Source organism: Paramisgurnus dabryanus, chromosome 2 (assembly GCF_030506205.2).
Source record: "Paramisgurnus dabryanus chromosome 2, PD_genome_1.1, whole genome shotgun sequence".
NCBI lineage: Eukaryota > Metazoa > Chordata > Actinopteri > Cypriniformes > Cobitidae > Paramisgurnus > Paramisgurnus dabryanus.
In genome coordinates this window covers 53196203-53340381 of record NC_133338.1, presented here as the reverse complement: position 1 = coordinate 53340381, position 144179 = coordinate 53196203, and the positions used below count along the sequence as shown (strand labels likewise).

The 144179-nt window shown below is 39.2% G+C and overlaps 1 protein-coding gene across 1 annotated transcript; it reads left to right on the top strand.

The window, feature by feature from the left end:
- Positions 1 to 67962: 67962 nt before the first annotated feature.
- acsf3 (acyl-CoA synthetase family member 3) lies at positions 67963 to 137252 on the top strand. The gene is made up of 10 exons (XM_065261707.2): positions 67963 to 68024; positions 70861 to 71608; positions 74858 to 75013; positions 84843 to 84997; positions 85245 to 85390; positions 91676 to 91773; positions 91849 to 91975; positions 116143 to 116277; positions 116342 to 116453; positions 136860 to 137252. Exons 2-10 carry the CDS (start codon positions 70919 to 70921, stop codon positions 136981 to 136983), a joined length of 1743 nt encoding a protein of 580 aa, XP_065117779.1. The 5' UTR covers positions 67963 to 68024; positions 70861 to 70918; the 3' UTR covers positions 136984 to 137252.
- The last annotated feature ends 6927 nt before the right edge of the window (positions 137253 to 144179 follow it).

The window sequence follows — 144179 nt, the reverse complement described above, 5'->3', positions numbered from 1 at the left end:
GGTCTCAACCTCACACAACCTGCCAAGTGAATGTTTAATGCGTATTGCACATGATAATGGTAAGAGATGCCATCTCCAATCTGATTGGTTGAAAACAAAGTTAAGCGCTTAAACTGCTACAGTATGGTGAGTCCAAATGCAAAAAGAATCGACCTTCTTGATAAGCAATGAAATGACACTAAGTTGTTACTTTTACAGATGCAACATCAATGCACGCTGACTGTCGGGTCTGGCCGGCCGAGACTGTAGGGTTTTTATCAAGTGTTCCCCGCCGTCATGCCCATAATAAAGCAGGCCTTGCTGAGAGCGAAAGATGAGCGGAAAAGTCGAGAGTAGAAGAGCTGGAGAATATTTTCCAATTCACCAGATGTGAGTCATTTCATCTTGTGATTCAAATGAGGTTTGTGTTGTGTGAACAGATGTCCCCACCCCGCCTCCTTTATCAACATTAGCTGATTAGGTTTCAGTATGCAGAACGCGCCGGTACTGCCTCTCAGGTACAGCCGCCCCTCATCTGGGCTCGTGCAGCTGTGTTGTGTGGGTGAGCGAATGAACGAGCGAGCGAGAGCCTGTCGCCAAGCAGAAACAATAGACGGACCCTTCACCAATGTACCAAACATGCAGCACGTCATCTAAATAACATCCTCCTGTTACACAAACATATACACATGCACGTGATTTTATACCCTTCAATGAATAGGAGACGGTTTATTATATTATATTACATTACATTTATATATTTGGCTGAAGCTTTCATCCAAAGTGACTTACAGTACATTACATTTTATCAATATGTATGTTCCTTGGGAATCGAACCCAAGATGCATTAGAGCTAGTGAAAGGAACAATATGTAGGATTGTGGCCAAAACTGGTATTGCAATCACAAAACTTGTGGCTAAAACTGGTACTGCAATCATACAGCTAGTGGCCAATACACAAAATGACAACATAAACATCAGTTGAGGGCTGCAACTCCACTTTTTAAATGACAATATCCTGGCCAGATCAATGTTGTCAGTGATATAAGGATTTATAATGAAAATGATTTCTTAATGTCTAGTGATATATCAGGGCCATTTTATGATTAATTGATATACATTTCTTACATACTGTTCCTTTAAAGAAATCAGATGGTAGTTGATCGTCTTAGCTGTCAATCAGATGGCATTTTTTGTCTCAGTGGGTGGTTCTGTTTGACATAATAGAAGTCAGGCTTGAAAGGTTACTTATACAAACATTTTGTAAAGTGTTAACCTAAGTAAACATTAGTAAATACATTAAAGGTCCACTGTGTAGATTTTTAGTGGCATCTATCGGTGAAACTGAATTGCAACCAACAGCTCAGTCCATCGCTCACCCCTCACTTTCGAAATGCATAGAGAATCTACGGTAGCCGCCACAGGACAAACACGTCATCGTCTGAGACAACGTAGGGATGAAACACGCTCTATAGAGCAGTTTGTCTGTTTAGGGCTACTGTAAATACATGACGGAGTGAAATGGCGACTTCAATGTATGTGAACCTGCGGTGTATGGAGATAAAAACGGCTTATTTTAACTGTGAGTTCACACCAGACGCGAGTTCAATGATTTGCTTGAGTAGATTACATACAAAGTCAATGCAAAGACGCCATCAGAGGCATCCTCGTATGCGGCGATGCAAATGACGCGTTATGGGCGGTGCGTTTGCCGCGAAAAAAACGCGCTAATCGCCTCAAACGCGTCTTCGCCCAGGTTAAAAATCTTAAACTTGAGCGAAAAATTTGCATGACATGAAGTTAAATCCAGCGATTAATCTACAGCGAGATGCTCCGCGTTTGGTGTGTACGTAGCATAAGGTACAATACAATTCATTTTGTAAAGTCTTTATACACCACTGATAATATAGTTATGTATATTATATTGCATTTCTGTCAAGAGATTTTTCTTAAAGTTACTCAGTGCACCTTTAACTAACATGAACAAACAGTGAACAATATCATTTTCAGCATGTTTTAATTCTTAATTCAGCAGGTATTTATGTTTGTTCATTGTGCATTAATAATCTTAACAGTTACAATGCATGATTTTATAAATGTATTAGTAAATGTCAAAATTAACTTGAACCAAGATTAATATATACTGTAGAAATATTGATCATTGTTAGTTCATGTTATCTAATGCATTTATCAATCTTAACAAATAAACCTTATTGTAAAATGTTACCGTTCAATCAGAGTCCCCTGCATAGATTTAAGATACAGCAATGTTTTTTCCATCTTAAAGGTTTACTCCACTTTTATAAAAATCCTGATAATTTACTAACCCCTTTTTGTTCAGTCAAGAAGAAATTCAGTTTTTTGAGGAAAACATTCCAGGATTTTTCTCCATTAAGTGGACTTTAGTGGACCTCAACAGTTTGCAGTTTCAATGCTTCAAATGACTCTTAATGATCCCAACCGAGTCATCTAGCAAAACTCCGTATTTTCGCAAAAAAGTACTTTTAAACCACAACTTCTCGTCTTACACTAGCCGTGAGACGCGCCAGCGCAACCTTACATTTTACATAATCACTTCGAAAAGGCCACGTGTTACATATTATGTGAAATGTACACTTTCAGCAAATATCCTTGATCTTGCGTCACGTTTTCTTAAAAAATGCGATGGAATATGCAGGATATTTATGCAAATTTATTCTTTGAAATTGCGAGAATTTGCCAAAATTGCGGGAACTTGCAAAAACTGAAACGTCGCGTAATTACGTCACTTCCTAACATTCCCATGACAACAGGGGACATGGCTGCCCATGTGTGAAGTAAATGAAACATTTTTTAACTTTCTGTTAAGATATATATGACTTTTTGCTACGAAAATGCGGGGATTATGAAATCATGCAAGCCCGCATATTTTGTGAGCAGAAATCTGCAATTTATGCGGTGAAAGTGCGGTGTTTTTAAAAAAATGCGGCCTCGCATAGATATGCAGATTTTGGCTGATTATGCATTGAATCATGCGATCGCATAATCGCGTTTTTCTGGAGGGACTGTATAATACATAACGTCGTGCTAGCGCATCACACAGCTAGTGCAAGACGAGAAGTTGTGATTTAAAAGTACATTTTTATTTTATTTATTTTTTATTTTATTTTTGGTGAAAATTACAAGATAAGACCCTTATGTCTCGGTTGGGATCGTTCTGCATTGAAACGACAACCTTTTGAGGTCCATTAAAGTCCACTATATGGAGAAAAATCATGAAATGTTTTCCTAAAAAAAAAAGTCTTGACTAAACAAAAAAAGACAAACATCTTGGATGACATGGGGGTGAGTGAACTATTTGATTTTTTTATGAAAGTAGAGTAAAATGTTTTTTTTTCTTGCATCATTTCTTGCGTGTTGTATTTTTAATTTTATAGACACATTTTAATTTTACCTGCCACTTTTTGCCTCAGTAATAGATTTGGTTAACAATCACCTTGATAGAAAGAGTTGGGTCAGTTCAACACATTTTTAAACTTTCTATCTGCAAGATGTAGTGTCACTTTTGCAAAAACCTAAATTTTTTACCAATAGATTTGCACTAAATACCATCATTTCCAGCAGACCTGTCTCAGACATCAGACTTTCTTTTCTGTAGATCCTCTTCTATCAGTTTTTATCCAAAGCGAATTATGGTGCATTTAATGTACACTTTTCAGTATTGTATTTTCCTTGTGGATCGAACCCAGACATTTACGTTGCTTATACATTGCTCTACCAAATGAGCTACATGAACACTGTACTGATCTACAGCTGTGTGTATTGCACATTCAGATCTGTGAAGATCCCTTCAAGAGTGTCACACACCAGTCAATCGAGGTGTGTGTGTGTTTATGCACGTGTGCATTGTGAAAGTGTACTCAACATCATTATTTCAGGTGGATGACAATGGTAACCCGGGGCGGCTAGTGGACACGCAGGAGTGCGCGTTTGTTTACGCAGCCCCGGCGGCACAACAACAAAGCCCATTCTCCGCGTGCACCTGTTCAGCCCGTGACATCAGCTGCACTCACTACACAAAGGCCACCTCTGGCCTCGAGGTCACAATGAGAAGAGAGGCACGCTGGGAAGAGGAGCGCCGGTTCAGTGGCATTCCCTGCCTCCGTTCTCCTCCTCCTCCCCCCGTTCTGCCGGAGTTTATCGGATGCGCTCAGCTTTGGCGCTCATTAAAAAGCACCCATTATCCCGACATTTGCACGCATCACATGCAAAACTAATTTACTTTTAAGAAATTAAAAGTTCATTTTAATTGAGCTCGCGCTGCAGTATGCAAATGAAGAGTATATAATGTACACTGATGCAGAGACAACACGGCAGAACCGTGTTAACCCTTTCTTCCCCGATGTTAAGAGATCTACAAAAATCTGATCTTGATGATTTCTGTGCTATTGTAACAGATAACAAGATGATTTTTTCCATTTCTATACACTTTATTTATTTGTTTTTTGATTACCTGTACTTGTTTTTAGCACTATGAATATAATGGTTTGATTGCAAACCTAAAGACATTCATTTCATGTCTATAGAATCCCCACAATGCATTAAAACAAATGTGTGTGTGTTTGTGAGTGTGTGTATGCGCGCGAGCAAAGCCGTTTTTAGCCATTTTGAAGCCTTAGGCGAAACACCTATTGGTACCCCCCCCAAAAAAATCATACAATATTTCATACAAAACACAAATCATGTAAAAATCATGTGATCATGTAACACTCAAAACTTAAAGGCCATTAAATTCAACAAAGCAGTTCGATAAAATTTTTTCAATTTTTCCCCATTGTCTATTAAAGTTTTGTAAGGGAAAAATAATTGTTTGTTTTTTTAATCACCTCGAGGTCGGTAATTTTGAATTTAGTGTGCGTTTCCCCTCAAAATGAGGTCTCACACACTCAACGTGCACGACCGCCAACACGCTCATGCGGATGCGTCGAGTATAAAAAAGGCTTAACACACTCACGTGTACGGTGTAAATCCAATCAAAGTAATTTAATTAGCATAGTAAGACCCAACTCTCATTTCTACCGAGCCCCTAAGGTGACATTGGAGTAAAAAAATCTAAAGTTTAGTTCCATGTACTCACGTGAAACTTTCATGTTCAGAATTTTTTTTAAAGCTTAATTTCACGTGTGTATGCGAAACTAAACTCGATAGTTTCACGGCCGCACGCAATAGTTTCACGTGCGCACGCAAAACTAAACTTTATCTATTTTTGCTCCATGTCCCCTTGGGGCTCCATACATTTCATATCCATTGTAAGCGATATTTACCGTTATCATCATGAGGAAAATTAACCATGGCTATATTTTTTTAGTAACCATGATTTAACCAAATTAATTACCATTCGTACTACCTTAGTTTAACCACAAATAAAATACCATTGTTATTATGGTGAGAACATAGTACATTTGTGGTTGCTAACTAAAAATTAAACTATTTTTACTTTTTGCTGTTTGTTCTGTGTTAAACACTCAACATTTATCTTTTATTTTGTTGCAGTGCTCATTTTTCACTTCAAAATGTATACGCGCTCTTTGGCGCTCCCTACAGCTGGTGGTGCCCTAGGCGACCGCCTAGTTGGCCTATGCCTAGAATAGCCTGATCTCACAAAATACAAAATATCAGTTTTGCGTGACATTGTCACATATTTCCACCATTTTACGTGCCCGTGCCACGACTTTCTTTTCCGTGACAGTTTCACGTATTGGTTACTCATCAGTTTTTCCTATTTGCTTACAATTGTCTCTTGGATTTGGGGTTAGAACAACTTTCTTTTACATAAAATAACATCCTTACCCAAACCCAACTCTAACCCTAACGTCAGCCGACAATGGTTTAAAAAGCATACAAAATATAGTATAAAGTAAACCAATACTTTAAGTGACATCCTAATGCTGCGTTTAAACCAGTCGTGGTAGAGGCGTCAAGCACGAGTGATTTCAATGTTAAGTCAATGTGAAGACACGTTGACGCGCGTCTGGAGGTCTCATAGCGGGGATGAGCCGTTTGGCGCGGTAGATGCAATTCCGCCTCATTTGCACGTCTTGAGCGTATGGCGCGGTACGCGCAAATGGTGCTTTTTTGCATTTTGCGGTTTTATTAGATAGATAGTATGATAGGAGAGGACAGGAAGGTATAGGGTGGAGAGAGGGGTACGGGATCGCCAAAGGACCTCGGGCCGGGATTCGAACTCGGGTCGCCGAAAGTGCATCTGCACCATATGTCGGAGCACTGCCCACTGCACCATTGGCTCCAACACAAACAGCAAATCTAAACCCAAACCAAAGCGTTTAAAAATAGGAAAAACAGTTGAGTAACCAATATGTGAAACTGTCACAGAAAAGAAAGTCATGGCAGAGTCACGTAAAATGGTGAAAATATGTGACAATGTGATGCAAAACTGAGCAAATTAATGCGTGACTATTTCACGAAAATTTGTGAGATTAGGTTGGCCTAGAAACGGCACTGTGTGCGTGTGTGTATAAAGAAAAAACTCAAGAGACTCCCCTAGGGAATTTAGGACAGACGTGATGCATCTACTCTCTACACCAGTATTGCATGTGGTCTGGAGGTGAAAGGTCAGCCTGATGCTGTAAATAACACACACACAGTGATGTCAGTAGGGCACGAGGTGCAGGTCATCATCACCTCTCATTTGGACAGGTTAGTAATATCTAACATTGGTGTAGAAAGAAGGGAGATTCCTTCTTAAAGTTTTTGTACTATTTTGTTTTTAACCACACAGTACTAAAGCACCAGTTTGTAGAAAAAACAGTTTCACAATTCCCATCAGTACAGTCCACCCTATCATCGATAGAAAATAATCAATATGCAAGGTTTAATGGAGATGATCAATAGATAAAGGTGATGCCCGTATGCTCTCAGTGAGGGACAGAGAGGGAAGGTGGCCGCCAGCCCGAGTGCGCTTAGCTGGCGCATGCTGGATCTAATGAGGGGAGTGTTGATTTGGCACGGGCCCTAATAGGATCAAAGAGCCCATTTGGCTTCCAGCTGACTGACAACAGCGCTGGGCTGGCATGAGACCAGAGGCAGAAACGGTTGAGAGATGGTACACAAACACCCACATGTGCAAACCCTGAGAATGTGAGAATATTTCACATATGGAGGAATGATACTAGCACTGACACACACGTCAACACAAACCCATATGGGCATGATGACATACATGCTCGTAGAAGTGTTATATACAGGTGTGTGTGTGTGTGTGTCTCTTTCACACATGCATGCATGAGTAAAACATTTTTATGCAAGAAAATTGAATCCTTCCTGGTGGAAAGCCGCTCTTCTGCACCTTCCAGGTGTGTGAGGACCTCAGGGTATCACAACATCCCTGCACAAATGCCCAACGCCTGCTTCCTATGCGAGGCATCAAGAGCAGGTGTGATTTTTGTGTATACATTTGCATATTTCTTTTCGTTTCTCCTGACCTTTGTTGCAACAGACCGGTGGGACGTTCATTGCAGTTTTTACATGTTTTGTAGTTTGCAGCTGCATGTTTTGTGTATGTGTCTTTTTGTACGCCAGACTGTTTTGTCAGCATTTATATGGAGGGCCTGAGGGCTTTACACGACTGATAGGAAGTATTAATGAGAGACAGAAGGTCTGTTATAAATCCCAACGAGCTTCCATGATCCTAACCATCATGAAACCTCAGAAGGACCTGCTTGAAATTCAATTCTTCGTTTATAATTATACTGAAATATATTTTATTGATGCTTTATGAATTTAAGTTATATTTGAGTTATATAGTATATTATTTACATTGATTTATTAAAGGGGCTTTGTGTAGCCTTGTTATTAGCGACACCAGTGGCCATTAAGGGAACTGCAGCCAGCAACTTATTGCTTGTGCTCACGCTCGTGCACGCACAATCCCGGCAAAACCACCTCGAGTCCTTCATATAAAAATACAGGCTTTTATAGACATCCATAGGAAGTTGCGCACGATTTTTAAAAATGTTACAAGCTGCTACAAAAATTTTACATATAGCCCCTTTAATTCATATGAATACCTAATTGCAGTGCATTCTGGGATTGCCCTCCCCACACAATGTGCAGACTTATTGTTTTGCTAAAGCAAGGAATCTTTAGTAGGTTTCCCATTTAGCATATTTTCCAGTGTAGTATACCTTAAAATGTTTTCTTAGTAGGCAGCTCACCAGATTTTTGGAAAGAGAGTCTGCCAAAGAAAACAAAGAGATGGAAAGATAGATCCTAAAAATATTCCCAACCCCCTTGCATGGTGCAAAACATCCCCCTTTTCTAAATTGGCATGCAAATGTTGTTTTTTCATTTTACCGTCGATCCCCCCACCGCCCCCCCTCGATCCTTTTGTCTCGAAATTAGTGAAGCAGAGTGCTCGGGCGGCTAATTACGTATTCAAATGAAAGAGGCTTGTTAATGTTGCACTGGGGAGAGAGGAGCTGATTGGAAGAGGATGATGGAATTGAAATGAGCGCTCGCTGCATCTGGAACCAGCCGAGCACGGCCCGGCAGATGTCACCTCCCGGGGGTGTCGAGGGAAAGTGCGACGCGTGGATGTGTGATGGGGGTGCTCGGTCCGACGTGAGGGGGAATTGAGGGGGGTGAGAGTAGAAAATGTAGATGCTTTGTTTTAGCAGACGACAAAAACACATCATCGTCCCGGTTCCTAAAATTTCAAAATGGCGCCTCGTATTGTGTAATCAATAGCGAACGGGTGAACATTTGACCCCTGGGCATTTTTTAAGGGGCGTGGTTCAAATGTTTGAAAGGTAAGAGTCCCCGGCAGCGATTATGTATAGCTGAGAGCATTGCGCTTTGTTGCTTGCGTGATTGTGTATGTTTGTAGATTTACATGCACTTAGCTGTTAGTAATTTGGCTGTAGAGTGCTTTCTTTCAGGATCCACAGCACTTAACCGTCCACTAAACATCTCTGTTTCAGCAGTCAAGAGCCCGGAGGTGACACCGCTGATCCTGATCCATTCAAGAATCAAGGCTTTCTTGTAATGCAGATTTCTCATGTAGGACATCTAAAATATCCAACAGTACACTTTTAAAATTTATCTGAATGGTTCCATAAGGACCTTAAACATTGAAAATCTTTGAAACCTGTACTGTAGATGCAAAGCCTTATTGTTTTTCCTCCGTTTCTTCTTCTTTAAAATTAATTGCTTTTTGAGGGCCTAAACATGCATGAAAACACATGAAACGTTGCACAGGCGTCAGAAAATTTACATGTGGTATAGGTTTCAGAATTGGGCATTGAAAAAAGGCTTTATAGCACTACCTACAAAATTCAAGGAAACAGCACCCCCGTTACATTAAACATACGGATGCGGAATTTGGTAGGATCATCTATCGCCCCAAGACCTACAAAAAAGTCTCTTGAAGCCAAGCTCTAAACCCCACAGGAAGTCGGCCATTTTGAATGTTCTCTGTAATTTTTTGACATTTCTAAGCTTTGTACTGGCAGAGGTCTGGACATTTCAAAGTTCGGCGAAATGAATTGCATTTTTGAGGGTCTAAACATGCTCGAAAGTCATGAAACATTGCACACGTATTACAGTAGATGTGGCGAAACTTTACACATGGCATAGGTTTCAGAATTGAGCATGTAGAAATGGCTCGATAGCGCCACTTACAAAAATTCAAGGGAGAAGCCCCGCTACATTAAACATACAGGTGCGAAATTTGGTTAGATCATTTAAAACCGCAAGACCTACAAAAAAGTATCTCAAAGCCAAGCTCTAAACCCCACAGGAAGTCGGCCATTTTGAATTATCTTTGTAATTTTTCTACAAATTTAGCTATTTCCATGCTTCATACTTTAACAAACTGCTCCTAGAGATTTAATCAGAACATCATCATATTTGGTCAGTTTCATCTAAAGGCCTTTGCGGTGCTAAATTGTGAAGATTTTGACTTTCGTTGGAGTGTGTGTCCGTGGGGGCCTGCAAAGTTTTGACTTTCGCCATGAAACAGGAAGTGGTTCTAACTTAGGCTTAAAATGTCCAATCTGACCCACGCTTCACATGTTTGATTGGGGGGTCCTGGGTTGAACACATTAACATGGCAATATTCAGTTACAGTTATAACGCCACCTGCTGGCAGCAGGAAATTACATGTTTTACACGGATTTAATGCTCATAGAAATTTAATCAGTTCATATTTAGTCTGATCTTAAAGGGATGGTTCTCCCAAAAATGAAAATAATGTCATTAATGACTCACCCTCATGTCGTTCCAAACTTGTATCATCTTCGAAACGTTTAAGATGTTTTAGATTTAGTCTGAGAGCTTGTTGACACTTCATGGAAAATCTACGTACGGTATACTGTTCATGTCCCGAAAGGTAATAAAAACATCATCAAAGTAGTCCATGTGACATCAGTGGGTCAGTTAGAATGTGTTGAAGCATCCAAAATACATTTTGGTTCAAAAATAACAAAAATTATGACTTTATTCAGCATTGTCTTCTCTTCTGTTGTGAAGCGCATGCGCGAGACTAAAGTCATGTGACTGCAGTGACGCGGATGACGTGTTATCCTCAGGCATGTTTGCGAAGTTTGTGTTTTTCAAACTTTCAACGTGCGTCTCCCTTAGACTGTAAACGTTCGTTTACAATGCTAAATAATGCTAAATAAAGTCGTAATTTTTGTTATTTTTAGACCAAAATGTATTTTCAATGCTTCAACACATTCTTACTGACCCACTGATGTCACATGGACTACTTTGATGATGTTTTTATTACCTTTCTGGACATGGACAGTATACCGTACATAGATTTTCAATGAAGTGTCAACAAGCTCTCGGACTAAATATAAAACATCTTAAACTGTCCTCTGAAGATGAATGGAGGTCTTACGAGTTTGGAACAACATGAGGGTGAGTCATTAAATACATTATTTTCATTTTTGGGTGAACTATCCCTTTAAGGCCTTTTTGCGATGATAAACTGCAAAGCTTGAAGGGCGTATCTGTGGCGGCCTGGCAAAGTTTGATGTTTCCCCATGACCCAGAAATCTGTTGTAACTCAGGCATACAATGTCCGACGACCTGCCCCAGATTTCAGACGTTTGATAAGGGTCTTGGTTTGAACATCCAAACTTCTTTGAATATTCAACCCATTCAAATATAAATTCATATCCCCAAAGCCAATCGGGTGGCAGTGCCCATGCATGCGAGTGCACTTCCATCCCTGCTTGCAGCTTTAATTAGTGATTATTTTTGCCACAAAAGTTGTCTGGTGCTTTAGCAAAACAGCTTTGTTTTAATAGTCTGGCTTCTTCATTAATTTTCGACTAACAATTGTTGTATTTCCATTGTTCAGTAATGCGCATTACGCTAAGCGTGCTGCAGATATGCTTTGTTTCCCGTCTCTCGCATTAGCTGAAAAATGCTACTGTATCGTGTTTTACGACAACTCTCGCACACACACGACCCACCATATGCTCATGTGTCCTTCAGCTGACATCTCCCTCACCTTCCTATTACACATTTACACACACACACACGCCCAGCACTCTGCATCCCTCGGGTCAGGTAAGCTTTTCACACGATTATGCACACAATGCATTTCTGTGGGGCTGCATAAATGCATAGTACATGCGGTAGACTACTGTATGTTTTAAACCAAATGTGCTGCTGTGTAAGGAAGCATTTTAACCTCATAATAGACTAAAGTTGAATATTTTACATTAGGAAGAAACTGTGAAAGCTCTGAACAGGAACAGACAATTACTTAGGACTTTGATTAAGGATACATGCAATGCTACATGATGTAACACTACAAGGATGCAGCACACTCCTATACGTTTACACAACAAGTAAACATAGACAGCAGGTCTCATAATACTGTATATAGTGGATGCACGCTCACACACACACACACTCATCCAGTATTCATGGCCACAGCGCTGTGCAGTTCATGGCCCCGGGCATGTAACCCTGTGCCCTGCAGGTATCATTAGAAAGAGTCTGTAAAGTCATTATTGATCCAGTGACTGTTAATGTTATTCAGGGCCGTCTCTCAAGGGGCCGCGCTCAGACTGGTAGCCCTACACCTCTGGACTCCGACTCCTCCATCACTGTGTCACTGCGTCCCACCGGCCTCACTGTCACGTTATACACCCAACACACACAGACCAGCGTGCACTCACATACACATGAGAAAACCATGCAGAAATACTTTTCTGTGGAAGATATGAGCGCTGGTTGTTTGTGTGGTGGTCAGTGATGCTGCACGGATGTTGCTTAGGTCTTTTTAACAGTTGTTAATCCATTGCATGCAATTTTTAGGGTGTTGCTATGTGGTTGCTAAGGAATTTTGGATAGTTTTTAGGGTGTCTAATGATTAGTCACGACTATTCGTTTGCTGAATAAAAGTTTTTGTTTACATAATTATTATACACAGTACATCAACAAATATTATGTATATAAATACGAACACATGTATGTATAATTTTATGGAAAAATTATATTGATATAATAAATATTTTTATTAATATATGATATAAATTATATGTAAATATACAAATATTTATGCACATGCAAATATTACTTAAATATATACATGCATGTGTGTGCATTTATATATACATAATTATTATACACATTACACACACATTTAATATGTAAAAAAAAAAAAACGTTTATTCTGCAAACGATTAGTCGCAATTAATTGTTAGGCAGCTGTAGTTATTTTCAACCCAGCGTTGGGTCAAAAAAGGACAAACTCAGCCGTTGGGGTCAATTAAAGAGATAGTTCACAGAAAATGTTGTCATCATTTACTTGATGGTGAGGGGTAAGATGTTGCTCACCCTGTATACATATCTTTGTTCTGCTAAACACAAGTTAATTACCAAACAGATCAAGGGCACCATTCACTTCCATAGTTTATTTTTTTCTTGGTTACAAACATTCAACCTTGAAGATATCTTCCTTGGTATTCAACAGAATAAAAACATTGAGTGCGTTTACATGCACAGTCTTATGCCGATTATGCTTAATAAACTGATAATACTAGTGATGCACCGATGTATCGGCCGCCGATATTTATCGGCCGATTTTTGATGAATTTGAAACCATCGGCATATCGGCAATAGCACGAGAAAGGTCGATACCGATTGTTTATTAATTAACTGCATAAAGAAATCCATTTTATGTAAAAAAAAAAAAATGAGTTAATGTTGTTAATAAAATAAATGCTGAATAGCAAAAACCACCTTTGAAGTCTTATTATTTTTGTTTTAGCCTTATTTGTGCCTCTCTTATTATGTTGGTCAGTTGAATGTTAATTAGATCAAATCCATGTTCAGTAAAAATAATTTGAAGCATAAATAAACTAGCTAATAGACCAACTGTATAGTATTGTTTACAAGTGTTTAATATCGGTATCGGCATCGGTATCGGCCAGAAGTTGTCTGTTTAAATCGGTATCGGTATCGGCCCAAAAAATCCTATCGGTGCATCTCTAGATAATACGTGGGGTCATGTAAACACGTAAAACGGTTTTCTTTTATCTGCAAAAGCTCATGAACGGCGTAAGCAAAAACCGATCGGCACAGGTCGTTTTTTGCTCATAACCCCAATTTCGTATAGCATGTAAACACCTCAACCAGCTTTCTCGCGGTTTTCTTTACGTGCACATGTCTCCACGTGTGACGTTTATAGTTAAGCGCAAAGTAACGCATAAAAGTCTTCGCTCGACTTAAGCAGTTGGCAGAGAAACTGCGAAAATTGAAACTCATGTTACATTTACAGGTTCTGCAGACACGAAAAGAGATACAACAATATAGCTTAAGACAGATATGCCGTCGGCTTTTTGAACGACTATACTATAGGTGGTGACGTCACTGGCTGTGAAAAACCTGACAAATCTCCAAGTCCCGTGTAAACGCAGTTGTCTGCATAGCCGGTTTATTTATTTGCATGTAAACGCATAAAAACAGTTTTCTATAATAAGCAGATTTTTTATAATAATCCGCTTATTCTGTGCATGTAAACGCACTCATTTATACAAGTTTGGAACAACCAGTGATGACAGAATATTCATTTTTCCGTGAACGATCCCTTTAACAAGAAAATGTTGATGTTTGACCCAACAATGGATTTAAATAACCCAGCATAAGTTAAATTACAACAACGGGTTGTGTTTGTTTTTGACCCAACATTACACAGTGAAAGTTACACAGCATTTTTAATGTGTATGATATTCTGGTCTGTAGATTTCACTTGAGTTCTTGTTTCAGAATGAATATTTTTTACTCCACCAGTTCATTCATGTCAGCGGTGTAGACGGCACAATAATAATTGTGATGCCTGGCTTAGCAAACAGCATTAGTTAACACTTTAAAACTTGTAAAGTCATTTTGCTAACTCAGGGATTCCTGTGTGAATGTTTGATGTAGATACTTGTCCTGTTTTGAACAGGCTTACATCGGTGTGTTATAGACTCAGTGTTTCTGTCACCTGCAGTGTGTGTGTTAGAAATCTGTCTGTACATCTACCCGTCCCTCCACCCCCTTCTTCATTGTTCTGACGGAGATGCATGGTGTTTCTAATTTGGCATGCAGACATTAATTCCAGCACAGCTGCTGCCTCTCTCTCTCTCTCTCTCTCTCTCTCTCTCTCTCCTCCCCCAAATGCTTTCCTCTAATGTTCAACTTCAGAGATATACTGTACATAAATAGCATTTGCTTTGCATTTCATGACAGAATTTTGTATTTAGTATACTTTTTTCAAGTGCACTACTACTTTTAAAATAACTTATGCACTTTTTTGCACAAAAATAACTATGTCATAAAGGGATGAACCCAGTTGTTGGGTTAAATCAACCCAGAAACTGTTGATATTGGATCCAACGATGGGTTAAAACAACCCAGCATAGGTCAAATTACAACTAGGGATGTTCATTTCAGTTAATTGTCCCGACCAACAACTGCAGCTTGTTATCCGAACATTAACTGTTATCTGATTTTAATATTAAAGACGGGGTGCATGATCTCTGAAAGCCTATGTCGACATTTTAAGTCACCTAAACAAACACGCCTCTACCCCAATAGAATCTGGACCTTCATGTGATAGACCCGCCCCACACGTACGCAACACAGGCAATGATGGCGGTTAGCAGACACGCCCCTTACGCCCCTTTTTCAGAAATCGTGCACTCCACCTTTAAGTTGTCATTGAGTAAAAACCAGGGGGGCAGGGTTTCATATTTTATTGAAGCAGCCCTGGGCACCGCCATTAGCTAGCGGACCCCCACCTGCTGTTAGCATTCCATTGACTCCCATTCATTTTGGCGTCACTTTGACAGTGAATAACTTTACATCTGAGGCGTTTAAAGACTCAATTTGTGCATCAATTATTTCTTAAGAAACACGAAAATGTATAAAAGGCTCCATTACCTTGTATCTTACGTTATGGCCCAGTAGAAGCAGTTTTAGTAAAACTATGCTAACGATTGCGTCATAACCACGCGACTCTCTGTCGCACAGTAGAGAAATTACCGTATGGACAGGAGGAGAAGCGCATATAGAACATGGCGTACTGGCGTTAAACTTTAAAATAAATAAATACTATGCAAAATGACAAAGTAATTAATCAGAATACTAAATATACTTAATACAAAATGTACTCCTGTTCACGCTCGCCGTTTCTGCAAGATTCGGTGGGTGATTAAGATGTCTCTTGGCACAGCTATTAAGACTTACAATTGTCAGACAGGTTGCTCACGTCACCAAGCTCAGTTTGAGTCTGCGCAGTACGCTCGACCCCCCGAAAGTGTGAGCTTCTAATTGGCTTCACTTGTCTCCGTTGAATCCAACGGGGTCGCTGTGTCCATTTCTTTTACTGTCTATGGTAAAAACACAGTTGATGGTTGTCTGTGACGTGTTAAAAACAAAACAAACATTTTATTTAATTTGAACCTGCAAACAGCAGCAACAGATCAGAATCAAATTTCATTACATTATCAAAAAGCACACGATCAGTCCAGACGATTAATATCTGAGAGAGCAGATTGTCTCTCTTTCATTTACCTAAGTGACCATTTCAAAAATTTTTGCTTTTGTGTCTTCTTTCTCTGTTTGTGCAAAATATGAGATGTTTATTGTCAGGGTCTAGGACAGAGGCGATCAGCGAAGGTCTGTCCAGACGCGTGCAAGACGTAGACGGACCGCGGCATCTTGCGCACACATGTGCGTCTCCATGTAGCTTCCAAACCTTACTGAAGCACGGACACATATGCAGTACAAATGATTTCTCCTACAAATGACTACTTCACCAGACCGCCAGGGCAGAAATAATTTGCGGGCCATTTACATATCAAGGATAGAAAAGTGGCAAAATGTTTAATCGGCACGTGTCGACACGCACCGTGCGTAAACAAATATTTTTTTCTTTTAAATGATAATATTAAATATACCTAGGTTAACAGTTAACCGGTCAATATACATTTGTATACATATTGTCCCTTTTTGACCCATCGCTGTGTTGAAAATAACCCAGCCTTTTTTAGAGTGTACAAATTTAGTACTTTATAAAGTATTCAAGTATATTTTTTATCTGGTTACATATACATACGCCAGCAGTGCAAGGCCAGCACATGTATCCCACCCACCCCGAGTGGACAAATAGTGTGGTAGGTTGGGTGCCAGTATTAATAATGGGATGAGCAGACCCAGTATTCCCCCATGTATAACATCAGTAATGACTTATTAGCTGGTAATTAGGAGCAAATGCAGCGGGAGGAGGTCTGCAGCGATGTGGACCAACTGGAGAGTCAGGTGTGTCTCAGGTGAAATTACTCTCACAGGTGGAGCGAGAAAGAAAGAGGGATGGGCAGGAAAAGAGGTGATGCAGCGAAAGGAGGAGGAGAGAAACGAGGGAGGGGAAGCGTGGAGCGGTGTTTGGAAAGCTGCCTTCACATCTGCTCATACATGATGTCACTGATTGGGCTGTCAGCTGTCGGCTTGGACCGCAGTCAAGAAGCTCATCGCCTCTCTCTCTGTGGACCATCACTGACGCTCTGTTTGTTTCTGCTCGCATTCCCTCGAATTCTCGCTCTTCCTCTCTTTTAACACGTCGTTCTCCAGCGGGACAAAATTCTGCTTGTGGTACAAAGAAAGAGGTCACATGGTCATTTCAGTGTAAAAGCGCTGTCATCTTCTCTGAAGCCTATGTGTGATAGTGAGATTGATTCCAAAATCATCTTCAGACTGGGCTTAAAGGGGTCATATTATGACATTTTTTTTAAGATGTAAAATAAGTCCCCAGAGTGCGTTTGTGAAGTTTAATAATAATAGTTTATTATAGCATGATAAAATAGCCATTTTGTAGGCCTGAGCAAAAATGTGCTGTTTTGGGTGTGTCCTTTAAAATGCAAATGAGCGGATGATATGCAAACATTGATCACCATAATGGTGGTTTGTTAAAATTAAAACTCAAATGTGCTGTCAATTATTTTTTTTTCTCTCTCTCTCTTTCTCTCTGCACTAAATGGCTGGCTGTGGTTGGATAGTGCAGATTAAGGGGGCAGTATTCTTGTAATAAGATCCCCTTCTGACATCACAAAACAGGCTAAATTACTTTAAGTAAGTTAAAATACTTATTTTTTCACATGCTTGCAGAGAATGGTTTACCAAAACTAAGTTACTGGGTTGATTTTATTCACGTTTTCTGGGTTGATAGAAGCACTGGGGACACAATTATAGCACTTAAACATGGAAAAAGTCAGATTTTAATGCTATGACTCCTTTAAAGACAACATCAAACATTGCTCACAGCCCATTTTACTGTAAATGCAGGGACATTGTATACCTTTTTGCTTTTTAAATTTTTCCATACCACATAGTAGTTCATTTTGCATTTGTAAGCTGTTGGTGCGTGATGTAGATGTAGTTTTCGTTTATGTAAGTTTAGGTTCAAATCTTGACCTCTAATAAGTTATATACACTAAAAAAATTATGCTTAAACAATTTGGTTTACAAATCAATTCAACCTACTATTTTAAGTTTTGACTTGTGATAAGTTGACATAGCTTATTAAAACATATAAAAAAAAGTTTGAGTAAATGAAAAATATATATTAACTTGGCATCATTTTTACAGTATAGCTACGGTATGTGACAGTCAGTGATAACCATGTATTTTTAATACATTTTACACTGCAAAAATGACTTTCTTAGTATTTTTATCTTGTTTTCTGTACAAATATCAAAAAATTCTTAAATCAAGATGTATTGTCTTGATGAGCAAAATGACCTAAGAAAATAAGTCTTGTTTCTAGGCAAAAAATATAAATTTAAGTGAATTTGTGCTTAAAACAAGCAAAATTATCTGCCAATGGGGTGAGAGTTTACGCTTAAATTAAGTGTTTAAGAAAAAAGAAAACTTATTTTAGATTTTTTTTCTCACCCCATTGGCAGATATTTTTGCTTGTTTTAAGTTTAAATTTTCTTTAAATTGTATATTTCTGGTTTAAAAACTAGACTTATTTTCTTAGGTCATTTTGCTCATCAAGAAAAAGCATCTTAATTTAAGAATTTTTAGATATTTCTACTGAAAACAAGACAAAAAAGTAAGAAAGTCATTTTTTGCAGTGTAACTATTTTATTAATTATTTGTGTATTTTTAATAAATAAATTATAAATACATGTAAACACAAATCAGTCTTTTCCATAGAATTATGGAAAACATTAGCTTTATATTTAAATATATTTTTCGTTTATTTGTGCCACAGTGTTGGAGATTTTTTATATCCACAATAAATGTGCAACTCAGTTAACAAGGATTCATTTTTTATTTTTTGGAAGTTGCCAAAAATCTAATTGGGTAAAAATAGAGGAAGCACATAATACGTTTGCTTCTATAGATGGAGCTCAGAGTATTTTAAAGTAAAAAGAAATCTAAATCAAAGTGATCTTAAAGATAATAATGTCCACTAATACCATAAACTGTATTAAAGAGCAACTATCTTTCGATTCATGATTTTACATTTCCTTTGGTGTGTAAGTGTGTATTAGTTCATGCACTGTAAAAAATACTTTGCTGCCTTAAAATTTTTTGTTGAATCAACTCGGATTTACAAGTAATTTCAACTTACTATTATTTATCTTGCCAAGAGACGAGTTGTTATAACTACAGGTGAGTTGGTATAACTTAAAAAATTAAGTTGACTTTTCTCAACTACATTTTATTAGTTGTGACAACTCATCTCTCATGACATGACTTGAAAATCTAAAAAATTTTAAGGCAGCAAAGTATTTTTACAGTATGTTAACGATATGCAAAAGGTACAAACCCCAAAGTAAACGAAGACATGAGTTATCATTTCTAACGTAAATCTCTTTTCTTGGACTACAACAAACACACGGATTGTTGGCAACAGTTTACTTCCTGGGATTGGTGATGTAGACAAGACCGACATTATCATAACTCCTCCCGCTTTAGACTCACAGCCTGTAAGTTAACTCCTGTTAGCATTGCATTGTGAGCAAATCTTTCAAACATGGTAAGGAGCGTCACATTTCTGGCTGATTTCAGAGATATTCAGGCCAATCACAACGTACAGATTAGCTGACCAATCAGGGACACGGCGCTTTTCAGATCAATGAGCTTTGTACAAAATAAATGCATTTGAAGAAGGCAGGGATATCTGTAGGTACAAAAATTTACGGTATGTGGAATATAATTAACCATAAACCACACAAACACATTGTATTATACCAAATATACAAAATAACGTTTTTTTTAGCACTGAAATAGGTGCACTTTAAGAAAGTGAACACAGATTTCACTTCTAACAGCAGTAAATATCACACATGCTGCTGGCTGGCTGGCTTGTTTATTTCATTAGATATCTGTATCGGGATACTATAACCTTTTCTATCCCTGCAGCTCTTTATCTTCCTCCAAGTCCCACCTCAGTTTCACCTCTCCAGCACCATCATGCAGGTTTGGACACATGGTCCTCAGGAGACATGGCCTGGTAACCATACAATGCTTGTTATATTTTTCGAGACAGGAAGCCTGAGCTCTCTCCAACCCGTTTCTGCACTGCAGAGGAGCTGAGCCTGACCGACCCAAACCAGTGGGAAATTTAAAGATCAACCTGTCAGCCAGTACCAAACTCCAGTCCATCTCTATGGGATCTGTGATGGAAAAAAAGTCCAGCCTTCTCCACGAACTTCTCATAAAACAGCAGGCCAATTTCTTATAGACAGTTCAGATATGTGAGACAGGAACAGTCAAATAAAAACTCATACAATGTTTGTCTGTGGAAGACAACGAGATCTAAAGCTTCCCTGCATGCTTATTTGAATTTATATGAGAAAGAAAATCATTGGTTTCATAATTCATCATAATTTTCTCAGTATGGTCCTAAAAGGTGGCATATAGGTTATCTTTGGGGTACCAATATGCACCATTTAGGTACAAATGTACTTTTTCAAAGGGTACCACCCCAGAGACAGTCTTTATAACCTCGTTTTTGTATCATGGAAGAAGCATTGTGTATTTTGAGCGACACAAAGATGAAGAGATCGCAGAAATATCCTTTATAAATAAACTCTTAATCTTGTTTTAAAGATAGACAGATTGCGTGTCAATGGAAGATTGCTTTGATTTATTACGGCCAGTTTATTGCCTTCCATCCTCATGATGGCAGATAGTACACGCCGTAAACCTTTAAAACCACCCAGAAAAGAGAGTTAAATTGGTTATGGATCAATAAAGCTGAATGATAAATGGGTGGATTTTTGAGACAGAAATATAATCACGCCGAGAGGCTGAGAAACAGAAAGCGTTTGGTATAAATGCAGTTGAACAGTAGAGAGAGAGACGAGGACGTCTTGTGCACGGCTTGCTGTTGTTGAGGATGATGAAATAAATATATAAATAAACGTCTGCCTGCTCGGCCATGAATATTACATTAGGGCAGTGAGCGGGGAAGTGCGGCTTGAAACATCTGGTCTCATCCACAGGGACCCTTGTGGCGAGAAACGGCAACTTCCAACGAAAAAGCCAATAAAATCAAAAAGAGCTCTGCATTATTTGCCTGATTTGTTTTGCTAATTAGATTTCACACACCAGAAGCAGTGCGCTGGTACTGTAGGTATTCACTGCAGATATCTTGCGTACTCTTGCAAGATGCAAAATATTTTCAAAAATATAGTTCATTTACCTCGAAACCAAAATGTAATCATTTAATAAACTCATTTCAGAGAGCTCTTGTTTTCTTCTTTCTTTGGGACGTTTAAAGATGTTTTGAAGAATCTTTACTGACATTGTGTCCTACTCCAAATTTCATTTGCTTGACGTGTCAGAAAGTGCTCCTTTGTGTTCTTGTAGTTCAGTTCCAAAAAAATATGTAAGCTTGAAAGCAATATAAGTCGTTTTGTATAAAAGCATCTGCCAAATGCATACATTTAAAGGAACAGTCATTTTTAATTTGGCCACTTAAAAGGATACCTCACCCAAAAAATGTTTGTTACAAACTTTGCATAGATTTCTTTGAGGAATGTTTGTAACACATTATATGTTATTTAAGCACATTGTAGGGCCGATTTTAATAATCTAAGAGCATGGTCTAAACTGTACACAGTGCACAGTTTAAAGGGCGTGTCCGAATCCACTTTTGCAAATTTAACTACGGGAAAAATGGTTTGTGCGCCTAGCGCACTGTCTAAAAGGGTTGTTCCTATTCTCATAATGAGTAATGGGCAATAAACCGATGAGAGTCTCAGCTCTCATCCCTTTTAAAAGCCAGTTGCGCTCGTGCCATGGCGAAATTTGTCAATTGAATAACTAAGCGGAGGAAGAAGACCACCAGTTTAAGATTAATGTTAAAAAAATCCATTGTTTTTGGATTTGTATTGAAATTTGTATTGTATTGAAATTTAAATTTTTTGTATTAAAAGAATTTTTCTTTTAGTAATGGAAGTAAAATTAGCAGGCTTTTAATTGCTGTAAATGTATGGATAGCCTACATGTTCAGTGTAATAAAGAATAATTTAATAATTTATAATAATAATAAATAAAAAATAATTTACAAATATGCCAGAAAACGTTTTACTGTAAAAATACTTCATTTCTAACAAACAAGAGATAAAATTTACAAACGTGTGGAGAGCCGAAACCTTGAGTGTTTTGAAAATCTTATCATATCCACAGGTACAAAGTTATCATATACAGTAAATCTGTGGTGTAGCATTTAAAAAATAAAAAATAAACATTTTAAAATAGATGCAATGTTTGCATTTGTTTAAAGCAAACATGCAATTACTTACTAGGCTACATGTGAAGCTGCTCTTTACGCCTTCTAACTTCTCGTTTTTGATCCTTATTTATGTCCAAGAGACTCAATAATAATCTTTTACATTTTTATCCTTTAATTTTTCATATTTAAAAACGTTTGTGTGCTGCGTGCATCCATGTGTGTGATAAGCAAATGTGAGCTTTCGTCCCGTTTATAGGCGCATATTAATAACGCGCTCTTTAAATTACAAAAACAATATTGTGTAGTCTATTGTAGTTGCCTCAAAATAGCAACGCGCCAACAATGCGTCTGAACACATCTTTTTGACCAGAACGCCCATGGGCGCACAAATGGGCGCAAATGCATTGCTAGTTTAACAATATGCTGCTAAATGTAAAAGTGATAATTGCGCCGGGTTTAAACTAGCAAAAAGTGTTTCGATTTTAGCAGAATTTAGTGGTGAGGTTGCGAATTGCACCCCTCCATTTTGAGAAGTACCTAGAGAAGCTACGGTAGCCGTATGTGACAAACATGTCATCGTCTGAGACCACGTAGAGACAAACTTGCTCTGTAGAGCAGTTTGTCCATTTAGGGCTACCGTAGAAACATGATATGGAGCAAAATGGCGGCTTCCATGTAAGGTGACACTCGGTGTATGTAGATGAAAATGTTTCATTCTAAGATAATAAAAACAATACAGTTCACTTTCTTAGGTCTTTATACACCACTGAAAATATAGTTTTTTATATTATATGGCATTGCTCTCAAAAGATTCTTCAAAAATGTCAACATCTCACAAATTTCCGTGAAATAGTCACGCAATATTTTGCTAATTTTTGCGTGTCATTGTCACGTATTTCCACCATTTTACTTGCCTGTGCCCCGACTTTCTTTTTCGTGTCAGTTTCAAGTATTAGTTCCTCAACTGTTTTTCCTATTTTTAAACCATTGTCGCTTGGGTTTGGGGTTAGATTTGCTGTTTGATGTCACTTTACAACCCAGTCTCACGGCAAGTCGTGTTATAGTAACGAAAATTTTGATTAATTTATTCGTGTTTGATGACACGAATTTCCGCTGTTTTTCGTGTCTCTGGAGACGAATGTATTTTTCGTCCTTCCCAGCACAAATTTCTATCAATGGCTGTTCGTGTCTGTGACACGACTTTCTTTATCGTGTCATTTTATATTTTGTTTTCTCATCGTTCTTTTCTATTTTTTGACCATTGTCGCTTGGGGTTAGGGTTAGAATCACTTTTTGCGACTTCCTAACCCAAATCCCAACTCTAACCCCAACTCCAGGCGAGAATAGTTTTAAAAGCGGACGAAAAACATGTAGAAATCAGACATTCGTCTCCAGAGACACGAAAAACAGTGGAAATTCGTGTCATCAAACACGAATAAATTAATCAAAAATGTTCGTTCCTACTACACGACTTGCCGTGAGACTGTGTTGCACTTTAAGTATTGGTTTATATTATTTTTTGTATGCTTTGTAACCATTGTCGCCTGACGTTAGGGTTAGGGTTGGGTTTAGGTAATGATGTCATTTTATTTAACAGAAAGTTGTTCTAACCCCAAACTGAAAAATGTACACACTGCATTTTAAAATAAATAGAAGGGACAACACAAATCTGTTAAAACAACAACCCAAAATGTGTTGTTCCAATAATAACAAAGAGATGTGTCTAGTTAGAGACAACACATTAAATGTGTTGTCCTTAACTAGACCCAAAATGTGTTGTTTTAACACAACCATTGCAAGTGTTTGTGTTCATCAGAACAAAGACATTTGTAATACAGGTTTGTAACAACATGAGTTGTTTAAGTCAGCACATTAAATGAATTTAGCTTTAAAGCAACCACAGATTTTTCACACGTGTGTAGGTCAGGCTGTAATAGGACGACTAGCTGGTAACACAGAATCCAGCATTAAATAGTCTATTGAATAGCGTTTGCTACGTTATTTGTCCATGTTGAATGTGTTTAATGAGTCGGTGGCAGAAATATGTAACATACTGTCCACTCTCACACAATATCACAAGAGTCTGAAGGAGACGGTATATGAAAGAAGACCAGGACAGCCTTGACTCATGTTTGAAGCATGGGTGGAGGACGTGAGCGAGAGAGTGATTGTCATGTGCACAATGGAGGACAGAGAAAATGTCTTACAGGTGCACAGTGCCGATGGCCTTGTGTATTCACAGAGACAGATGTAGAGCCGGAGGCACATTTACACACAGTGACTCTTTCAGTCAGGCTTATGTGTGTCAGACTGGAGGTCTTTTTAACATTGAATAGATTTAAAACGGTATAAATGAAAGGTAAACTCATTGCTGAAGGAAAATAACCAAGCCACGGCCAAATGCTCACCTTAATCTCCGCTGACCTCCAATGTGTAAATAAGATGGAGGAGCTTTGTGTGTGCATGCATAGCCTTCTGCGTCAGGAGCAGAGTTCGAATTATATCAAAGATTCTAGGGGTCCCCTAGCAGTGGCGGCCGGTGACTTTTTTTTTGAAGGCCCACGATGCGAAGTTCGTCACAACATGTATGTAGCCTGTCATGTGTGTGGTTCGTAATTTCAAAATATGTGTTCTGCGCTTTGAGAGATTGTGTGTGCATCACGTGTCATGCCAAAATAAGTGCCTGCTGCAGACGCGTCTAAAGGGTTTATGATAAAAGAAACGCTTGAGTTTGCCAGATACTTGCATAATCTCATGCGTAATCAGAGTTTACTGTTAAGGGAGTGTCTTGCGTGTATTTTGTGAACGTGAGCGTCTCTTTTATCATAAACGGTTTTGACGCGTGTGCAGCAGGCACTTATTTTGACAAAACACGTGATGCACACATGATTTCTCTACACGCAGGACAGATATTTTGGAAAAGGGAACCACACACGTGACAATTCGAACACTTATTTTGAATTAGCGCATCCTCGGATGAGCAGTCACGAGCCGCCAGGGTCCCCTAGCTCAATGGTTCTCAAACTTTTTCCGCATGCCCCCCCCCCCCCCTTGTGTACGGTGCATTTCTTTGCGGCCCCCAAAGAAAATTTTGTTCTAAAATAAGTTCTAAAATTTAACATTTTAATTAAACAAAACATATTAAGTTATACAAAGTAGTGCTGTTGGTTAGTAGCCTTTTTTTTAAGGTTTAATTAGACAGAATTCATGATAAATGAATGTATTTTATAAAATGTCATAAAACTGGGGCCCCCCTGGCACCATCTCGCGGCCTCCCTGGGGACCCCAGTTTTAGAACCACTGCCCTAGCTTACCCCCCGTCATTAGGGGTCACCGTGATTTTACAAAGTAAGATATGATCCTAGATCAACATTTTTTGTTGTTCCTGGATCAACGTTTTAATAAATGAAACCCCAAATTACCCTTAACTCAAACCCTAACCATGTTATACCCCTCAAATAAGTGTGAAATAATAGTTTAAGCAAAAAAGTCGCTAATCCAATCTTAAGGGGCGGGACACACCAAAGCTTTTTTACGCAGCTGAAAACGCCTGGAGGACACCGAATGTCAGGTTTCTTTAGCCGAGCGCTTTGGTAGCTGTGATACTTAGGCTGTGAGCCAGTTGGTTGTCGTGATACTTGTCCCGCCCCGTGTGAGATCTGACATTGACGAGCGGAGCTTTTCACCCAAAGTTGAATCTTTTCCAACTCTCGACATTCAGCGTGGAAAAACCGCCGAGCGCTGGCTTTTACCGCAGAAAAAATCCGCCAGCTGCTGGCTGTTTGAAAAATGCAGAGCTTCCATTGGAAACAATTTAAAACAGGCGCCGGTCGCGGGCTTAAAAGCTTTGGTGTGCACACCCCCTAAATCGAACAATTTGTCAATTCCTAAAGAATACAGCGTGAGGCTCACTTGAGAGTCTACATTTATTTCAGACATTAATCTTTTGAATTTATTGTGAAATAGGGACAAACAATGGACAGTATCGTGGCAGCATGAAAATTTTTGTAGTATTCATGTGGTATTTTAATTTTAATAAAAACAGGGGACAACCCTTATTTATATTTTTGTGCTTTATAGGGGGTCCGGGACCACCCCAGAACCCCATCACTTCGAGCACTGCTCATGAGTGAAATCATATGAATGTGACAATCAGGATACCAGGTTCAAATAAGTACTTATTCATCAAAAGTTTTATTATAAACTAGCTTTGATCGTAAAACCTGACTGGATGAGCCATGTTCACATTCTCCAAGTCAACATTTGGTGATTATATATTAGTAATAAGTCTCTAAAGCCCCCTTTATCATGGTAAATTCATCTTTTATGTTTATTCATTTGTCATGCACTTTTCTCCAAAGGGCTTTACAGTGCAATCAAGCTTTACATTTTGTTTTAGTTCATATATCCCTGAAAAACTGGACAGAGTCGAGAGAAAAAGCGAATTAAGACAAGAAGAAATATGTGAGGACTAATTAACACATCATTATTGTGCTTTGATGAATCCATCAGGCTGTTAAGAGCGACACAAGAGCTCTTATTGAGAGCGCATTGATTTTCTTTTGATTGGATCAATATGGACTGTAAAGAATGAGATTGTCGACACCGGGATGCACAACCTGAAATGTTGTCTCTATATACAGATGAGATTAAAATGCACCATCAAAAAAGCCTTCTTTGAGTTTTATACAATCATATCTAAAGCGCATGCAATCCAATCTGAATGTCTGTGAAGAGCATCAAGAGCGCGGCTTTGATCGTTTCTACACTGCACTTCCTTCAGCTGACTCTTTCCTTTCTTATTTCTTCTTCTCTGTATTTTCTGTGTCTTTGTGTCGTAGTATGTGTGTGTGTGTGTGTGTTGGTACACAGGTGCAGACAGTGAGATAGTGTCCCACAGGCGTGAATGAGATCCCCGGTCAGCTCTTAATCAGACTTCACAGCACGCAGCGGCCACCCTCTGTTTACCAACAACCTCCCAGCTGTTTTTATCTCTCTATCCTCTCTCGTTTTCCTCCCAATTCTAGCAACGTTTCCAATTAAACCAGTTTCTTTTAGCAGGAATAAATTGCTCGGTGAAACTCAAAACGCAGCACAAGGTGTAACCCCGCAGTATTCGGTGTATAAACCATTTGAAGCGTGGAGATAAAAGTCATTTCTGCTTGTGATTTCTTGTGAGGGGAAATGCACGTGTGGTTTCTGTTGTTTAGAAGCTTGTTAGCTTTTCAAACCTTCGGAGCGTCTCTCTCTCGTACGAGATCGAGGTTGTTTTGAAACATAGGGAGGGATGTTGCCGGTGGGCATGCTTAATTATTCACACAGGCTGAAATGAAATAACTTCTTAAACTAGATCCATCAGGAATGAGTTTTCAGTTTTAGAAAGGCAGGTTAGTTAATGATAACTTTCACAGTACTACGCTCATTAAAAACATTGCTGCTCTTTTATGATCGTAGCCAATTTTGTCTGACGGTTTTTCGCTCAACTTCAAAGGATATCGTTTTTTATTCCCAAAGCTTTGCTTTGCGTTTTTCGTAGATTCCTTTGAATATCTCTGCTGTATATTATCAAAGGTAAATAATAAACAGACGGATTTCACGTAAAGTCGTGTTATAGTCACGCAAAATTGTATTAATTTATTAGTGTCCATGGCACGAAATTTCGTGTCACTTGCATGAATTTCTATAAATAGTTTTTTGTGTCCATTGCTCGACTTTCTTTTTCGTTTCATTTTAAGTATTCTTTTCTCATAGTTTTTTTCCTATTTTCTTACCATTGCCACTTGGGGTTGGGGTTAGAATCACTTTCTGTTATATTTTTAGACATCCTAACCCAAGCCCCAACTTCAGGCGAGAATAGTTTTAAAAGCGGAAGAAAAACATGTAGAAAACAATACATTAAAGTACATCCTAACCCAAACCCCAATTCTAACCCCAACCCCAAGTGAGAATGATTTAAAAATAGGGAAAAAATGGGAAAACAATACATAAAATGACACGAAAAAGAAAGTCGTGCCACGGACACGAAAAACTATTTATAGAAATTTGTGCAAGTGACATGAAAAAGACATTCGTGCTCAAGGCTCCAAAAAGCTGAATTTTGTGAAATGGACACGAATGGAAACAACTGTTTAGTCTTACTTGTGAAAGAAATTTTGAATTAAGGGGGTTCCCTTATGAAAGGAAAATATATTTACCAATATATTACTTGAAATATATTGTAATATATTGCAATGTATTGTTTTTCTTCCAATTTTCCAATATATTATATATTGGCAATACATGGAATAATATATTGATGGTACATATATTCTATATATGTGTAATATTGCAGTATATTGCAAAATATACATTAAATATAATATATGTGTTTATATATTTAAAAATATATGCAATTTTATATTTATAAATATCCACAATATTGTATTTCGATTTATATGCGAAAATGTATTAACATACAATATATGTACATATAGGGTCACATGTATGTTTACTATATGGTAGAATATATTTCAAATATATGTAAAATTATATGTAAAATACATGAAATATATGTAGATATGTGTTCGATATATTGTGGAATACATTTTAAATATATGTAACATTAGATTGGGAAATATATGAAATATATGTGCATATATGGGAACATGTATTAACAATATATGTACAGATATAGTGACACATGTATGTTTACTATATGGTAAAATATATTTCAAATATATGTATAACTATATGGAAGTATATACGTAGATATGTGTTCGATATATTGTGGAATAGATTTTAATTATATGTAAAATTAGATGGAAATATATGCACATATTTATTGTAAATGTATGAACAATATGTGTACATATATGAGAACATGCACATACAATGTATGAACATATATGGGGATATATACAGTGTATGTACATGAAACATATAAAATATATAAATTCTTAAATATGCAACCTGGAATATACAAACATTTACACAACATATTAACACAGACTGATGGGTAATCTATCAAAAGCCACCTTTATTTTCTTTTAATCAGGCACAGATACTAAACCCAATTTGAGGTACAGAGCTACATAGGCCTATTAAAACCACAAAAGGTTTTGCATATGGTCAGTCAAAGGAAATGTTATTGGCTTAACATTACATTACATAAATGTGTTGCATTGCATTTACATAAATTACATTTTAAAAGAGTGCCATTAAACAAAAAATATACAAAATATAAATTAAAGCAACTCAAATTACCAATGTCCATTTCAAACTTTCAGCAGTGCTGTTATACAATATAAAGACAATATCTATAAACAAAATTCACAGACAAGAATGAATAAAAAAATTATTAACAAACTTTCAAGAAGTTTTGGGAACCGTGAAAAAGCAAAGAAATAAATTGCCAAAAGAACAGTCCGTTATCCTGGTTAGGAGTCTATCTTGGTTCATACATAAAAAGACAAACTATTACATGTAAAAAATATAGTGTAAAAAATATAGTGCCCTTTTTGGTCTTGATTGCAATATATTTTGTAATATATATACATGTATGGTCTATGCATATATTGCAATATATTAAAGCATATAAAGACAAACTATTACATGTAAAAATATAGTGTCCATTTTGGTCTTGATTGCAATATATTTTGTATCATATATACATGTATGGTCTATGCATATATTTCAATATATTGGAAAATATAAATATTAAATCCCATATATGGGAATATGTTGCCTAATATATTGCATGATATTTTCCAATATACTGCAATATATTTTTGTTTCGTAAGGGTTATGGGGGGTCCCGGACCCCCTATAAGCATTGAGGTCCCCCCTTTTTATTAAAATTTAAATACTACATGAATTTAAAATTCTCGTGCCACAAAGCGACATTGTTTATTATTTGTCCCAATTTCGCAATAAACTAATTCAAAAGATTTTTGTCTGAATTAGTGTGCTCTTCTGAATGAATTGACAGATTGTTAGATTTACAATTGGGTTAGGGACTTTGAAATTAACATAAATGTCTATGCTCTGTGCCTCCACAGCGCGATTATGCCATTGTGATTTATTGTGCTGCATTACGTAATTTTTCCCGCTTTGTCCGATACTAAATTCAGTGCGTTGTTAAATTTCCAGCTTTATTTAGTTTTTTTGCTGTAGCATCACCTAAGTTGTCTAATGCCATTTTTAATAGTGATGCTTGATTCCCCGTCTACCTGCGCAAATATCAACAGCGCAACCGAGTTGAGGTTGCCAGGTTGAGGTAAAAAAATTCATGATGTGTCTATTGTATAAGTATTCAAACAAGATCTGGCAACTGGATAACCTTGGAAAAATATATTGATGTGCTACTTATTTATATAACGAGGTAGAGCCGTACAAATTACGGAAATAGGTGTGATATACGGGAGACTACCTGGAAAAATGGGAGTGTTGACAGGTATGGTCAAATCACAGCCCAGACGTCTGGGCTAAAACAAGGAAACATTTGGCCTGTCAGTGAAAATTTTATAGACGTCTAACCTTAGCCCAAAAATAAATAAAACTGTAAAATAATGGCTATTGCAAACTCTGGTCTACACTAAACTGATGCTGATTTAAGGTATTATTTCTGTCTGTTTATCTATATTGTATTGTTTAATAAAAACTAGATTGCACATGCTTTAGATATGTAAAAAGATGCACTACCCATGTTAAACAATCCTTTATTTTGTCCCTATATATTTGTTATAAAGCTAAAAGTAAGATAGATATGTTGTAGTTTACTGTGTTACAGTACATCAGTATTGCTCAGTGGTTTTCAAACATTTTGGAGTGTGTCCCCCTTTGTGTAGGGTTCATACAGTAACTTTGCGGCCCCCGGAAAAAAAATGAATGAAATAAAAATCTCAAACTTAACATTTTAATTGAACAAAACATATTAAATGAATTTATGATGTAGTAATGCCATAAAACTGGAGCCCTCCTGGCACCATCTTGCAAGGCCCACCACCTAGTTTGGGAACCACTGGTATAGCTCATGCCTACAGCCCACACGTCTGGGAATAAATTATGAAGATAAAGCCACCAGTACCAAGGTAAAGGTGTAGTACAGTATGTGCTGTCAGCATGTAGTAATATACGACACCTGCAGAGTCCATTATGACACTTTACCACATCACATTAAAGTAAAGTATGATTCAGCACAAGTAGCTGAGTGTGTTCGGTGTTAATGCAAGTTATCTCAGCATGACTTTACTGGTGTCTCTCTTTTAACCCGTCAAACTAACCGGCGTTAAACACTCAATGAATTTTTTACTGTTTCTCGGTAAAACAGTAAATGGACGGTGTACAGTAAGTGTCTTCTGCTGGTAAAAGTGCAGTAAAACGCACACACAAAGTGCTTAACACATAACAGATGCTTCTTGAAGTTATCATATGATACATTTTCCAGTGTATTTGCAATGTTTGAACATTTTTTGGCTAACAATGAACTTTTTCTGGCATTGTTACGCATTGCACACCAAAATAACATATAAACAACAATAAAATAACCCGGCATTTTTTAGAGAGTGAGCATGTTTGTATATTTAATTTATTATATTTGTAAAAGGGATAGTTCACCCAAAAATTTAAATTATGTCATTAATGGCTGACCCTCATGTCGTTCCAAACTCGTAAGACCTCTGTTCATCTTCGAAACACAGTTTAAGATGTTATATATTTAGTCTGAGAGCTTTCTGACCCTCCATTGAAAATCTATGTAGGGTATACAAACCCGGAAGAGAATACAATGCTGAATAAAGTCGTAGTTTTTGGAACAAAATGGTTCAAAAAATTCTAACTGACCCACTGATGTCACATGGACTACTTTGATGATGTTTTTATTACCTTTCTGGACATGGACAGTATACCGTACATAGGTTTTCAATGGAGGGTCAGAAACTGTAAACATCTTTAAACAACAAAAAGAGACCAACTAAGTCGTTGAGTTAAATTAACCCAGAAAATGTTTATAATTTGTCCCAACAATGGGTTAAAACCACCTATAGGTTGGGTTCGTCCTTTTCTGGCCCAACATCGAGTTGAAAATAACCCAACATTGTAGGATCATTTGTCCTCACCCTTGTGTTGTCCATAATCATAGCCTGTTTTTTTGTAAACTCATTTACCTTGTAGCCATGTACACACATCCAGCGTGTCTTTCACAAATTGCTTTTCATCCAGCTTTTGTTTAGTGTTCAGCAGATAGTTTGTGGCCAAAGTGCGTTGTTTCTCGTCTAATGAACACGAGCATCTTGCATAAACAGACTCACTCCACTGCTAGTCTTTATATTGTATATATAATATATGTAATGTTATTGTCTCCTTGTGTTTTATTGTGCTGCTAGATGAAGGTGAAATTTCTTATGCATTGCACGCTTGAAGTGGCTGCCGCTTTGCAACAGATTTTTCCTTCGGGGTTGAATAAAGTACCTCAGTCTATCAGTCTGTCTAGCTACTGTAGAGCTCAAGTTAACACATTGTGTTAGTAAATGACTGATTTTACCTTGTGTTTGCATGTGAGAGGTTTTATTTCTGATTCAGATATTGGATAGTGTATACAGTACAGTATGTATCTGGGTGTGTGTGCCGGAGTTCTGATCTTCTCTGCGGCTTCTGGCACTCGTGATTAAATCAGCAATTCAGATAAAGACTCGGTCTGTTTTCACGAGTAAATTAAAAGCAGAGGCTGACAGAGGACCATATGGCCCAAGTCTCCGAGAGAGGAAGGAAAGGCGAGATTAATTGATAATAGCTGCCTCTTTTAACACCTCCAACAGAGGTTTGGAGATTCTGCTGGAATCGATCTCAACAGCTTTGGCGTATTCAAGCCCCCAGGAGACATCGGCTACAAAACGCATTTTACATTGAGAAAGTGAAGAGAATGTGACGTTTCTCTTGTCTAGCAGTAAGTGTACTGTATGAAACACCCTGAGCTCAGGTTTGGAAAATGAGGGTTTAATTTTGACCCATGATCCATTTCTGTTATGTCTTTTTAATAAAACACAAATGTTTGACTGTGGTCAAACTGAATATGATTTTAAATCCGTGTCTATATTACAGTAAGCTCTTGTATATTTACTGTAGTGTTGGCCACAGTACAGTGTTTGTATTCTCTTCTTGTAGCTTAATTGTGTTTGTAGGGTAAATCCCATTGGTTCAATTCTCACGGAAGATGCTTATGATAAAGTCAATAAATAAGTGATATGTTGTCTGTTAAAAATGTCTGTAGAAATTACAGTATTACTGACAGAAGTTTGGCAGTAACTTACTGTAGATTTAATTCAATGTTATTTACTGGCAACAGTTTGTTTAAAGATAAATGAACATTGAACATTAATAATCTGATGTTAATCTTGAGTACAGTATAGAGTAGTATTACATCATTCTTATCTTCAAAGAGTCGTTTGTTTTTCAGATTTATAAAAGACAGATAAGCTTTACCGATTCTTTCCGATAACTTACGAAAAATTCAGAAGGAGGAGTTACGAGCTGCGGGAGGAGCGAGTCATGAGTCCACTTTATACAACACTGACTGGATAAATTATGATTCACTACATGTTCGTGTTGTTTATATAATATGCACTTTCAAGCCTATTTCCAACATAACACAGAAGTCTTACTTACCGCATGCAACTCATGACCTGGTTGGGATTTTTCAATAAAGTCCAGCGTTAAACAAACACACACGCAAAACTCAGCTGCTCCCATGGATAAACAAACTTTATCCATTGTTTCCATAATGCTGGCTTTCTTCTCTTTACATCCTAAAACACTTCTTCTCTCGTGCCATTGTTGAATCTTGATATAAAACAAAGCTGTCACGTGAAGTATTGCCTGTTACTTGGCATGTGACTCGGCTCTCTCTCTCCCGCTGATTGACGTGTGGGCGTGGTTTTCCAGGGGGACCATAAAAAGAAGTAATACGTATCTCTTACCCTTGAAACGTCAGCTGGACCCGTAATTGAAAAAAACTTTCAGAAACTTGAACCCTGGCGAAGTGCATTCAGCACAGAAATACTCTGTAACACGTTCAACTGCTTTTTTTTGACATTTTGCATTTGTTTAGCATAAGGAAACCAACTTGACAAAGCATGAATACCGTTGAACCCCCCCCCCCAACAAGACCTTATCTTTAAAGGAAAAACAAATAAAATAACAGCATCATGCAAAGCATTCTGGGAACCAAATTGAGAAAAATAAGGTTGATGGGAATTTCAACCTGTTTTTTATCATTTTATTATGTGAAGACAAAGACTTGTTGTTACGATCCTCGGCATCTGTATGCTGTTTTGCTCTCGTGTGTGCAGGGATTGGATAATTCATCGAGGAATGTGATTGGTGGATGCAGAGGCGGGTGGATTTAAAGGTCGGCGTCAGCTGCATTTGCCAAGCTCATTTTGACGATCCTGTCGTGACGTGCGGAGCTCTGGATTACAAATGGGTCGACAGATTACCAACATTTTGTGTGTTTTATGATTTTTAAAAGTGTGCTTTGCCAACACAGTTAATCTAAGTAATAGACGTACTAGTATTCAGTTTAAGCTCATGTAATATGTTATTTTCTATAAACTTTGAACACTTTAAATTGCTTGTTATTAATTACGGAGCATATTGGCCTGCCACTTATTTATTTTCTTGATCTTATTTCTTTGTCAGTTTGGTTATGGAGTTAGGGTTGTTCATTTGTAAATTTCTTTTCTTTATTGTTAGGTTATTTACTTTGATTATTTTGGTAATTGATGTTATTTTGGCTTTGGGCCTCCCTTAAAGGGATAGTTCGGCCAAAAATGATATTAAACCCAAGATTTACTCACCTTCAAGTCCAAAAAAAGTGCGTCCATTCTTCACAAATTAAATCCAAACGGCTCCAGGATGAAAAACAAAGGTCTTCTGAGGGTAATCCGCGCGGTGTTGTTGTAGAAATATCCTTATTTAAAACTTTATTAACGAAAATAACTACCTTCCGGTAGCACCGCCATCTTAGTCGCGTCCGCATTCAGAATGAGAGCTTACGCAGCCTACGGAGGTTACTCTGCTGCTGCTCTGTGCCCCCGCCCTCCAAATTTGTCATACGTCACTAAGAAAAGTGCGTACACTACGCTAATACTCTCTCCTGAATACAGAGGAGTCTAAGATGGCGGCACTACCGGAAGGTAGTTATTTTCGTTAATAAAGTTTTAAATATGGATATTTCTACAACAACACCGCGCGGATTACCCTCAGAAGACCTTTGTTTATCATCCTGGAGCCGTTTGGATTTATTTTGTGAAGGATGGACGCACTTTTTTTGGAGTTGAAGGTCGTGGACTATGGGTGGACCCCGTAACATTACATTTAATCAGATCTAAAACATTTTCTAAAATATCCGAAAATGTGTTTGTCTGAAAAACGATGGACATATGCAACTCGGACAGCTTGGGGGTGAGTAAATCATGGGTTTAATATCATTTTTGGCCGAACTATTCCTTGAAGCTATTGCTCCTATAAATGTTTTGTTTGTTTGTTTGTTTATCCTTAATAAATTAATTAAACTAAAAGGCGATGTGCATAATCTCTGAAAGCCAATATTGACATTTGAAATCACCTAAACAAACACGCCCATACCCTAACAGAATCTGGACCTTCTTTTGATAGACCCGTCCCACACATATATAACCCAGGCAACGATGTGGGTTAGTAGACACGCCCCTTACTACTTATTGGCTACAAGTGTGTTTTGGTACTCGACCCGACTCCCTTTTCCAAAGTGTTTTTCAATAATCATGCACGTGGGGTGCATGATTATTGAAAAACACTTTGGAAAAGGGAGTCGTGTCGTATGGTGTCTTTGGTGATCTGCCGGCTAAGGTCGTAATCCCGCTTATATCGGGTGATTACGCCTTACCTCTTTTAAACGGGTCGTAACACTTGTTTACTGTTTATTTTATCTATTTTTTAACAGATTGTTGCCAATAAATAAGATAAATATAAATCTACAGTAAGTTACTGGCAAACAGGTGCATAAATGTAAAATGTAATAATTGTGAAAGACAAGTAAAAGAGTTTGATATTTTCATGCGATGGAGATACATTGCAGTGTACAATAACAAAATTGCTGTAGATACCAGAATGCAGTTGACTGATCCAGTTTATCATCCAATTTCTTCAAAGTATTCATTTAGACAAGAAGCCTTCAGTCTCTGATCTACACCCATGATAGATTGATAGATGAATATTTGAAGAAGAAACTGAGAAGAGAGTGAAAGAAAGAGAGAGAGAGAGATCCTACTCGGGGGAAATCAGTTTACTCTGCACACAAACAGATTTATCATCAACACTGACAAACAGCGTGCAGCATAAAGATCGACTTAAGTGAGAGACAGAAGAAAACCATGGGTGGAAAATAAGATCCTACAGCTGATGATAAGTGCTTTACAGGGTTTTATCGGTCCAAGTTGGTCTTGATGATTGATCAGGTTTAGATTAAGTTGGTTAAAGTGGTTAGGGCCGGTATACAGCAATAATCCATCTACTATGTTGGAAAACCTGTGTGTGCACTCAGACTTCTCCTCTTGTTTATACTTCATCCCGGTGTGGATGTGCATGCTGTCCTCTGAATATTTTATCAGAGAAGCAAAGGGAGAGAGAGAGAAAGGACAAGAGGAATGTGGAAGAAGAGGTGTGATGAAAATGGATTGAGGGAATGGAAACTTCAACCATCTCACACGAACATATTTCTCTTTCTAGATCAGAAGGAAAAGACTGCCCCGGGATATGATGTATAATTTTCAGTAGCTCTAGGCTAAAAGCTCTGGAGAGTTAAGGGTTAATAACAGAACAACCGCTTATTGTACATCCATACACTGAAGAGTCAACACAACAACATTCAACTCGGGCATCTCCGACCTCTGAAGGATGTAAAAGTGTGTGTGTGTTTGAGATGATGAGGGTCGCATCATTAATCAGGCTCCGCCCTTTATGAGCGACTCTCTCTGTCTGTTAATGACAGTAAATGAGAGATAATTATGGGCTGTCAGTCCAACTGCTCTGTTCTTCTATTGCATTCCGGGGGTCTGGACCATCTCACACGTCCTCCATCTCCATTTCTTTGCTTCTGTTCAAACACACACACAAATGACTTTTATTGCTCATTTTTATTGCTTTTAATGTTATTAAAGTATGATTGAAATATAAATTGTGATGCCACCTCCCTCAAAAATGACAAAAATAATGAAATTAAAGACATTTTTACAAGTCCATTTACAACCCTAGGATTTGCCTTTAAAATAAAAGGGTCTAGTATTACCTTATTTGAAAGGGTCATCAATAATAATGTTGAGCTCTGCTCTGATTGGCTGTTTCACAGATCAGCTTCTATCAGACAAAGATACAGATTTTGAATAATCAATTTTCTTGGAGATTGTTCATAGGAGTTTCTGAGAGGTACGTTTTTTTAGTATGGACCTGTAAAACATAACTGTAACGTCAGTAGTAGAACTTCAGCCTAAACGCTAGCATATAGCATTAACTAGCATATAACATTAACTAGCATATAACATTAACTAGCATATAACATTAACTAGCATATAGCATTAACTAGCATATAGTGCCAACTCAACAGTCACAACTTTGTTTTTAGCATTGTAATAACATTGTAATTAACTTAATGTGTAATTTAATGTTGGGGCGTAAATCTAGATTGTAACGTCACAGTTGGTGTTATGTTAAGATTGGTCTGTTTTCCAGCGTGTATTTGCATGCGTGAGATTTACATAAGAAGGAGGAAACAATTGTGTTTGAGGCTCATGATATATCATTACCATGTACAGAAGTACTATGTCTAGATAAATACAGTTTTACATTCTACGGCACATTTAAACGAATGCTCTTGGCACTTATTGTATTATATGTTAATCAAATACTTTCACTTCAAATCTGCTTAATCTTGGCCTCAGGCCATTCAGAAATACAGCTTTGTTGGCAGAATCCGTTAAACGCCACACTGATTTTTCAGCAAAGTCCTCTAAGTGTACAGAAGAAGAATTGAATTAATGAGTTTTTTACCCGGTTAAAGGAGATTTTTTTATTTGGATATTGACCGAATTTTTGGGCCTTTATTCAGAAAGGACATGTCTGGAGACTTGTGCATCAGTGGCGAAGCCAAAAATGTTCAAGTGGGTGGGCCTTTATAAAACAGGGTGGGCAAAGCATAGAATGTACATAAATTGGGAGTGTTTACGCCCATGGCCGGCGTATATTTCTTTCAAAACATTTTTTCCGCGCTGTGGTCTAAAAATATTCAACTCTGGATGAAAAGCTCAGCTTGTCAATGTAAGTTCTCACACAGCCGTCCAATCACAGTGGGTTAAAGGGCGGGACTAATATCACAACAACCAACCGGCTCACAGCTCAAGTATCACAGCAACCAAAGCGCTTGGCTGAAAAAACAGCTGGCATTTGGCGTCCTCCAGGCATTTCAGCCGTGTTTAAAAGCTTTGGTGCACGCTACCTAAGCCAAGTTACCTTAATGCCATGCAGGCAGAACAATGTTTCAAGGGGAAATTTATAAAACAACTTAAATAACCAACCAGCTTGTCTACAGTATATGGCCTGTTTTATACAGTCTATGAGCAGTGCCCCACCAAATTATTAATCCACTCGAAAACACAGAACTCAATATAAACTGAATTAGTAACGGAATTAGTTTTTACGTTATTTACGTTGCGTGAACGTAGATCCGAACAATATGTCATTCCTCCTCAGCAAAATGCATGACGTGAAAGCGTCATAGGCTACGACAGATTCAACAGGTAGTGATTTTACTAAAGAACTCGTTCGAAAGATTGTTATTTAATGAAACAATGGCCATCAAACAACATGGCGCAATATAAAATTGCATATGTTGTCATTTAAGTGTAAATATTCCAAAAACATTAAATCATACAGCCTATGACATGATCACAGTCTGCCCCCCTAAATAGTTGATTGGAGTAATACTCCTCCTGACTATAAACTGTAAATAATAATGACACCACTATAAACATTAAGAAAATGTCTAAACTCACCATTACATGTCCTGTATTAGTCTGAGACGGGGCTTCTGGTTCATAATAACAAAGTCCAATATGATCATAATGTCCCTTCGCGCAAAGAAAAGCAGAAATACATTTCTCAGACGAGCATTTATCATCGATGAGCGTAACGTTATAGGTTTTTTATACAATATGTGGTGAAGAACAGTCTTTCAACACAGCATGAAGTCATTATCAAAGTAATACGTGCTTGTTTCATTTTGTTGACGTTTGAAAAGATGTCCTCAGTAATCCAACATTTCCATGAGTGATGTAATAGTCTCCGTCTCCAAAAGTAAACAGGCATAAGCAGATGCCATCGTGGAAAGGCTGTTAAACTTGATGATTTGCGACTCGCTGTTTTCAAATTCAGTTCAATCGCGCGTAGGCGAAACTAACAATGACTGACGAATCATATTCAACGTTTCATGTTGACAAGCGTGTGCACCAATAGGGTAAAAGAAAACTGCGAAACTGACTGAACATTCAAACTTGCACTTATATTTTATATTTTAATTATATTTATAATTGTATTACGTATATGAAATTATAGTGTGATAAGACGTATATTCGTAGTACTAGTATTTATTTTTGTTAAATTATTTTCACATTTCTCTGGAAAATGGCCTTCTGATTGGGTGGGCCACAACTCAAAGTGGGCGGGCCCAGGCCCAGGCCCGGCCAGGCCCACCCGTAGCTTCGCCACTGTTGTGCATGTACTTAAATGGTTTTGCAGCAAAGGAATTTGTGTAAATAAGGCATTTCAATTATTGACTAATAACCTTTTCATTGCCATCAAAGTTAAACCACTGAACCTAAACATAAGAGCCTGATAAAAAAGTGAATTTACAAAAAAACATGCCAGACACCCTTAGATAGTTTTGCATCTGAAAGCTGTTGGTGTTGCAATTGTACATGTACTTAGAATATAATTTATTTTGTTTATTTCATAAGCCCGCTTTTGTCTATACTACCTGCACTAATATGTATTTACTGTAAAGCTGCTTTGCAACAATGCAAAATTTGCTATACCTGTATGTAAATTTGAATTAAAGTGAATATAAAAAATACACAATAATTTGTAAAACTAATCCAATAAAATATTGAAAAATGAAATTTTACCTTAGTTAAACTTTTCTCATATAATTTCCACATGCAAAAAAATAACATTTTTGTCAAATCAACATATATTTTTACGTTACTTTAACTCAAAAAAATGAAGTTATACAATTTCAACTTGATTTTTTAAAGTTATGTCAAATTTTTTAAGTCAAAACTTAGTATGTTGAATTGACTTGCAAAACCAAATTGTTTTAACTTCACGCTGTCACGACGCGGGAGTGGAGGGAGGACACAAACGCAGAGTTCGGACAAATAACTAACATTTAATAATAAAACGGGAACAAAACACGAGGAGTACAGGTAAGCAAAACACAGAAATATCAAAATGTGACACAGGAACAGACAAGGTAGTAATGACAATCATCCGGCACAGGCTGACGGAACAAAGGCATATAAATACAAACACAATCAAACATACAACAGGTGTGGTGTGTTGGCGTAATTAGTCCATGAGTGTCCAGGTGAAACGGATGAGTGCAAAACACAAAACATGTCACGGACTAGCCGTGACACACGCTGCATTTTCTTTACAGTGTACAACAAAAATATAGGAGTAAATGTCTTCAGGACACTTAAAATATACAGTACACTGTAAAAAATACTTAGCTGCCTTAAAATTTTTTGTTGAATCACCTTGGATTAACAAGTCATCTCAACTTACTATTTTCTATCTTGAGTTGTTATAACTACAGGTGAGTTGTTATAACTTATAAAATTAAGTTGACTTTTCTCAACTATATTTTATAAGTTGTGACAACTCATCTCTGTTGACATGACTTGTAAATCTAAAATGATTTAACAAAAAAATTTAAGGCAGCAAAGTTTTTTTACATGGCATGAAACAAGTCGAGTGGAGATATTTATTAAACACTTTTGGGTCATTTTAAAGTTGGAGAGGTTTTTTGGTTACTATGGGAGTGGATGGTGACCGAGGTGGTCACCATCCACTCCCATATTAATCAGAAATCTTCAGACAACACTTCTGTTGAAGAACAAAGAAAGACATTTGGGGTTCAGATGACATGACAGTGACATTGAAGCACATTTTAAAACTTTAAATATGAACTCAAATTTTATAAGTATTCCTAAGTCTCAATTTGTTGTCATTTGTGTCATTCTCAATTGTTTCTATTTCATTTTATATATTTTATTTCCTTAACATTTATAAAATACTGTATGTGGAAGAATGTTGGTGTAGTAGCTGAAACATAAAGGATCACTTCACAAAATCTCCTGAGCTATAAAACCTGTAAAGCCCAACCTGACTCAGTTGATCATTCGCCTCTTGCTTGATCCGCTCTCATACTCCAAAGCCTCTCTTTGATGACTTTGTTTGTTTCCAGGTGGTTGAGTTGTTTCCTGCAAACCTTGCATGCAGTCTCTGTTTGTCTCTTATCAGGCTGAGGTGCAGGTGCCCGTCCTCCCCCTTTTCACCTCTGAGAGGGTCCAGCGTGGTCCCAGCTGGTCCCGCTAACACATTCCACCGCAGCCTAATTACAGTGGGGACTCAGGGGCCACTATGACCTCTGCCTTAACCCCCCTTCATGGCCCCCTAAGGCCCCGAGCGGAGAGGAGGGGCCGCACTGACACAGATCACGAAGGACACTCCAGGTGGTGGGACAGCTCAGGGAATTGAAGTCATGAATATATTAACAGAAGAGCATAATGAATTCAAATTAAATTATACGTGCCCAGCGCTGCGTGACAGGGCCTGGAAGCTGGCAGGGATATTTCAGGAGACAAATTATTATACCTTTCAGAAGAATATGATGGCAGAGACAATAAAAGAGGTTTGTATTTTAAAAGGAAATAAGTACGCGTTGTTTCAGTGATTAGTCCGATGGCGATTTCGGGCTCAGGCTTAGAAAGTCTGGAGGTCAGAAAGCTCCCAGATGTCTCGCTTCGCACGTTGGCCCGATCTGAGGGCCGGACCTTGAGGGATGGGAGCATGGGGGTTTACAGACCGTAGTGCCCATGCTGACCGTCTAAACCTGAGGGGGGATTGTGAAAGTTGCAGTGGTACGTTCCTGTTGAAGATGTCCTAAGACTGTTCTGTGGGACGGACAGAAGATGTGTGGGAAACGGGAGGTGGTGCTGCTCATCGCCTACGGCAAAATAGAATTATTCTGTCTATTGTTCAGCAAATCCTGTAAACAAGCTAAATCCCTGCAGCATGCTGAAATTCAGCACATCCAATGAACCGCCTCTAAAATCAGAGGGGTTTCTACACTACAGCTCACCTAAAAGAGGAAAATCCACACGTGAGACCTCTTTTATATCTATAGTTTCTTTTATACAGCAGTGAGATTAGATGACTTTTCTGCTTCTGATATGCATTTATTCAAACAATCTCAATGGTGTCTTAAACAGTGGTGGCCGGTCAATAGCCTTAAAGATAGCCAGAGAGAAACATGATCTCACGGAAAGTTGTGTTATAGTAATGCAAAATTTTATAAATTTTATTAATTTTTTCGTGTCCATGGCAATTAAAACATTGTCGCCTGAAGTTGGGGTTTGAGTATAGAAATGTATGTGAGTGTCACGAAAAAGACATTCATGCTCAAGGCACGAAAAAAGGCTGAATTTCGTGCCATGGTCACAAATAATTAATACAATTTTGCGTGACTATAAGTTAACACAACTTTCTGTGAGATCCGTCTGGAGGAAAGCTACTTTAACACGTTAACAAAAAGTTAAATATATAGTGCAAATTAATACAAAATAAAATATAATTAGTTGTACAAAACTGTATTTCGTTCATATATGTGTGTCTGGGGCGCCGGCCAAACGAGTGTGTATGTAGGTCAGTAAACTTGTTAAAAGCATGTGACTTGAGGCTGAGCTCTAATTGGCTTGTTTCAGATTGTCCTTGGGGCGCAGCACTCTGCGCCGCAAACCCTCTCACTTTTGTTGTTAGCAAATCATTATTGTTTTTGATCTCATGTGATCATGTGACTGTTCTCAGTGAGTCTCATAAACGCTCAGCCGATTGTCATTTAACTGATAGTTACAATACTAATCAGTGGAAGCAAGCGAAATATCTTGAGATGAAAGAAAATACGGTTTTATTCTTACAAAACCACCATTTTACAAGGCATTCAGTTAAAGAATAAATAAAGGATAAAGGACCATATCGAACCAATTTGCAGATAAGATGCCAGACTTCAAGTTATTGTGGTCAAGTTTACACTGGGTGCACTTCTTATGGCAAATGGAGTCGACTAGCTGGATGTGATGTAAGTCATGCCTTTTATTGTTTTCCCTGTTTGCTGTTTCAAAGTCCTGCCACCAAAATGGTGTGGAGTGTTTGCATTTTAAAATATATGAAGGTATTTGATTAAAAGTAAAAAAGTGATCAACATTTCTTTGCTAATTCTTCTAAACAATAAAATCCTGCAATTGTCTCTTTGTTCCTCTTCTAATGAGCTGCACCACCTTAATGTGGCGCTTTGAAGTGTAAAGATCTCTCATTAGAGAGAGAGAGAGAGAGAGAGAGAGAGAGAGAGAGAGAGAGAGAGAGAGAGAGAGAGAGAGAGAGAGAGAGGGAGGGAAAAAGAGAGAGAATTAGGGAGGGAATGTCTGACACACTTTCATTTGGTGTTGCAAAAGCATAATGTGCAAAATGACAAGAGCAATTGGAAATTAATGGAGGACAATACACAGGCAGCGTGTTGAGGCATCATCTTAATTATGAATGCTGAAAGCCAATTAATCCTCCTCTGCGGCGCTCTCCATTTTCACATATTATTTAGTGAAACGGAAAGATGTGGTATTGTGACAGCGCAGAGGTAAAGAGGAAGACTAAGCATGAAACTCAAACAGCTCGTGCCCTCATCCCAGCGCTCCTCGTGTCGGCCTTATGCTCCTCACCTCCTCTCCTCTTTCTTTTCTCGCCCTCCCCTGTGTCTCGCCCGCACCTCCTTTGTCTTCCTTCCTGCCCCCTCTTCTGTTCCTCTCCTCTTTTTCTCTATGATCATGTGAAGGGGTTCATACCCCCTGCCTTCAGCTCGGTGGAATTACAGGGATTAGGGCTCGGAGCAGGTCACACACAATCTAATTTACACCGCTTGCTTTACTTGGCTAAAGAAATGGCGCTCTACAATAAATCAAAGTAAAACTGTCATATGGTCAAATGTGCACAATAGGCTCTGATTTAAATACGTAATCCACGTGCACTACAGTATTGCCCATGAGGTTTGCTTTAGGGTCACGCAAAACGTGCAAAGTTTTAAAACAATTTGCATTAGTGCATAAGATTTTTACTAAAATAATTCACATTTACCAAACATAAGTTGCATGGGTATATTTATAGCAATAGACAATAATACATTGTATTTATCAAAATTATAGATATTTATGTCAAAAATTTGTAGGAAATTAAGTATTTTCCATGAAGATATTTTGTAATTTTCCTAATTTCCCTTAGCTTAACATTGCAACATGATCTCATGGAAAGTCGTGTTATAGTCACGCAAAATTTTATTAATTTATAATTTATTCGTGTCCATGGCACAAAATGCAGCTTTTTTTATGCCTTCAGCACAAATTTCTATAAATAGTTTTTTGTGTTTGTGGCACGACTTTCTTTTTCGTGTCATTTTATGTATTGTTGTCTCTTTCCCCCCCCTATTTTTTATCATTGTCATTTGGGGTTGGGGTTAGATTTGGGGTTTGAGTTAGGGTGTAGTTTTATCATGTATTGATTTCTACATGTTTTTCCTCCGATTTTAAAACTATTCTTGCCTGGAGTTGGGGTTAAAGTTGGATTTGGGTTAGGATGTCTAAAGTCTAAAAATTTCTCCAGAAAGTGATTCTAACCCCAACTCCAAGCGACAATTGTAAGAAAATAGGGGGGGGGGGGGGACATGAGAAAACAATACAAAAAATGACACGAAAAAGTAAGTTGTGCCACGGACACGAAAAACAATTTATTCATGCGAGAGACACATAAAAAAAATTGGTTCTCAGGGCACGGAAAAAAGCTGAATTTGGTGCCATGGACACAAAAAAAAATAAAATTTTTCGTGACTATAACACGACTTTCCGTGAGATCAGTCTGTAACGAACAACTAAGATAGTGACAATATACTCCAAAAATACCACACAAATACAAATATTTGGATATATAATTTTTAATATATTTTATTTTAAATCAGCTTAGTTCAGTACAAAATGTAATTGGTAGACTTCACATTAAGGTTGATTTGTTAACATTAGTTAATGCACTAACAATGTACAATATGTATAGCATTTATTAATCTTAGCTCATGTTAATTTCAACATTTATTGAAACATTATAAAATCAAAAGTTTAAAAAATTTTGCCCAAGTTTTGTTTATGTTAGCTTATGCATTTACGAATGTTAACAAATACAACTTATTGTAAGTGTTACCGATTGAATGTATGTATTTTTACAGTAAAAACTTTGCTTTCCATTTTGACCGCAGTGAATTCTTGAATTACAAAAAAAGTGCCTACATCATCAAAATGCCTATAATGCCTTAAAATGTTGTCTATGTAGGCAGCTCACTACATTTTGAATCAGAGCTATACAGAACTACAATAAATAAGAAAGATGCTTTATTATGCCTGCGCTGATACCAAAGCAAATCATTTCCATTGTCTTGTTTACATGAAGTCTTACAACATCATGCAAAAGCAGTCAGTGCATGCACGGTACACAACATCTTGAGTAACAGATCTGCTGTTGGGATGTGTGTATGCATACGTGGTGTATGTGTGCTGGAGGGGGTGTGCAGAAGAAGATTAGAAGTTGTGAGACAGCAGATGGGTATGTCTAAAAAAGCCCAGCAGTCATTGGGGGTATTAAGCCGATAGGGGGAGGGTGCAAAATAATATCAAACAGATGCTGTAACATTAATGATCATATAAAAGAGCCATGCAGCCACATCTATGCGTACAGGTCATAAGTGTTCAAACTAACAGAGATGACCGCGAGCCTTTAAACTTAAATCATCATCTCCTCACGCTATCCCGCGATCCGCTCTGTTTCCGTAGGTGGTTAAACGGACAGGACAAGTGTGCCGTATTGAAGCCGTCACCATATGTGGGTGTGCATTGTCCCCCATGTTTTTGGCACAGATGGTGCCTACCGATGTCACAATACCATCGTGTCTATTGTCTCGCCATCACACTAATGATGAGGCGAGATGGCAAAAATAATAATGGTCAAAAAATGAATCAAGCTGTCCTTGTTTGAGCTGGTATCCAGAAGGGCCTTTTCCGAAGAGAAAGCAGCCAGTGCAGTAATTAACTTATATGATAATGAATGAGTAATTCTGCTCATCAGTGGCCATCAGGACCGGGCCCCCCGTGACCCGCTTTTTTACAAACTGTCAGCCCATCACGTCACCAGAGGGCTTATCAAATCCTGACCCTGAAATAGATGAGAAATCTGGCTGTGTTCCCCCGAGCGTCTACACACACGTTTGAGACAAACAAAAAGAAAGACAAGCAAAAAAAAATGAGAGAGTTAAAAGTGGGTGTGTTTGTGGCGACCCCGGGTCCTGTCAAGCTCAAGTCTTCAGGAGGAAATATCTGGGATGTTTGTTTGTTTGCACTGTATGCTGTACTGTATATATTTTGGTGAACATGATTTATTATTAATACTTGATATACATTTAAGACTTTTTCTACATGACGGTGGTTCCCATATATAGTGGCTCTAATATCTCCTGATTTTATTTCGTCCAAAAGTATTTTATCATATGTGCCCATTTTTGGTCCATTCTTCAATAAGAAGAAGAGTCATTGTTTCATTATATTTACCAATATAAATATGTTAGGTCAACTACCCTATAGATGACTTTAAAGCTAAAGGTCACAATAACATCATCTCAGTTCTCAATACTGCCTCCTACAGGATTGTAAGACACACAGCAGTTCTGTAGTAAAAAAACAAGTAACCTCTTAATCTTTAATGTCTTTAGTCCTCTTGTTCTCTCGCTTTTCTCCGTGCACACCCACCCACATTTACTTTAATTGTACTTATATCTCTCCGCTATATATTATTCATCCATCTGTAGTGCTTTCAGCATTTTTCTCATCTCGGCAGGAAAGCACATCTGGAGCAGAAGCTTCACACACCCACACCTCCTCTCTTCTGCAGGTGGAGGTGTTGAGATGATGTTGTGATGGGGATGGAGACTCCAGATGCACTCTCTTGAGGTGCCATGACTCACTTGCTTTGCCTCAGCAGACACAGGGGCAACATTTTTTATTTTCAATTTAAATCTGGTTGCTGAAGATAAACTTTAGATGACTGCAGTTAGTGCTGGCATAGACAGACAGACCTAATGTACTGTACTGTATTTTATGCAGTATATAAAAAAAGACAGATAAATAGTTTATAGATAGATGGATGGATGGATGGATGGATAAATGGATGGATGGACTGCAATTAGTGCTGGCATAGACAGACAGACTATATTATATTAAATGCAGTATGTAAAAAAGACATATAGATAAAGGATAGACAGACAGACAGACAAATAGAAAGAATATTGCATGCAGTAAGCAAATGGATGGTATAAAGGATATATAGACAGACAGAAACAGACAAACAAAATGGACAGATATAGATTGACAAATAGAAGTATACATAAATTGCATGCAGTGAACAAATGGATGGAAGAATTGATGGATGGACGAAAAGGCATAAAGGACAGACAGACAGATATAAACAGACAAATAGAAAGAATACATATATTGGATGCAGTAAATAAATGGATGGATGGATAGGTGTAAAAGACAGACAGACAGACAGATAGATACAATAACTACATTTAATGCAATAAACAAAAGAGACAGACAGACAGACAGATAGATGAAATATCTACATTGCATGCAATAAACAAAAAGAGACAGACAGACAGACAGATAAAATATCTGGATGCAATAAACAAAAAGAGACAGAAAGACATACAGACAGACAGACAGACAAAATATCTACATTGCATGCAATAAACAAAAAGAGACAGACAGACAGACAGACAGACAGACAGACAAAATATCTGCATGCAATAAACAAAAAGAGACAGACAGAGATACAGACAGACAGACAGACAGATAAAATATCTACATTGCATGCAATAAACAAAAAAGACAGACAGACAGACAGACAGACAGACAGATAGATAAAATATCTGCATGCAATAAACAAAAAGAGACAGGCAGACAAACAGACAGACAGGCAGATATAAACAGACAAATAGAAATAATACATAAAATGCATGCAGTAAATAAATAGCTGAATGGATAGTAGAAAGACAGACAGACAGACAGACAGACAGATAAATATCTACATTGCATTCAATAAACAAAAAGAGACAGACAGACAGATATAAACAGACAAACAGAAAGAATACATATATTGCATGCAGTAAATAAATGGCTGGATGGATAGTAGACAGGCAGGCAGGCAGGCAGACAGACAGATAAATATCTACATTGCATGCAATAAACAAAAAGAAACAGACAGACAGACAGACAGACAGACAGACAGATAAATATCTACATTGCATGCAATAAACAAAAAGAGACAGACAGACAAATATAAACAGACTAATAGAAAGAATACATTGCATGCAGTAAATAAATGGCTGGATGGATAGTAGACAGGCAGGCAGACAGACAGATAAATATCTACATTGCATGCAATAAACAAACAGACAGACAGGCAGGCAGACAGATATAAACAGACAAATAGAAAGAATACATATATTGCATGCAGTAAATAAATGGCTGGATGAATGAGTGTAAAAGATAGACGGACAGACAGAATATCTATATTGCATGCAGTAAACAAAAAGAGACAGACAGACAGACAGTGTGTGTGTGTGCGTGAGTTAGTGGGAGAGAGAGGTCGGTCCGGACATCACCGTCGTCAGTATCCAGATGGTCGAGCTTCAACAGGTGTTGTTAGGATGGGGGTGAGTTAGAGGTCTGACATCTGTTGTCCACCTTATCATAATATATGTATGCATTTAAATATGTATCCCTCATTTTCGGGTTTGAATCCACAGCCTCTGAACAGTCACACCCTCTATATCAGCACTCCCAAAAAAGAAGATTCATTACCTGTTAAGCTGCACTGAAAAATAAAGGTGCTAAACAATGCGATTAAAGAACCTTTAACATCCCCACAACCTTTGTGTTTCTCACAAGGTTCTTATTGTGAAAAATGTCCTTTAAACAAGAAAGAAATGTTTGTTTTTAAAACCTTTGACTCAAAAGGTTCTTTGAGGAACCAAAAATGGTTTGTCTATGGCATGTGAGGAACCTTTTGTAACACCTTTATTTTTAAGCGTGTGCACTGTTCACATATCATCACATTCACATATAGTTTTTTTACTTACCTGTTATGAGTTTATTATTATTAGGCTATTTTTTTAAAGAATATTTTCTTAGTAAAACTAATCAGCGGATTTAAGGGAACCAGCCAAAAATAAAATTGTTTACACACTATAAAAAACTGTAAAATAAACACAAAATCTTAAAGGGGTAAATAATCCTTAATTAAACTAAAATTATTCTCTTTTTTATTTAATTTGAACATCCATGGGGATTTATGGAAAGGTTTAACAGTTTTAACAGAGATATTACACTCTATGAATTCATTGGCACTTCATTACTGCGTCCCGTGTGTGTTAACAGCATCTGAATGCTGGTGTAGATGTGCGCGTGAGCTTAGCCAGATGACTAGTGCTGCGCGTGTCCTCGTTAGCACCACGAGGCTCTGGTTAAATTGGGCAACACGCGCATCGACTCAAGCACGCACCTGCTCCCGAGCGCACAGCTGCCACTCAACGGCGTCATCAGCGCCCGGGACCGCCCACCGCACGAGGACAATGGAGCTAGGGTGAGCTTATGATGAGCGCCGCGTGCGCCTCTTCTCACTAATTTCTCACGGTAACTCTGTTTACATCTCTTCACTAACCAACTTCACTTTGCTTTGCTTGGAAAAAAGCAATATTGGCTGTGCTAAGAACAGACAAGATATCAGCGTCCCATTAAGTTACGCCTTGTTTGAGTGCGCTGCGAATGAGTATGCAAGTAGCCTTACAATCTAACGTAACGGAAGTTGTTGCCTAGAATTACATTTGATTGTTAAAGTCGCAAACACCAATTTGTTTTGGAATATTGTGTTTTTTTTAAAAAGTACTTATCTGTGAGCTTCTTTATTTAAAAAAAAAAAATGCATGCCCTCATAATCTTTAATCAAAAACGCAATTATCATTTCCTCCTCAAAACGATCTCTCTTTACTTCCGGTCATATTGTATGGCAGTTGGGCGGGGTCCGGGAAAAGATTGCAGCAATTAGCAAATAGCAACATGACCCGACTTCAAACTATCAGATCAATTATCGATGGACGAATTCAAGTCCAGCCTTACCTTTTTTCATTTTATGTCGTTTGATTCATCCCACACATAAAAATACAACTCGATACATTTTATATATGTTTCTTACGCAATATTTTTATTCCGCCTCCTCAGAATGAATTGTGGGTAATTGTATGTACAATGAATTTTGACATAAATACAGTAAATAAACAATGACAAAACATAGTAATTAAAATATATTTAATAAAAATGTTATAAATATTTAATAATATTAGATAAAGAATAATATAATATATTATAATATATTATTAATAATATCAGCCATTCGAATATCGACAAATACTTATTTACATTATAAATAATACTTACGACAGATATGCGAATTAGGATGCAAGGATGGTGATACCAAGGTACTTTTATGGTACCATTTGATGCGTAAATCTCCTTGTTATTATGAGCTGTGACAACAGCAAACAAGGGAAAATAATTTTTTTTTTATTTCAAGAGCCATCAAATAAAAAAAATTATATTTATATTGTTGCCAAATGCAGATCTACAGAATGTTTACAGTATGTATTGGTCTTTTACAGTTTTCTCTCTGGTACATAAAGAGTTAATAATAGACCATTACAGGTCTCAGTAAACTATGAGGAGAGAAGGGGGGGGGCTTTTGACAGATGGCATATGTAGTGATTGTATGCATGTAGGGGGAGGAGACTGGGCTGTTTTTAAATCAACCGTAGCCCTCACTGGACAGTGGACAGGGATTACATTAACCAGATCAACAGCGTCATGGGAAAGTGGAGTGAGTTACTACATGACAAGACCCTTACTGCCATCTGAAGCACACAAACACACTACAGAAGTACAGTAATGACTCTTTATCTTAACCTTTTAAACATTATATTACAGTAAGCCGGCCTGAACGAGTTTGTTTTGCATATTTGTGTGGTGTTCGATCATCCTATGTCTCTAGTATATGCAAACTGTGCACAATTTGCAAGCTTTTCAGTATGCATGATTTTTTATTAAAACATGCAAAAGTCACATGACCAAAATGAAGCTATAGTATAATGTTTATTATTGCGTATTGTCTCACATGCAGCTTTTACAAACTAGTAGGCAGTATGTACCGTATATACACTACAGCAGTCGGGAGTATGCCTGTAGTATACAAAAACAGCCAGAGAAACAGTAATATTAATAGTGGGTTCAAATAAGAGGGCCATATTAAGCATTTTAGGGTTACGAGTCGACCTTTGTTTAGCTGCAAACTTTACTCTTGAAACTGTAGTACCCGATCAGTTGACTGGGCTCCCTCCTCTCCTCTCTCTTGTACATTGTGTTTCTTAAACAGCGTGACCTCCATTTCCCCGTCTGGCTCACGGGGGTTTGTACAGCCCTCTGCAATATTGCTTTTAAATGAGTTCCTATAAACAAACAATTACACGAGAAGACGACTTATCAGCCTCAATGGCTTCACTATGGGGAAGCGTTTAATTTTGGATTTCACAGTCCCCTGCGAGAGAAGACGGGGCACAGAGAAACATACATTCACTTTCCCAGAGCATCTGAAAAAACAAAATCACACACATTTGACAATATTTAGTGTATGTACAGAATACAGATAAACCACAACTGTCGATCCCTCAGACCTTTGAGCCAAGTGGAGTTTAATACAATCCAAAAACATATCGAATGAACGTAAAGTTTGAAGGTGTCATTTTTGCACCAAATGCTGCCAACGATTTACATAAATTTGGTTCATCCAGTCAGTTTGTATCTTCTGCAGATCGATATGGGTCATTCTACAGAAAAGGTGGAATTCGGGTGATGGAAATCTGCTTAAACTTCTTTCAAAACACCCAAAACTTCTATAATAGCATTAATTAACTTGTCAAATTTATGAATCCGCAAAACGGGGAGCTTAATCTATGTTTAATTTTTAATTCATTTTTAATAAAGAATCCATGACGTTGTATCTTCAATACCTGACAAAATGAGAATATAATAATAGATAATGAATATGATAAAACTTATTAACTTAAACATTTTTCCATCTTGTTTTGTTTGTACGCTTTTATGTTGGTCAGTTAAAGGAATAGTGCTTAGGAAGTACTCATTAGAGAAGACGGTAACACCAATGACAGTAACACCAATGATGGTAACACTAATGACAATTTACAGAAAAAAAAAAACATTTTAACAAAATGCCTGCCATAAGCCATGTGCTATTTCATCAGAGATGTAACAATCACATACTTATTCAGTATAATGTATTTTTATGAAAAGATCTTAACACTCCCAGCTATAAAAAAGAGTAACACTAATGACATCCAAAAAAATCTTATATCAAAATTCTTAGATATATCATGATATTTTAGACAAATAAGGTAAGACATCTCACAAACCTTTTGCCTTCCTCCACTGCACTTCTTCCACTGACCTCTTGACCCCAAAAAACTTCAAAGAGCTGATGCATTGTTTCAAAATAAAAGTGCTTTGGGTACGGTAACACCAATGACATAAATTTGGGGGACAAATATTTATTTGATATTATTCATATTAATAGTGTATTTTTACCATTTCAGTGTTGTTGTAAATTCATACAGGGTTAAAGGTAAATGTAAATTAGATTTGTTTTATAAAAAACATGGTTTTAAATAATAAGTAGATCCATGTGTGATCAAAGGGACAGGGCAATTTTCAGGACCAGACATTTAAAAAAAAATGTTTAAAGGAAAAAAAGAAAATTACATAAATAAACTCTCTCATCATGTTAAGGACAGTCTATTTGTATTAAAAAATATATCATTATGGGATTATTGGGTCAAATTAAATGATTAAGGGGTCTGCAACAGCAAGGGACAAGCATTTCCACCTTTTTTGTAGAATGACCCATATGATCCATTGCTCATTGTGCCGTGCATTGTTGCGTCAGAACTGCAGCGATAAGTCTACAATCCCACCCACTTTAAAGTGTCACTAAACTACAATTGAAAAGCAAACCGAGCCAAAGTAAAGTGAGCCGAGCCATGCCTAGTCGTACCACGCAGTGGAAAAGCGCTATAATAATAACCTGTCTAAGGCACCAAGTAAACTAGGACTGGTGTCTACTCACCGCTAATAATTAAAGCCCCCCTAACCTAAAAAATGCACTTTTAAATGTGTTTCTATGAGAAATCGAGTCGCCAGTGTGTGTCCAGAAAATCCTGTTATTATACAAATCAATCAATTCTTCTTTGCGTAATCTCCTTTAAACCGCAACAGTCCCACAAAACGGATCCCCTATCAATGTGATGTCAGATCGATTACGCCCCAACCATAACCGCTTACAGACGCCTTATGAGCACGTAGTTCAACCTTCTGCTAGAGATGTAATCCAAAGCACATGTGTAAACGCTCTACCCCCTAATTTGCATTCGGGAAGGGAAACAAAAGCTTTCTTTGCCTTTTAAAGAAACACACACAAAAACAGCACAAAGTGCTCTTCCGCCACCCAATATAGTTCTCTTTTTTTTTTTCGCTTAAAAAATCTGCATGTTTTATTTTGTGCCACCATACTTACTCATGTAACTACTCTTTAAATAGGGAAAACATGGAAGTGTTTGGTGGCTTCTAAATTCATCCCTGTTTGGATCCTAAGGAATGAATGGGGCTATGCTAAATGCTAACACATTCACGACGCACTGTGCAAAGATGAAGTGCACGCATTGAAAAAAGATAGGGATGTATTAATTAATCTAAGTTCAGGTAAGAACATAGTAAAATATTGAAAAGCTGTGGTGTTTTCCTTTAATATTGCTGACAACACCTAGGTTAGGGGCCCTTTAAATAAAGCTTAACATAATTCAGATTCTATCCTGTTCTCGGTTTATCTTTTGCCTTTATGATGTTTAATAGTTCTTAAATTGTACTGGTGAAGAGCATTAATCTTATCACATGATTTATAGTTTATAGCATGACCACATTGTAAATTAAAATATAGGTCAATTTGTGGCCCCCTGTAGCCATTAAGTTTGAATGGCCACAGCAATAATAATACTTAATGGATGAGCATGCGGGCAGAAAGACAGAGCCTGGCACCCGGATCTGATCAATACAGATGAAGGGTGAGTGGTGAGGTGCGGTCAGGCTGAAAGTGATCCTGAATGATTCGGCACTGTCGGGCAGTAAACGCTCTGCCAGGGGCCGAGACTCAAAAATGCACTCAACGTTGGAATAAGATTTGCAGAGATCAGATGGGTATAAGGATCTGTTTAACTGCAGTTAAACTGGTTAACTGCTTTGAAAGATCCGTTGCGCGTTATGACAAACGCAGTATTTTTTATAACATTTCCTACCGAAACCTGAAATTTGGGTGGCGAATTTGAAACTTGCTTTATGAGACCTATTGCCACAAGATGTTTCTAATGCATATAACCTCGTACATCAAGTAACACGTCTGCCCCCGGCCTATTCTTTTGTCCGGCTGTTTGTATTGTCTTCGTGTCTGGCTACCCCACGGCATCTGCCGCGCTTGCCGTTCCTCCTGCGTCGCCCCAAACGGAGATTAATTAAGAAGTCATGCAATCTACAGAAACAGTGTCGTATAGTCATGAGCACCTGCCACACATGTCCCTCATTTTGAAGCTTCTGTAACCAAACCCCACAGCAATAAAAATAGCATCCGGAGACCTCTGCTGTGCCGGTAATGTTAGAAAGCTTGTGGCATTAATTGTTAAACATAGCAGCCCCCAGAAGGCTAAGAGCCGCTCGGGACAGCGTTTTTGATATTTAATATCATGAATGAGTAAATCGGTGGTCATTGAGAAAAAGTGTGTGTGAGTTTCTCTGCTAGAACATTTTCATGAGTCTTACGATGCCTACACACCATAAAGCTCAGGCAATGTAAATATTTTTACTAGAATGCATGCAAAACAAATTTAATTACAGTCATGTTCTTTACATTACATTTATATTTATTTACTAAGCAGACAAATGTATAACCGTGGGTTCACACCAGCCGCGTTTTAGGCGTCAAATTTGTGTCTACCGCATCTAGTTTGCCGCTTAAACATTTTGAGTTTACTCGCTTCATTCACGCGTGAAAGCCGTGCGTGAAATATTCGAGTCATCGAGACATTCATGCAGAAATTCGCGTCATGGGAGGGGCTTCTGCGACTCCGCTCGCTTCCTGTAATCACGTCACTAGTAGAGCAAGCTCCTGATTGGTTAATGTGGGACGTTTTTCTGCCAAAGTTAAAATTTTTCAACTTGCGCGTTTCCCGCGGCAATGCTCAGATCATGGCATTTGCACGAACTAGGCGCAAATGAGGCGGAATCGCATCTACCGTGCCGCGCTAAACGCCTCATTCACGCCTCCAGACCCGCGTCAACGCGTCTTTACATTGACTTAACATTGAAATTACTGGAGCTTGATGCCTCTACCGTGGCTGGTTTGAACGCAGCATAAAAATAATATAAATGCAAATAAATGTGTGGATGCTATAATCAAATGCAAACATTTGTACACTACACAGTCACGAACAACGCAACAGACAAGTGCACGCAAAGCATGCTGATTTATGAGACACGCAGAAAGACCCAGATATGGAGGTACATTTGTATCTATTCATTATGTCAAGGTTCATTTATCTGCAGGAACAAGATTTTTTCAGTAAGTCACAATACGTAAAGGCCCTGGATGTTGACCTCTGAACCCCAGCTGCCTCCACGTGTCAGGGTGCTATGAATAGTGTGGTTAATGGGTAAACGGGCTTTGCCCCGAGCTTCAATGAAACCACTGACCTCATTAACTGGCCCCATCAAAGATCTATTTAAGCTTGTTTCACTGGGCCTTTTCAAATGCAATGTTAACAAAAAGAGACAAGGACGGCGGTGAAAGATGTGCTCCGGTGCGTCGGGCGATTTTTGTCGATGAGTGATTGGGTTGTAAATGACGTGGAAAAGTAAAAGTGGCATTAAAGAGCCGAGAGCTTAAAAGATCAAGAAACGTTATGTCATACCTTTATGGCACTATTTAATGAGTCACAGTTCATAAAGTTTATACAAAATAAAAACCAAGTAGCTGCTGAAGTAGAGGGGAGAGTGCAATAAATTTAAAGCAATTAATTTAAAGCAATCATTTCGACTTTTAATCATCTTAAAAGTACAGTAGATAAAAACTACTGCTAACAAAATAATTTTAGCTAGCCTGAACAAACAAGCATTTATATGGCAACGTGCTAACAACCAATCAGATGCAAGAACACAGATTGACCAGTTACAAATAGTACAGGTTGTAATAGAGATAAGATAATGGAAAAGGGGTTGGGATTTCCATCCAACATATCAACTATAATCAAAACTATCTGTATAATTAAATTAAACGAATGCCGTACACAATGCAAGATCAAATCCAACATCCCTAACATTTACTGCTACCTTCAAATATTCATTTTAACCAGGTCATCTGTATGACCACTCACCAAACTGTCAGCTGTTATCTTGTCATTGACGGCATTGATTTTAATCTGCTCACAAACTTCTCAGTTTAAGAACTGCGGCTCATTAACCACACACACAAAAACAGGAACGCATTTAAATATTGATTGTCACACACACACACACACACATCCTGCTCGACCTGGCACGCTCCAGTATTATGTATGCGCGCGAGTATGATTATGAATATTTTATCAGCGCATTTAACACGGTGAAGCCGCACGGACCCGAGAGGGATTTGAGCCCACTCATCAGCTAATGACCCTGGGTGCTTCCAGCAAACCTCTTCATATTTTAAAGAAAATCGATAACACAAGCAGCACAGTCAGCAGCATTAAGATTCATACAGACGCCACGGGAGCCGAAAAAATTAATAACGCACGTGCCTAACAATCCATCCTGTGATTTAGAGGAGCGGCGAACTGCTCCGCTCGAGATGCAAAGTGGTAATGAATCCACATCCGAGATGAGATCGGAATATGGCTTCTTTCGTCGCCGTACCTTTACACGGTGAGAAAAACTAATTTTTGAGACACAAGTATGCTTGATATTTGGTGTTTCTGATTCATTTTTATCTAATATTTAGTTTTTATAAGAAGTGTGTCAAGAGCTTGCTGGATTGCTCAGTGTCTATCTTCGCTTTAGCTACTTAAAAACTTTCATACCAACCTCATCTCACAGGAATTCGTATGCATTATACGAGTTGGCTAATTTGTACAAAGTTAATTGTACAAAAATGTACTATTAGAATAAAACAACAATGATACCCTACCCCTAAACCCAACGTCACAGGGCAAATCATACAAAAACGTACGAATTTGGTCATACAGTTTCTTACGAATTAGCCACCTCATAAAATCTAGATAGAAGGGGTTGCTACTTTTGGCCAATGTAATTAGCCTGGTTAAAACCAGACCATTCTCAGTAGTAACTGAGTTATGGTCTGGCAAAGCTTCATTGACAAATAATTTCCAAAGGGGCATCACCAACGGACGTCACTCAAATGCATCTGGGCGCCATTGGATAGACCTAAAATCAATCAAAGCGATGAAGGAGATGACGTATTAGATATGAAGGCTTTGAGTGTTGTTCTTTGCTTTGGTTTTAACGAAAAGGAAAAGATTAAATTGCTTAAAACAGGTTTTCTCAGGCTACAATGTAATGCCAATATTCATACTTCACATAATAATTTAATAATGCGATGTAGGCCTACATAAAGACACCTGTCCACCCCATACAATCAGTAAGAATCAAACTACTAACATGGCCAAGACCAAAGAGCTGTCCAAAGACACTAGATACAAAATTGTACACCTCCACAAGGCTGGAAAGGGCTATGAGGAAATTGCCAAGTAGCTTGGTGAAAAAAGGTACACTGTTGGAGCAATCATTAGAAAATGTTAGAAGGTAATAATGACTGTCAATCTCCCTCAGACTGGGGCTCCATGCAAGATCTCACCTCGTGGGATCTCAATGATACTAAGAAAGTTGAGAAATCAGCCTAGAGCTACACAGGAGGAGCTGGTCAATGACCTGAAAAGAGCTGGGACCACTTGGTTACTGTTGGTAATACACTAAGATGTCATTGTTTGAAATCATGCATGGCACAGAAGGTTCCCCTGCTTAAACCAGCACATGTCCAGGCCCGTCTTAAGTTTGCCAATGACCATTTGGATGATCCAGAGGAGTCATGGGAGAAAGTCATGTGGACAGATGAGACCAAAATTGAACTTTTTGGTCATAATTCCACTAAACGTGTTTGGAGGAAGAAGAATGATGAATACATCCCAAGAACACCATCCATACTGTGAAGCATGGGGGTGGTAGCATCATGCTTTGGGGGTGTTTTTCTGCACAGGGCGACTGCACTGTATTAAGGAGAGGATGACCTGGGCCATGTATTGCAAGATTTTGGGGAACAACCTCCTTCCCTCAGTTAGAGCATTGAAGATGTGTGCTTCTTACAGAGCCACTCCTTGGTAATCCTTGGTTATCCTGGTTGTGTGCTTCGGGTCATTGTCATGCTCTAACTGAGGGAAGGAGGTTGTTCCCCAAAATCTCGCAATACATGGCCCTGGTCATCCTCTCCTTAATCAAGGTTCTGCCGTGGCCTAGTCAGTCTCCAGACCTAAACCCAATAGAAAATCATTGGAGGGAGCTCAAACTCCGTGTTTCTCAGCAACAGGCCAGAAACCTGACTGATCTAGAAAAGATCTGTGTGGAGGAGTGGGCCAAAATCCCTCCTGCAGTGTGTGCAAACCTGGTGAAAAACTACAGGAAACGTTTGATCTCTGTAGTTGCAAACAAAGGCTACTGTACGTACCAAATATTAACATTGATTTTCTCAGGTGTTCAAATACTTATTTGCAGCTGTATCATACAAACAAATAGTTAAAAAAATCCCCCTCCATGATTTCTAAGTGGGAGAACTTGCAAAATAGCAGGGTGTTCAAATACTTATTTTCCTCACTGTATATACATGTACAATTATATATATTCAATCAGCCTAAATATATGCAACATTTTTTTTATACTCATAAGTGTGATATCCATTTTTGTACAAAGACTTGTGGCTTGGAGAGTCAAAACTACCTTTTTGCAATACACTTTGCAAGTCTGTCATCATTTGCGTCACTAAGGTGCATAAATAAAAGTACAGTCTGACTGTTTCCACGCAAACAAACAAGTCAAGGTAACTGAAACTAGATGAAACTCTTTCTCACTCCTATTCAAAGTTTGCCCTTCGCCACATGCATTCATAGCATCTTCCCCACAGCATAGCTCGGCCGTCCTCCCAGAGAGGCTAGACAACATATGGTGTCGTCTCTCAGCACAGAGCTGTGTGACAATCTTAAAGACGGAGCCGCCTGCCTGTAAGAGCTGAGGGAAGGGGAAATAAGAAACTGCTAGAAGAGGAAGCCTGTCTATGGTGATTTATTAATTCGGCTCATGGCCACATCCCAGAACTCTACTTTATCCTAATAGGAGTTAATGCATCTTTAGCCTTGCGTAGCCAGACTTTTGCCTGTTGGCATAAAGAATGATCCACGCTGGCCAAGAGATGCCCATTTAGCAAGTGACATGTAAATTAGCGATGCACAAATAAAAAAATTGTGAAGATACTGATATTCGAAATATTTACGTCCACCAACACTAATTGATACAGATAGTTTTGCTTTTTACTTCTTGTAAATTATTGGGCTCTATCTTACACCCGGCGCAATGTAGCGCAATGAGAAAATTTTGTTAAAATGTTTTACCTTTTTTAGGTGTTAAAAGGTTATTTCACCCCAAAATTACAATTTTTGTGAATGTGACCGTCTCTTTTATCATAAACTGTTTCGACCCGTCTGCAACAGGAACGTATTTTGAAGCATGATGCGCATGGTTCACATGATGCAACAAACACATATTTTGAAATGACGAGCCACACATGAAACTCCGAACACATATTTTGTATTCGCGCCCCTCGGAAGAGAAGACATAAGCCCTGACTGCTTGTCTCTGTCCCATAGACAGCAGTTTGATTTTCACAATCAAGCCCAGAAAATAATGAAAGACATCGCGAAAAAGGTCCATGTGCCATCAGTAGTTCAAAAATAATTATGAAGCAACAAGATCAACGATTTTATTCAACAATTTGTTCTCCTCCTCGTTTAGTCGTTCAGTGTGCATTCACAAGCAGACTACCGCGCATGCTGCTGACATAGTTTTTTGACAAACTTTTTATTTTTGAACTACTGATGGCACATGGACCTTTTTGCCGATGTCTTTCATTCTTTTCTGTGATGATTCTGAAAATGAAACTGCAATCTATGGGACTGCACAATCAAAAATATCTAAAATGTGTTCTGAAGACAATAGAAGGACTTGGTGGTTTAGAACGACACAGGGGTAAGTGATTTAAGGAAAAGGGTCATTTTGGGGTAAACTATATATGTTTATTTAATCCAACTTTAATATATTCTAAATTGTATGCAGTCACCTGTCACATGGAGACCATTCCACAATTAATTTCTGATATACACTCACCTAAAGGATTATTAGGAACACCTGTTCAATTTCTCATTCATGCAATTATCTAATCAACCAATTACATGGCAGTTGCTTCAATGCATTTAGGGGTGTGGTCCTGGTCAAGACAATCTCCTGAACTCCAAACTGAATGTCAGAATGGGAAAGAAAAGGGATTTAATGGGCCGACTGATTCAAGCTGATAGAAGATCAACTTTGACTGAAATAACCACTTGTTACAACCGAGGTATGCAGCAAAGCATTTGTGAAGCCACAACACGCACAACCTTGAGGCGGATGGGCTACAACAGCAGAAGACAGAAGCAGAAGAGTGGAAAAATGTTTCCTGGTCTGATGAGTCTGGATTTCTGTTGAGACATTCAGATGGTAGAGTCAGAATTTGGCGCAAACAGAATGAGAACATGGATCCATCATGCCTTATTACCACTGTGCAGGCTGGTGGTGGTGGTGTAATGGTGTGGGGGATGTTTTCTTGGCACACTTTAGGCCCCTTAGTGCCAATTGGGCATCGTTTAAATGCCACGGCCTACCTGAGCATTGTTTCTGACCATGTCCATCCCTTTATGACCACAATGTACACATCCTCTGATGGCTACTTCCAGCAGGATAATGCACTATGTCACAAAGCTCGAATCATTTCAAATTGGTTTCTTGACAACGACAATGAGCTCACTGTACTAAAATGGCCCTCACAGTCACCAGATCTCAACCCAATAGAGCATCATTGGGATGTGGTGGAATGGGAGCTTCGTGCCCTGGATGTGCATCCCACAAATCTCCATCAACTGCAAGATGCTATCCTATCAATATGGGCCAACATTTCTAAAGAATGCTTTCAGCACCTTGTTGAATCAATGCCACATAGAATTAAGGCAGTTCTGAAGGCAAAAGGGGGTCAAACACAGTTAGTATAGTGTTCCTAATAATCCTTTAGGTGAGTGTCTAAAAATGAAAATCTAACATCCCATTTAAAAGTTCAGGGTCACTTTACTGAAATGTTCTTTATCATGCCAAAATTGATTTTTTTCATTACAAAACAAACATTTTAAAATGGATGAAATGAACCAAATAATGAAGGGAAATCAGGCAGAAAGAGTCCAGAATATATGAAAACTCTTTCAATACTGTTAAATGATCTTCTTAAGAAACTGCTCGATAAAATAACAAGAAAACAATTTTCTAAGCAAACAGCTATAAAGATTTACATTTTTACATGTAGGCATTTAGCAGATGCTTTTATCCAAAGATGCTAAAATGTAACATAGTTTTGTTTAATTTGGGATGTTTTTAGTCAAAAAACATAATACTTTTTAAAGGTAGTGTACATAAAAAAATGCCACGCTGGCATGTTCCACTACATAAAAGGCTAATTCACTTTCCCTTCATTTAAAACAACTGAAAGCAGCTTTTATGTGGTGATCTGCAGTACAGATGCAGGTCTAAAGAGGCCAGGCTGCCTGGAAGTAAGATCGGGAAAGCCCTGATTGTCTCTCCTGTGCAGTCATTTCCGTTGCCTTGGAAGAAAGCAAAGAGAAAACAGAGCGATCAATAAGTCATTAGTGGGAGAGCATCAGTAAAGCCAGTGTGCCGTGAGGACGATAATGACCAGAAAAACTGAATGAGAAATACCACTGCAAAGAATAGACGTTGTGTCAAACTCTTTTTCAAAGTATCGGATCTCAGTAAAACAGTCTGTGTGACGAATATATCAATATGTTCTCAATAGTTTGGAGTTTTAGAAGTGTTTAAAGAATTCAGGAAAGCCATAGCATCAGTTTAACACCCGCATCGGGCACCATATGCGCATTTCACACTCTTCTCCCAATGGGCACAAACCGCGGCCACTGATACTCTCCACACATCTGCTGGGTTGCCAGTAGTGCCAACTTTCACTGCCCTGGTTAAGTGAAAAGCATAGCTGTGTAACTACAGACAGGCATCATGCTAGCAGTCATGGGTAATGCGTAAAAATAAATAATAGCTGGGGCTTCTAACTTGGAAGTGAAATCAAAAGATTTAATTTAGGGTAGGTCAGGCAATAATGTCTCGTTTTTGGTTTGGGCTTTGACTGAATTCTTGGGCTTAAATCGTAAGGTTTTGTAAGCTGGAAGTATAGACGGTTTCAACAGTAACAACATAAACAAGCGGCTTTCGTGGTCAACACGTAACTTCCGGTAAACTCTGCCAAGAATAAATAACAACAAAGTACTTTAAACGTAGTTTATTTATATAACAAGCAAAATAAATAACACATAGATTATAGACGGTTTCAGCAGTAACAACATAAACAAGCGGCTGTCGCGGTCCGCACATAACTTCCAGTAAACTCCGCTAAGAATAAATAACAACAAAGTTCTTTAAACGTTTATTTATATAACAAGCAAAAAAACAACACATAGATTACCTAGGAAACCAAAACATTTGTTATTTCGACGAGGCATTCGTTCAAGAGATCAGTTTAGTAACTAGTCAGACCATTAAAAAAACGAAACCAGAAGTAAGGTTCAGATCCAGACGTGTATCACGTGCGTCCGATGAAACCAAAACATTTGTTATTTTCAACGAGGTATTTGTTTAAGAGTTCAGTTTAACAACTACTCAGACCATTATAAAAAAAATAAAACCGGAAGTACAGTAAAGTTCTGACCAGACGCGTATCGCGTCACCGCATGTGCATCCGATGAAACCGTCTATAGGGGTCTTCTATTAATAAAACATCTGGTAGATATAGTCTACTCAAAACTTTTGTTTTACTTGTTGATTTTATTTAACTTATCGATATGTTTTATCCTTGTTTAACATGTTAACATACATAAAAGAACCTATTAAAAAATATAATAACATATAGATTGTGCTTTGGCGGGCAACTCACAGACAATTTATTTTCAACCCAGCATTGGGTCAAAAAGGTATGATCATGAGCCCAGTCCGTTGGGTTGTAATGTTACGTCATTTATGCTGTTATAGGTTGTTTTAACCCATTGTTGGGTCAAATATAAACATTTTCTGGGTTAATTTAACCCAGCAGTTGGGTTCATGCCTTTTTGACTCAATGCTGGGTTGAAAATAACCCAGCATTTTTTTCCTTTATTTAACAGTGAGTTTTAGGATAGGACAGGAAAGTACAGGGAGGAGAGAGGGGTATGGGATCGGCAAATGACCACGAGCCGGAAATCGAACTCGGGTCGCCGAAAGTGCGAAAGCACCACATGTCGGAGCGCTGCCCCCTACCCTATCGGCCCCGACATAACCCAGCATTTTTACCGTTTAACAATTGCTGGGTTATTTTAAAGCCAACATTGGATGAAAAAGGGACAAACCCAGCCTGTTAGGCTGTAATTTAACCTTTTCAGGGTTGTGTTAACCCAGTGTTGGGTTAAATATAACATTTTTCTTAATTTAACCCACAAGCTGGGCTTGTCCCTTTTTGATTTGGATTGTGCCTGATGAAGACCTGAAAGTCGAAACGTTGCGCTATTAAATTATATTTGGAGCATTTTAATCAGTGTGCGGTCTTCTTTGTTTTTTTTTTTTGTGATTTATTATTCGTTGCCCAGCACCTGAACCCAATTCTGGGTGGTTTGGATGTGCAGACCTTTTCCCTTTTTGACCCAATGCCGAGTTAAAAATAACCTAATAATTTTGATTGTATACAAAGTTATTGTTTTTCCATACTTTTCTAAGTCGCTTTGGATAAAAGCATCTTATAAATGCCTTAATGTAAATGTAACAGACCTCCTTCTCCCCCCGATAAAATAAATGTAAATACGATTCTTTCACTAATACATACATTAATGCCCATTCATGATTTAAGATAACACACCCCAAACATCAGCTCAGGCGTCACACACCCAGATTTGTTGTTTCCAAAGCCATGGCAGATCACTTCCAGTGCACAATGGATCCTGAGGACCAGTCCTGCTTTTGACATATGCTATGGGAAAGGAGCAGACAGCAGCAGGGTCCAGTGTCATGTCTGCGTGTGGTGAGGATCGCTTATCCCCCTGCAACGGCACATATGCTTGAGACACGAAACAGTTGGATGTGGCCGTGGGCTAAACTGGGTCAGGCCAGCACAGATGGAGCCATATTCCCAGTAGGTCACAGAAGCTGAACAAGAAAAGAAAACCGCTGCTGTTGAGTGTCCATTCAAAAACACATTAAACACAATCTGACAAAAAATGTGCGGATGCCAGCACAAGCTTCTGGAACGCAATTTAAAAAATAAAAGCTGGCAAAGCATGGCATGTTGTTGTCAAATGTGCAGCTTGATGTTGCCTTATCCCTCCCCATCCTTTTCTTCCTGTTCTTTGTTTTATTAAAATGAGGAGATGTCTGAAAACCTCCAGAGGCGTTTGCAACATTTAAAGAACATGACAGTTACCCTTGGAGAGACCAAACACTGTTTTCTAAATGAGAAGCTCTTGTAGCTCCTGCGAGAGATGATATGTAGAACAGCCTGCTTGAGAAAGATCCCGGCCAATCAGACGTGAGCAGACCATATGTTAGATGTTTCAAGCAACAGTTCAACGTAAATGACGTGCTTAACACAGATAGACATCAACAAATAAACACATATAAAACTGAAAAAGCTGTATATATGCATATACATATAGAAACTCCAATGGCATAATCCTCAAGGGTGTTTCTCCATGTGTGTTGTAGTCACAACAACATCCTTTTCAACCATACTCTGCTGTTGCACGTTCAAGAAACATGGGAAAAAAGGCAAACGTTGAGAATTCTTGTGTAAAAGCGCACAAAGGTTTCCATGTGATAATGAGGGTGAACCTCATCCAGAGACAAGAATGCCAGCGTTGACCCAGATGCGGTATCATCCTCATGTACGAGTACTTAGCATGCGACGCAACTGTTTGCATGTGGCTTGAGTCTAGCGTGTGTTTACACTACTGGAAAGAAGTCAAGTTTGCAGCTGCAGCACCAAATAATTCATCGTCCGTTACACGCCCGGGAGAAGCCACAGGTAGTTGATGAAGTAGCAGTGCCAAGCATGCCAACTGGCGAAGACAAAGCGCAGCTGCTGAGAGTCAACGCAGCCAGATGCCGCCGTCGACGTGCCATGTGTTCCAAGAGGGGCAAGAGGGGGAGATTGTGGGGCTTGCCAAGATATTCTCATCTGGTGCCAACCTGACACATGTTTTTGGAACACCCCTTGATTTCCGTCCCCCGCTTACTCTCTCTGAATCTTTCGGAAAAGAGGGGGCTTCTCTTTTCGGCGGATCCGACGGCAACCGAACGCGGAGCTGGCGCCCACTGCCGGACACGTTACCTGCCAACCGCGTGATTTTGAAGACGTGGGGTTGGCGGACAGCCATCGTAGCTTCGAGTCAGATGCTAGCGCACCGGGTTGCCGACTGCTCTTTGCCACCCTTCGGTCTTCTTTCTGACACAGTCAGAGGATCTTCGAAGAGCAGCTGGAACGTCAAGATTTGTGCCAATGCTACGATCCAATCATGATGCCGTCGAAAAGAGAATCACGCTCAGTTGCCAACGTCCCTTACGAACCAGAAAGGACGACTTACATTTTGCAAAAAATCCAAAACAGATTGTGAGGAATCAATGATCTGTTAGCGTTAAAAGCCTTCAGTAGGGTATCTTCGCTTCGAGCTCTTGCTTTGGGTGTGAATGGATCGTTCGCTGACGATACTATTTCTCAAACTGGAGGGGAGATTCTCAGACAGAGCTTCCAGTTTGCAGGAACATGCCATCCCTGTTTGCCACGGAGGGGTTTAGGGAAGTGAGAACTTTTTGAATGAGTGCCATGTCTGTACCAGTCTTATTTGAGGCCCGCGACTGCCAGCTGGTGGCTAAGTGCGCCCGTGCTGTGAGCTGATGCCAAAACCAGTTGGCACAATGAAGCTTGGGTGAGAACAGCGTGATGGCAAAATACACGCTATGATGTCAGTCATCACCACCTTCAGTACATCTGTCTGCCCATTTTCATATACACTACCAGTCTCATTTTGGACTGGTGCTATTTAAAAAATTTTTAGAACAGTACCCATCAATAAGAAGACTTAATAAAGCACCATAAATGTGACATGAGTCAAAAGTCTTTTAAAATTTGTGTAGATCTCAGTATTTTATAAACCGAACAAATGCAGTGCATTCTTGGATGTACTGAAGGCCGCCATGTTTGCTGTGGACATTCTGAGGACACATCTGGTGCAGGACAAATAAATAAAAAAATGAGTAAAATAATTAACTTTTAAGTTTTGCAAAGAAATTAATATGTAAACAAAAGTTACACATTTATATTTGTTATACAGTTATATTTGTCCATAAAACTAAGAAACAAATTATGTCAACGTTTAACAAAAAGTGCAAACATTTATACTTCAGGAATATTTTAAAACTAATAAAAAAAAAACAAGATTGTTAGTGTATATTTGTACTTATTCTTAGCATATTACCAAAATAACTGTACGCTAATTGATTCTTTTCTACATTTCTATTATCCTCATAAGTCATTACTGATGTATTTTGTCTCTTGTTCAAGCAATGTTAATATAGTCATCAATATTTTACCTTTATGAGCACGAGCACGCCTATATTAAAAGAAAAAAAGTCAAATCCGCATGTCAGGATTTCAGGCTCATAAATCCAAACGACAAGGACCGTAAACTAAAGGTTCCGCTTTTGTTTAGTTTCCACACGGACTGTTGTACACGGCGCACCGTGCACCCGGCTTAACTGTTGTAAGTAGGACGCGGTTTATTAAACATTTCTTTTAGTTTAAATCAGTACATTTGATTGACAGTAGTGGAAAATGTCATGAATTACTTCATTTTACACCTTCCTCAAACCGGGTGTTATTTGAAGTATGAGAATGACGTAAAAAGTGTTTTATTAGCCCTCGTGTCCTGTTTAAATACTGTCATGTTTCAAAGACTGTGTTTCACAGGTCAAACTGATGTTCTCATGTGATTATGTGTGTTGTCAATCACAATTGCAAAAAGACAGATTTTAAAAGAAGGTTTATGAACATTATGTAAACATCGTCATGTATGGGTTCAGTTTGATCACTGTAAACTTACATTGCACAACGATTAACTGAACCTTTAAATTGACAGCAGTACAGTAATCAGAAACATGACACGTGTCTGAAAAATAATGGATTTATTGTGAATGCGTTATTTATGAATGCCTTATAAAGTTATAAACAGTCCCTCAGGTCAGACAGACCACAAATTTTGGATTTTTTCAAGGAAACGTGTTATCAAGTTCATAAAATGAGTAAAGGGAATGTATAAAATCAGTACTACTCAGGTTTGCACAAGCAGAATGACCAGTGAATTAAATCACATTCACTATAGATAGACCATGGGTCTTCAACAGGGGGTTCAGGGCCCCTTTGGGGTCCAGTATTATTGATTGAGTCCAATAAGTATATTTGTAAAAATGTATATATAAACATGCAGGGCCATCATGCACCAATTTTTTTTAAGGGGGCACAGTGTGCACACACAGCTACCTCTCATACTGTCACAGTCATCATAATTATGTCAATTAAATATCAAAACCTTATTCTTATAGACTACACAGAGATAAAAGGAAAAACATTTATGATTGATTTTATTGCTATTTTTCGCATGAATGAATAATTTGTGCACTCGACAGTCACTCACTTCTGTGATTGGCTGTAATAATCAATACTGCAAAAAGCAGTGAATAAAAAGAAACCTTTGATGCTGTGTAAGCAGATCTAAATGTAATGTTTTAATCAACCTTATTTATTTAATTGCATTAAATGACTATCATTTTTTAAATCAAGCCTATAATCTTATTGGTAAGACCTTTTATAAGAGGTTGTATTAGTAAACATTGGTAAATGCATTAACTAACATGAACAAAGAGTTAACAATATAATATATTAATATACATTTTAATCATAAAGATATTCATGTTAGTTCATGGTGCATTAATTTAAATTATTGTTAACAGTTACGTATACAACACTCGATTTTATAAATGTATTAGAAATGCCCAAATTAACGTGAAGAAATTTTAATAAATGCTGTAGAAATATTGATCATTGTTAGTTCATTTCAGCAAATACATTAATTAATTGTTAACAAATATAACCATATTTTAAGTCTCACTAAAATATTTATATAAAACTATTATAGGAACGCATTTTTGCATTATATTTGACTCTAAATGGTGAATCTGGATATAACTTTGAACTATCATCTTTGTACAGTTAATCCACGACGCCAATGATGGCGCCAGAACTGTTGCGTCTGTATAATTCATTAATAATTCATTGCAACAGTAAATGTCTCAGAAAAGTTAAGAATCCAATGAAACAAAGTAACAGATAAAAAGATGCTTCATTGATTTTGAGGTTGCATGGAATCCGTATCAATGTGCATGATGCCTCTGTAAGCATATATATGTATTTTTTGAAAGGAAAAAGAAGAAATTAGGCATCCAACAAAAAAACATTAATAGGCTTATAATAAAAATAATAAAAAACTTGATTAAAATCTATTATTTTATGTAGTATGTTATGTACTAAGTATATGTATACAAATAATATCTTACTTTTCTTTTACCTTATTTTTAACAACAATATGGGGTGGTTTCCGGGACAGGGCTTATCCTAGTCCCAGACTAAAATGCATGTATGAGCTACTTAATGACCAGGGTTTCCTGCAGAATTTTTTTTAGTTAAGGTGGTAGTGTTGTGCAGGTGGGCGGGCAGGGGGCGTGGCAATCAAAGGGGCGGGTCGTACGCGTCATGATGAAAATATTTTTATTTAAAACACTCAAATAAAACTCAATTTTGAAGAAACTTTGACAGAAAATGAACACATACTAGATTATTATTGAATTAAATGTTTTATCAAGAGGCTAGTTATCCTCCAGACATTGACGGACCATGTCTTTTTCTCATTTCGGCCATGTGGCGCGTGCCCGCTCGCAGTGTGAAGCGCATCCACGCTATTCTCCGAGATGCACTTGACGGCCTTTTGTGCAGCGAATTTTTTTTTTGGACAACCTTGTTAAGGTGGTAGGGTATCCCAGCTTAGGTGGGGATACTGAAAAGTGCTGCGGGAAACACTGAATTACTCCGTGTCGCATCGTGCCACATAACCACCTTGGGTGTGCATTATTTCCTTATAATTCAATGGCCCATCATCAATTATTCCTTACATATTATTATAAAGCCAAAGAGTCTTAGAGTCTTGCATTTTGTTGTATGGGGCTGCACGATTTGTAATATGCGATAACTTGCTAAATAATGCGTTGTGATAATGCTTTAAGTTAATAAAAATCTATTTAAATTATATTATAAAATGGTTATTTTCAGTCCTTGTTCCTGATTGGTCAGTTGGTGTGTTTTATTAATGATAAAACACAGCTATGACTGCTTCACCCAATGATTCGGTGTATCATTGCATAGCACCATTAGCAGTGTAAATATATATGTGAAGCCTTCTGTTACTGTATATTACATACAGTATATTAAAAACTACATAAAGTATATTAAATCTAAATATTCATATTTCCTTTTTTGTGTGTTTCCAGTTTAGACTTCAAAGTCAGATGATAAAGTTTGCAGACTTCTCCTGTGCAGTCACATGTCATGCTGTCTGTACGCACAGCTTATGTCTGTCGCCGGGCTTCACCGGGATGGTCTCGTTGTAGGTTTGGCCGAAGTCCTCTGAAGTGGCTCTTGGGAAATATAGAACAGAGAGTGCTTGCATCATCCAGCTTAAAAATCACTCCAGCTCCTGTTTTCTCCAAAGCTCCTACATATGGAAACAACGTGGCCATTATAGATCACAGCGGGAGCCACACCTACCGCTCCCTGTACAAAAATGGCAAAAGCCTGGCGGGACGTATTACTGAAACCCTCGCCTGTCAAACAGGAGACCTGCAGGGTAAGCGTGTCGCATTCCTGTGTGGCAATGATGCATCTTACACGGTGGCGCAGTGGGCGTCCTGGATGTGTGGTGGCATTGCCGTGCCGCTCTACCGGAAGCATCCTCCGGCGGAGCTGGAATATGTCATTACGGACTCCCAGAGCTCACTGCTGATAGCCGGGCAACCTTTTACAGACTCCCTGCAGCCTTTGGCACAAAAACTAGGACTGCCCTGTCTGGAGCTTCCTGCCACATCCAGCTTAGATTCTCTACAATCCGAGGACACATCCACGCTGCCTGAGGAGAACATCTCAGACTGGGCGGAGAGGCCTGCCATGCTAATCTACACCAGCGGCACCACGGGAAGACCGAAGGGCGTGCTGCACACCCACAACAGCTTGCAGGCCATGGTGAATGAGTAACAAGTTCATGTTGATAAGAAGCTTCAGTTTTTTCTTTTATTTATGAATTATTAATGTAGATGCAGTCCACTGCAGACATGCTTTCTGCCATTTGTTGACACCTTACACATTTCTTGGGATGACTCCGTGTTTACAGAGGGAAATATTGGATAAGCACTGGCTTGGTGAGGATGTAGCCTTAATCACAAAATTCCCATAATGCAACACAAAAAACAGGAGCATCAAAGCTCCCTATATTCCCTTATAGGAAATCATGTGACCTTTTTTGAAGCTCTCCAACCGAAATCGCACGAGTACACAAAATGTTTCACAAAATGTAGTTTTAAGAGTATTTTAGGTAAGATTTATACTAACGCCGAGCACATCCTAATTTAATAAAGTGGAAAGATTATTTTTACAGTGTATAAGAACAAGTTTTACATTGGCACTTATTGTGTGCCACTTATTTTATTCAGCACATGTTAAAATCAATTGTAAAATAAGGTTGTTGTGGAGTATTTGCAGTTTTCTTCAAAATATGATCAACAGGAGCAGTTTTAACTTTAGGAACTATACGCTCATTCTGGCGTAATAATCAAGGACTTTGCTGTACCATGGCTGCAGCAGGCACAATGATATTATGCAGCACCTGAAAATAGTCCCCTTGGTAATTTTCAATAGCACTGTGTAAGTAACATCAGTATAGTCCTAGCCATATCGGCCTAGAAAATCGCAGTTTTAAATAGAAAAAATATTGAAACTCTTTGCTTATTTTTGAGCACGATGCTAATGGTCTAATCAGATTCCATGGATTATGCTAAGCTATGCTAAAAGTGTTATCACCAGACCTGGAGATCAGCTGAATGGATTCCAAAACGGTAAAAATAAAATGTTTAACTCTAGGGGAGCTGGAAAATGAGCCTATTTCCAAAAAAGTGTATTGTCCCTTTAAAGGTCCACTCTATAGATTTTAGCAGCATCTAGTGTTAAGATATTGAATTGCAACCAACTGCTCATAGTGTTCACACCAGATGAGAATAAAGCATTATGCGTGAGTGATTTACATGTTAAGTCAATGCAAAGACGCGATTGAGCCAGGCGGCGCAAGCGAAGCGGCGCGAATGACACGATTCGTGCAAATTGACCATTTTGGCCCAATAGCAGCGTGAGATGAAAAAACTGGACTTTGGCGCATATACATGCCGTGTTAACCAATCAGGAGCTTGCTTTAGCAGTGACGTGATTACGGCGTAGCAAGCGGAGGCAGAAATACAAAACAACAATGGAGGACAAAATAATTGTCGCTTACACATCTTCGTACATTTATAGAAACCGGAATAAAAAGGATCTTGCTTGAAAGAAAGTGAGTGGGCGGTCGGAAAATCTGTTAAGTTTAAAAAAAAAACGCTCTTTACTCAATTTGAGCTATATACGATATATACATATTGAGACTACAAGCTAGCTACGCATCTGAATTTCACGCGTGAATGAAGCGAGTTTACTCAAAATGTTCAACCGTCCAACAATGCGCAAGTAGCATGTTTTATTTGCTTTATTCGCATCTGGTGTGAACGCACAGTTATGCTGAGTCCCAATTCGCATACTATCCGTCCTAAATAGTATTCGAAACTAGAATTAGTACGTCCCAAATCATATTATGTTGAAATGAGTATCCCAAAGATACCCGTATGGTCTACTATTTCCGGCTATAATTCGAAGTGCAGATCAAAGCACACTATAATGGCTAATATTGCCCACAACCCATTGCGTGCGGGAGGGAGAAGTTTAACCACACTGACCCTCTTTCTTATTTGTAGTAATACTGTGGCTGTACAAATGTTAACTTTATTAGTCCAACGAAAGAAACATGGTTACTACACTTTTGCTATAATAAAAGCATGGTTAATTTTCTTCTGGGTATTTTTGAGTTATATACGTAAGTATAAAATTAAGTATAAAATACGTTAAACAATAGTTATACTATAAACTTTAAATATTTTGACTTTAAAATGAGTAGCTTTTGTTACACACATTGCACATGAACGTCAGAACCAGCCGCCTCACAAACGACCTGCGCTTGGTTCTAATGACGCTCTACTTCACTTCTCAACATTGTAAAATGTATTGTGAAAAAAATAAACAATGAGAAAAACAGATTGGAATAGTAAATAAAATAAAATTGGACATAAGTTATCAGAATAAATGAAATATTGTTAACAGTCGTGGTGTGCGTAACTAGGCAACCAAGTTTTCGTTCACGTTGCATGACGTCATCGAAGTATGTCCCAGAACGTGCATACTCTTTTGCTACACACTCAAAAGTATGTATGTTTTTCTCACAAAAACAGTACATACTTTTAGGTCATAGTATAAGTAGGCGAATTGGGACTCAGCATTAGTCTATAGCTCACCCCTACCTTGTGAAACGCATAGATAAACTACGGTAGCCGCCACATGACAAACATCTCATCGTCTGAGACAACATAGTGACAAAACACGCTAAATGGAGCAGTTTGTCCGTTTAGGGCTACTGTAGAAAAAAGGTCTTTATACACCACTGACAATATAGTTCTGTATATTTTATTGCATTTCTGTCGAGAGATCCTTCTAAAAGTTACACAATGCACCTTTAAGATGGCTAGACGTTATCTGTATATAATTTATCACAACAACCCTTCATCATTGATAACTCAAGCTGTAAAGAACTGATAAAAACACTTAAATCAGTATATTTGGTTGTTAGATGTAAATGTGTGGGTGTTTGAGAAGACACATGTCGACCTAATTTAGGGCTGTGATTGTGACCGCATGCATAAGCCGTGCTCCATGCAGTGAATAATGATGTTCACGACCGCTCGTGACTGTTTGAACTGCTCAACACACTTAAGTCAAACAATATTGCACATTGTTGATTTGAACACGTTCAAAGCTTTGTCCTGTTTCTGATCACCCAGCGTCTCATCATGTTCCTCTCATGCATCGAATGTGTGATCATCAGCACTACTGAAAGCACACGTATATGGGACACCAAGGTCAGAATTAATGGGAGGTGAAGAAAATGTCCCTGTTGTGAATATTGTCTGTCTTATTTAAATGCTGGTGTAGACACTTTGACAGTCACTGTATGCAGCATCTACGTTCTAGCTGAGGAGTTGAATCAGTTGTGAATGTTTTGCAGAATGAAACAAAACCTCAAGCGTTTGGTTTAAATGTATAACTAAAATATCTATATCAAGTTCTGCGTATGTTGTCTTGTAGGTCCAGGGTTTGGTCTCAGAGTGGGCGTGGAGCCGAGATGATGTCATCCTGCACACGCTGCCTCTCCATCACGTACACGGCATCGTAAACAAGCTGATGTGCCCACTGTGGACAGGTGCCACCTGCATCATGCTGCCAGAGTTTCAGCCTCAGAAAGTGAGTTTACCCACCAACATCTGACTTTAGTATAGATGTTTCATCAGACACACGCGCATAGTCACTTTACACTTCTGGACTGAACTTTACTTCTGGTCTCTGTTTGTTTAATGGTCTGGTTAGTGGCTCAACTGAACTCTGGAGCAAATACCTTGTGGAAAATAACAAATGTTTTGGTTTCCTAAAGACAAAGGGAGACGGAGAACATGAATCAAGGGAAGTTTGGCAGCCGACCTGTAGTTAAAGGGACACTCCACTTTTTTTGAAAATAGGCTCGTTTTCCAGCTCCCCTAGAGTTAAACATTAGATTTTTGCCGTTTGTAAATCCATTCAGCTGATCTCCGGGTCTGGCGCTACCACTTTTAGCATAGCTTAGCATAATCCATTGAATCTGATTAGACCATTAGCATCGCACTTAAAATGATATTATGCAGTGCTCGAAAATAGTCCCCTGATATTGAAAGTAACCAAGGGGACTATTTTCAGGCGATGCGTAATATCATTGAGACTGCTGCAGCCATGTTACGGCAGCAAAGTCCTTGATTATTACGCCAGAATGAGAGTATAGTTCCTAACCATATCTGACTAGAAAATAGCAACTTTTAATTTTCTGTCGGTCTTAGTACACGATGTAACTACAGAAGAGTTAAGTTTTAAATAGGAAAAATATCGAAAATCTTTGGTCATTTTAAGTGCGATGCTAATGGTCTAATCAGATTCAATGGATTATGCTAAGCTATGCTAAAAGTGCTAGTGCCAGACCAGGAGATCAGCTGAATGGATTCCAAAATGGTAAAAATGTGGAGTGTCCCTTTTAAGAGCACCCATTACATTGCTAAAATGACGCTTTTTTGTGTATTTACCAGAATACAATGTGTTTGCATGATTTATGGTTAAAAAACACTTATTTTCCACCTACCTTACATTATTGTTGCTCCTCTATGCCCTGCCTCCCTGAAACGTGTTGATTTTGTACAAAGCTCATAGTTTTGAAAAGTGCAGTGTCTTCCGATTTGTCAGCTACCTTGTACATTGTGATTGGCCTGAATATGTCAGCCGGAAACGTGGCGCTCCTTCTATATATATACATGTTTATACATTTCAAAATGTCTGTATATTTGTTGTTAGTGTTGCTTCTCTCATCACATTCAGTTTAGACTGTAATCTCAGAGCTCAAATTCAATTTGATTTGTTTTGTAATGATGAATTCTGATGATACTAATGCATTCTTCTATAAAACTATTTGTTATATGAGCTGTAAGGTCGTCTTTTTTAAAATTCTTTGCAAGGTGTGACTACACTTCCAAATGGATGAACTGATGTAATTCCTTTGGGTGGAGTAAATAATCTAATGAGTGCTTTACGGGTAGTCACATCACATGCCTTCCTGGTATCGCTGTTTGTATTATGTGAAATTTATGAGTTTGTTTGGTTAATATATGAGTTCACAGATACTATAAGTAATACTGTAAGTGTTCAGGACCGGTCAAAAGTTTGGAAACACTTGAATGAAATGTTTCTCATGATCTTGAAAATCTTTTAATGTGAAGGTATTTGTTTAAATTAATAAGACCAAACGTATTAATTTATTTAATTAAAAAATACATTTTTTATTTTCTTTTTAAATATTTTTGAAATGCAGCCAAAAGTAGCCCAGAATAGATGTAAATGCCTTCAATAATAAGTTCGAACCTCAAGAAGATTCTTTATAAAAAGTTTTTGAAAACTCTAGGCCATGGGTCTTCCACAGGGAGTCTGGGGCCTTCAAATATTTTTTTTTATTCAAAATATATTTATTTATTCAGGGGGATATAATGAAACTAATTGGCTAATAATAAAAATGTTATTAAATGAAAAAAATAGGTTTTTAAAATATATTCAGTAAATTTTGTGTTTTACTTTATCACTTATGTTAACAGTATGTGACTGTATATATAAAAAAATTTTTTTTGAATATCCTTGAAACGTAAACATCAGTGTCCCCGGTCCTCCTCTCTATCCATTAAGGGGCCTTGGCCTAAAAAGGCCTCTGTAGCGCTGTTTGCAATTTTGCATTGTTGTAAAGCAGTTTTACAGTAAATTTATATAAGTCCATCATAAATAAGTCTTAAAGGGATAGTTCAGTCCAGAATGAAAATCATCCTAAATAACATGTCATTCCAAACCCTGAAAACCTGGAGGCTTGTGACTGTCTCGTACACTGATATTCAACCACAACTATTCAAGCACAGAAAAGAAAGACATCGCCAAAAAAGTTCAATCTTATTATTGTGAAGCAACGAGAACACTTTTGGGTGTAAGAAACACTAAACGAATGGGCTCTATCATACACCCGGCACAATGCAGCGCAATGCGCGACGCAAGTGTCTTTTGCTAGTTTTAACCTGCCGCAATTTTCATTTTAACATTTAGCACCACGTTGTTTAAACAGCAAATGCATTTGCCCCCACTTTTGCGCCCATGGGCGTTCTGGTCTGAAAACAAGGTGTGTTCAGGTGCATAGTTTGCTCGTTGCTATTTTGAGGCAACTAAAATAGACTATGCCATTGACCAACAAAAACCTGTGGATATGGTGAGATGAGAAACATTAAATAATGCTTTTTAAAAATCCTATGGCGCTGTCCGGGTGCTGAAACGCTTCGGCTCTCAGCGCGCTTGTAAATTCTTTCTCTTCTTTGTATTTTTAGAGTACAAACCTTTTCTTGCATATTTGCTAATTATTTTATGAGATTACATTGATTATGTAGGATATCAATACATGTATAGCAATTAAAAGCCTGCTATTTGTACTTCTATGACTTAAAGAAAACGTCTTTTAAAGGTTTTAATCCCAAAAATTAAAATTTCAATAAAAATGAAAACAACTAATTTTTTTAACATTATTCCATTAACTGGGGGTCTTCTTCCTCCGCTTAGGTTTTCAGTTTACAAAGTCCGTCATCTAAATGGGGATTAGACATAGCACCAGCGCAACTGGCTTTTAAGAGGGAAGAGTGATAAGACTCTCATTGGTTTATTGCACGTTACGCCCAAAACACACCCATTACCAAAATGAACAACCCTTTTCGACCGTGCGCTCGGCGGACAAACCATTTTTCCCATTGTTAAATTAGCAAAAGTGGCATCGGACGCGCCCATTTAGACCATGCGCCATGCGCTTTAGACAATGCGCTAAGATTGTTAAAATAGGACCCAATGACTTTATTCAACAATTAATTTTTATCCAAATTAGCTTGGCAACTACGTCAGAGGCCGCGGCATGACCTCGTTGTATGCTCATGAACGCGCCATGGATAAAAAACACATTGTTGAATAAAGTTGTTTAGTCAAATATATGATTGAATTTGGACTTAAAGGTGCAGTGTGTAATTTTTAAAAGGATCTCTTGACAGAAATGCAAAATAACATTCAAAACAATATAATCAGGGGTTTATAAAGACCTTTCATAATGAACCGTTATGCGTTTATTACCTTCGAATAAGACATTTTAACTACATACACAGAGGGTCCCCTAACATGGAAGTCACCATTTTGGGCCGCCATGAAGCCCTTAAGGGACAACATTTTTTACTAAGTTGTCTCCAACGATGACATGTTTGTCTGGTGGTGGCTATCATTGCTTCTCTTTGTGTTTCAAAAGCGAGGGGTGAGTAGTGGACTGAACCGTTGTTTGCAATTCGCAACCTCACCACTAGATGCCGCTAAAATTTACACACTGCACCTTTAATGAAGATCTTTTTGTGAATTGGACCTCACCTTTTGCTGCCGAGACTTACACAAGGGTTTCAGTCCTTGTACACTTGTGTTAATGATGCGACAATAAAAGTACATTGAACGGAATTGAACGGCGATTAAGAAAATGATTTTTGCAGCGTAGGAGGGGACGGCCCATTACAGTAAATGTGTTTCTCATTTGAATTTATTGTCTGTGGTAATCCACGGATGCAGTACTTAGACCCTTGGTTGTAAATAAGTCATGTGTTTGTTCCCTTGTGCAATGTGTGAAACTTTCTAAGTCGGGTTTGTGGGAGTCAGGCATCAGTGAGCCGGGTATCCGTCGGGTCCCATGAGAAAGAGGTACTGAGACCTGCACAATGAAGTTGTGTGTAGCTGCTGGAGCAGAGCGGCGATCGCCCTTATCGGTTACTTGTCAGAGGGACGCTCTAATTGTAGCCGTGTTGCTGTGTGCCAGGACTGCAGCCGTCAATACCGGGATGCAGAAACTGTCAGATACTGGCTCGAACCCCTGTGTGTGCGTTGTAAAAGAGAGCGGGGACTGTCACATGAAGCGTGATGCTTGCGTGATGGATTGCTCAGTGTAGCTTTGTATCTGGCCACGCCAACTCTCGGTATGGGCTTTAGAGGCGGATCAATGAATGCCGTGACGTTGAGGAATGATACCGTGCTTTGTAAAGGGAGGGGGGCGAGCCTGCGGCGGGCGAGTGTGGGGAAGGGCTTTAAGGTTCAGGAGAATTTAATGGGAGTCAAAGATCTGATTGACAAGAAAGGTCTGGAGGACGGCGTATTAAAGAGATGTTGGAGACAACTGAAAAGTTGTATTCTTTGTTTGCGCACCAGATATGACCTTGAACGTACATGTTAAAAAAACAAACACTTTCTTTGAGAGATCAAACGCTTTCTTCACCACAAGGGTTTTATTATTTACAGCATGTGGTTCAGTAATTTTTAATGAAGCAGAAAAATCGATAGTTGAACCACCATTACTTTGGCTTTGAGTGGTTTGAGCGATGAGCGCTCGGCTCGGTTCTGGTGGGAGTGTAGATGAATTTATTGTGGTGTGAATACATTAGACAGCCTGCAGTCAGAGACTGTACCATTATTAATGACACCATGTAAACACTATCCATCATAGGGCACTGTTTTATTCTACAGTACATGTGTGTTGCTTTGTATTGGACAACAAGCCTTGAATTTTTATGTGCAGAAAATATATTAAAATGTGTATTTTTAAGATAGGGCCAATCTCATTTCTCTGTCTTACCCCTTCCCCTTTGTCTTCGTCTTCCCCTTGCCCCTCGAAACCGAGTAAAGGGGAAAGAGGTAAGACAAATCGTTCGTCTAAAAAATGAGACACCACTCGATTACCGTTTGCGTCACCTTCCCTTGCCGCTAACTGGCTGCTACGTAAACAGACAAGCGTTGACAAACATAGAAGATGCCGTTGTCTCAGGTTGTGGTATCGATTGCCTCAGCGGAGCTCAACAAATAGCGCATAACTTAGCTGCTAGCTAGCGCCTTAACTAGCGATTCAAAACGAAAACATTACAATTAAAACCGCTTGAACCTTTTATTAAAAGTATCATAAAACATGAGTGTCATAATATAATCTCAATTAAACTGCAGAAAATAACGTTACTTTCATTTGTGCGACTCCTTCACAGTTCATCAATAAAACATCTTGATGTCGGCTCTCCTGAGATATTCCTACGTTAGCGTTTACTCCTCTCTTTCAAGTGTGGTCCTTATCACACTTCATTTCAAGGGCTATGTATCCCTACGCCTTGGCCCTAGCCCTTGATCAAACTGAGAATTGAGACACCACTTTGCCTCACATGAACACGCAAAACCGAGGTGAAGGGGTAAGGGGAAGGGGTAAGACAGAGAAATGAGACGCACCCTAAGTTTCCTAAGTTGCCTAGTTTCACTGAAAAAAACGATTCATTGAATTTAATCAATTTTTTTAAGGTAAGTGGTTGCAATCAATTTATTTAAGATTTATTTAACCCTACATTTAAACAAAAGTTTTATATTTTATTTTACTTTACTCATCTTTTTTGTTTAAATGTAGCTTAAATAAATTAATTGCAACCACTTACCTTAAAAAAATTGATTAAATTCAATGAATCATTTTTTTCAGTGTTCTTGGTGAACTATGGCTCTGTGTAGTAAATGGCGCTCCATCTGAAAGCAACTGATGGCCATTTACTTCTAATCATGGAACCGGCTTTACTGATGAAACGCGCATGAGAGTCGCAGGTGATTTTTTTTTTTGCACAGCCCTAATTCACACACAAATGCAAAGTGTATGCTGAAACTAGGGATGCACCGATACCACTTTTTTGGAATACGAGTACGAGTACTTGCTTTTCAGTACTTGCCGATACCGATACAGAGTAAAAAAAAAACATGATTTAAATTTACAGGTAACAGCTTTAGTCATATAATTTAACAAAAAAACAAGAGACTAGTTTTCCAGTTTGTTGTAAACTCTGCCTCTTTGGACAACACGAGGCATTAACCCCTTACACGCCGCTCAAACATAGACATTTCTCAGACCGTGGTATCGATTCCAGGTATCGGGGGACTTTTAATGAGTACTTTAGAAAATGTGGTATTGAGGCCGATACCTGATACCAGTATCGGTGCATCCCTAGCTGAAACAAAAGTTACACCAAATGTGATGACAAATGAAACAAAACCAGAGCAACTTGGGTACCAACGGAAAAAGAAGGAGGTGTTGAGATGAGAGATGGGCTTTTGATGATGAAAGAAGTGCCACACACTGTGTGTGTGTGTGTGTGTGTGTGTGTGTGTGTGCGCGTGCGTGCGTGTGCGTGTGTGCGTGCGTGTGTGTGTGTGTGTATTGGTGGGTGGGTGGGGGGTTGATTTAGAGAGTGCGAGACACAAGGAATGATAAGAGCGTGGAGGTAGTGAAGCAGGAAATAATGAAATGGAAAGAGAGAGAGAGGGGCGAGCGGGCGGGCAAGCGAATGGGGGGTGATGTGCACCTCCCAGGAGGGACAGAACCAAGGAGAATCTGTCGTTCACCTTCAATTAATTCACACGTTTCTCCCACTGCGTTCTAAAGGTGCAGCCAGGCGTGGCGCCCGACTGTGTGTGTGTGCGTGTTTGTGTGTGACAGAATAAGAAAGAATTGTTACATTGTATCTTTAATGCATTTATTTTTGATGATCATGCACCTCTAGTTCGCATGTGCTTGTGAAATGAGAGTTGGTGTGTAGTTTATACCGGTATTGATTTGTGTTGCCTGCATGAGAAGTGTGTTTATATCGGCTGTTATAGCGCTTGTCTAAATGCATTTGCTTCTGTCTGTGTGCAAGTGTGAGGGAGATGAAAGAAAAACACTTTTTCTTATAACTTTTGTAAGCATGAATTCATCATACAACGTTCTGCTTTGTTTTTTGTGTGTTTGTGCGGTATATTGATATAGAAAGAGTACAAGCTAAATCTAGTGCTGCATCTTAGATGCTTTATTTGTATTGCCCGTGGCCTTCCCATAATGCACTTTGACAAGTAAAATAACAAAATCCAAAATGGCAGATGATACAAAACAACAAGTACTTTATAAGCATACTGTTCATATAACAAGATATATTGGGACACTTTTACACAGTTGAAAGTGTCACAATTTACCCTAAATTCAACACAAAAATGTGTATAGTTCCCCCTACTTCACCTTTTTGCAGTACTTCACCCTAAATGTGTGTGCGTCATGTACAGTTATGTTTTCTCGCATTGTTCCTTTTCGAGTCACCTGCACCTCAATTATATTAGGATGCTGCCTATGAAGGGTTCATAACAGATGTTTAGTATGTAGTGTACAGAACTGTCCTTGATGACAGGTCTGTATCAGCTGGTGTGCGTGTGTGCGTGTGTGCGTGCGTGCGTGTGCTGTCCTTCACTATGCTTCACTCAACACATTTATCAAAGTAGAGTAACATTGTGTCCTGCGCGGGGAGTCTTCGTCCTGACCTCAATAGTCTCCCTGCAGGGATTGTGAACTGTGTTTCTCTTCTGTTGTGCATCACACTGACCTTTACAAATCTTTACGGTCTTTTCTTTTATTAACTTTATTTCTGCAGTTTAGATCCACTTCTCTCAAAAACCTAGTGTCACTAGCTCCGTTTCCATTAACCTTTAAATTGCGCAAACTGAATTGCAAATTGAAAATACGGCCAATGTAAACATGTCAATTTAGCAAAAACTCCCATATATCACAAAACAGTTTTTATGCTTGCATGAGGTTGTTTTTCAGGCAATTTGGAAAAGGTTTTCGCAAAAACTTTAAAGGAAAACTGCTTATTTAACCTTTCAGGTCACCTTATGTACGTAAGCCGCAAACTGAACTGTTTTAAGAACTCTTTTGTGCCAGTATCTATTAGCCTGCTGAATGTGGAGAAATGACACATTTTAATTTTGTGATGTTGTTATGTGAATGCCTTTTATATGCATAGTGTTGTCAGATTCTTTTTAATATTTCTTTTTTAATGTATTGTGTGTATCAGGTGTTTGTAAGAGTCTACCCCAAATGTCCCCACTAGGGACAATAAAGTATATTTCATTTTCAGTAATGATTATTTGAGGATGACGTGGTACATACTAGAACCTCTCAGAAACACCTCAATACGTGTCTAGTATAAGAGGCTTTCCTTAACTGTAAAAAAAAAAAATCTGTAGATATTACTGGCAGCTGGTTGTCAGTAACATACTGTAGATTTTACATTTATTATATTTTTGGGCAACAGTTTGTTAAATGAACTTTATCTTCAACAGGAAGTTACTGGCAACCAGTAAAAAAAAGTTTTTTTGCGGCATGCCTATAATGTTTGGATAACACTCCATCCTACATCTCTTTTAATTTGAAATAATGTACTATTAATGTATTTATTATGTAGCCGCTCCTATAAGGGGGTTTCCTTGCATTAATGTTTGGATGATACGTCTCCTTCGGTTAAAAATAATGCCTAGTGCTGTGGATGTGATATTAGTAAACCTACCAACATTAGTAGACATGATGTTTGGAATGACCTACACCATCGTATCCATCGAATATTATCGGTTAAAGGTACAATTTGTAAGATATTTGCAGTAAAATATAGAAAAACTACTGGACCAGTGTTATATATTTTGTCCAGCTGATTACTATCAATATCTCTAATGTTTTCAACTTGAAAATTGCCATTCTAAACAGTGACACGGGGCAGTGCAGTCGCCTGTCAATGAAGTTAATATCCATGTTACCCTTTGTTACCGCCTTTACTGACGTAAAAACCACATGACAACAGTGTCGTGGACAGATGCGGAAGTAACAGCGTCTGTCGGGCCACTCACTTGTTTATGGTAAGTTTGTTCATCTGAACACTTAATTCTTTGCTGCGTTAACACACCATCGTATTGGACTAATACTGTAACATCTATGACTAAAAATTTCATTTTAACATTTACATGAAACCTTACATAATGAAATAAAATGATGTCATCAAACACAACTTTTATAAAACTTGATTACTTTACCTCATCTGGTAACATGATTTCTCGCTCCCGTCTGATTGATAGCCATCAGCGGTTGAGTTAAAGAAAACAAATCCCATCATTCCACAGCCTGAAAGATTTATTGGTTTGCTGATTTTATTAGCTGATATGACCTTGTCGCAGAAACATCAGCATATATGTGGCGGCGATTTGCCACCGAATAATATAATTTAAGAGGTATTTAGGCCAATCACATCATACAGATTAGCTGGCCAATCAGGTACACAGCGCTTTTCAGATCGATAAGTTTTGTACAGAATCAGAGCGTTTGAGGAAAGCAGTATACCTGGAGCTACAAAAATGTACGGTATGTGGAAAATAATGTTTTTTAACAATAAAACACGCAAACACATTGTATTATACCAAATACACAATATAACCTTGTGGTTTTTTTTTTTTTTTGAAATAGGTGCTCTTTAAGCAAATAATATTTGGTTTTCCACACAGTAAGATTAGCAATGCTAGCTGTAAAAATTAATGAAAATATTTTTAATGAGTTAGCGAGTAGTGTTGTTTATAAATGTTGTTGTTTCAGGTTTGGGAGCATCTGATTGGTTCGAGATCTTCAGCAGTGAATGTGTTTATGGCAGTTCCCACTATTTACTCCAAACTCATTGAATACTACGACCAACATTTTACTCAACCCCGCGTCCAGGACTTCATCAGGGCTGTGTGCAAAGAGAGAATACGGTATCGTCCTTTATATCAGTCTCTCTCTCTCTCACACACTTTCTGTATCTCTCTCTGTCTAGATCTCTCAGTAATGTATCCAGAGTCCTGATTTATTCAAGTCAGGCCTCTTAATCTTCATTTATCTCAACATGGGTTCTGTCTACTGTACCTTTGGGTCAAAATGAGATGTTTGTATAAGCAATGCATTCTGTAATTCCATTAGATGAGTGAAAGATGAAATGATAAATGAGTTTCTCTCTGACAGGCTGATGGTGTCTGGTTCTGCTGCTCTTCCTCAGCCGGTTCTGGAGCGCTGGGCGGACATCACGGGTCACGTACTGCTGGAGCGTTACGGCATGACTGAGATCGGCATGGCCCTCTCAAATCCACTTAAGGGGCCACGTATACCCGGTACTGCTTCAGTTATAATAACAATGTGTCATGAACATACTGTGTGGTCTGTATTTATAGAAATGTTTCTGGAGTTTATTGGGTAGAGTATTGTGATAGCAGTGCAAAAGTTGCTGTTTGATTTCTGTGACCTGTTTGTGAGAGGTCCTCTTCCTAAAATATATATTCATCCATATATTTTATGTAAAACGAAACATTTAAACCAGGGGTGCCCGATAGGTCAACTGCGATTGACCAATTGATTGCAAGGGCAATGCCGGTAGATCGCGCATAAGTTAACTGTGTGGCTTCACGCTTCCTCGAGCTTTGGAAAACAGAGCGTGAAATTGGTATTATAGTTATGAAACATGCAAGAATATTTAAGATCCTGCGCCTTTCTCCACAAATGTGTTTCTATAAATCTTATGCCTGCCCGCTGCAGCTCAACTTCACCGAAATTCATCAGGATGCGCTTTCTTGCCTTCATGCTTGAGCTGATTCACAAAAAAAATAAAAATATTATTCCCTGTGTAGTGTAGGATAATATCATAAAAATTCTAGACTTTTTAAGCACACTTGCTAAACTGCTTTAAATGCATATATCTTCTGTATGTGTTGATTCATACCAAAATGCTTTTTTGCATAGTTGTGTTTGACACATGAAAACGTCTCTTGTTACGGATGTAACTGTTGTTCCCTGAGAAGGGAACGAGACGCTGCGTCTCCCTTGCCATACTTCCTGCATTCCTGTAACGGCGTCTTTGGCAATATTTCAGATAGCGATATACTTCCTGGCTCCCGCGTCACCCTGTCTTTTTCATTAAGCCTCACCATTGGTTGAATTTGATATACACATTCAGACGCACTTACCCCTGGAGGCGTCCCCAAAGTGTCACCGCAGTGACGCAGTGTGAGTTCCCTCAAAAGGGAACAATGAATCTTTAAAGATAACACAATGTAACCTTGCTCTAATTTGAAATGTGTCCCCATATTTAGTCCTTGAATTTGAGGGTATTGCACCTGGAAGGTCCTTGAAAGATCCTTGAATTTGAAGTTAACTAAGGTGTGGGAACCCTGCCTTTCTCCGCCAGCGTTTTTAAAAAAGTTGCCTGCCAGCATTTTTTTTTTCCACAAAATTTTCAGAACTTTCAGAAAATGTTGTTCTATAAATATATAACGTACAACATATCAAATGAAAGAATAGACCCTCTGCTTTCAAACAAAGAAACAAATATATCATTCTATCTTCATTTGTTCACTTTTATCACCTCTCAATTAAGTAGTTTTTTTTTAAAAAATAAAAAATTTTGAGCAAAAAGTTTTAAAAATTTAATTTTTTTAAGGATTTTGTTAGAGATCAGATTCAGAGCAATGATCAAAACATACACAGAGTTTCGTATGTTTTTCATTAGTTGATGAAAACTAATTGACAAGATAACTTGTCAATGGCGGGGAAAGAGTTAAATACTCAAAAGGAACATAGTGGTGACAGCCCTTAATTTATTGTAGAAATATATGCAGTATCTTCCTAACACACCTTTGAAGTGTTATTAAAGGATTAGTCAATTTCTTAAAAAAAATCCAGATAATTTACTTACCATCATGTCATCCAAAATGTTGATGTCTTTCTTTGTTCAGTCGAGAAGAAATTATGTTTTTTGAGGAAAACATTTCAGGATTTTTCTCATTTTAAAAGACTTTAATGGACACCAACACTTTTAACAGTTTTAATGCCGTTTCAAATTGCAGTTTCAAAAGACTTTGAACAATCCCAAACAAGGCATAAGGGTCTTATCTAGCGAAACTATTGTCACTTTTGACAAGAAAAATAAAAAATATGCACTTTTAAACCACAACATCTCGTCTATCTCCAGTCCTGTGACACGCCAGCGCGACCTCACGTAATTGCGTAATGCCGTGGAAAGGTCACGTATTACATATACGAAGCACACATTTGTGGACCATTTAGAAAAATGAACTGACACAAAGACATTAATTAATATCATTCCACATACAACAACGTCTGAACAGTCCTCTTTCTTCACACTGGGGTAGTTTCGCATACGTCATCCGTGACCTCTTGACGTGATGACGTATTACGCAAGGTCGCGCTGGCACGTCACATGACCGGTGATAGACGAGAAGTTGTGGTTTAAAAGTGCATATTTTTTATTTTTCTTGCCAAAAATTACAATCGTTTCGCTAGATAAGACCCTTATGCCAAGTTTGAGATCGTTTAGAGTCCTTTGAAACTGCAATTTTAAACTGCATTTATACTGTTACGTGTTGGGGTCCATTAAAATCCATAAAAATCCTGGAATGTTTTCCTCAAAAAACATAATTTCTTCTCTACTGAACAAAGAAAGACATCAAGATTTTGGATGACATGGTGGTGAGTAAATTATCTGGATTTTTTTAAGAAAAGGGACTAATGGTGTTTTTAGTAGGTAGATCCTCCCCCATTATTTAGCCATTTTTTACCATTACAAGTTACATTTTCAGAATGAATTTTTACTATATTTATTTCACATTATTTATTAATGTACTTTTTTCCAATTTATTTGGTTTTTTCACTTGTTATTCCAAAACCAAAACTCCTTTTTTTGCTACTTTCGGACATATTATTCCGTTGCCAAACATCCGGTGCATCCCTAATAAGGAGATCTTTTTATTCCCAAACTTAAATAACTATTTTGGCATCATTTTAGATGTATAAACTCAAAAAGAAACATTTTAATTTAAATTTATTTGAACTGCGGCAACTTTTACAATAAATATTGTTTTATAGCAGCTTTGCAACTGATATACTGTATCAATACTGAATATAATGACATATGAATGCAATGAATACTGCCTTAAAACCCCAGTAAGCGAGCCAAACGGCACTAGAAAAATACAAAATAAAAGAAATTCTGGAAAGCATGTACTAGCAAATTAAACATAAACACTTAGAAATTAAACATTAATGTTTCAGTAGACCTTTACAATTGTTGTTCTGTCTTTTAGTCTCAGAAATTTTCTGGATACCTATTAGAGCCCTCTGGAGGCCCCCGGACCCCATTTTAAAAATCCCTAATTTATTCGACACTTATATCCATATCCATAGGGACTTTTAACTGAGAGAGCATTTAACATTTTGTCTAAATACACATTCCTGATATTATTGATAAAATAAATTAAATGACCCAACTTAAAAGAGAAGTGAAGTTCATCCATTTTGAACATCACAGATTAACAAAGCAGTCGATTTACTAAAGTGTCTGATGGTGCAGTGCTAAGACAAAGCATTGCTCATTCAAAAGCCTGATGGTTCATGCATTAATACTGCATACGCTCGAGAAGAGAGGAATTATTGTCTTGACTTTGTTACCATTTCTTATGCTTTGATGTTTCAGCACAGGATCTAGTTTTTGTTTTTCCTCGAATGGGTCGAGTTGTCACAGATCAAACTCTTGTTCTGAAAGTATTTTGTTTTGTTTACATGTGATTTATCTTCTGAGAAACTCTCTATGGGTCTTCTTCAGCGTCAATCAAACTACTCATGTCAACCTTCACGTCTTGCATGAATGTCAGTATCAAAGCGCCATTAGCTTGAGAGCGCACGCTTGTTTGAGGATTGTTTTGTTCGCTTTTCAACATGTATGTGAAGGCAGATTTAGCTCAGTGTGGTTTTATTAGTTCAGAGTTTGGAATTTAAAGCTCAGAGGTGATTACTAAAGCTCGACATTTTCTCCTGAGACCCATGAGATGCCAGCATGAAGCTGTCTGATTCAGAAGTAGGTTTGAATCAATCAATAAGAGTCACAGAGTTGACTTTGATCATACTGTACTAAACCCCCTCCCTAAGGAAACACCAATGAGTTATGATGCCTGTCACAGCCTGACGTAAAATAAATCATTCTAAATAAAGTTTTATTTCCTTAAAGATATTTTCATTTCAGAAGTCAAAGCCATATGTAACGTTTTATTTCTTACTGATGTTAATTATAAAATAGTTTTGGACACTGTACTGAATACAGTGTTCCAGCTGTGCTAAAATAGAAAATAATGTAACAATTATATCATAAACACATCAATTGATTACTGTATACTGTATACTAGATACAATGAAAAATAGAAATATTTAAAATGCAAACACAGTTAAACCTTTACTGATATTAATTTCTTCATGCAGTCAAACATTATTACCATTCAAGTTTGTATGACACGTATCATAATAACTAATGCTTACGTATACTTTAAAGTCCATGTAAAGTCATTTTAGAGAATTGTTTCTAAACAAACACAATGCAAAGACTGATCTATGCAGAACTGAATTGTGTAGTCACACTGTTAGGGGCCGTTCACATATTGCGTCTTTTGCTAGCTCAAGTTCGGTGCGACACTCTCGTTTTTTCAACTTTTCAGAATGCCACAAGTGCATCGCAGGTCATGTGACCAGAACCAACCAATCAGCTTCCTTACCTTTTCCATTACTTTGAAACCTCAGCAGAAAAATGGAGGAGCAGCTTATTATTGCGGTTCAACGACAGATGCCTCAGGAGCGCAGCTGCGTTTAGGCGCAACATGTGAATGGCCCTTAAAGAGTAACTAAACCCTAAACCAACTTTTTTTAGTTAATGATCGGTAAGAATGATGCTTTATTAGTGCTGTTCATTGATTTTAGTAAGTTTTTTGACATTTTGATATAAAGTGTTTCAATACTGCAGTATATGGTGTAAAAACGTCTGAGTGCTGCCCTCTTCAGGTTGAACGGTGGCTACTGCAGTTGAATTTTCCTATTGGATGTTGGGTCCAAAAAATGACTCGTGACGTAAGCAGGTTCAAGCTCACCACGCCCTTGTTACGATCTCACCACACACTTGGTACGAGCTTAGTTCGTCCCCTCTATCTCCGTTGGGATCTTCACACTTTTCTTGCATTTTTCAAATATTGCCAGTGGGCGGAGTCAGGCTCTGACCAGGGGTTTAGTTACGCTTTAAACTGTTTTTCCACATTTCTGTGTTCAGGATTATTTGGGCAGGGGTTAAATTGGTGGCTCGATGACGCACTGGAGTCACCGAGCATGGCCCCGCCCCTATCACAATCGCGAGCATCCATTCAGGTTGTAGCGGTATTTGAAAGTTAAGCCAGAAAGCAGAAAATCTTGCCTGTTTTTTTACATTTTGATAACTTATTTTATTTACTTTGTTTTTTAAATCATTCACATTTAGCTGGGTGGTTAACTCCCCACCAGCGTTTTTTTTTTAAGTTGTCTGCCAGTAGCAGCATTTTTTATGATTTTCACAAACGTTTAATGGCTTCCAGAAAATGTTCTTTAAATTTCTAAACATACAACATATCAAATGAAAGAACAGACCCTTTGCTTTCAAACAACAACAAAAAAAAGTTTTATCTAGGGCTGCAGATATCGATTATTTTTGTAATCGATTAATCTAGCACTTATTCAATCGATTAATCGACTAATCTAGAACTTAATCGATCGATTAACCATATTTTTTGTGTGTGTTTTTAAACAACCAAAAAACTAAAACAAATAATGCATAACGAAAATGATGTGGCTGTAAAATGCTCAAGCATTTGGCTTTTATTTAAAAAAAAATGTGTTAGAAATTTTGGGCAGTGGATGCTTTAGTGTTTTATAAGTTGGGTAAGAGTACCACCTAGTGGATAATAGCGGAAATATGGATTGCCATAAAAACCCTGATTGGCAGGGAAGTGTTTTCTCTTAATTGACGAGATAACTTGTCAGAGGCGCGGAAAGAGTTAATAACACTTTTTTTGTGGTGTGACAACCTGAGAACACATTTAATATTGTACTTTTCACTTACTTTAAGTATTATGACTTTCAGACCAAACAATTGGCTAGACAGACTATAAATCAGGTGAAAACAATCTTTAAGACTTGCATCTAAAGACCAGAATATCATAGAAATGTATGCATGGGCTTTTTTGACTTTTTTTTAATAATTTTGGCACGAATTATTAATGGCGCTTGTGCTTTCTTCAGAAAATGTAACAATTTAGTTAATTCGGTAAAGATTTTCAGCTATGTAAGACACTTCAGAAAATATTATATTGTTATGGCCTGTAACATCTTGTGATCCATGACAATAAGTACCAGATAGATTTGTTTTTTATTGTTTCCCTAATTTTTCGAAGTTGCTTCAGTTAAAACTGTCTGTTTTCCTCAAATGTAAATATAACCTGTTTACCTAATAATTAACATCATGCCACAGATATAGCACATAGACAATATGTAATATGAATCTGAAATATATCTTTCAAATTTTGTGTTTTTTCCAGGTTCTGTTGGAGTGCCGCTCCCAGGTGTGGAAGTTCGGATCATGATGACAAACACTACCAACACGGTCCTCGCTGAGGGCAACAGCAAAGGGACCCAGGTACTTAATGACCCCAATATTGTTTACTACAATAATAAAAGCATTGACTTTACACCTGTATATGTGTACCGTCAGGTGAAGGCCGGTTTGGAGGGGAAAGAAGGTGAGCTGATGGTTCGAGGTTCGTCAGTCTTTCAGGAGTACTGGAACAAACCTCAGGAGACATCAGACGCCTTCACTGCGGACGGCTGGTTTAAAACCGGTACTGCTCAAATATATGTACAGATACCCATGCTACACATATACTGTAAGATCTGTAAAGGGTTGTACTGTTTGATAGTTGATCAGGACACTGTAGGAGAGTGAATAGAAGTGAAAATGCCTGTGGATGTTTTTTAAGACCCTATATAAAATAACGCTTTTATTATACTTAGAGAAAATGTCTTTGGTGACTGTCTATGAAAACTTTGCCACCACAATGCTAATTCTGGATGGTTGCATTTTGTGTGTTGCTGATGTGTTTTAAATGGTTCTGCGTTTTACTACTATATGCAGACCTCCTTTTTTGATATTCTTCAAATCAAGATCCTTTTAATGCCTGTTTTTATTAAAGTATGAAGATGTGTCGTACAGCTCAGGGTGTCCACATACAGCGATGATGCTTTTGTCCTCCGTTGTTGTTTTGTATTTCTGCCTCCGCTTGCTACGTTGTAATTACGTCACTACTAAGCAAGCTCCTGATTGGTTAATGCGGCACAAATCGCGTCATTCGTGCCGCCGGATCTCTACCATATCTGTGCCTTGACTGAAGATGTAAATCACTTACGCTTAATGCTTCATTCTCATATGAACGCACGATTGGGGTAAGTATTCTCCAATGTAAATCTGTGAGTTGTTTTCCCCATTTTATCATCCATCAGATGGAAAACGTGAAGTCTGTTTAGAAATCGACATCACACCTTGGCACAACAAGCCACATTTGTGATGTCATTTATGCACCGAGCACAAATGATGCTGGACATGTTATGCATTAAAGTTTAATACTTGGAGGTTTGTGTAAATCCCTAACCCCAAATATGAGCAATTGTAAAAATGATGAGCTGGTAAGCAGGAATAATGTAGAGGAGGAGAGAAAGGATGATGAGGGAGAGAGAGAGTAAGATAAAGGCTGGAAGGACAGCGTTGCCATGCGCTCCACGCCTCTGTCATACTCCATTACACACTGCCATCCCATAATGAGAGAGAGAGAGAGAGAGAGAGAGTGCCCAGAGCACATCAGCCGTGTGTGTGTGTCTTCATTTTATCATGCTTGTAGTTTAAATTCATGGACAAAACCATTTCTGAAACACTCACTGCCTCTTATTTGTTAGTATTTTGTCTCTTAGGGCATGATATCCACAAATTATCAGATATTTCACTACAGGCATGAAGTCTCAAGCATTTTACTGCTTATTCTGGTTAGAAAACATCTGCTTTTGCAGGAAAGAACATCTGCCTAACATTTTAAACCAACCATCAAAGTTCACAGTTTTGTTTTTGTTTTAAATGAAGTTTTTTCTGAAATCAGTAATATATTAATGTGGAATTGTAAATCGTAAATAGGTCTAGACTAGACTAAAATAAATATAGGATTCAAATAGGACTAGATTAAGATTTGGAAAGAATTGTCTTGTGCTTTTTAACAGTTCTAGAAGTCGTCTCTCAGCTGCAACCCTTCCATTGCTGTCTGCATGTCAATCTCATTCTCTCCTCACTATCATGTCTCTCTTCTTCTGAGTTTCCTAAAAACTCCTTCTATCTCCTTCTCACCCTCACACTCTTCCTAATTCAACATTTTAGAGAGAGCAGATCGTTGTGTCCATGTCTGTCCAGATGTGTCTGTAATACCGTAAGGTTCAATTTTTACACGAGGGTCTGAGTACCCATGATGATGCACTGTGCATATTTGTCAAATTAACTAAGCTTTGCAAGGATGTGCATTCAGTTGTCCGTTTATGGCCAATCATAGAGCAATGGTGTTCTTGCTCTCTCTCTCTCTCTCTCTCTCTCTCTCTCTCTGTGCGCATGTGTGTGTGTGTAGTGGGGCGAGCGGAGCGTGCTGGTTAGATTGAGCGTAGGATTTCAAGGTTGTTTTCTGGAAGTATTTTCTAATTTTTTCCCTCTCTGGATTAGAATCAATAGTTTTAACAGTAACTGGTTATTAAGCACGGTTAGGCTCGCGGCTGTGTGTCGCGAGCCGCGTGCCGATATGGCCTCAGCCATGTCTCTGCGTAATGGATGCAGGTGTGTGCCTGAACTTGGCGTCAGTGTCGAAGATGTACTCGTGGTGGTGGGGGAAATTGTCGGATATGACAATATTCTCTCAGCATCACGAATGAATAAAGCTGTTGTCGTGTTTTTAACATCAGAGCAGTTAGTAAGCCAAGTAACTGAAAATGGTTTGTGGATTAAGGAAACGTTTGTGCCCGTGACTCCTCTATCGGCTCCGTCGACTAAAGTCACTATTTCAAACGTACCGCCTTTTGTATCAAATGATACTATCGTTAAAGAATTAACTCGATATGGCAAGATCGCAAGCCCTGTCAGAAACATCCCTTTAGGATGTAAAAGTACGGATCTTAAACACGTTATGTCGTTCAGGCGACAAGTACTAATGTTCCTGAATTCATCAGAACGCACATTGGAGATTTCGTTCCGTGTGAATCACGGAGATGATTCGTATATGGTGTACGCAAGTACCGATAATTTGAGGTGCTTTGAATGCGGACATATAGGCCATAAACGCTTTTCGTGCCCCAATAAGAAAGTGAATGATGAACAACAATTGCCTGCCAACATAACTGAAAGCGGACCATCTCATCATAACGACACTATTGATGCTGTGGAGAATACAGTAACACAAAAGAAACAAGCAACAAAGAAGCAAAGCAAAAGGTCTTTAGAGGAAGTCTACGGGCACAACGAGGTGAGTGAAAGCGATGCTGGTGTGGATGATGAGACTGACAGTAGAGACCAGGCTGGATGTAGTGTTGCTGTTGCTATGCATACAAATGATATAGTTGATGATGTTAATGAAAATGAGACTGTAACTCAAACTGATGTACAAACAGGAGAGCAATACTCAGTAGATGATTTAGATGGACTGTCTCAATGTACTGAGGATAGCATGAGAGATGATGGGCAGTGGTCTGAAGGGTCAGAGATGTCTAAAGTGGTGACAGAAGATTTGTATAGTGTGGCTCAAATTAATGCTTTTTTAGATGAGACCAAAGGTAAAACTACAGAAGTGAGAGAATTCTTTCCAGATTTGGATAAATTTATCTCCTCTGTTACATGGGCAAGAAAAAGTTGCAGCTATGACGAATTATCACAGCAGAAACGTTTTAGACTGAAGAAGCATTTAACTGATATACGGAAAATATGTAAAACTGGAAAAGGGAAAGTGAAAAAAGGAAAATTTAATTAATAATAATGGGCAATACACTTTTCTTCTTGATTGTTCTTTTTCTCCTCTCTTTTCCCCTTATGGAAACCTTACATGTGGGATCTCTAAATGTTAATGGGATGAGGGATAGGAGAAAGGCTGACACGATTCTAGAATTTATCAGGTTGAAAAACCTTGATGTGATTTTCCTACAAGAAACTCACAGTGACGTAAATAATGAAGTTGACTTGAAAATGTGGTGGAGGAATGAATGTGTTTACTCACACGGGACTAATTTAAGTGCAGGAACTGCAATTCTATTTTCCCCAGCCACAAAAGCTAAAGTTCTTTATAAAAAAGAAATTGAACCAGGAAGATGTTTAGCAGTTAAGGTCGATTTAAATGGGGTTCTATTTGTGTTTGTGAACATATATGCACCTAATATAGGGGCTGACAGAATACACATTTTTAATAAACTGAATGTATTTTTAAGACAACAACAAGAAAGTGAGTTAATATTTCTAGGTGGGGACTGGAACTGTACACTTAACTCCGTACTGGATAGAAACGGAGAAGAACCCCATTTTCAGTCACCCACAGTACTAGCAAATGTTATTAAAACTTTTAATTTTTCTGACATATGGAGAGAAAACAATCCCTTGGTAAAACAATACACTTGGATAAAGGTTCATGATGGAATTATTTCAGCAGCACGCCTTGACAGATTGTATTTATCAAAAAATTTGAAAAGTAGAGTTGTACATACAGCTATTGTCCCTACACCTTTTACTGATCACAAACTAATCACTGTTGATTGTAATATGACTGTTAAGAAAAAAAGAAGTGCGTACTGGCACTTTAATGTTAAACTATTGCAAGACAAGGATTTCTGTGATTCTTTTAAACATTTGTGGGAAACTTGGAAAATTGAGAAAGAAAGATATGATAACATTACCCTTTGGTGGGAAGTTGGGAAAGTTCACATAAGAGAATTCTGTATGCAGTATACATCTTACTCAAATGTGTGTTTGAAACGGACTTTAGCATGTCTTGAAAGAGAAATCATTGAGATTGAAAAGAACATGATGGGAGATCCTTCTGTGAATACACATGAGTGGACTGAAAAAAGACTGAAATTGAGCTCGGTTTTAAACGAAAAAGTCAAAAGAACTCTGGTGAGAAATAGATTTTTATCACTAAAAGATATGGACGGTCCCACTTCTTTTTTTTTCAACTTGGAACGCAAGAATGAACAAGCGAATCAAATGTTTAGTCTGAAAAACAACAATGGACAATGCACATCTGATCCTATGGAAATGCGAAGATTAGCTGTGGACTTTTACTCCCATTTATATTCAGCTGAGGACATAGATATTCAAATCCAAAATGAACTCTTACAAGATCTTCCCAGTTTAACTGACGATGATAAACAAGGTTTAGAAGCTGGATTTACATTTGGGGAACTAAGTACTGCGGTAGCGGGACTTTCTTCAGGTCGTACCCCAGGTATTGATGGTCTTCCTGGCGAGTTTTATAAACATTTTTGGTCAATAATTGGAACGGATCTCTTTGAAGTGCTGCAGGAATGTATCCGTACAGGTTTTTTACCTAAAAGTTGCCAACGGGCAATCTTGACTTTACTACCGAAAAAAGGTGATCTTACATTGTTAAAGAGCTGGAGACCTGTGGCTATTCTGTGTTCCGAATATAAACTTTTATCAAAGTGTCTCGCTAATAGACTAAACAAAATACTGTATAAACTTATACATAAGGATCAGTCCTATTGTATAAAAGACAGATGTATCTCTGACAATTTGCATTTAATGCGTGATGTGATTGATTATGCTTTGGGTAACAATATTAATGTGGGAATTTTATCACTCGACCAAGAAAAAGCCTTTGATCGCGTAGATCATGAGTATCTTTTTAAAGTATTGGAGGCTTTTGGTTTTTGGGGAGAATTTTATAAATATGGTAAAGTTGTTGTACAATGAGGCCACATGTATGGTAAAGATAGCAGGTGGCCTTAGTGTCCCTGTTAAGGTGCAGAGGGGAATACGACAAGGGTGCCCACTCTCTGGTCAGCTTTACAGTTTAGCTATTGAACCTCTTCTATGCAAATTAAGAGAGAAATTAATGGGATTGAAGGTGCAAGAGTTAAGCTCTAATGACTGTATAAAAGTTTCAGCATATGCCGATGATATTTCTGTTGTTTTAAGAAATGATAAGGATGTTCAGGTTGTAAAAGAGATTTTAGTGAATTATGGGAAAGCTTCTTCTGCCAAAGTAAACTGGGCCAAAAGTGCCGCTTTGTGGTGTGGTTTAGACCACAATATTCCAAACCTTCCAGGTAACTTACAATGGGGAAGAGCTGGTTTTAAGTATTTAGGGGTGTTTTTAGGGAAGGAGGACTATATGAGACAGAATTGGGAGGGCTTGGTGGAGAAGGTGTGTGCTCGATTGTCTCACTGGCTTTGGCTGCTACCCCAGTTATCGTATAGGGGAAGAGCTTTGGTCTGCAACAACCTTATAGCCTCATCCCTATGGCATAAAATGATCATCCTGGAACCGCCTGAAGACTTGGTATCAAGAATTCAGAAACGTTTAATAGACTTTTTCTGGACTGGACAGCACTGGGTAAAAGCACCTGTGTTGTTTTTGCCTAGACAAGAAGGTGGACATGGATTAGTGGATATCAGAAGTAGAATAAAGACCTTCAGACTCCAAACAGCTAAAAGACTTCTATATGGAACAGATGTAAGCTGGTCTGGAGTTGCTTGTGGCCTCCTCAGGAGAGCAGGAGGAATGGGGCTAGACAAACATTTCTTTCTTATGGATATACAAAACGCTAACTTGTCTGGACTGACTTCTTTTTACTATTCAGTGCTGAAAGCCTGGAGGACGTTAAGTATCACAAGAGACACTATGGAGTTGCAAGGACTTTGGTCTAAAGAAGAACCTTTGCTGAACAATTCTATTTTTGACTTAGAGATTTTAAAAACATCCTCAATGAAGAATGCTCTAGTTTCTGCAGAAATCACAAAAATTGGACATTTATTGACATCGGAAGGGTGGATGACGGCTGAAATCTTGGCATCTAAGCTTGGGTTCAGATCAATTCGTCTGGTGCAAAGGCTGGTGAAGGAGATCCAGGATTGTTTATCAGCGGATTTTAAGTGCTCATTGGATGCTACTCATGAGGATATGAGTTCTGTTTTCCCTGAACTAAGGATATCCCCTGCCATAGAAGATTTTGAAGAAAAAGAGGGGGCCTTGCTGACTTTTAAAATACCTGAACTGGACCTTTTTAGCCAAGCAGGGAAAAAGGCACTGTACATCACTTGTGTGAAAGTTTCACACATTCGTAGCCTGGAAGGGATAAAGGAATCGAAATGGCAGGAGTTCTTAGGACCAGGTTCTTCCCCCAAAGGTAGCTGGAGGACCCTGTACAAACCTCCAATTGAAAAAAGGTCTGGAGACCTTCAGTGGAGAATTGTGCATGGGTTAATAGCTACAAACAGACATAGAGCACACATTGATCCCCAAGTACAGGAGGGTTGTCCGTTTTGCGGAACTACTGAAACTGTTTTTCATTTATTTTTTCAATGTGGGAGGCTTGGGCCATTGCTTTCTCAATTGGAAGAATGGTGTGCAGTTTTAGGAGAGACATTTTCACCTACACTTTTCATTTATGGGCCAAAATATAATAAGAACAGAAAACAGATCCATGTTTTACTTAACTTTTTATTTGGCCAAGCAAAAATGGGAATTTGGGTCTCACGCAAAAGTAAGATTAATAATGATGGGTCAACTGATGTGATGGCAATTCTAAAAGGTTTAATTAAATCAAGGTTAAAAGTGGAATATGCCTATTATAACCTGGTTAAAGACCTAGAGACTTTTAATTATATCTGGGGATTCAATCAGTGCATATGTGAAACTGACATCAATGGTTGTTTGCAAATGTACATTTAACTGAGATATCTTGTTGTTGTTGCTATTGTATTTTGTTATTTTGCATAGTTGTTTTTTTTAACTACAATGCTCTTAACTCTATTTAATATTTAATTGAACCTCGTTTTTGTAATAAAGGGGATCAAAAGTCAAAGTCTCTCTCTCTCTCTCTCTCTCTCTCTCTCTCTCTCTCTCTCTCTCTCTCTCTCTCTCTCTCTCTCTCTCTCTCTCTCTCTCTCTCTCTCTCTCTCTCTCTCTCTCTCTCTCTCTCTCTCTCTCTCTCTCTCTCTCTCTCTCTCTCTCTCTCTCTCTCTCTCTCTCTCTCTCTCTCTCTCTCTCTCCATTCGCTACTGTGTTCTCCATCAGTAATCCACAAACTCTCATTAACTCAGCTTGAAGGTCATTAGGGCTTCATTATGAATCTGGGATCATTATCTTCATCTGTATTGGCTTTGGCATTTGCTGTATTCTGTCTTTAAGTGAAATATTAACTTACTTATCTCATTATTAGTTTTTTTTTTACTTCTGCCGTACTCTAGTCTCGCATAAGCTACGTACATAATGCTCCTCCTCCACTAGCATTTTCCGAAAGTTGCTCATCCCCACCAAAATGTCTGAAACGCTTAAGTCCATGTACTATACACGAGAAAATGTAAGTGTGTTTTCACATATACACTGTTTAGGTCGGCCCAAATGACGTGTCGCTCCGAGTACGGTGCGTTTGGGTCAGTGTGAACACAACAGCCGCACTCGGGTGCGCACTAAACGACCGCTCCGAGACCGCTCTAAACAGGTGGTCTCGGAACGGCTGTTGCCGAACTCTGGGGCGACCCACCTGTGGTGTGAACACTGCTGGACCTCGGGCCGAACCAAATACAGGAAGTTCTCCACATGTTTGAGCCACTGGGCTTTCGTTGTGACGTGAGCCGGGTGTTATATTGTGGGTTAACAACAAACAAGCCAATCCTGGTCCGTTGCATAGAGATTCGCTGTCTCCTTTACGTTTGAGCTGATGATTTTATAAATGCATAGCTGTCCTCCACACACAAATAGTGACATTACGGGCTTTTAGCAAACGGCTCCGTGAGAAAGGCTTTAATAGAACAGCTATGCAATTTCGCGTTAAAGCAAAGAAACTTCGCAAAGACGTACAATGTTTATCTCCACATCTTGATAGCTGCGCTCTCCCTGTCAAGCTGGTTGTCGTGGAAACGTGGGGGTGGTCATGAGACGGTAAGAGCTGTCAGAGATCACATGGTGTACGGTGCGGCATTTCGAGTAAAGTAAAAAATATATATATGTGAACACGGACCGCACTAACTGAAAAATGATACAATGTATTTTGGTGCGCTCCGAGGCCGCACCACGGTGCGCACCAACATATGTGAAAACAACCTAAGACGCCTAATTTTCTTCGAACCACAACAGAGTAAACATTTTGTCTCTTTTAACTCTTTCCCCACCATTGATGAGTTAACTAGTCAATTAAGAGAAAGCCGCTTCCCGGCCAATGACAAGTTTTTTTGGCAGTTGGTATTTCTGCTATTGTCCACCAGATGGCGCTCTAACCCAACTTATAAAACCCAGAAGCAACCCCTCAGGTCAAACAGTTCAACTTCAGTGAATGTTTTGATCATTCCTCTGAATCAGATTTCTAACAAAAGTCCTTCACAAAAACGCAATTATCTCAGCTTTTTGCTAAAAATTTGGTATTTTGTGAAGAAACCTACCCATGTTTGAGGGGTAATAAAAGAAAACTAATGAAGGTAGGATCTCTGAAAGCAGAGAGTCTTTTCTTTTATTTGATATATTGTATGTTTATATATTTAACTCTTTCACCGCCAGCGTTTTTAAAAAAAGTTGCCAGCCAGCGCCAGCATTTTTCATGATTTTCACCAAAGTTTAATGCCTTCCAGAAAATGTTCTTCTTTAAATATATAAACATACAATATACCAAATGAAAGAACAGACCCTCTGCTTTCAAACAAAAAAAAACGTTTCATCCTACCTTTAGTGGTTCTTTTGCAATCAGCTTTTGAATATGGGTAGGTTTTTGCAAAAACACCATATTTTGAGCAAAAAGCAGAGATAATTCCATTTTTATGACGGACTTTTCATAGAGATCATATTCAGAGCGATCTTTAAAACAGACACGGACATGCAGCAGTATGCCATAGGGCAATACTTCCGGGTTTAAAAAGTTGCGGAAGGGCGCCACCTGGTGGATAATAGCGGTATTGCGGAAAGACGGAATATCTCGTCATTGGCGGGGAAGCGTTTTCTCTTAATTGACGAGATATCTCGTCAATGGCGGGGAAAGAGTTAAAGAAGAACATTTTCTGGAAGGCATTAAACTTTTAAACATTTTCTTTTATTACACATTAAAGGCTGGCGGGAAAGAGTTAAAGAAATGCATTCTGAAGTATGTACGAACTACATTACTCTTTAAAGGGGTGGTTTTATGCTATTTCATGCATTCTGACTTATTAACACAGTTTAAGAGTTGTAGTTCTCATGCTAAGAAAAGTGTCAAAAAAGCAGTTGAGCTTGTAACAGAGTATTTCTGAGCCAAACTCACGCCTCCTTTTTCCTACAAGTTTTCGGAAAGTTTTTTTAAAATGGGGGTATCCGTTACGACTGATTGACCCCATAGTCCTTTTATGGGCCTTTACCCCCAGAAAAACACGCTGGCCCTGCACGTCAAGGGAGAGCGAGAACGCGCATTAGCATTGCTCCGTCGTGTAGAAGTCACCGGTAGGCTATCACTGCATAGCACGCGACAATATTTTTTTGCAAGATAGTTCGACAAAAGAAGTGTGTTTTTGGATGTTAAGGAGAAGAAAACCCTATTTAGCTTTCCCTGTCTTAAGACAACAGTCGATACAGTTCGTTTTTTCTTGGACAGCAAGGAAAACACCACCGTTTTTCAATATTTTACTATGTTATTACCTCAACTTAGATGAATTAATACATACCTATCTTTTTTCAATGCATGCACTTTTAATCTTTGTACTGCGCTTCTTGAATGTGTTAGCATTTAGCCTAGCGCCATTCATTCCTATGGCTCCAAACAAAAGTTTTATTTTGTGGCACCATACTTACTCTTGTAACTACTCATGTAAGAGTCTTTAAATAGAGGAAACATGGACGTGTTTGGTGGCTTCTAAATTCACCCCTGTTTGGAGCCATAGGAATGAATGGGGCTAGGCTAAATGCTAACACATTCATGAGGTGTTGTACAAAGATTAAAAGTGCATGCATTGAAAAAAGATGTGTATGTATTAATTCATCTAAGTTGAGGTAAGAACATAGTAAAATTGTAAATGGTGGTGTTTTCCTTTAAAAAGCTTAATTTTCATTGACAAAAGCTAACATAGTGTGGACAATAGGATTAAACAGGGAGAAAAAGATATGTTTTCTAACTAAAATGTATTAGTGTGGACAAGGCTGTGGTCTCACGTGAGGGGCCGACTAAAGTTTTTGACATTTATCTGAAGTTTGCACTAAGTGAAGTCTCACCGTATGTGAAGCTGAGGTGCCATTTGGTTGTGTACTGAATTCTTTGCCAACATGTTTTATGTGTGTAAGCAATACTATTGTTTATTCTAGCAAGAATGTGTTATGAAAATACAAAAAAGATAGAAAAAAAGATAAATTAGGTGATACCTTTATCATATCCGCTTACAGCCTTTCCTGGAATGAATTACACTTGGGGAACAATAAATGAAAATAAATAAATAAATAAACAAGGCAATGCTGCTCGTGGAGAAGCATTAGCAGTTTTCCAAATGCTGCGCACACATAGTTATGAGTAATGGAGGCGTGCTAAAAGTCGGGTGCGCTCGGATAAGCGCTGGTTTGGGAATGCACATTAGACCGGCTGCTCGTAAATAACACGTGGGGTGGTAACAGGGTTGAATCCCGCGCACCGAAGCGTTGGGTGGAATGTTAACTAGCTGTTTCACTCTCTATCTTCACCAGCGCTGTTCTCAGATCAGTCTGTGGACTATTATTAATGATATATGGGCGAGTTTGTCTAGTTTATTTGCTTTGTTCGGTTCATCAGTGAAGTTTCAGTCTGCTGGGCAGCCAATTCATCACTCCCAGCAACCTCAGGCATGACTTGATTACATGTGATTCTAGAGCCGGTCCTCAATTCTTCTCCATTCTTCTCATCCTTCCTGTGACCTCCACCCACAGGTTACACTGCAGTCCTTTCTTTGTTTCACTGACAACTCTCACACACAAGTTATTATTGCTTTATTAATCCAGAATATCTTTAAAATGGGTTGTGCATTAAGAACCGGAAGATATCTAACTCGGTATCTCTTTGTCTCACCCTGCTGGAGTGCAGAAGAATATTTGCACCCTCTTTGTGTTTTGAAGAAAGAGACTTGTCATCAGATCAAGTGATGCTAATCTTGTTTAGCTTGACATTAAGAGTAAAGAAATCAAAGGCAGTGAGAGGCAGAGGTGACCCTGTAGTTACTGTCAAAGACACAGGGAGCCATCTGAGGACAATTTAATCATGCTTGATGCGAGTACATTTAGTAGTAGTATTGTTTGTTCCTTACTGGGTAGAATTGTGCAGTGCTGGGTAGAATTGTGCAGTGCTGGGTAGAATTGTGCAGTGCTGCAAAGAATTGTGTGTGCTGGGTAGCGTTGTGCAGTGTTAAGTAGTATTGTGTGGTACTACCGGGGCAGAATTGTGCATTACTGGGTAGAATTGTGCGTTACTGGGCAGCATTGTGCGATGCTGGATAGTATTGTGCCGTGCTGGGTAGAATTGTGCAGTACTGGGTCGAATTTTGCGGTGCTGGGTAAAGTTGTGCGGTGCTGTGTAGAGTTGTGCGGTGCTGTGAAGAGTTGTGTGATGCTGGGTAGCGTTGTGCTGTGCTGGGTAGCATTGTGCGGTTGTGGGAAGTGTGGTGCTGGGTAGCGCTGTGCGGTGCTGGGTAGCGCTGTGTGGTGCTGGGTAGAGTTGTGTTGTGCGGTGCTGGGTAGAGTTGTGCAGTACTGGGTCAAATTTTGCGGTGCTGGGTAAAGTTGTGCGGTGCTGTGTAGAGTTGTGCGGTGCTGTGTAGAGTTGTGCGGTGCTGTGAAGAGTTGTGTGATGCTGGGTAGCGTTGTGCTGTGCTGGGTAGCGTTGTGCGGTTGTGGGAAGTGTGGTGCTGGGAAGTGTGGTGCTGGGTAGCGCTGTGCGGTGCTGGGTAGCGCTGTGCGGTGCTTGGTAGCGCTGTGCGGTGCTGGGTAGCGCTGTGCGGTGCTGGGTAGAGTTGTGCGGTGCTGGGTAGAGTTGTGTTGTGCGGTGCTGGGTAGAGTTGTGCGGTGCTGGGTAGAGTTGTGTTGTGCGGTGCTGGGTAGAGTTGTGCAGTGCTGGGTAGAATTGTGCGGTGCTGGGTAGAGTTGTGCGGTGCTGGGTAGAGTTGTGCGGTGCTGAGTATAATTGTGCAATGCTGGGTAGTATTGTGTGGTGCTGGGTAGTATTGTGCGGTGCTGGGTAGTATTGTGCCGTGCTGGGTAGTATTGTGCCGTGCTGGGTAGTATTGTGTGGTGCTGGGTACTATTGTGCCGTGCTGGGCAGAATTGTGCAGTACTGGGTCGAATTTTGCGGTGCTGGGTAGAGTTGTGCAGTGCTGGGTAGAATTGTGCGGTGCTGTGTAAGTTGTGCGGTGTTGTGTAGAGTTGTGCGGTGCTGTGTAGAGTTGTCGCTGCTGTGTATAGTTGTGCGATGCTGGGTAGCGTTGTGCGGTGGTGGGTAGCATTGTGCGGTTGTGGGTAGCGTTGTGCGGTGCTGGGTAGCATTGTGCGGTGCTGGGTAGAGTTGTGCGGTGCTGAGTATAATTGTGCAATACTGGGTAGAATTGCGCAGTGCTGGGTAGAGTTGTGCAGTGCTGGTAAGAATTGTTTATTTGAGTATTTGGTTTAGGATTCAAGTTTAAAGTTATTCAGCAGAGTGAGTAAATTAACAGCATTATTTGTTTTATTTTATTTATTATTCTGTTTACTACCGCTTTTATTTGATGAACTACTACTTTGTTTTAATGCAATAACCAACTTTGTAATAAGTGGTTAATACAATGACATTTATACAGTTTTTGTAATATGAATCAAATCATTAAACTTTTGTGGGACTTATTATGGGAATGTTTTCTAAAAGTTCAGAAGGTAGTTTTGCATCAATTCTGTATTTTAATGATCTTAATTCATTAAAGATAGAATAATTATGTTGTGTTTAGTGCACATTATCCAAGTGTGATGTGTTAAGCATTCAGATGATTCATGAAAAATAGAGTTGATGTATTATATAAACATATCGTAGCTTTTCAAACCGAAGTACTGTAGTAAATATTGGTGTTTTGCTGTATCTGGCTGTAGGGTAACACAGATCTGAAGGTCCTTCTGACAAACACACACACACAAGCATGTGTGCTCTGTGGCTCTTTAGTGTGAAATATTGGTATTGGCGCTCAACAGCTCTTAGGTCTTCTTGAAGATATGTCTGCCCTGTGACCCACACACCCACCGAGGGGCTGACTGACCTCTCCAGATGTTGACCTGGCCTACTTTACTCGTCCTTCCCAACTTTTGAGTTATGAAGAAATTCTCCTCCTGCCTCTATGAATATGAATGGATATGGTTCTGATGGCCCTGAATCTCTACCACAGGGATTTAACTTCTTACACCCTGAAGCTATTTTGGGGATTTTCGCCTGGATTTGGCCTACCCAATTTCAAAAGCATCCCATACCCACATGCAGAGGTTTACATACAAAAGTTTGGTATCATTTTACAGGAAACCCTTTGAAATTACATAAAACACTGTTAAAAGTGGTAAACATGGTTGTATGTGATATCAGTCCTCTAATAAACACAAAAATAAATAGGCGCTTTTTGATGTTTTTTTCTAAAGTTTTTATTTGAAAGTATATAACTCTGGCCCTGGGTATCTCAGGTCCCTGCAGACAGTTTTGTTTGATTCCAGCAATTGTCAGCTCACAGAGGAAAAAGGAATTTTTTCTCTATCATAATCTATGCAAAAGTTATTTTACTCCAACTGAAGGGAGGAATAATACCCTTTTTGTATACAATTTCTGCCTAAGGACATTTGAAGTGTCCCCATAACCACATACAGTGGAATAAATGCAATTTCTTTATATCATTTTAAAGAAAACCCTTTGAAGTTACATAAAAAGCTGCTGTTTGTGACAAATATTGTTATTTATGTTGTTTTTCATATGATGAAACACCAAATTTTCTTTTTTATGTTGTAAACACTGTCTTTGATAGTGTATAACTCTGGTTCTGTGTGCTCTAGCAGACTGCAGACAGTTCTGGTTGTTATCAGCAGCAGACAGTAAACAACCAAAAAAAGAATGAACTCTTTAGCATGTCGCATTCAAAAGATATTCTTATTTTACTGAAGGGTGCGAAAATACATTTTTCATATAAATATTAATTTTTTGTTTTGCACATATAATAAATAGCAAGGGATTATATATGCACACAACCAAAGAAAATGCTGTGAATGGACTCATTTTTTAGAGTAGGACCTAAAATAAAAGATGATGTATCATTTGTGGCTATATGTGCTATCTGAGGCAGTTCACACTCAAGTTTCACATATGTTTACAAAAGACCATTTTTTACCTTATTATTCATTCAGCGATTGTTGGATAAGTGTTGATATTAGAACAAAAATAACGCTGTAGCCTTATTCCTGAGAGTGAGAGCTTTCATTTGATATAAGAGTTGCCCATGTTTGTCATTTTTGAAAAATATGAAATATGTAAATATTAAATGATATAATAAAATATTGGGGGGGTGATAGTGTAAATTAAGTGTAAATAACTTTCTTACAGTAAAAGATGTGTCAAAGTGATGCATATCTGCAGAAAGTAGAGACTCTAAGCTTTCAAACAGTATCTCATATGTGTTACTGGGGTCCATGACGGAGCATCAAAGATTAAAAGAATATTTTATATAGTGCTGCACAATTAATCGCATCGCAATCGCAATCGCGATGTCAGCGTGTGCGATTATATGACAGCAAAATGTTGCAATTATATTAAATAAATAAATGTGTGGACTTGTTAACACGACTTTTTGATAACAGTTTGTTGATTTTCCTTGCTGTTTAAAAAAAGAAAGAAAAACGAACAAAAAAGGCAGTGCACGTGTGGCATGAATGTGTGTGGCGTGTGTCGTCACTTGTGTGTGCGCAGTGCTGAAATACCAGAGCGAAGATGGATGCAGAGGAGATTGACAGTGATCTGGATGAAAACATTTCTAGTTTTACAAATACACATTTTAGCATTATCACTAAAATGTGTGTGGATTTTCCTTAAAACCTATCAAGTTGACTCATGATACCATTCATTATAATCGCAACCGCACATCGCAATATTAGCAACAATAACCGCAATGGGAAAAATTACCCAAATCGTGCAGCCCTAATTTTATATTAAGTCAAAATACGAAATTCTGGACCCGGGACAGGGTCCTCAGGGTTGAAGAGGTTAAAGGACACGGACAAAATTTATCCTGTAATGCAGTAATGACATGAATTAAAGTGTAGCTTTAGTTGTTGTACAGAACAGCGTTGAGATCTATCAGGCGTTTTTTTTTTTTGTTTACGCAAATAATGAACCTAAGGCTCTACAGTTTTGCGTTTTAAATGTGCAAACCCATTATATTTAAAGGATTTTATTGTGGATTTTTATTGGAGTATTTTTATTGTCCTTTGTGTGATTAAGCTTTAACTGGTTATATTTGTTTTTTATCTTTAATACTAGAGCTGAGTAATTTGCATGACTTTTGGTTTCATTAAATGTGTTTGAATCTCTGCATTTTGTTTTACAAAGTGTAATTTGACTCTTTATAATGTATTGATGAGAATGACTGCGAATTATTGATTTAAATCTGTGTATTGACTCACTCATTGACTTTAGAAAGATGTGAGAGAGACAGTGAGCGAGCGCATGAGAGAGAGGCGCCGTGGTGGAGATTATGGCACTCTGGATTTATAATACAAGACGAAATTACAAAAACGGAATGAGGCACAATAATCATTTAACATGTATTATCTTGTTTTTGTAATCGATTGAATCAAAAATCGGAATTGAAAATCAAAAACGATTAGTTGCACATCCTTAACACTGGCTTCATGTCGGTATGTAAGACTTGTGTGTATCGTGACTGTGTGTTTTATCACAACACATATGATGACTAGTCACGAGACTCACAAGAACCAATAAACATTACATGGAATTACAGGGTTCCCACGGGTCCTTGAAATCCTTGAAAGTTTGTGAATCTGGGGAAAAAAATTAAGGCCCTGGGAAGTTTTCTAAAATATACATACATAGATACAGGTCATTAAAAGTGCTTGAATCTATTTTATGCAAGAAGTTTTCTGGAAAAAAAATCCATATTATTCCCTGTGTAGTGTAGGATAATATCATACAATTTCTAGCCTTTTAAGCACACATGCTAAACTGTTAGCTTTAAATGTTTATATCTTCTGTATGCAAATGTTGATTCATACTAAAATGCTTTTTTGCATAGTTGTGTTTGACACATGAAAACGTCTCGGGTTACGTATGTAACTGTTGTTCACTGAGAAGGGAACGAGACGCTGCGTCTCCCTTGCTATACTTCATGCGTCCCTGTAACGCCGTCTTTGGCAATATTTCATATACCGATATACTTCCTGGCTCCCACGTCCCCCTGTCTTTGTCATTAAGCCTCACCATTGGTTGAATTTGATATACACATTCAGACGCACTTACACCTGGAGGCGTCCCCAAAGTGTCACCGCAGTGACGCAGCGCAAGTTCCCTCGAAAGGGAACTGTAACAATGTATCTTTAAAGGTAACACAATGTAACCTTGCTCACACTTGAAATATGTCCTCACATTTAGTCCTTGAATTTAAGGGTATTGGACCTGGAAAGTCCTTGAAAGATCATTGAATTTGAAGTTAACTAAGGTGTGGGAACCCTGAATTAGAATCAGGATTTCCCTAGTACAGCGTAATCACATTTGATATAATAATAATTTTTTTGAAAGCTTTTAATTATGTATTTGAATGATACATGTAAATGTAGTATCATGGTGGATTTCAGTCAAGCTGAGCAATCAGAGATATTAACATAAAACAGTTCTGCCCCCTCTCGTTGCATTATATTACACAAATTAAATCAATCAAAGTATACACTCCTATATAAGACTTTGGCGACACCCCAACTGGCATACTAGCTGTGTGCGTGATTAGAATTAGTGCGTTTTTATTCATGATACCCTAAAAATAGCACATCTGTATCCATGCTTTTTGGCTTAATGTTTCCCATAAACTTTTTGTGACTTTTTCAGATATTAAAGTTTTGCTCTTATATTTCCCTTAAGTATATAGAAAAGCACAGTGTGTTTGTGAGGATGTTTTGTTTTCATGTCTGTCAGTGAATATAGAGTCATTCACACACATACGTGTGTGTTGAGGTGAATCTCACGGTTTGTCAGAGCGCTGTGTTTGTTCACTGATGTGTAAGCGTGCTGGACGGGGAACATGGCCTCTTTCACACTGCCCTTTCTAGAGCTGTCAGCTCCGCTTCAGACGCTCATGCAAGCATGTGTGTGTGTGAGTGCGTGTGTGTGTGTGTGTGTGTGTGTGTGTTTTATCTGTTTACAGATTGTTTATGTTTTATAAGTGCCGGGAGATGTCAGGTTTGTGTGTGTGTTTGGGTGGATTGTTTATGTGGATGCAAGAAAGAAACATTTTGTCCTCTAAAATTGAAGATATGTAAAAATGATTTAAATGTTTTCAGCATTTTAAAGTTTGTTTATTTTAATATAACTTATTTAAAATAATTTTATGAAGTTTACATTACCAAAGACTTCGGTCTCCTGGTTGAGAACCACTGGTCTAAAATAAACTTGAAAGACAATGCTCTTTATTAACCAATAATTAGAACCGGCTTTGTGATGACATCATATGTGGAAAACTACCGTATGCTTCAAATGCATTTCCTGTTACTCTTACTCTCTGTTGCATCATGTGTTGCTCTTTGTTTACTATGCAGCATGGCTGTTTCCTCTTAAATATCTCACAAAGGCTTGCTTAAGAGAAACTTCTGCAATAAACCTTCTTATCATTTTAATTAGGAAAGCCAGTTGGCTGTGACCGGAGTAGTCGGAGGTCTTTAATGCAACTAAGCTCTGGCTGCATCTCATACTAGGCCTTGTCAACTTGTTTATACTAGTTAACAGGGATAAATGTTTACAACTGCAAATTTTTACTATTTAACTAGACTAGCACTTCACAACTGCTTGTTTTTACTAGTTTATTTAACTAGCTGTTCATGGTTGCTTATTTTTACGATTGAACTCAACTAGCTGTTTACAACTCATGTTTATACTAGGTGTCAAGACTAGCTTGTTTTTACTAGTTAACTTGACGAGCTGTTCACAACTGCTTATTTTGACGATTTAAGTGGATTAGCACTTCACATCTACTTGTTTTTACTATTTAACTTAACTAGCTGTTCAAAACTGCTTATTTTTACGATTTAACTGGAATAGCTGTTTACAACTGCATGTTTTTACTACTTAACTAGCTGTTCATGACTGCTAATTTTACTATTTAACTGGAAAACTGCTCATTTTTACTATTTCCTTGGACTAGCTGTTTACGACTGCTCAGTTTTTACTAGTTAACTGGACTAGCTGTTCATGACTGCAAGTTTGCTTGTTAACTGAACTAACCATTAACCACTGCTTCTTTGTGCTAGTTGACTACACTAGCTGTTCACAACTGCTTATTTTTACAATTTAACTGTACTAGCAGTTCACAACTGCATGTTTTTATTAGTTAACTTAACTAGCTGTTAATGACTGCAAATTTTTACTATTTAACTGAAAAACTGCTAATTTTTACTATTTCTTTGGACTAGCTGGTTACGACTGCTCTTTTTTTACTAGTTAACTGGACTAGCTGTTCATGACTGCAAGTTTTTTACTAGTTAACTTGACAAGCTGTTCACAACTGCTCATTTTTACGATTTAAGTGGACTAGCAGTTCACAACTGCATGTTTTTATTAGTTAACTTAACTAGCTGTTAATGACTGCAAATTTTTACTATTTAACTGAAAAACTGCTAATTTTTACTATTTCTTTGGACTAGCTGTTTACGACTGCTCTTTTTTTACTAGTTAACTGGACTAGCTGTTCATGACTGCAAGTTTTTTACTAGTTAACTTGACAAGCTGTTCACAACTGCTCATTTTTACGATTTAAGTGGACTAGCAGTTCACAACTGCTTGTTTTTACTAGTTAACTTGACTAGCTGTTCACAACTGCTCATTTTTACGATTTAAGTGGACTAGAAGTTCACAACTGCTTGTTTTTACTACAGTGGTTATCTTAACTAGCTGTTAATGACTGCTAATTTTTACGAACTATCTGGACTAGCTGTTTACAACTCTAGTTTATACTTGGTGACAAAACTAGCTGTATACACAACTGCTAATTTGTACCATTTAACTGGACAACTGCTCATTTTTACTATTTCCTTTGACTATCTGTTTACGACTGCTCTTTTTTACTAGTTAACTTGACTAGCTGTTCACAACTGCTTATTTTTACGATTTAACTGGACTAGCAGTTCACAATTGCTTGTTTTACTAGTTAACTGAACTAGCTGTTTATCCCTTTTGTAGTAGGTACCTTGACTAGCTGTTCATGACTGCTTGTTTTTGCTTGTTAACTGAACATTTTTCAACTGCTTGTTTATACTAGTTGACTGGACCAGCTGTTCACAACTACTTATTTTTTACTAGTTAACTTAAATGAGCAGTCATGAACAGCTAGTTATCACAATAGTTCTGAGATGCACAGAGACATCGCTTTCTGTTCATTAATTCAACTTAATCCAGATGATTTAAACAGTTTAATAACATGCTTAGGGTTCGGGTTTTATTACTGTATGTGCATATTAATTATCATTTGTTAGTTACCAGTTGTAGAACGTGCTACCCTCCTTATTTAAATTAGATTTTAAGACAATAAAGTTTGTAATAGTTCTCCGTTGCTCACGCTTGTTAACCATTTAATAATTTATTGCTGTTAATAATGGAAATATTCAATGTGGTATCCCCAAAATCACTTTCAGATTTTATGTACAAAGTGGCTACAGAAATGTGTAAGGTCGTAACACTACCCAGGCTGTTTATTGGCACAGATCCGACTTGACTAGTAGTTTAAATCCACACATTGACATCAATCTTCTTTTTCTTCTTGTCCGAAACGCTGCCCGCTGACATGAAGGTTTAATATTTCCTGCGACCTCTGAGTTCTCCCCAGGGGCATTATGGATTTTTAAAGAGGACAAAAACATCCGTAAATGCCGAGCTGTCCCTCACCCTGCTTATCTGTCTCCATGTCAAACACACTCTCCACTTCATTTCCATGAGAAGGGAACCACAGCGCCGTGACCAAATTACGCCCTGTGTTTTGCGGGTGGGTTTATTTTAAAGAGGGACCGGGCGAGTGTAAATACATTCTTATTGCTGTTAACACCCAGGCATTTTTCTGCATCTTCCTAATTCCTTGGCCTCTCTCTCTCTCTCCCCCAATGTCTTTTCACCAACCCACTTCTCCTTCACCTCTCTCCACCCTCCCTCCTCACCCCAGCCTATCACTGCTGTGCAGTGGTCTGTGAAGAAATTCCCAATATCTAAATTTACACACTGTATCAATCTTGTTTAATAGACTGGAAAGCTTATTGCTCCGGTGCCGGGCGGCAAGAGAGGGCAGCGCTGATAAATTGCACCGTCCCTGCGACAGCCGCCCGTGATGTATAATGAAATATTTATGATTTATACCAGCTAATAAACTGAAATGAAGAGGCTGATGTATGGGAACAGATGGGCCCACTATTGATGCCTCGCTTCTCGATGGAGAAGGAGAGATAGAGATGGGGGAGCGAACGGCAAAGAAAGAAAGTGATGGGGAAAGTAATTTTTTTTAATGCTTTTTAGTATAAGAGGGATAGGTGGTTGTTTTGTATGTACATTAAAAATGTTGGAACCAAAGCAGAACTGGAAAAAATAAAAGTTTGGCCATGTTTTTACTTTAAGGTTTGTTCAAATCTATGTGCAACGCCATGCTTGCTTCAGAAAGCGTCACGCTGATGTATAGATTGATGGTGTGGATGAAAAACGTGATTCCAGTGTCACCCATCAACAGTCTCTCGCCTCCAACCAGTCACGGCCTGCTGATGTGTGTCCAGTTGCCCCTGCCTCCATCATTTTAACCCTTACACACGGATGCACTATAACCCATTACACACAGTTCTTAACCTGTACACACGCTCTCGTTTCTCAACTTCTTGTAGCCACAGCTGGGACTCGGCACTCAATAACCATCCACGCTGGACTTCCAACACCTCTGACCAATTCGCTTTCTTTCCTCTCCTTCACACTCACCTGCTATGAGTCATTACTCGTCTGTTTCGTGCTCCTGCCACAGATGAGTCCAACACTCAATGGCTACATTATACATTTACAAAATCAGTTTTTTAAGAAGACAGTGGTATTTACAAACCGGTTTGACTCTCAGATCGTCCTCTAATCGTAACGGGTAAAGTCAATCCTGTTCTCTTAACCATGAAGTATAGTTCAGTCTTGCAAAGCATAGATCACTTGACTTGTACATGTACACTGATGTGTTCGATTCTATAGGTCTTGCCTATTGCTTAAAGGTCACGTTCTTTCTGATCACATTTTTTAAACCTTAGTTAGTGTGTAATGTTGCTATAATAGCATAAATAATACCTGTAAAATGATAAAGCTCAAAGTTCAGTGCCATGCGATATATTTTCTTTAACAGAATTCGTCTTTTAAAGTCTACAGCAAACTGCCGATTTGAACTACAGCCCTTTACTTCCTGCTTTAATGACATCAGTAGAACAGTTTTTTTGACTAAACTCCGCCCACAGGAGTACGTCATTCGCTAGCTAAGTTAACGACAAGCTAATCTGCTATCGAATCACAACACACTAAACAAACTAAACAATCAGAACTTGATACATATTTCTGAAGGAGGGACTTCATAGAACAGGGAAGACATCAGTCCGTTTTGAGGACAATGAAAACAGCACTATACAGAAGTAAATTGTGTGAAAAATACAATTTTTTTAAACTCGAAGACTCGTTTATTTTCAAGGCTTTGTAAAGCATCGATTCAGAAGACTTGTTTATTTGCAATGCTTTATTTGGATAGTCGTAAAAAACTGGCTAGTTTTTTGCAAAGCTTTGTAAAGAATCAACTCGGAATACTCGTTTATTTGCGACACTTCGTAAATAATCGACACGGAAGACTCGCTTATTTGCAAAGCTTCGTAAAACTCATTTATTTGCGACGCTTCATAAAGAATTGTCTCGGAAGACTCGTTTATTTGCAACACTTCGTAAAGAATGGACTTTGAAAACTTGTTTTTTTGCAAAACTTTGTAAAGAATCCACTCGGAAGACTCTTTTTTTTTTGTGACGCTTCGTAAAGAATCGATCTGGGAGAGACGTTTATTTCCGATGCTTCGTAAAGAATACACTCGGAAGGCTCATTTATTTGTGACACTTCGTAAAGAATTGCCTCGGAAGACTTATTTATTTGTTATGCTTTGTAAAGATTCAATTCGGAATACTCATTTATTTGCGACACTTTGTAAATAATCGACTTGGAAGACTTGTTTATTAGTGATGCTTCGTGAAGAATCTACCCGAAGACTCGTTTATTTGCAAAGCTTCGTAAAAAGAATCAACTCTGAAAACTCCTTTATTTGCGAAGCTTCATAAAGAATCGACTCGGAAGACTTGTTTATTTGTGACGCTTCGTAAAGAATCGCCTCGGAAGACTCATTTATTTGTAATGCTTTGTAAAGAATCAACTCTGAAGACTGGTTTATTTGTGACCTTTTGTAAAGATTGACTCGAAAGACTAATTTATTTGTGACGCTTCGTAAAGAACTGACTCAGATGACTCGTTTTTTTGCGACACTTCATAAAGAATCAACTCGAAAGACTAGTTTATTTGCGACGCTTTGAAAGAATCAACTCAAAAGACTAGTTTATGTGCGACGCTTCGTAAAGAATCGACTCGTAAGACTTCTTTATTTGCGAGCTTCGAAGGGAATTTATTTGGAAGAATAGATTTGTAAAGAATCAACTTAGAAGACTCAATCCTGGAATAAACGTCACATTTCATAATGAATAAATATGAAGAAATGAAGAAACTTTATTGTACTCAAGTAAATGTTACGCATGACTACCCATCTCTGCTACACACCCACTAAAGAAAGCTTTTTTCTCAGAAACATCATAAGCAACCCAAACAATGCAAAAATAATAAAATACAGACAAAGGACACTGTCTATCAACAACACCACCGTACACTTCTGGCGGATCATAAATAACAATAGATAGAGATTAATTTGTATGTATCCATACATTAAAATCCTGCATATATTAAAACAGCTGTTATCGGTAACAAATGACAAGAATAGATATTAATTTGTCTTTGTTTTATTTTCTCATTGTATATCATGTTTCCCTTGATATTAAACTGCAATGATTTTGCACATCCAGTAGATTCTGATTCTGATTGGCTTTGCTTTCCTCAATGAAACTCAATGATGTGTCTGCACCTGGTTTGATCCGTGGATGCTGATGTCTGTACTAGTCTTTGCTTTTTTTGGATGGTAATTAAAGCGTCTCCAGCTGAGCTGCTCTGTGCTGTTGGGTTTTAATGTGAGCAGAAGATCTAAAGCTGACTACAGCCTATTATTAGAGATCAGCCGAGATAAACACTTATGAGAACACTTACTGGTTAATTCATACTCGAAGAGACAAGATATGGACCACGTAACCATTTGCTTCAACCCCATGTGAACTTTTCAGTGCCGATTTTAGGTAATGTTTGATGTGTTTTATTCAAACAGGACATTTGGATGGGACCAGGCCTGAAACTGAACTGAAAACATTTGGGCTGTTCTTACAGGTGACACTGCAGTCTACAGAGACGGTGTGTACTGGATCATGGGTCGAACATCAGTGGATATAATCAAGAGCGGAGGATATAAAATCAGTGCACTGGATGTGGAGAGACATCTGTTAGCTCACCCTGATATCACAGGTACACATTAACAAAACAAAATCTTTTTACAAAAATGGGAAAATCTTAATCTTTTTCTCTTTAGATGTGGCTGTGATTGGAGCTCCAGATGCTACCTGGGGTCAGAAGGTCACAGCGGTGGTACAGGTGAAGAAGGGAAAGACGATGACCCTGTCGGACCTGAAGATCTGGGCCAGGTAACTCGTAGTTTTTACAAAACGTCAGCAGAAAGACACTTAAAGTGACCAATCAATATTGGCTTTTTGGGGCTCGGGGTAATCCAGTCATGTACTCGTACAACAACGCTCATCCCTTTTGGGCCATATTGACCAATGTTTTACTATGGGATTTGTAGTAAAACCATACTTACCACAAATTTTCATTTGTCTTAATACAGGAACTTGATATTATAGTCAAAATACAATCAATATTTTTAGTTAAACAATGGTAATCCAAATGGCAATATGCCGAAGAACATGGTTGCCATACTTTGGCCATAGGGTTACATGAAATATAAAATAACAATATATACATAAATATTGAATTGAACAACAATCTTTTAAATCGTTCTTTACTAAAGTTTTCATTTCATTTACATTTATATTCAGCAAAAACCTTAAACTTTTGGTTTCATTCTTCATCAAACAATGGGTACAAAACAAAAAGCAACAGTTTTTAAATCCTATATAAATGAAAATGTTTTTTTCCGAAGCGACATAAAAAAACTAGTTTTTCCAAGTTGATTCTTTACGAAGTGTCGCAAATAAGAGTCGATTCTTTAAGAAGCGTCGCAAGTAAATAAGCTTTCCGAGTCGATTATTTACGAAGCGTCGCAATAAATGAGTATTCAGAGTTGATTCTTTACATAGCGTCGCAAATACACAAGTTGTTTTTTACGAGGCATCACAAATACACAAGTTGTTTTATTTACGAAGTGTCACAAATACACAAGTATTTTTTTACGAAGCATCGCAAATACACGAGTTGTTTTTTAACGAAGTGTCTCAAATACACAAGTATTCAGAGTTGATTCTTTACAAAGCGTCACAAGTTCACAAGTTGTTTTTACAAGGCATCACAAATACACAAGTTGTTTTATTTACGAAGCGTCACAAATACACAAGTGGTTTTTTACAAATCGTCGCAAATACACGAGTATTTTTTTACGAAGCATCGCAAATACACGAGTTGTTTTTTAACGAAGTGTCTCAAATACACAAGTATTCAGAGTTGATTCTTTACAAAGCGTCACAAGTTCACAAGTTGTTTTTACAAGGCATCACAAATACACAAGTTGTTTTATTTACGAAGCGTCACAAATACACAAGTGGTTTTTTACAAATCGTCGCAAATACACGAGTATTTTTTTACGAAGCATCGCAAATACACGAGTTGTTTTTTAACGAAGTGTCTCAAATACACAAGTATTCAGAGTTGATTCTTTACAAAGCGTCACAAGTTCACAAGTTGTTTTTACAAGGCATCACAAATACACAAGTTGTTTTATTTACGAAGCATCACAAATAAACAAGTATTTTTTACGAAGCATCGCAAATACACGAGTTGTTTTTTTACGAAGTGTCTCAAATACACAAGTATTCAGAGTTGATTCTTTACAAAGCGTCACAAGTACACAAGTTGATTTTTACGAGGCATCACAAATACACAAGTTGTTTTATTTACGAAGCGTCACAAATACACAAGTGGTTTTTTACAAATCGTCGCAAATACACGAGTTGTTTTTTACGAAGTAACAAGTATTCAGAGTTGATTCTTTACAAAGCGTCACAAGTACACAAGTTGATTTTTTACGAAGCATCACAAATTCAGAAGTTGTTTTATTTACGAAGCGTCACAAATAGACAAGTTGTTTTTTACGAAGTGTCTCAAATTAACGAGTATTCAGAGTTGATTCTTTACAAAGCGTCACAAGTACACAAGTTGTTTTATTTACGAAGCGTCACAAATACACAAGTTGTTGTTACGAAGCATCGCAAATACACAAGTTTTTTTTTTTACGAAGTGTTGCAAATACACGAGTTGTTTTTTACGAAGTGTCGCAAGTAAACGAGTATTCAGAGTTGATTCTTTACTAAGCGTCACAAGTTGATTTTTTACGAACCGTAGCAAATACACAAGTTGTTTTTTACGAGGCATCACAAATACACAAGTTGTTTTATTTACGAAGCGTCACAAATACACAAGTAGTTTTTTCGAAGCGTCGCAAATACATGAGTTGTTTTTTACGAAGTGTCGCAAATAAGCGAATATTCAGAGTTGATTCTTTACAAAGTGTCACAAGTACACAAGTTGTTTTTTACGAGGCATCACAAATACACAAGTTGTTTATTTACGAAGCGTCGCAAATACACGAGTTTTTTTTTTTTACGAAGTGTCGCAAATAAACGAGTATTCAGAGTTTATTCTTTACAAAGTGTCACAAGTACACAAGTTGATTTTTTAAGAAGCGTCGCAAATACACGAGTTGTTTTTTACGAAGTGTCGCTAATCTTTTTTTTTACTATTAAACTTGACATATAAAGTATGCATGCATTGTTCTGCATGCATTGATCATAGAGATGCTTGTACAGATGCGTCGTCTTAGCTTGACTTTTCTTGAACCTGTTCATTTTCGGATGCATTAGCGCACATAGTACTAGTTACAAAAAATTACATGTGCACTGCCACAAGAAATCACGCCTTCATTGCCCATTCAGCGATATTGTCATTTTTAGCACATGACCCCACATGCTTATGTGGATGTTTCAAGTATAACCAGCCTTTAGCAGAGCAAAAGGTCATGGCTTTATGTATATCTTAACTGCATTGAAGATATACCTGAAGCCATGACCTTTTGGCAGATGCTTTAGTACAAAACAACTGCAGTTATTGTAAGTTGTTTTGTATTAAAGCGTCTGCCAAAAGGTACATGTGTGATCAAGGATATATTATAAAAACCCTTGATTTCCAGCATGTGCATAAAACCCAGATTGGAAATTTGGCATACACCTTCTTATATTTATTCTTCATACACATATCAGCATAACATGATGCTTTACTGATAAAACCACCCAGCATTACTACCTGATTTGTCAAAAGGCTGACATTGCGAGATAACTTGTTACAGCAGGATGAAAAACTTGTCCATCGCCGACTGAGGCAGGTGATGAAATGTTACTGAAATGCACCAGCACCTTCGATGCGAGTATATTCCTGTGATGTGTATCCGTGTGTTTGGAAGTCCAGGGCTTGCGTCAGCGCGTGTGTAGGGTGTTGAGTCAGAGGCCATGTCACGTCAGACTCCCTGAGGGAGAGCATGTATATAATAATAACAAAACATACATGCAGACACACCCATGAATGAAGTTTATTTAGGGACAAGAAAAGCTTGGAAAAGGTGGAGGCAACATGAAGGACGTCTCATTCTCTTGTTTTTCTTTAACCCTTGTTTATTGTTCAAATTTACTACCCTTTCGTGTTGTTCGAGATGAAAACATCCACTAAATTAAACTACTATATAAATGTATCAAATTATTTTCATTTTTTTTCATAAATCTGCATAAAACAAACACTGTTATGTTGTTATATTCAATGTACAAGACAGAAATTAAGCTACCTTTTTTGTTTTTGCACGGACCAATCTAAAGGGTTAATGGTGCCAACATGGTGATCAACAGTAAAAATTACAAATTTCACCTCTTTGCAACAGGAAAACCAACAACACTTAAGAATGCATGATTATATTTTGTCATGGCTTTCCAATCAAAATATTTCGTTACAATGGAAGTCAATGGGGCAAAAACGGCCACAAACAATAAAAAGGGAGAAAAAAATAAAATCTGATGCTGCACAAAAACTAACTATGCATCAAAGCCAATATTTTTACTAATCTTTGACATGCCCAAGACTGTAAAAAATAAATTATCATTTATAAACTTAGCAATTAACAAGTTAAAATCCTGGAATTTTTGTAAACATTTAGTAGTTTTGATCATGAATGAGGTTGATTAACAGATTTATGCAAAAAATGTGAAAAAAATATGTATCTGATACATTTTTATAGCGGTTTAATTTAATGGATGTTTTCATCCAGAACAACATAAAAGGCTAGTGAATTTGCCCACGGTTTATTGTTGAGTTTTTAAAAAATTCAAAGCATTTTCCTAAAATATGTGTCAATATAAGATTTGTCACCAACGATCATTTCATTTGCTGAAACACAGAGAAAGTTGTGGCCAAATTAAGACTCAAAAGCGCCCCATAATGGATGAAAACTTCCCCAACAGCACATAATGGGTTAAAGGTGGTTTGTGTAAATTTTAGTGGCAACTAGTGGTAAGATTGTGAATTGCAACCAACAGCTCACCCCTCAATTTTAAATCACATATGGTAGCCACCACAGGACAAACATGTTGCAACATGTCGTCGTCTAAGACAACGTAGGGAGGAAACCCGCTCTTTAAATACATTTGTCCATTTAGGGCTACTGTAGAAAGACAACGGCTACTTCCATGTAAGGGAACATGCGGTGTATGGAGATAAAAACTGTATTGTAAACAATTCCGTTCAATAAGTAAGGTCTTGATAATATAGTTATGTAGATTATTTGCATTTCTGTCAAGAGATTTTTCTAAAAGTTACACAATGCACCTTTAAATGTCACTTACATTTTTTTGCCCCAATGCCACCACAGACACAAGACACATGTCCTTTAACTGGAAGTAGCTTGGGGCTTCTCAGTCTCTCTGTATTTGTGAGAGCTCCATATGGTGTGGGGGTTTTTACAGCCGTCTTCTGGCCTGCTGGTGCTATGCTGCGGTCGCCCCGCTGACCTGAGCTCGCCCCCTCCAGCGCAGCCCAGAGAAGACAGAGACGCATAGAGAAAATGAAAGAGAGAGAGAGAGAGACTCGCACTGTACCTCCAGCTGTCATCCTGAATATTCATCACTCTGTTTGTGTCATGAAAAGTCAAGGCAGGAAGGGATGAGCTGGAGGTGATGATACACAAAAACACGCTGAAGAAAAGCTGCTAGGGTGAAGTGGAGAATATTACGTTTAAGAGTAAAATAAAAATCATCTTTGACGCACAGAAGGGTTGAGAGCAGAAACGGCATAAACAGAGAATTCGCTGGAAGCCTATTTGGGAGAAATACACTTACAACAAGCTAAACATTAGATGATAAAGACGGCTCTGGGCTTGTAGGCACAAAACATTTCATTAACACAGCACTTCACTATTTTTCTTTATTTCATGCCAATTTTATTGTGTATTAATCCAATTCCATGTATCTGTAAGTGGTTTATGAACATTACAAATACTCCAGCATTATAAACTCTCTGTTTTTTGTATATTTATGTGCCCCGTAACAGTGTAATCATTTTGCCCAAAGATATTTTAACACCCTTTGAATATTCAACATGCAATATCATTTGTTTTAGAGTTGCATGATATTTGGGTGGGAGGGGTGAAATTGCAATATTGTTATTATTAATGTATGTTGTGATATGACAAATACTGAATGACTTACCCAGATAATCTCTGTTTGAGAGGAATCAACTTCTGATTCTTGTATAGCTTTGGCAACTGGAGGAAAATGGTTGTGTGATGGTATTACGTACCTCTTGTCACAAGACCATAAAACCTCCATTGGAAACACATTAATTGTTGTCTTTTTTTTACGAAACAAAATGTTAGTAAATCCGATTTCTTTTTCCCCATTTAAAACTAGGGATGCACCAATACAGCATTTCTGTGCTGATAGCGATATTCAGTTATTTAGATTAACATCTACTGATACATACAGATAGTTTTGCTTTTTACTCATTGTTTCAAATTATTATGTCATGAAATCCTAAATGTGCAGAGCGTATAAACTACTTTTCTGTTGTTATTGTCACCCAATTCAAAATAATACAATTTTTTCAGCCCATTTTGATTGCCAGGGTATAATTTGCCCTGATCATTGGCTGTTATAAAATAATTAACCAAGGCCTGATAGTGAGAAATATTTTCTTTGTAAGCTTAGAATTTCTTCTCTTTACTTACATTGAACGGGTAAGTCAGAGGAGCCTTCCGTGTCGTTTCTCCGTATTGATAAACTATAATAGCAGAGAGGGACAAAAAGCACCAGCCTACCAACGCGTTTTCTTTCAGATCACGTGAACCAGCTGAAACGGACAAGGAGATCAGTGAGTACATTAGGGCTGTGTATCACCAACAATTTCCTGATACGATACGTATCCCGATACAAGACTATTTTGAATTACATTTTTGTTCAGAATTTAGTAACTATTATTATTATTATTATTATTATTATCTGTTTATTGTACATTAAATAAAGACTGTTGTAACCGTTGTGGTTTTGCCATTCATTTATTAGCTTTTGGGTTAACTCATACACTCTAAAAAAACAAACGGTGCTATATAGCACCAAAACTGTTGCTTTGGATCGTAACCATAGAAGAACCGTTTTTAGTGCCATATAGCACCGGTGACGCACCAGTGAAGCACCTGTGTAGAACCAAATAGTGCTTTGTAGAACCATATGTGGTGCTATAGTGGTGCTATATGGCCCCTATATGGTTCTACACAGGTGCTTCACCGGTGCTATATGGCACTAAAAACGGTTCTTCTATGGTTACGATCCAAAGCAACAGTTTTGGTGCTATATAGCACCGTTTGTTTTTTTAGAGTGTAGAAATACTTAAAATCTCAGTTAGTACTTAACTTATGTTTTTTTTAAAAGCAGATTTACAAAAATAGTGCCTTACTCAAAGGATTATATTTGTGTCTCTCATTTAATTATTCTATATCTATGAATATATCTATAAACATGCAGTCAGAGTTAGTAGAAATCAGATTATTAAAGGGATAGTTCGGCCAAAAACGATATTAAACCCATGATTTACTCACCCCCAAGCTGTCCGAGTTGCATATGTCCATCGCTTTTCAGACAAACACATTTTCGGATATTTTAGAAAATGTTTTAGATCTTTCAGTTGATTAAATGTAATGTTACGGGGTCCACGACTTTCAAGTCCAAAAAAGTGAGTCCATCCTTCACAAATTAAATCCAATCGGCTCCAGGATGATAAACAAAGGTCTTCTGAGGGTAATCCGTGCGGTGTTGTTGTAGAAATTTCCATATTTAAAATTTTATTAACGTAATTAACTACCTTCCAGTAGCGCCGCCATCTTAGTCTCATCCGCATTCAGGATGAGAGCTTACGCAGCGTACAGAGGTTTCTCTGCTGCTGCCCTGTCCCCCCGCCCTCCGAATTTGTCATACGTCACCAGAGGCGGCGCCAGGGAGGAGCTAGGTGGTGCTGTAGCTCCCCCTATAATATCCATAGCACCCGCCCAGCACCCCCAAGAAATGTCTGTAATATTTTATATGTTTATATTTTAATGTCATGTTTGAATAGTCTTTTTCATGTTGTTAAAAAAGGAATTAAATAATAATTTAAAAATATAAATTTTAGTGTAAAATAACAAGGCCCAAACAGGTGATCTTCTTTGGCCAATGGGCGCAGCGCCTGGTGAACCTTTGACCTTAACGCACAGCAGTTTGTTTTTGATAGCAAATTTGGAAATTTAGCAAAGACTCTTAATTGCGACAACATCATTGATGCCTTCGCACTCAATCAAAAGTTGTGAAGACGTCTATGGTAAGTGCTTGATTTTCCCCAGCTGTTGGCTATTACAAATTGAATTAATTTGGTGGTTAAAGCAGCAGAAATCTTGGCTCTTCATAGTTACATCTATAATGCTCCAACCATAGGAATACTGCTGATTTATCATTAGATTAGTGTTGGTAACTGGCTGTGCGATTTCGTGATCTGAGCAAAAGCGTGCACAGTTTCTGTTGGATTGTGTTGTTTGTTGCTCCGTTGTATTCAGGGCTTGACTGTGACAGAATTGTGAAATATTATTTTCAGATGTTTACATTGGCAGTCTTATGTATATTGTATCTATAGCCCTTGTGTTGAATACTTTTACATAGTCGCGAAAGGAGTATAGGTCAGTTAATGCGGGCGTGTATGTTACGCGTGTATGTCACGGGGTGACGATCTTTCAGGGCGGAACCAAAAGTTGAGGAAGTTTTGGTTCCGCCCGGATGTTTCCGTCCAGACCGGAAAACGGAAACACCGGACATCCGGCAGATTCACGGAGGCTGTAATCAGCCGATTGGGCACAGCTGTGCCTAGTTGAAGAGATCGCCTGGCAATTGGATGATTATAGTACAGAGAGGAGTATATAAAGCACAGTTAGAACACAGTTAGAGTGCTTAGTGTGTGCTGGGAAACGGAGCTGTGCTCATTGTTGGACGTGGTGGCTGTCTGTGGTGCTCTCTCTCTCTCGTTGCAGTCTTGATTGTGGATCTGCTGGAGTAAACAGGAAAATCCTATGGGTAAAAAGGAACTTGTTCTAACCAATATTGAAGGAGTAAAGCAGGAAGAAAATTGACCTTCTGATACAACGTAAACAAAGGCTATTCGCCGTGAGTATACCCTTTTTGTGTGGAGTAACTGGCAAAGGTTAACTTGTGTAACTATTGGAAACCTCCAGGAGAAGGAGGGCGGCCCTACCCCTATAAGAGTGTGGTGGGCGAGCCGTTAGAAGTATAACTTCAAACAGCCACCGCAACGAGACTTATTGTGGTCGTATTTCCCATCGCCTTATCGTAGCCCAAGCGCAGTGGAGGACACCGGGCGCTTCCCTTGTTGTGGTGCACTTATAGTGTGGTGAGTGAGACTGTGTAATAAATCTTTTTCACGTTTGGAGTGGTGCTGTGTATATTGCTGTGGGTTGCTGTGTGTCTTGTAGACGAAGCCCCGCATCATCCATTGTCTCCCACTGGGCAGAGGACGGAGAGGCCAACGACTACAGAAATCACTGTTACTATAAGTAGTGTGCTGTTTGGAGTGCGAAGGGACGCAGACTAAGAGCTGTCCGTGACCGTGAGTAAACCATTGGAAAACATTTCGTGGTGTGAACTTACCTGTGTCTGTTTTCGTCGCAGAGTTAGAGGCGAAAGGGTCCGCCGCCCCGTGGTCTCTACGAAAAGGGCGCCCCCGTCTAGGAATCGATCGGCCTATGGGCATTGGAGATAGGGCAGCGCTCGACCCGGTGAGGTGGTGTGTGACCTTCGCCCCTCTGTTGACCTACGGAGGAGAACCATACCTACCCAGAAAGCTGTAAACAGCAGAGCCGGTGAGAATTACTCGAAGTCTCAGCAACAGTGTCTTTGTGTTCTAGCGGCCACCTGTGGAGAGAGAGCAGAACGAGAGTGAATCATTGAAGAGCAAACTGTGAACGTGATACCTACCCAGAAAGCTGTAAACAGCAGAGCCGGTGAGAATTACTCGAAGTCTCAGCAACAGTGTCCTTGTGTTCTAGCGGCCACCTGTGGAGAGAGAGCAGAACGAGAGTGAATCATTGAAGAGCAAACTGAGAACCATACCTACCCAGAAAGCTGTAAACAGCAGAGCCGGTGAGAATTACTCGAAGTCTCAGTAACAGTGTCTTTGTGTTCTAGCGGCCACCTGTGGAGAGAGAGCAGAACGAGAGTGAATCATTGAAGAGCAAACTGTGAACGTGATACCTACCCAGAAAGCTGTAAACAGCAGAGCCGGTGAGAATTACTCGAAGTCTCAGTAACAGTGTCTTTATGTTCTAGCGGCCACCTGTGGAGAGAGAGCAGAACGAGAGTGAATCATTGAAGAGCAAACTGTGAACGTGATACCTACCCAGAAAGCTGTAAACAGCAGAGCCGGTGAGAATTACTCGAAGTCTCAGCAACAGTGTCTTTGTGTTCTAGCGGCCACCTGTGGAGAGAGAGCAGAATGAGAGTGAATCATTGAAGAGCAAACTGTGAATGTGATACCTACCCAGAAAGCTGTAAACAGCAGAGCCGGTGAGAATTACTTGAAGTCCCAGTAACAGTGTCTTTGTGTTCTAGCGGCCACCTGTGGAGAGAGAACAGAACGAGAGTGAATCACTGAAGAGCAAACTGTGAACGTGATACTTACCCAGAGAGCTGTAAGCAGCAGAACCGGTGAGCAATACCCGAAGTCCAAGTAACAGTGTCATTTGTGTCCTAGTGGCCGCCTGTGGAGAGCAAGGAGAAACAATTGGAGAACAGGCTGTGTAACGTGATACCCACCCAGAGAGCTGCAAGCAGCAGAGCCGGTGAGAGACACCTCAAGTGCAAGCTAACAGTGCTTTTGTGTAGCAGTGACTATCTGTGGGGCATAAGGAGAACGTGGACGGACGTACGACAGGGAACGTAAAGGCACGTGGGGCGAGGACCCCCTGCCGGCCCGAGGAAAGATACACCGACAGTGGAGATCTTCCTTACCAGTCACACCAAAATTATTCTGCCTCCAGGACGGAAGAAGGAGGGCGCCACGGTTAGTAGGGTCCAGGCTGGAGCCTGACGTTTCCCGTTCTCCCCCAGCTTATGGTGGTTGGCACCCTTGCTGCCCTTGGCCTGTCTGCCGTGGCTGCAGTCTCCCTGGAGGGAGAAGAAGAGGCCTATTAGTTTTAATTTCCCCTTTCCCCAAATTCCCAGTTCTTTTAAATATTTAAACTAAATAAAGCTTGTTTTAAATTTTACTTACCTGTTCCCGTGTTTGTCTGGTCATTGGGTTGGCTTTGGGGACCTCCTCGAGGTGGGAGTTGCAAAGGGGCGTGGCTTTAGTTTTAAACAGCCAGCCCCCGGTGGTGACAGATTTTGGCGTAGTCGGCAGGGCGGCCCCACCTCGAGTTGAGTAACCAAGGTCACCCAATGACTGACAACGCGGGGCCTGCAGCCCCACCCCGTGCCACATCTATTATCATGGGAAGCCCATGGATCCAGAAATATGGAGGAGCAGAGTCGGAGGTACGACTGACCGAATGGAAGGCCCAATTAGAGTACTTGGCCGACTTGCAGGGCCTTAGCGCCGCTCAGCGGCTCCAGTTTGTGTTGAACTCCCTAGAGGGAGAAGCACGGCGAGAGGTACAAGCCGCCCCCGAAGCAATCCGAGCCACCGCCCAGACTGTGTTCCAGTTCCTTACTGAACAATATGGCGACCATACCCCCGTAGCTGTCCTCCGTTCACAATTTTTTAATTGTAAGCAAGGCCCCCGACAACCTATTAGAGCTTTTGCCCTCAGGCTGCGAGAGCAGTTCACTCGCCTGCAGGCCCGACGAGACCATGGGCTAGGAGACGGAGAGACCTTGTTACGCGACCAGTTCCTCCTGGGGATGAAAGAGGGCCCCGTGAGACAAAGTCTGAGGGTCCAGTTTCGACGGGACTCCGGGCTTACCTTTGAGGACCTAAAGAAGGAGGCACTGGCCTTGGAAGGTGATGAGGTCGAAGTAAGTGAAACCCCTGTATGTGCAGCCGTAAGTGGGAACACCGCAGCACCACCTGAACACGCAGATTGGAAGCAAGCCCTCAGAGTAGAATTGTTGAAAGATGTCCGAGAGCAGATGTCGGAACTATCTAAGACTCTTCTGGGAGAACTTCGTCAAGGTAGGGCGCAAGAGGAACCGAGGCCGGCACCCCGAGAGCGAGTCTACTCTGAGAGGGGCCGAGAGCCACCAGGGCGCCCAAACCGTTTTAACCGGCCCCGCTTTGAGTGGGATGACCAAGGGCGGCCAATCTGCAATCGTTGTGGAGAACCAGGGCATTATAGCCGTCAGTGTGGGCCTCGCAGGGCATCGGAGGGGGGTTTTTAGGACGACCGGCCACAGTGGGTCGTGTGGCCGGGACCCCTCGAGGAGACCCGGAAAGACGTGATAATTCAAGAGGCCAGATGGTGGGGCATAGCCCAATGGCGGAGGTGAAGGTATGTGGCAAGACGGTACAGTGCCTGGTAGATACAGGCTCTCAAGTGACATTGTTTGCCGAAAGTCTCTCGCAGGAAGTATTCGGGAAGCAGAGAACCCAAGGAGGAGAGGCCCCCTGGCTGACGTTGCGGGGCGCCAACGGCTTAGAGATTCCTTACATTGGCTATCGGCTGACGGACTTAGAAGTGCACGGGGTGTTAGTTCCCCAAAAAGGGGTGATCATCGTGGAAGACAGGTGTTTGGGAGTCCACCGAGCCCTACTAGGGATGAATGTGCTCTCCGAGTGTTGGGAGGAGTTATTTCGGGTTAGGCCCGGCCCTAGGATCTCCCCTGTTGAGAGGCCCCTATGGGAGCGAGTGGTCGCCGACTGTCGTCGGGTCCAGATGACCCAGGTCCGTAGAAGCCGGGAAGAGGTAGGAAGAGTGATGTGTCGCTATGCTTTATCTATCCCCCCTAGGAGTGAGGCCATGGTGTGGGTGAGAGTGGCCCCCCGAGGAGTTGGCCCCGAAGAGTGGGTATTGGTTGAACCCCACGCTGATTGCCCCCAAGTGGAAGTAGCACGAGGCCTAGCGGCGGTCCACCGGGGGAGGGTCCCTGTAAAGGTTCGAAATGACCACCCCTACCCAGTGCACTTACACCGACACCAGCGGCTGGCCCGACTCACGGGGGTTGCACCCCATCAGGTGAGGGAAGAGAGAGATGTTAGTTTCCGTCAGGTGTGCCCCACTGTCATCGAGGTGGCCCTGACGCAGATGGAAGCCCCCTCAAACAACGGGGAGAGGGACATGCCGAGACACCTGGCAGGTGAGTCCCTGCAAGGGGAAAAGCTGGAACAGGCGCAGACACAACGACTCCAAGCCCTCCTTCAGAAATGGCAACATGTGTTTGCAAGACACGAGGAGGATTACGGATGCACTAAGGTGGTAGAACATCATATTCCGACTGGAGATGCAGGACCCAGCAGGGAGAGGTACCGGCCGATCCCACCCACTTTATATACAGAGGTACGCTCACTATTGCAGGGCATGCTGGGGCGGGGCATCGTCCGAGAAAGCAGTAGCCCATGGGCAGCCCCCATCGTACTGGTGCAGAAGAAGTCGGGAGCTTGGAGGTTTTGTGTGGACTATCGTAAGCTCAACCTGGTGACTAAGAAAGACGCTTTTCCCCTACCCCGGATCGAAGACTCCCTTGCGGGTCTCACGCGGTCTGCATGGTACTCCACTCTGGATCTGGCCAGTGGGTATTGGCAGGTGCCAGTGGCCGAGGCCGATAGGGAGAAGACCGCTTTCACGACCCCGTTTGGACTATTCGAGTGGGAACGGATGCCCTTCGGGCTCTGCAACGCCCCAGCCACGTTCCAACGTCTGATGCAGCGCTGTTTGGGAGGTCAGTTAATGGAGTCAGTCTTGGTATATCTAGATGATGTAATTGTGTACTCCCCAGATTTCGATTCCCACCTCCGGCACCTCGAAGAGGTTTTCCAGGCAATGGAGAAATATGGGCTGAAGTTGCAACCCGATAAATGCCATCTGTTGAGGCGAGAGGTCCAGTTCCTGGGTCACGTGGTCAGCGCTGCTGGGGTGGCTGTAGACCCTGGGAAAGTCTCTGCAGTAAGAGATTGGAGTGCGCCCAAGACTGTGAGGCAAGTACGTTCATTTCTGGGGTTTGTGGGATACTACAGACGGTTCATAAAAGATTTTTCCAAGATCGCTAAGCCACTTAACCAGCTGCTGGTCGGTACAGGGCGGAACCGGGGACGGGGATCACCCCCGATTGACTGGGATGAGTCCTGTGAGGGGGCATTTCAGAGATTGAAACAGGAATTGTTACAGGCTCCTATCTTAGCCTATGCAGACTTTACTCAACCATTTATCTTGTATACAGACGCTAGCAACCTGGGGTTGGGGGCGGTCTTGGCCCAACGACAAGCGGGAACAGAACGGGTGATTGCCTACGCAAGCCGAAGCCTCCACCCAGCTGAGAAGAACGATGCAAACTACAGCTCATTTAAACTGGAACTGCTGGCCCTGAAGTGGGCCCTGAGCGAGAAGTTTAAGGACTACCTCTGGGGTGCTAAGGTAACGGTGATTACAGACAATAATCCTTTGGTACATTTACAGACAGCGAAGTTGGGAGCTGTGGAGCAGCGCTGGGTGGCACAACTTGCCAATTTCGAGTATCAACTGCAGTATCGGCCTGGGCGAGAACACACGAACGCGGACGCCTTGTCCCGATTGCCAGAGGCGGACAACCCCGGTTGCCGGGGAGGCAAGGAAGAAGTAAGCCAGAGGGAGGGCTATCTGATAGGGGCCGTGGAGGCCCCCGGAGGCCAGCAGGAGGCGGTACCGGAGAATTGGGGCTGGGACCCCTGTCGGTGGAAAACGAGGCAGGCCCAGGATCAGGATGTGTGTCAGGTAAAGATGTGGGTGGAGCAGGGCCGACGGCCAACAGCGTCTGAGAGGCTGACTCAAACAGAGACGGGAAAAAGACTGCTGGGACAGTGGGACAAGCTGGAACTACAGGAAGGGGTGCTTTGCCGGAAGGTTAGTGACCCGAAGCTGGACGAAGAGGTGCGCCAGATCGTGGTGCCCGCCGATCAAGCAGCAGCCTTGGTGTCCGCCTACCATGATCAGCTGGGGCACCAGGGACAGGAACGGACAGTATCGTTGCTGCGCAGGTTTTTCTACTGGCCGGGGCTGGAAGCGTCAGTACGCAGCTTGGTCCAAGCTTGCCCCAGGTGTATGTTGTTTAAATCTCGACGAGAGGCTCGAGCGCCGATGGTGCCCATACATGCCAAAGCCCCCCTCCACATCATGGCGATGGATTTCCTGACACTGGGCCGGCCACAGGACCGCTATCCGAACATCTTAGTAATCACCGACCTGTTTACAAAATACGCATGGGCAGTTCCCACCCTTGATCAGACGGCAAACACCACCGCAACGGCTCTATGGCGGCACGTCTTCCAAACGTTCGGATGTCCCGAGTTCCTGCACTCAGACCAAGGGGCAAATTTCGAATCAAAGGTGATCCGAGAATTATGCCAGCTGTATGGGTGCACGAAGACCCATACGACGTCGTATCACCCTCAAGGAAATGGCTGTTGTGAGAGGTTTAATCAGACCCTGTTGGGGCTCCTAGGGACCCTGGACCAACGGAAGCAGAGCGATTGGGTGAGTGCTCTACCGAATCTTTTGCAAGCTTATAATAACAGCGTTCATAGTACGACGGGGTATGCCCCCACTTATCTGATGTTCGGCAGACATGTGCGGATGCCCACGGACCTGGTCTTGGGAGTGGCCGCTGGCCAAGAGGAAGGGAGCGTGACGGAATGGGCGGGGCGCCACCACCAACGGCTACACTTTGCTTACGAGCAGGTATCCCAGAAGATACGGGCTACAGGGGAAAAGAACAAGCGGCTGTACGACCGGACGGCCCGGGACGCCCCCTTGTTACCAGGAGAGAGAGTCTTGGTACGAGACAATCGGCGGCAAGGCAAAGGAAAGCTGAGTGACCGTTGGGAGCCCACCCCGTACGTAGTCTGCAGGCAACAGAGGCCGGGACAGCCGGTGTATACCATCCGGCCGGAAGGAAAGGCCGGCCCGGAACGTGTGGTGCACCGAAACATGATTCGCCCTTGCCCAAATTATCCCGAGGTCGCGAAGGAGGTAGTGGCAGAACCGGCACCGACGGCCCCCTGGATGGAAGGATGGGCTGTGGTACCAGGCCTACCCGTGGCAGCACCACCCCCGGCCGCCCCAGGAGAGCCAGAGCTAGCACCTGAGCCAGTTCAACCCCCGGCCGCCCAGAGACAACCAGAGCCAGTACCAGCGCCAGCTGAACCCCCGGCCGCCCAAAGACAACCTGAGGTTGTGCCCGAGCCCGCCGGACCTGACTCCCCTGTGAGGCGCTCCCAACGGGAGAATCGAGGCCGACCCCCTTCCCGTTACGGTGAGTGGACTACTCAAGGACATTCCAGGGACTGGAATGCATTGGCGGGGGAGGATGTCACGGGGTGACGATCTTTCAGGGCGGAACCAAAAGTTGAGGAAGTTTTGGTTCCGCCCGGATGTTTCCGTCCAGACCGGAAAACGGAAACACCGGACATCCGGCAGATTCACGGAGGCTGTAATCAGCCGATTGGGCACAGCTGTGCCTAGTTGAAGAGATCGCCTGGCAATTGGATGATTATAGTACAGAGAGGAGTATATAAAGCACAGTTAGAACACAGTTAGAGTGCTTAGTGTGTGCTGGGAAACGGAGCTGTGCTCATTGTTGGACGTGGTGGCTGTCTGTGGTGCTCTCTCTCTCTCGTTGCAGTCTTGATTGTGGATCTGCTGGAGTAAACAGGAAAATCCTATGGGTAAAAAGGAACTTGTTCTAACCAATATTGAAGGAGTAAAGCAGGAAGAAAATTGACCTTCTGATACAACGTAAACAAAGGCTATTCGCCGTGAGTATACCCTTTTTGTGTGGAGTAACTGGCAAAGGTTAACTTGTGTAACTATTGGAAACCTCCAGGAGAAGGAGGGCGGCCCTACCCCTATAAGAGTGTGGTGGGCGAGCCGTTAGAAGTATAACTTCAAACAGCCACCGCAACGAGACTTATTGTGGTCGTATTTCCCATCGCCTTATCGTAGCCCAAGCGCAGTGGAGGACACCGGGCGCTTCCCTTGTTGTGGTGCACTTATAGTGTGGTGAGTGAGACTGTGTAATAAATCTTTTTCACGTTTGGAGTGGTGCTGTGTATATTGCTGTGGGTTGCTGTGTGTCTTGTAGACGAAGCCCCGCATCATCCATTGTCTCCCACTGGGCAGAGGACGGAGAGGCCAACGACTACAGAAATCACTGTTACTATAAGTAGTGTGCTGTTTGGAGTGCGAAGGGACGCAGACTAAGAGCTGTCCGTGACCGTGAGTAAACCATTGGAAAACATTTCGTGGTGTGAACTTACCTGTGTCTGTTTTCGTCGCAGAGTTAGAGGCGAAAGGGTCCGCCGCCCCGTGGTCTCTACGAAAAGGGCGCCCCCGTCTAGGAATCGATCGGCCTATGGGCATTGGAGATAGGGCAGCGCTCGACCCGGTGAGGTGGTGTGTGACCTTCGCCCCTCTGTTGACCTACGGAGGAGAACCATACCTACCCAGAAAGCTGTAAACAGCAGAGCCGGTGAGAATTACTCGAAGTCTCAGCAACAGTGTCTTTGTGTTCTAGCGGCCACCTGTGGAGAGAGAGCAGAACGAGAGTGAATCATTGAAGAGCAAACTGTGAACGTGATACCTACCCAGAAAGCTGTAAACAGCAGAGCCGGTGAGAATTACTCGAAGTCTCAGCAACAGTGTCCTTGTGTTCTAGCGGCCACCTGTGGAGAGAGAGCAGAACGAGAGTGAATCATTGAAGAGCAAACTGAGAACCATACCTACCCAGAAAGCTGTAAACAGCAGAGCCGGTGAGAATTACTCGAAGTCTCAGTAACAGTGTCTTTGTGTTCTAGCGGCCACCTGTGGAGAGAGAGCAGAACGAGAGTGAATCATTGAAGAGCAAACTGTGAACGTGATACCTACCCAGAAAGCTGTAAACAGCAGAGCCGGTGAGAATTACTCGAAGTCTCAGTAACAGTGTCTTTATGTTCTAGCGGCCACCTGTGGAGAGAGAGCAGAACGAGAGTGAATCATTGAAGAGCAAACTGTGAACGTGATACCTACCCAGAAAGCTGTAAACAGCAGAGCCGGTGAGAATTACTCGAAGTCTCAGCAACAGTGTCTTTGTGTTCTAGCGGCCACCTGTGGAGAGAGAGCAGAATGAGAGTGAATCATTGAAGAGCAAACTGTGAATGTGATACCTACCCAGAAAGCTGTAAACAGCAGAGCCGGTGAGAATTACTTGAAGTCCCAGTAACAGTGTCTTTGTGTTCTAGCGGCCACCTGTGGAGAGAGAACAGAACGAGAGTGAATCACTGAAGAGCAAACTGTGAACGTGATACTTACCCAGAGAGCTGTAAGCAGCAGAACCGGTGAGCAATACCCGAAGTCCAAGTAACAGTGTCATTTGTGTCCTAGTGGCCGCCTGTGGAGAGCAAGGAGAAACAATTGGAGAACAGGCTGTGTAACGTGATACCCACCCAGAGAGCTGCAAGCAGCAGAGCCGGTGAGAGACACCTCAAGTGCAAGCTAACAGTGCTTTTGTGTAGCAGTGACTATCTGTGGGGCATAAGGAGAACGTGGACGGACGTACGACAGGGAACGTAAAGGCACGTGGGGCGAGGACCCCCTGCCGGCCCGAGGAAAGATACACCGACAGTGGAGATCTTCCTTACCAGTCACACCAAAATTATTCTGCCTCCAGGACGGAAGAAGGAGGGCGCCACGGTTAGTAGGGTCCAGGCTGGAGCCTGACGTTTCCCGTTCTCCCCCAGCTTATGGTGGTTGGCACCCTTGCTGCCCTTGGCCTGTCTGCCGTGGCTGCAGTCTCCCTGGAGGGAGAAGAAGAGGCCTATTAGTTTTAATTTCCCCTTTCCCCAAATTCCCAGTTCTTTTAAATATTTAAACTAAATAAAGCTTGTTTTAAATTTTACTTACCTGTTCCCGTGTTTGTCTGGTCATTGGGTTGGCTTTGGGGACCTCCTCGAGGTGGGAGTTGCAAAGGGGCGTGGCTTTAGTTTTAAACAGCCAGCCCCCGGTGGTGACATGTATGTTACGCGTGTATATAGACTCTTTTACTGTTTGTACACAATTACGACATGTCAACGAATGCAAGCGCAAATTGGGCAACGGAAGTATGGCGAGAATCAGCATTGAAGCAACACAGACAGAGAAAGTTATTTAAAAAAAAGTTGACTTTCAACATTTTCAACACAGCCACCAGATCCGTGTACTATAGTGGAGTGGATAGAAGACGTTAGCATATATACGTAGAGTAGTATACTATGTTAGTGCAACCAAACGCAACAACCAGACATTTTGATTCTGGGAAACCGTTTTAATAAACTTTCTGAGTTGCTAACACGTTAGAACCAATGGGGAATAACACCACTTCTGTTGCCAAAATGCACGAGCAGGCTATTTGGTCACGGGGGCTGTAAAAGGGTCTATATATATATACCAAGGGTGGTCCAATGCAACCTCCATAATGAAACGCCCCCAAAATTCCAAGCACCTTCTCTTAAGTGTTGAGCATCCCCATAGCACCTGCATCAGAAAATCTCTGGAGCCGCCACTGTACGTCACTAAGAAAAGTGCGTACACTACGCTAATACTCTCTCCTGAATATAGAGGAGTCTAAGATGGCGGCGCTACCGGAAGGTATTTATTTTCGTTAATAAAGTTTTAAATATGGATATTTCTACAACAACACTGCGCGGATTACCCTCAGAAGACCTTTGTTTATCATCCTGGAGCCGTTTGGATTTAATTTGTAAAGGATGGACGCACTTTTTTTTACTTGAAGGTCGTGGACCTCGTATTACATTTAATCAACTGAAAGATCTAAAACATTTTCTAAAATATCCGAAAATGTGTTTGTCTGAAAAACGATGGACATATGCAACTCGGACAGCTTGGGGGTGAGTAAATCATGGGTTTAATATCGTTTTTGGCCGAACTATCCCTTTAATGTGACAGTTATAGTTTGAAGTAGCTCTGTATCTCTTCTCTAGACGTACACTTTTCACTTGCAAATCTTTGTCGTGTTTCTTCTCAAATGTGTTAGTACTGTTTTATAGGAGAGTGGCTATTAAAGCCCTTTGCAGTAGCATAGGCTAAGATATCTGCGCTTTCATACTGAACTCATTGATTTTAAATACACGCGCGGGCGCGAGAGAGAAAGAGCGAAAGAGAGAGAGATAGAGAGAGAGAGAGAGAGAGAGAGAAGACACGTGTGCCAGCGAGACAGACACGCAAAGTGAAAGTATACCCCGCTACCTTTAACTCTACGTACTCCGCGGGACACATGCGTCCTTTCCATATGGATCAACAGCGATTCGTCACGTTACTTTCAAAAGTGCATCCGAATCAATACGAAAGGTGCTGTATCGATGCGCGCATCGTCAGGCGTCCATGACGATGTATCGTCGTATCGATATTTTGAACAAAGCACTAGAGTACATAACGGCTACCGTACTTGCAACACGCATTTGGAAAGGCGAGGCGCTAGAGGGCACTGTTCGTTTGAAATGCAAAATACAATTTCACCACTAGATGGGGGTAAATCCTACTTATTGTCCCTTTAAAGGTGCTATTTTTCATGATCCCATTTTTCAAACTTCAGTTAGTGTGTACTGTAATGTTGCTGTTAGAGCATAAATAATACCTGCAAAATGATAAAGCTCAAAGTTCAAAGCCAAGCGATACATTTTAATTAACATAAATCGCTTTTCAAGGACTACAGAGAACGGCTGCAGCCCTGTACTTCCCAGTTAGATGATGACAATATTCTGATTTTTTGACTAAGGAATACTCCAAAAAAGGACCATGTTGTACCTAAACACAGAAAAAAACAGGAACTTTAAACTAGTGATGGCCTTTACCAAACATGAGCTTGATGATCTTGTGATGTTTGGTGGCAGTTGGCAAACCAGCCTCCGAGTGCCACCTATAAGTTTTCTGCTAAATATCTTTATTATTCGTCTACTAAAGTAAACAAAGTCACAAACATATCAGATGGCCTGAAGTTGAGTAAATAAACAGCAAATTTTCATTTTTGGGTGAACTTTCCCTTTAACAAGTTGCAAAGACAAACACAATGGTCTTATTTCTATTTCTCTCCCAGAGATCACATGGCTTCATACAGCATCCCCTCAGGACTGATCGTGGTGGACGAAATGCCAAGAAATCAGATGGGCAAGGTCAATAAAAAGGACCTGCTACGGCAGTTCTTCTCCACAACAGTCTGAATGAACCACATCGGTCTGATCTAGAATCAGTGCTCAGAGAGACCGAAGTAATGGTCATAGATCAGTTATTTGATTTAATAGACGTTTTTAATTGTGAAGTGTGTGTCTTCATTAGTAGCCAGTAGAGGGGACCAGACTTTCCCACAATGCAATGCGCTGCTTTGTTTTTATGTGTAATAAAATCACAAGTGCATCATCATTGTGCGATGCCTTTTTACCTCAATGTTACAGATCAAATTAAATGAAAGTCTTTATTTTCTGTAATTGTATAATAATAAATTATTTTGATCAATAGATGATGTGCTTGTTTTCATGTAATATCAGGTGTGCAGGTGTGTGCGTGTATGTACAGCTGTGTGTACACAGGTGCGGGCGGCCCCGGAGGCAATGCAAGCTTGTGGAGTTGTAAGTGATTGGGTCACAGATGGGACCTCGGTTCTCTTCACTTCAGTGCATGTCTGCGGATAAGGTCAATGTATTTCTCTGTTAGAGAACAAGTGTAGAAGTTTTCATGGTCCTTTAACTTGGAAACCCAATGAAGACTTTACTCGGATTATATATACAAGTATCATAAAAAGGTGCTATTAAAACATGTTTTCTTCATGTTTGTGATTTTGGAAAAGTTTAAATAATGTATAGTGAGCAGCACTTCCTCTATAATTAATCATCACAGTCACTCCAAGCGTCAGCAGCAGAGTCTGAGACCAGAGAGCTCGAACCGTCCAGAAACCTGACAGAGACTCCCTCAGGCTGGACTCCTGATACACGCCGGCCCCACAGGCGCTGAAGGCGGACCGCTGAGGATTCGGAGGTAAGGTACAAAGTGAATGAACGGAGGTAACCAAGCGCTCCATCTCTCCTCCTCTGCCCTGCAGTCAACAGAGAGCTGATTAAGAGAGCGACTCGATCGATCTCACGCCTGGCACAGAACGATGGATGAGTCTACTGGGTTGCTGTGGCACTGAGCTGTGAGGAGGGGTGACAGGACACACTAAAGGCCGTTTTACACTGCATGTGGTGTAAGTTACCATGGCGATGAACACGGCATATAGCCTAGCTACTTCTGGTACCCAAAACCCAGGATTGACACAAACTAAACCTAACTCTTTACTTGACAGCGTTTTAGTTGCCAACCAGTGCCAGCTTTTTTTTATGATTTTCACAAAAGTTTAATGCCTGTTCTTTTTTAAATATATAAACATACAATTCATTAAATGAAAGGTCAGACTCCTTTAAAAAAGCAGTTTCATCCTATCTTCATTTGTTCTCTTTTTAGCAGCTCTCAAATATGAGTAGATGTCTTCAAAGACCAAATTTTGAGCAAAAAGCTGCTGAGATAATTGCTTTTTTGACTTTTGTTAGAGATCAGATTCAGAGCCATGATTAAAACATTTTACTCTTTGGCATTAGTGGATGTCTTAGTGTTTTATAAATTGGGTAAGAGTGCCACCTAGTGGATAATAGCGAAAATATGGATTGCCGGAAAAACTCGTCATAGGCAGGGAAGGGTTTTCTCTTAATTGATGTGATAACTCGTCAATGGCGGGGAAGGAGTTAAACTCAAAGCAGTACTCCCGTAGCCTGGGAAAACCCAGACAACTTCCGGCAAATTTAAATTTGCTCTGCAAGTAGTCTGGCAAAGAGGCCATTCAAGTCAATTTCTAATGTTGAGAAATCACAGCACTATCATAAACGTTGGGGCGGTCTTTACACGATGACGACAGCGCAGCGACGGTGAAGCAGATTTTGTACATTAAAAAGATGGATGCCGACGTGAAACATCACTTGTTCAAATCAGCTATCGGGTCTGTTTTAAGAGATTTAAACTTTTCCTTTTTGTAAAAACACGAGCAAAGAACAACACTCGAAGCCTTCATATCAAAAAAAAAAATGTTATCGCTGTCTTAACGACTGCACTGTAAAAAAAACTTTGCTGCCTTAAAATTTTTTGTCAAATCAACTCAAATTTACAAGTCATGTCAACAGAGATGAGTTGTTACAACTTATAAAATATAGTTGAGAAAAGTCAACTTAATTTTATAAGTTATAACAACTCACCAGAAGTTATAACAACTCATTTCTAGTCAAGATAAATAATAGTAAGTTGAAATGACTTGGAAATCCGAGTTGATTCAACAAAAAATTTTAAAGGAAGCAAAGCATTTTTTACAATGTGGATCTGGCAAAAGTCTGATATAGCTCTGCATATGTCATCTCCTTCATCGCTGTGATTGGTTTTAGGTCTATCCAATTGGACACCAAGGCATTTGAGAGTCGTCCGTTGGTGACGCCCACTTTGGAAATGATTTGTCTATGAAGCTTTGCCAGACCATAACTCCGTTATTACTGAGAATGGTCTGGTTTTAACCATGCAGGCTAGTACTCCCGCAAAATATTAAAATAGCCCCATTTACTCATCCCAAGCAATCTGAGATACACATACATCATGTTTCAGATGAACACATTTGGAGTTATTTTAGTAAATTACTTTGCTTTTCCAAACTTTATAATTGTAGAAAATGGGGATCGGGAACAACTCTTGAATGTATTATTTAAGGATAGCTCCTTGAGATTTCATTTTCAAGGGGGTCCTACAACAAAATGACATAGTTCTTTTGACTTTAAAAGTGTATCCATCATTCACAGAAGTAATCCGCACGGCTTTCAAGGGGTTAATAAAGGTCTTATGCGGTAATTGATGTGATTTTGTTATAAAAATATCCATATTTCAAACTTATTAAACTATAATAACTAGCTTCTGGTAAGGATGACATCTTGGAAATGATTCAAGCATTCCCATACAGCAAAATATTACAGTAAAATATAATTTTAAATATACAAAAAATATATGTGTTGAAATATATTTTGAAATATGTTTACAAAATGTATTTTTTGTATATTTTAAACATATATTTAAAAGCATTTATATTCACATTGCATTGGAAGAAAAACTTTGTATGTTAAAAACCTGTAAACATAACAAGTTTGAAAAGATTAAAATTAAATATATTTTCAACTGCAAAAATATTCTTATATTATTTTTTTACAAACTTATACATTTTATACAAAATTTTATATTAGGAAAATACTTCAGGATAATGGTAATCTACTGGCAGCTAAGTTGCCAGCAATCTACTGTTAATTTACAGTTCTACTACCATTAATTAACAGCTCCTCTATATTTAACAGTATGTTACCATATTAATACCCTTGATTTGGAAAACCAGCTGCCATGGGTTAAGGATTCAAGCATGTAAATTTCTACAGTATTTTACTGTAGAACCTGGTCGTTTTTTGACAGCAGTTTTACAGTATGGGTTGTAAATAAGAAATGTATTTTGTTGCCCCTGAAATGCATTTTGAAATATATATTAATTTATGAATTTTAAAACTAAATATATTTTCACATTCAAAAATATATTTAATTAAGAATCACTTTTAACAAAATGTATTTAGCATATAAAATTCCATATACATTACGGTGTTACTTGCGGCTGATTGCCAGTTACTTACTGTAGATTTAAATTTAGTTTTTTTACTGGCAAGAGTTTGTTCAAAGTTAAATAAAAATAAGTCTTTATCTTAAGATGCAAAGCATTCTGGGAACCAGAAATCCTCATCAACCTTTTTCTGTTTTTTTTTTTTGCTTCAAATTTTGTTTCCCAGAATGCTTTGCTTGATGCTGTTATTTTAGTTTAACTCTGTAAAGACAACGACTTGTTCATCTTTAATGTTCATTTAACTTTGAGCAAAATTATGCCAGTAAATATCATAAATTTAAATCTACAGTAAGTTAATGGCAACCAGCTGCAAGTAACACTATAATTTCTACAGATTTTTTTACAGTTTTTTGGCCCAATTATGATTATTTTTTTTTTCGTATGGGGTTGGTTGCCATAAATGTGTTGCACAATGACTTTTGTGAATTGCGTGATTACAAGACACCGTTGTTACTTGAAGCTACCTTTATTAACCTCTTGGAGCCATGTGGATTACCTCTTTGAAAGATGAATGCAAAGTCAAAAGGAAATTTAAAGTCAAACGTTGTTCCCTGATCCCTGTTTTCTCCCATTTTAAGCTCGGAAAAGCAAGGACATTTATTAAAATAACCCCAAATGTGCTCATCTGAAAAATTATGCTTGCGAATTGCTTGAGGGTGAGTAAGGCATGAAGCATAATTTTGATATTTGGCTGGAGTATCGCTTTAATTGGCAACTAAACCGGCTTCATGGTACAGACCATTGGTCTTGTTTTAGTCTCAACTGAGAAACCAAGTCTTACCCTGCCTTGGTCTTGGTCTCAACTCCCCAAAGTCTTGGTCCACCTTTAGATGGTTCTGACTAAAACACCACATTCTGCACTGCAATATGTGATATATGAGTTCCAGTCAAGTTTAACCACATGTTTCTCAAATACATTTCACAGTCAAAGTGCGCTATACCATGTAAAATGCCCCTTAATAGTGGCCCTGCAAAGAAGATGGATTGATTGGTTTGATAATAACGCTGATGTGGGCTTTTGCTGAAGATTGTTTTTGTGTGTTTGTAAGAAAGGATTTTAGTCCCCAAGGCTCTGGAATGATAAAACGTCTGCCTGTGCAGTCAGATACACTGGAGTGCACAAACATACACACACGCACACATTTACAAAATAACCCGGCCTGCACGGATGCCCATCGAAGCGTGCTGTAGTGGGCTGTCTGCAGATGGATGCTTATTGGGCCCCTGGGCTCTTGGAGGGCCACAAGAGAAAAGGCAAAAGAAGCGTTCCACTGGACTCCACTTTGTGTTAGCTTTCAACACAATGCACACGGTGAAAAACAATCATGTACCGTAACCAGGACCTTTCCATTTAAAGCCTGAACTTCTTCAAAGGGGGTGAGCATAAAGATGAGATCATGAAAGTATACATACTGTCATAACCTTTATATGTGACCCTGGACCACAAAAACAGTCGTTAGTCGCACATTTGTAGCAATAGCCAACAATACATTGTATGGGTCAAAAATTTTTATCATTAGGAAGTAAAGATCATGTTCCATGAAGATATTTTGCCAATTTCCTATCGTAAATATATTAAAAATGTATTTGTCATTATTAATATATGTTGCTATGGACTTCATTTGGACAACTTTAATGGCGATTTTCTCGATTTATTTTTTATTTTTATGATTTTCAAATAGTATATCAACCAAATATTGTATTATCCTAACAAACCATACATCAATGGAAAGCTTATTTATTTATTAATTTAATAAATACATTTAATTCATAAATTGACCCTTATGAGGTTTTGTGTTTCAGGGTCACATATGTCATTGAAATAGCTCTGTGCTTGTTTTTTATTTCATATCATCATTCACATCATTATTACACATCAGCAGTTTTATCAGTAAGGGGATTTCTAAGTGGGCTATATTGACACAAGATTTCCACCAGATGTAGCCATCAAGCCAAATATTGAATCAGAACATTTAAGTATACAAGTTGAGTCATAATAAATAAAGTGAAATGACACGGGGAATAATTATTGAACACATGAAGAGAACAAGGTGCAAAATGGTATAGAAAGCCAGGAGATCACCTGAAATCTGTCAGTATTGAGAGAGAAACCCTGCCCCCTATCAGCACTAATTGATATCAGCTGCTTTAGTCCTAATTGATGGCCTATAAAGGCCTCTCACAGGAACGGCAGCATAATGGGTAAAAGCAAAGAACTCTCTAAAGATCTTCGTAATCTTATCATTGACAAGCATTTTGATGGGAATGGTTATAGGCACATGTCCAGAATGCTGAATGTTCCTGTGAGCACTGTGGGGGCTATTTTCCGGAAATTGAAAGAGCCTCGCTTCACCATAAACCAGCCACGATCAGGTGCTCCACGTAAGATCCCTGTCCGAGGAGTCCAAAGAATAATCAGGAGAGTTCTCCAAGAGCCAGAAACCACTTGGCAGAACTTCAGGAAGACCTTGCGTCAGCAGTTACTGTTGTTTCAAAGAAACTATAAGCAATCCATGCACGCTCACCACGCAAGACTCCATTGCTGAAAAGCATGTTGAGTCTCGGTTAAAGTTTGCGAAAGAGCATTTGGAGAAGCCTGTGGATTATTGGGAGACTATAGTATGATCAGATGAAAGCAAAATTGAACTTTGTGGCAGTCCTACACACCATGTTTGGAGAAGAAATGGCACTGACCACCACCCCAAGAACACCATACCAACAGTTAAGTTTGGGGGTGGAAGCATCATGGTTTGGGGCTGCTTTTCAGCAAGGGGTACTGGCAGACTTCATATTATTGAAGGCAGGATGAATGGAGAAATGTACCGGGACATTCTGGATAAATATCTGCTGCCATCTACCAGAAAGCTGAAAATGAAAAGATGGTGGACATTTCGGCAAGACAATGATCCCAAACACAAGGCCAAGGAAACAATGAAGTGGTTTCAAAGAAAGAAAATCAAGTTGCATAGAAAATCTATGGAGAGAACTGAAGATCAAAGTTCATAAAAGAGGCCCAAGGAACCTTCAAGATTTAAAGACCATTTGTGTTGAAGAATGGGCCAGAATTACTCTTGAACAACGCAGACGACTGGTCTCTCCATACAAGAGGCGTCTAGAAGCTGTAATTACCAACAAAGGCTTATTAAATAAGTGTATTCAATACTTATTCCCTGTGTCATTTCACTGTATTTATTATGACTCAACTTGTATACTTAAATGTTCTTATTTCTTTGTATGAATGCAATATTTGGCTTGATTGCTACATCTGGTGGAAATTTTGTGTCAATAGCCCACTTGGAAATCCCCATAATGATAAAAATGCTGATGTGTCGAATACTTATTTTCCTCGCTGTATGACCTAATTTGAGATGAGAATAGCACATTATGTACATAATATCTGTTTTGGATATTAGCCTGTTGGCTAATTGCTAATTTCTTATGTTGTAAGCATGTTTACTTTTTAAAACACTAATATAGTCCTTTAACTAAGTACATGTCCAATTCGCACAAGAATAAAACACAAGGCATGCATACTATAAAAAACTTTTCTCTGTATGTTATTTAAGCTCATTGACCGGAATCAACAGAAGCAGGATTCATTTTTGTAAACATTATAGACATATACTTCATCGTTATATTAAATCAGTTTAAAAGCCCTGCGGTTCTGTGATGTAAATGTAAAAAGTAACTAAAGTC

Excerpts from the sequence above, each read along its gene's own strand:
- acsf3 (XM_065261707.2), top strand. The coding sequence starts at position 70,919 with ATGCTGTCTGTACGCACAGCTTATGTCTGTCGCCGGGCTTCACCGGGA. Across the intron at positions 84,998-85,244 it reads GTGTGCAAAGAGAGAATACG|GCTGATGGTGTCTGGTTCTG; the intron begins GTATCGTCCTTT and ends TCTCTCTGACAG. Across the intron at positions 91,976-116,142 it reads GGACGGCTGGTTTAAAACCG|GTGACACTGCAGTCTACAGA; the intron begins GTACTGCTCAAA and ends CTGTTCTTACAG.